Source organism: Pipra filicauda, unplaced genomic scaffold (assembly GCF_003945595.2).
Source record: "Pipra filicauda isolate LSUMZ 115617 unplaced genomic scaffold, ASM394559v2 scaffold22_size4397567_pilon, whole genome shotgun sequence".
Lineage (NCBI taxonomy): Eukaryota > Metazoa > Chordata > Aves > Passeriformes > Pipridae > Pipra > Pipra filicauda.
This window is the reverse complement of record NW_024104343.1, coordinates 2727664-2871842: the sequence shown is the minus strand read 5'-3', so window position 1 is coordinate 2871842 and position 144179 is coordinate 2727664. Positions and strand designations below refer to the sequence as shown.

General features: G+C 37.1%; 3 protein-coding genes across 9 annotated transcripts; 1 reads left to right on the top strand and 2 right to left on the bottom strand.

Annotated features, from left to right (window-relative positions):
* The first annotated feature begins 58886 nt into the window (after positions 1-58886).
* Positions 58887-127427, top strand: LOC113997593 (electron transfer flavoprotein-ubiquinone oxidoreductase, mitochondrial). 6 transcript variants are annotated; one of them, XM_039381545.1, is made up of 30 exons: positions 58887-59317; positions 75085-75240; positions 86857-86958; positions 87806-87911; positions 89018-89089; positions 90625-90696; positions 91734-91805; positions 92652-92723; positions 93386-93460; positions 93744-93815; positions 94766-94837; positions 96685-96756; positions 97472-97543; positions 98785-98856; positions 99079-99308; positions 100527-100937; positions 101403-101621; positions 103571-103714; positions 109518-109664; positions 110086-110315; positions 111146-111227; positions 111482-111600; positions 111911-111988; positions 114365-114511; positions 115939-116079; positions 117690-117833; positions 122797-122965; positions 124671-124853; positions 125151-125372; positions 125674-127427. In XM_039381545.1, the coding sequence occupies exons 1-30, from the start codon at positions 59269-59271 to the stop codon at positions 125835-125837; spliced, it is 3966 nt and encodes a 1321-aa protein (XP_039237479.1). In that variant the 5' UTR covers positions 58887-59268; the 3' UTR covers positions 125838-127427. The 6 variants fall into 6 exon arrangements, with proteins under 6 accessions (XP_039237479.1, XP_027595384.2, XP_027595383.2 ...); XM_027739583.2 differs by having other exon boundaries at positions 86854-86958; positions 98788-98856; XM_027739582.2 differs by having other exon boundaries at positions 58888-59317; positions 86854-86958.
* CUNH4orf46 (chromosome unknown C4orf46 homolog) lies at positions 104784-107487 on the bottom strand. 2 transcript variants are annotated; one of them, XM_039381548.1, is made up of 3 exons: positions 107056-107487; positions 106830-106957; positions 104784-104869 (listed from the first exon to the last, which is right to left on the bottom strand). In XM_039381548.1, exons 1-3 carry the CDS (start codon positions 107215-107217, stop codon positions 104839-104841), a joined length of 321 nt encoding a protein of 106 aa, XP_039237482.1. In that variant the 5' UTR covers positions 107218-107487; the 3' UTR covers positions 104784-104838. The 2 variants fall into 2 exon arrangements, with proteins under 2 accessions (XP_039237482.1, XP_027595387.2); XM_027739586.2 differs by lacking the exon at positions 104784-104869 and having other exon boundaries at positions 105722-106957; positions 107056-107480.
* PPID (peptidylprolyl isomerase D) lies at positions 126587-142277 on the bottom strand. The gene is made up of 10 exons (XM_027739585.2): positions 142139-142277; positions 140331-140471; positions 139782-139888; positions 135018-135206; positions 134141-134263; positions 132448-132554; positions 129764-129905; positions 127480-127566; positions 127358-127400; positions 126587-126815 (listed from the first exon to the last, which is right to left on the bottom strand). Exons 1-10 carry the CDS (start codon positions 142221-142223, stop codon positions 126727-126729), a joined length of 1113 nt encoding a protein of 370 aa, XP_027595386.1. The 5' UTR covers positions 142224-142277; the 3' UTR covers positions 126587-126726.
* Positions 142278-144179: the final 1902 nt, after the last annotated feature.

The following is a 144179-nucleotide window of genomic DNA, read 5'->3' as shown; positions in this document are numbered from 1 at the left end:
CTAGTCTTAGAAAAACAAAGACCAGCAGTAAGATTACAGATTTTTTCCCCTTCCAATTTGCAAGCTCTGTTCGTGGTTATACATCATAGTATTACACATTCCGTAGTTACACATACATAGGATGACACTTTTCGCTATCAGGGCTTGATATTGTTAACGTGTTCAGATTGCAATTATAATTTTGCCTTTCTCCCTTCCAACCTTCTTTACTCTGTAACAGATTTGATCATAGAACAACTATTACTTAACCTGCTTTTTCCCATCTTGTGTTGTTTATTCCAACACAAGTGTCAGTATTTGTTGTCTGACAAGTTTTTTCCCCTTTAAGCCATTTCTCTAATTTTGGTCTGTATGTTAACCCCGTCCTTCAGCAAATCAGCAGTATTTTTCAGTCAGATGTTATCTGCAAATGTAATAAACCTACTTATTCTGTTGTAAATAATGAAAATGCTGCACAATACTGGCCTTTACTTACTCTTTGAAATGTAATACTTCTTTTCACTCTGATAGGGAACAATTGATTACCCTATCCCTCTGTACAATTTCCCTCTGTCTTAGAATGATTTTATTTAGACTGCTTTCTCTGAGCTTTTACATAACATCTGTAGTGGGTTGACCTTCGCTGGATACCAGGTGCCCACCAAGCCACTTTATCACTCCCCACCTGGAAGGGGGACAGAGAATAAGGTGGAAAATGACTCATAGCTTGAGATAAGGCAGTTTACTAAAGCAAAGGCAAAAGTTTGTGTGCACACAAGCAAAGAGGAAAATAACAAGGTTTATGCTCTTCTTTCTGTCAGCAAGTGGTATTTGGTTTTTTTCCTGGGAAGCAGGGCTTCAGCACCTGTAGCAGTTGCTCCAGAAGGCAAACATTGTAAATAATGAATGCCTCCCCCTTTGCTCCTTGTGTTCCCAGTTGACGCCCAGCAAGGTGAATTCCCTCAAAAGGACAAGGGCAGTTGGTTTGGAGGTGTCCCTCGATTCCTTAAAGAATAATTTGTTGGTGTCGTCACTGTGACTGGATGACCAGTAGCAGCCTCCCACAATGACAGTGCACAATATTCTTTAACTTGTGTCCAAAATTATGATCATTTTAGGTAAAGATAGATCACTTTTAGATGAAGAAAAGAAACTTGGATGCAATATTCCATGCTGAACTGGCATACGGGAGATGTTATAAACTTTACATTCTGTTCATTGTCTCTAGAACATCCATGATTTTAAAGGCTCAGGATATTAGATATACTGCAGGAAAAAATCCCAACCAAGTAACCAGGTGGGTTTTCTTCTTCACAACTTGACGTGGACCCAGCTCAGCTATGGAGGGAGTACATGATCCTGTGACTGCCGGTATTTCCATGATCATGAGAAACAGCACTACAAAAGAGACCACAACTTCCTCCCTTTCTCCTTAGCCTTCCTGCCATCCTACACCCATTCCCAGGGATAGATGATATCAAAGCCTCTACTGTTTCTTGAGGGATGCTGTAAAATTAACTTCTGGTATGGACACAGCATCCATTTACTGGATATGATTACAGTTGAATCTTCCAGAGCAGAAACACCTTTACATTTCCTAGTTTCTGTACAAAGTCATTGGCTTTCTGAAACAAACCAAAAACCTGAACTCCTGGCCATAGCAATTGCCATGTAAATGTATGTAGTTTGATACAGTTCTCCAATCTATGTTGTGAAGCTATCAGATGTGCAAATTTAATTGCTGACTGCGAGGGTATTAATTAAAATTCTTGTTTGTGAAGTCTCAAGTATGACCTTTATTAAAATGGTTTTTAGCAGCTATCCTATTGCATTTGAATTGTCAACTGCAAAAAAAAAAAAAAAACACCTCTTCAAGCACTTTGCTGTGAAAAATCCCATGTGGTAGTTCACCAGGATTCATGGTTTAAATATGTATGTATTCCAAAATTGTTTTTGTAATGATCACTTGGAATATGTTGTATAAATATTCCAGTCATTTCTGAAATATTCTTGGTCTTTAAGCTTCTAGTTAGAAGTAACACTCTTACTTCTTTCATGGGAGAATGCTGGATTAACAGCATGTTTATAGAGCTATTTGTACAAAACAGTCTGGCAGCAACCAAGTTTAGTAAGAAAAAATTCAACAACTAATATAAATTATCATTGTTCTGTTTATATAAGCATGTTTTTGTGTAAATGGAAGAATCACATTTCTGGGAGACAATTGAACTTTCAAATATTTGTTTAGGCCTGTTCAACAACTTTTAAGAATATATTTTGGCGTGCTGTAGGAATTTCTCTGGTAATACTTAAAGGCAAAGCAGCCTTTAAAACAGACTGGGAGCTCCTAAAATTTTTGTCCAGTGTTAGGAACCAGGGAACTCAATGTTATTTTTTTTTAGATTTTCCTACCTGTTTATTCCTTTCTCTGTATTTATTATCAATGGATATTCTGAGACTCACGGTCCTTCCAGATTTTTGTTCCTTTGTATTCTTAGTAGAAATGATTGTTCTCTGGGAAAATAGCAATAGTTCCTGTCTTCAAATGTAAACAGTGAAAACTGGCTTTTCTTATCCCCATATAAATTTTATATTTTATCTATATCATAATTTTCTTTTTCAAATTATTCAAGGTTGATTAAATACTATTTCAACAGTCTGACCTGATCCTTGAGCTTTCTTGAATCTGGTGGGAAAATAAAATGAAAATCAAGATGATGCATGCTAGCAATTAGTGTCTTTTTTGTTCCTTTTAATTTTGACCTTGCTTTCAAATAGAAAATGCCCTATTTTTTAATGCCCTATTCCATAATTACTGAAACACTAATGGATTCCACTTTCCTTAGCTATATAAAAAGCTGATAGATGGCGACTATGGAACATTTTATTTTGATGAAGTTGTTGTTCTTACATTCCTCATTCTTATCACAAAACATTTTTTAAAAATATAAAATATATTTAAATTTTTAAGTAAATACTGAATGGTTCTTGTGTCTTTTATTGCACCAAAGGGCCTGTTTGAGAGTATAACCTGAGAAAGGACAAAAGACTCAAAGGAAATAGGACTTGCATTAGTCCTGCCAGTATCAGTGATTCAGGCAGTCTGACACCATAATCTGTTTGCAGATGGTGCAAGTAACTCCTAATGAACTCAGATTTTGGTATTTATATAGGAACCAATGCACTATTAATGACATAACTTACACCTCGAGATACATCAGTTATTTCTCATGTCCTAGCATTTTTCACACTGCATATCTTCTAAAAGCATTTCCTGCAGAACTAGAAGACAAACCACACAGTTCCCAGGACTTAAATAGGGAAGAGGTGGGGAAGGAGAGGTTTTTCACCTCACTAGTTAATAAAATGAGAGAATTGGTGGCAGCATTGTTTCTGTGGCCCTTGGTTTGCTGCAGTGAGGAAACAAACTAGCTACTCTGAGCTAGTCTCGCTGAGCCCCATAGGCAAGCCTCAAAGGACACTGGTTTTTGTTACCGTTTGTGGACCAGAGAAAAAAATTGTAATCTCTAACTGATGAGTCATTTTTCCTTTTTATTATTTGCAGATGGGGAGAGGAGCACTTTTTCAGGAGTTGCAAAATTATAACTGGCCCTACCTGTATTTGCACATTTGAGCTTTGATCTTAACTGAGGAAGAGCCCCTGGAATGCAAAGGCTCTTTGCAGATCCATCTTAGGCAAAGGGCTGATCTGGTACTTAACTGGTTAGCAATATTTCATATCAAGAAGTGCCCTGACACTGCAGTTTATTTTCCAGTTGATTTTGTGTGCAACTGAAAACTTGGAACTCGTTGTATAAAACCATATCATGGCTTGTGTTTCTTGAAGCATATCATGCTCATCAAGTTCAAAGGAAATGGTTTTTAGACTGTTGGCTTGTTGTCTTTCTTCCAGATGTACTTGCAGTGAACATGCATGACCTCATCATCAGCTGCTTCAGATGTTTGTGTCTAACATTTTTGAGTGAAGCAGTTGAAATTCGGTTCATAAATCCATACAAAAGTTAGAGGTTTTAGCTAACTAAAGCTGTATGTGATTAAAAAATTGACTCAAATGTTTTTAGAAGTTGGCAGCATTTCATATTATGTGATGTTTGCAATGTGAACAAGATATTTATTGCAAATAAATTAAGCACTTGCAACTTGTGACTCTTGCGATGTACATTGTGTTTTCTTGGTTTTCAAGACCTAGTCACCACAAAACTTTCTTCTTGCACTCTTCTAACTTTGCAGACATTGAAGTAAAATGCTTGTCTTTTTTTTCTTCACCGATTACACTTATTATAGTTTAGAACTAGATAGCTTTTTTTCATAACTTAATGAGCAACAGTTCATTCAATGAAGCAATTCGCAAAAAAGGAGGATAAACTGAACTATGTAGGTGTATTCATATATGGTTTTGGTGATATCGAGCCATGCTATTCGTTAGCAGATCACACCTTTTACTACTTTTATTTGGCAATCACCAACCTTGCCTCGTCCCCTGCATGTCCTTTTTTTGAGGAAAATAGTGGTAATCAAGTTGGACCAATCCGGTTAATAAACTTCTGCTATTGAATCAGGATTTCACTCATGGTTCTCATTATGTGGGTCATGTTGATGAAAGATTATGTCACTACCCAAGTGTTTGCTACTAACAGATACCTTTCAGTGAAACCAGTGGATGATATTGTTAGGGAGGTTGTGCTCTTTGGCAAAAAATCAGTTAATTAACTTTCTTTACTGTGAAGATGTCACCTGATGAAATTCTGGGAGCAGCAAATGGCACTTCAACCTAGCACATTAAGAAAAGTATGCCCTTGCTACTTTTTATCTGATGGTTAAGACAAAACTGATGCTTCCTAAAACCTTTATTTCCTCTTTGTTTTACTTTGGTGAAAAGATTTAGTTTTATTTTTTTATCTGAAGATAAACACTTTGCAAATATTTGCAAATTAACTATGCCCTGCTAGGCTTGCAAATTGATTTGCTGCTTGACCTATTTAGTATAATTTCCTTGCCTTTACAGATATCATCTTGAGTTTACTAGAAATTCGAATCTTGGCCACTTTAAACACAGTTTTGCATATGATTTGTTCTTTATCATCTATGCCTCAGACATTGCATATTAATATTGTCAGCTGTTTGGGGTTAGGGCTGTTTAAAGAAGAGATGTATAAAGTTTCATGGTCTCTCTCTCCAGCGGTGGGTCCACAGAGCCATTGACAAGGGTGGGTAGGACGTACCAGTCTTGACAGGAGAGTAAGTCAGGTAGACAAAATGTGTATGCCCAACCTGTTCCTGCATGGTGAGTTGGAGTGTAGGAGGAAGAAAAATAATTTCCCAAGAAAGGCTATTTTCAAAGCAACTTGACTGACAAGAAGCAAGATCTAGGCAATTTTCAAGAGTAACAATGTGCTTTGGTCAGGAAATTGTAAAAGTCTGTCTCTCAGTAGCAAGGATGCTTTAAACTGTTCAGTAAAATATTCGTATTCCTGCTGTCTGTAAACATGGGCAGATGCAGGACAGAAGGGGTGGGTGATCTATTTCTGTAACCACTCCTGTATGCAACAGTGATTTGTACAGAAGAGAGGAAAGAAAATCTGAGCTACTCAGAATCACTGCCTGTTTCTAAGATTAGTATTAAAGAGACTTTTTTTTATCATATTGCAGCAGGTATCAGAATAAACCAGCTTTTCCCTTTTAAACATGGATAGAAAAAAAGAACCTGATTACATAGCAATATCAGTATCATGGTTTTGCCCAACATACAGAAACCAATAGAACTCAGTGGGGAGGTTAATATGGTAGCAATTGTACCTTGAAAACAAAATTACAATGTTTGCTAATCAGTCTTAGAGAGAGTGGTCTGATATATATTTGCATAAGTTTGTAGAAGCATCTTAATGCTACCCCTACTGCTTGCAGCATTCTCTAACCTCTTGTGTGCTCTGCTATGCTCATCTTGCTGCTCCTTTCTCATTCTGCTTACCCCCAAAATAGTTCAGCAGTAAAAATCTTCAGTAAAGGAAAGGTATTCCTTAGGCTTTGTGAAGAAGTGGTATCCCCCTTTTCCTTCCCAGGAAAGCTTGCCTTCCCATGCTTTTGTCAGATACAATCTCAGTGAAATTTGGTTAAGAAACAGTCAATAACCAGTAGCTCCGGTATATGAAAAGATAAAACTTAAATTCTTCAAAACAATTACTGAGTAACACTAGCTACAAAAACCTATCTGGCCATAGCATAACTATTCATTCCTTGTAGCCGCAGGTCTTGGTTATCAGGATTAAGTAGCTTCACAAATTTCAGTCCCTGTTATTTTAGGGTGCTAATAAGAAATCTGACTGCAGAGAGAAGACAGTTCAATCTGTTTAAATTACAATTTAAGTGAGGTGTTAATGGTACAATTTGCAATTAACATCACTTCTCAAATACATTTTTATACCCTGCTTTTAATTTTTCTATACTTCTACACTGTGTAAGAGGGAGTTATCTGCTCAACACTTATGCTATATTTTTAGTCTAAAGATTTTCCTGTTGATTACAAAGAATGAAGATTTGGAGAAATTGTGTCATCACAAAGTCTCAGCAGTGAAAATCTGCATAGCAGCACTACAAATTCGGGACTGTCAGTTGTCATGAGCAGAGATTTCTAATGCAATTTTCTCAATAATAACAGTAAAATCAAAGACATCCTATGACAAATAACCATTGCAGATTTACATTCTGGGTTGCTTTATCACACTGAGGAGGAAAAATTATTCTGGCTTTCCCAGTAAGGTAGAAAACCAACCTAGGGAACTTATGCTTGGACTGTTCAGTGCCAGGAAGAGGAAAACTTTGGGCACTGTCCAAAACAATGTATTTAAGTATGTATTTTTAAAATACTTCAGCAGAAGTAATTTAAATACTCCATCAGAAGACATGTTTAATCTGAAATACTTTCTTCTCTTTAGCAGTGTAATCAATAAGCAAGTCAAACAAACAGAGAAAGGAGTATTGTTCATGGATAGTTTTGCTTTTCAGAGTGAATCAAGGTATCATGGCCTTGGACTGGGTTTGTGACATCTGCAAAATATTGGGAAAGAAATAAAATCATGCTATGAAATTTCAGCTTGAACATAGTTATAGGGTTGGGGTTGGGGATTTTTTTCATTTGATATCATGTGTATATAAATAAATGGTCATCTAACCTATAAAGAATTTCCCAATTTAAATTATTTATTCATCATTTTCATATTTTATTTTTTTCCAAACAGAATATCTCCTTATAGCAAAGAACCAAAATGAAGGAAGAAGTACTGAGGAAACTCATACACTACCAAGATCTGCTTAAAGTGCTAAAATGCCTAAACTTTAATGCAAATATAGACAGCTGTTTTCATTAGATGTCAAAAACCCACAGCTTATTGAGCTACAAAAATATTTTTGCTTAACTTATTTCAAAATACTGCTGCAACTTAGAAAGTGTAATGGTGACAAGAGAAAAAATGTTATTGTAGCACAGAAGATTCAAATATTATTTTTACATCGAGGCATAACAGAGACTGTAAATGAGTAAAATATTTCCATATTAGTGTAGTTTTATAAATTATATGTATTTATTATTTTAAGTGTGTAGGACTACCACCACCAACTGGTAATCCTGCTTCATGGATGTTTTTCCTGAAGAAAAGCTGACTAACCATCAATTAACTCTACTCTTGTCTGTAACAGAGAAAAATTATGTAGATTTCAATACTGATTCAGACCTGATAAGATAATCAGAATGCCTATAGACAAAAAGCAGAATAAAACCTTTTTCTAGAGAGAGGAGGGACTGTAGAGTCTCTGCCTGTGATAAAAACAAGCTAGGCTCAAGGAGGACAATTTCCTTAAATTGCCACAAAAATAGGATTAGAGTGTTCTCAGCAGTGCAAAATGGTCAAGTGTCAGAACACACAGGAGTGGGTCCGACAGTGTAAAAGCTGAGCAATATAACATGATGTACTTTAGGTAAATCTTGACAAGCTTTAGCAGGGAAAAGAAAAGCCTGTTGATCTGAAGAGCTGTTAATTGGCATTGACTGGCCTTGGAGTCCAGGAGTGTTCAGCCCCCACCGTTGACTTGGTAAGATATTTATCCATACTGCCTGGACAGAACTGAGAGTGTATCTAAAGATTTTGACTGATTTTCCTGCTAGGGAAAGAAAAAGAAATCCTAATTTTTTTAGACAGAACTTACTTGAAGTCAATAGAAAAATAATTGTTATTGCTGCTATTGGTTAACTGAAGCAAATGAAACCTTAACACGTGAAAGAGAGCACTGTTCACACTTCTTTAGAAGAGAGATGCACCTGCAAAAGAAAAGGCATTCCCAGGTAAAACATGAGCTAAAACTGAAAATATGATCAGTAGATGGGTGTCTAACTATTAAGCTTTAACTTTTTCAAGTCATAGATTCTCAAAAGTATTCCTCTGCAGGATTTTCCAATTAAATAACTTTTGAAATGTTTAGTTCCATACAAAACATGAATGTTCAAGTATCTGTGAATTAAAAGTGCTCTTACAGTGAAAAACATTTACTTCAGCAGATTCTCATGAATGGAACACGAGCAATTATCAGAAAAAATGCATTCTTGCCAAGAGTCTGCTTTAAACATCTGTATTTCTGATTTTCACCTCCACTCATCTTCACACAAACTTCTTTTATGAGCTAATCTTTTTGTTTGCTTGGTTTTGTTTCTAGGCATGGAATTTGGTTTAAGATCATTTAAAACAATGTAGGAGTTTAGGGGGACAAAAAAAGACACTGGGAAAGTGTGTGGGTTTTATTTAACTTAAGTGCAAATAGGGCTTTTAAAGCACAGTATTATTTCTTGAGCTTTAACTAATTATTTAATAGGAAAGGATTGCAAAATCATCTGTTGAGGAAACAGCATTTTAAAGATGAAATCTCATAATGTAAATTTGACCAAAGAGAAAATGTGTGAAATATGCCTTCTCGTATGATTTGGGGCAAAGGAGACATTTCCTGGGGAAATTTAAACTTTTACAGGCTCAGAGGCCAAGGCAATTTGGGATGCAGTCTTTGAGAAGAGATGACTTTCCTCTCCTTTCATGGTTTAAATAAATTAATGGAAGGAATATAAAATTAATTAGCATAGGGCTATGTTTCAGAAGCTTCTTTCCCTCTCTTTCAAAGACTTCAAATAAATCTTCCCTTTTAGGTGACACTCCCTTTGGTCTTTATTTTACTTTAAGCTATACCTTACTTTCTCACACAGTATATGAAGTTCCATTTTTAGAGAATCATAGAAGACTTCTTTTATACTCATTCAAAATTTAGAAGTTGCTTATTGCTCTGTACTTTTCAGAGGTTTTTTACATGAAAAATTCCTTCATTGCAAAATATGCAAATATTTATGTCTTTAAGATAAGAGAATAGAGATAGTTATTACTAATATTATTTACTTTGAATAACTTATCTAATTATTATTACAAAGAGATCTACAATATGTGTGTCACTTATTTCTTATTAAAGGTATGCTTGAATTTTTGGCCGTAAGAATTTTTGTGCTATAAGACTTGAAAAAGATTTATAATTGCATAGATGGATTCAAACTTCTGAATTTTTGTAAATAAGGGACAAGTCCTTTTTATGCTGACAAAAATATTTATTTTTGGGGGTCTCTTCTTCCACCACGTAGCCACATGGTTCATGAATATTTTCAGGAGACTAAATAAACACATTTTACTGCCTTAAACCTGTGTCAGAGTGGCAATAAGTTTATAGGCACAAAACATGCTATCCTCACTAAAGCAAAGGGTAATAACATTATGCCTTGTAAAAAAAATAGCTTGTCTGAACTGTAACAGAATTTCTTCTCTGTTCAGTCAAAGTCTATTTAAGTCTAAATCAGCATTATTATACTTGGTGCAATAACATGAGTTCTCCATTAAGCAAGTAAAATGCTGAAGTTTATTCGAGTTTAAACTGTGCAGTTCCAGCCCTGCTGTTTGTGGCTGTTTGAATTCAGCTCCCTAACCAGGATTCTGTTACACATTGTGCTCAAGTAAATTAACATCTGAATAAGTGATTCATTACTAGCTACAAATCACAGTTGCTTCCAGGAAGGCTCCATATTGTTAAAGTGGGCCTTGCAGTAAGTATAACTCCTGAGATAATTATAATTTGAAACTTGAAACTTCAAGATTACTTCAGTACAAACACAGGAGGCTGAGGTTTTGAGGCATTTATTGGAATCTATGCATAATTAGAAATGCTCACATGCTTATGCAATTGAATGTATTTTTTTTAAAAAGGGTTAATATCATCAGGAATGTAATTGGCAAAATAATTATGTCTCCATTATGCTAGGTAAGTAATGAACCAATAATCTTTTTCTCCTAGCCCATTATACGTGTCTGTCTCTCAACATGATTGCACCTGTTTCACAAATAGTGTATCTGGATCACTAGAAAATAAATAAAAAAGGGAGTTCCTAAACTGGTATGGCAATTATTATATTGTATTATTTATTTAAGTTAAACAAAAAATCATCTGTTCAACAATGTTCTTTTTCCTGCTCTTAATATCTTTACATCATGAATACAGTAGAATTTTCTTAATTGGTTTTGAGAGTTTTAGAAAATTCCCTTGTTAATAGATGGAATTTCTTAGATTTTTTTGTCTTTTGTTGTAAGGTATTCTGATAAAATGGTCAGATGCTAAAATGAAGTTATATTAAGAAACTCATAAACTGGAGTTATAGAAATGTATTTCTTTGGTTTTCTCCAGGTCTCTAAAATAATTTCTAATGAAAAAAATAGGGTAGCTGCTCCCACATAATAAAGAAAAACAAATTCTTCACAAAACTAAGGTGGAAAATAATTCAAGCCTAGAATTTTATTTGCATATCTAAAAGTCTGATTTCTATCTGTTTAAATTCCATATTGTGACACATAAAATGACTTGCACACAAGGCTTTTTATGATGCTGCAGTAGGATGTACAAAGAACAGTATGACGTGCTCTAAACTCTTCCACCTCTGAAGCAGAGTTTTAAAGGCGGCCCTGTGGTTTATCAGTCAGGAGCCAGCAATGGAGAAAATTTTCTTAGTGGGTTATTTGACCCTTTCTGGAGGATTTCCTTTCTTCAGCAGGTTACTGACTTGATTGTTTCTAGTGGCAAAACCTATGCCTGTAAATGTTGTTTCACTTTATGAATACTGGAAGTCCTAAAACTTGTCCTCTCTAAATATCTCCAGATTTTCTGTTTAGGAAGCAATGGTGAATGCTTTCAAAGTAATTCCTCTTTCATCGTCTTTGATGTATCCTTTCACAAAGAATCTCATACTGGAATGATGTGGAATTGAGCCCAAATTGACATAGTCGGTAATTCCTAAATTCTGTCCTTGGGGTTCTCTTCTTCCACCACGTAGCCACATGGTTCATGAATATTTTCAGGAGACTAAATAGACACATCTTACCCTTTCAAACACAAAAAATAAGAGACATTTTCCACCATTGTTATAAATATTTTGTAGTTAGGAAATGGATATGATTTAGTTTCAAACGCTACTGGTAGAAATGCTTGTGCAATGTACTAGACTAAAAAACACATTATTTAGTTTTATTCTGTTTGTGACACAGAAAAATAGTTTATTTAATCATTGAACCAGAAAGTGTGGCATGCTCAGAAGGTAAACTTGCAAGACTTTATTATATTAAAGACTTTCCTGCATTTCTGCAAAAATATAGTGCTTGAGTTTACAGATAGAGATTGTAGATTTTCAGAGAAAAGTTTGTGTAAATTCTCTATCTCAATTATGAGTCTATTCACTGAGGGATTACTCATTGATTTCTGTAAGATAATGCACTATGGAAGAGCAGAACATGACCAGAAGTTATGCTTCTGTCTAGCAGGCGTATTGGAACCATACAGGAGAAGAGGAAAAAACTAAAGAACAGGTATTCAACAGAGACCTTTAATATGGACATAAAGAGCTAAACATGCTGAATAAATCTAAATATACCAGAGGACTGACAAGAAGGTCCTAAACAAATTAGCGATTTAACTTAAGTTTATACTCCAACATTCTACAAGTGTCAGTTTGCTGATTTTGAAAACTAAGGCCTTCTCAGAGAGAAAGAGTGTGATCAAATATCTTGGTAACAGCAGATTATTTTATTTGTGATAAATTAATCTCTTCAATTGTTAAAAATGGTAATTAACAAAAAAGTATGTTAACAATAAATTCAGAAATGGATAATGACATTAGCAGACTACTGCTGCATTTTGCTAGATGTAAGGAAAATCTGCATGTTTATGGATTTCTTTTTCTTCTCATATTCAAATAAAAACATTTTGGCAACTTGACCATCCTCGTTTCCAGTTCCTTTCTTGTCAGAAATCCTACCTTCTTGGAAAACCATTCTCCTGACTTTCCTCTTATAAACTAAATTCATTATGCAATTTTCTTATATTACCATGTGTTTTTAACCCTCTAGTTCCAACCTAGGTTACCTTTAATTCTCTTCAGTAAGAAGCTTCTAGCTTTCTGCCGCAGTCATCAGGAAACTAAGAATATGAAGCTGTCATGAATGCAGAATGGATCTGCTTTGCAAGGCAGGTCTCATGAGATAAATCTCCAAAGTGGGATGATGTTGGAACACTTGCCTATCCCTTAAAAATTTACACGTTGTTAATATTTTCATAGAATCATAGAGTGGTTTGGGTTGGAAGGGACCTTAAAGATCATCTAGTTCCAAACCCCTTGCCATGGTCAGGGACACTTTCCACTAGACCAAGTTGATCAAAGCCCCATCCAACCTGGTCTTGAACACTTCCAAGGTTGGGGCATCTACAGCTTCTCTGGACAACCTGTGCCAGTGTCTCACCACCCTCACTGTGAAGAATTTCTTCCTAATATCTAATCTATACCTACCCTGACCTTGTCAAAATTCACTCTCTGGCTTTCTTGTAAGCCCCCTTTAGGTAACAGAAGGCTGCTATAAGGTCTCTCAGGAACCTTCTCTTCTCCAGGCTGGACAACCCCAGCCCTCTCAGCCTGTCTTTGTAGGAGAGGTGCTCCAGCCTGCTGATCATTCTGGGGGCCCTTCTCTGGACTCGCACCAACAGGACCCCAAAGCTGGATGCAGTACTCCAGGAGAGGTCTCATCGGAGCAGAGTAGAGGAACAGAATCCCTTCCCTTGGCCTGTTGGCCACGCTGCTTTTGATGCAGCCCAGGTAGGGTTGGATTTCTGGGCTGCAAGCACACATTGACAGCTCATGTTGAGCTTCTCATCAGCTAACACCCCAGGTCCTTGTCCTTGAAGCTGCTTGGCCTATATTGATATCAGGATTAGCCCTGACCCAGGTGTGGGACCTTCCATTTGGCCTTGTTGAACTTCCTGAGGTTCTCACAGGCCCACCCCTCAAGCATGTTAAGGTCCTTCTGGATGGCATCCTTTTCCTCCAGCGTGCTGACCACTCCACACACCTTGGTGGTGTCAGCAAACTTTGAGGGTGCATTCAATCCCATTGTCCAGGGAGAACTGATAAGGGAAGATGAGGAAGAACAACTGCCAGACAGTTGTGGAGCAAGAGAATTTAAAAGGATTGCACCATTTAGGCAAAAGACAATAGAACAGTGCACACGTGCATGAGTGTTGGATGACAAGGATAAAATGAAGTAATTGACACATTTGCTTGTACTGTAGGTCTGCCTAAGTGTTTTAGAGGTCTTCAAAATGAGAGAAAGAAATCAAAGGACGTGAGAAATCATGCACAGTTGTACTTGCAAGTGTTAGAACAATTTCTGATATGAAAAGTAGTAGGAATTAAGAGAAAATACTTCTGAATGATATCTTTATTTAGCAAAAATCTCTGAAACTAGTGATTTCTATAGCATACTAAAACTTTGAGATTCTTTCATGTCCTTTCTTTTTCCTTCCTGTTTTTTTTTACAAGGAAAAACCAAATGTGGGCAGAGGTACTTGTCCAAGTCACTGCAAATTACATTAGTTTAACACTTCTCCTTTATTGTCAGTAAAGTTAATACAGCAGCATTAGACTGCTGAGGGGTGCAAAATGTTGTGGTCCATTTGACTGCTGGTTCAATCGAATTACACTGGCAGAAGTCCTTAAAATTGCCAAATTGTACCAGTAAAACTGCATTCTTCTCAGTAGAGCTCACACAATCCATTTACCATATTGGTACAGTGTGATCTCTTTAATACACCTTCATTTATACCAAGTGTTTTGCTACTACCACACCTAACTCTGCTGGTATGGTGAAGCACTGCTAACACTGAAAACATTTAAGAATCCAAATGCATACTGTTTCTCAACCTTAATAAACCCTGTGTGGGCAGAACAATACATTCTGTCATGAGCAACTTAAGCAAGAAGCATGTTTCCCAATTTCTTTTTTCTATTTTCTATTTTTTTCTGTCCTCAGCTTTGCTTACAAAATTTTTATCTGTGGTAGTTGCCTGCCAACAGTATTATTATTGGGCTTGTTGATATTTATATTCGTGGTCATATTTTAAAAATAAATTTGTTTTTCTAAAGCAGGTGTCTGTCAAAGAGATTTTATCAACAGAATGATTAACTTCTTTTTCTTCATACTTTGAGAGAAAGTTGGCTTTGAAAAAGTCTTATCACTGTACTAGAGATAATGTTGCAGACTGTTGTCACAATCCGATTCCTCAAAGCAAGTTAATTAATCTTCAAATGCATATTTAATCACGCATCCTATGCATTTCAGCACAGTTCAAGCATTACATACATCAGATATTACTTCTCAGTAAAAGGTGAAATGAATAATATATAACATTTGAGAAACGTGAATTTTAATCAAAAGTACATTAAAAGTATTTAATTTGGGATCTACAAGGCTGAACCTCCAGATGACTCGCTTTGTTACACATCAGTGTTGCTGAATATCAGTATTATTGCTTGACAGATGCTCTGTATCAGCTGTGAAGGAGTTACTGGTTACAGTTCACATACAGCTGACAAGTCCCTACTTGGTAATTGTCACCAGGTGACACAGATTTGTAATTTACTTGGGCAAGTAAGTCTAAAGGCCAAAGATCAAAATAACAGCAGAGGGACAAGACACACAGGTAGGACAATATGTGCTGCCTTTCTCTGGGATGCATTTTCTCTTTCAGAGCTAATAATTTACAATTTTTTTAAAAATTTGCACAGAAACCTTTTCAAGGAACTTTGAAAACTCTTAAGTTATATATCTCTATTCAATTCCCTTCAGCAAAGTACATTCAATTTGACGTCCATTACCAACAGATCCATTTACTAAATTCATTTGCCTTAAACAGGGACATTTCTACTAATGCTTGCTCTTTTGTTGCTTCTTATGATCTTTTGACTATCTAAAAGATACACTGACAGTTTATTATTTCTAAAAGTACCAATTTCTAAACTCTGGATTTGGCTAGAATAACTGCTAAGACCATGAGTCTGTTTTAAAACGTCAGTTACAAAGTACTTTCTTTCCCTTTACCATCTTTTTTGTTCAGTGCTGCAATTTTCTCTAATACTTTCAACTCAATAACACGAATTTTTGATTTGCAGCATCATGACCTCCTTTATAAAAAGTCAGCTTTCAACTACTCTGGATTTTAGTGAAACAACCTCATAACATTTTCCATAGCAAAATGCTATGATGTAATTGCTTTTGAATTATGATCACTGCAAGACACTATAAATGAGAAAAGCCTCACAAAGTGAAACAATAGCTAAGCATGTTTTCTTTGTACAAATACAGTCTATTTCAAAACTTTTCTATATGTAAGTTTTCTTTTAATAAGCATTGTACTACAAATGTATGACACTGTTGGTGGAAGATATGCTTATTCTGAGGAGACATAAATTATTTAAATTGACTATTTCATAACACATCTGTTCCTTTAACGTATGAAAGAAATACTTCTCTCTGCTGTCAGCTGGAAAACAGTTAATTAGATTTTCATCTACATGTAGAGACAATTAGGCTATTAGCTAAAAATAAGTCACCTGACAGACACAAGGCTTCTCCTGGTCCTAAGACATTATTTATAGACCAATGCTGTAGTTAAGATGGTTGTTTTTCATGAATACCCATGAATACAGATTCTCTTTTTTTCAGCTCGTGAAGGTTTCACAAGCCATGTGATGATTGGTAGGTATTAAGAGTATCATATTAATGATTTGGGTTATAGTTTACTATCCTTTTTGCTTAGTTTGAAGACTGAGGTATTTCACTTGCAACATCATGTCTAAAATTCAGCTAGGAACTTCCAATATTTTACATACATAGTGCAAAGAACATGATAACCCTTTGATATTCACCTACAGTATACAAAAAAAGTACTGAATGCCTTTAATGACTTCCTACTGTTGCTTCAAGAAGAAAATTGGTATTTCAGAGTGCAAACTGAGAATGCTTTTAGTATTAAAGCTACTTAAGTTGGAAAATGAAGTATTATTAGATAGGTATGATATTTCCTTAAAAACAGAGGGAAACCAACCAACCAACCAACCAAACCCCCAATATTTTAGTATAAGAGAATTCAGCTAATAATTATTAATGATAAAGCCACTCTAAATCTTGAAGCTAATGATTCTTCTGAATTTAAAGGTACTATCCTGAGAAAAGATATAATGGAATCAATACTTGACTCAAAGAGGACCATCTTTGAGAAGAATGAATTAAAGAAAAGTCATCAAATGTGTTTTCCTTTTGTGCTGCTTATATAAAAGTATATCCTTGTCATGCAACATCTTTTTTTTTTTTTGAAGATTGCTCTTTCACACTTTTAAAGAACCAGGGAAGACTAATCCTCTGGGACTGCTAACAGGCATAACCAATGTGTGTTGTCACCATATTTTTTTAATATAGAGACTTCATTTAATTTCTTTGCCTTCTGTCTAATAATTTATTTTTAGGCATAAGTACTAGAATATCTGAATTTTTAAAAAATCCAGCTTTTTATGACTACTGAAATAACATTGGACATTACATACTTAGACATTACTTGGAAACTCTTTTGTAAGTGGGTTGGTTAACTGGTTATGAAAAGATTTTTTTTTCCCTTACTCTAAAGTATCTGGTGCTATCCCCAGAGGAACAAATATTAGCTTGACAAGAAAATGGCATAATTTAGTTAGATATCAATTTGGTATGATCACTTGGTAGCACTCCTTGAAAGGAATTTAACCTGCTTAGTAAGTAATGTACTCTGTGATTGTTCGAAAATCTCTTCTGTGAAAATATTCAGCTTTTCAGAGTTGAATTCAGGATGAGTCACAAAGCACCCAAATCTTCCTTCATTCTTATTAGAACACCATTAGAGCACAGGTGTAATTGAATTTACATTATTTTATGGCACAAGAAACAAATCTCTAGGATCCAGAGAGAACTCATGCTGGATCACTGTGGAAAGAACCATTAAAGTTGGCTCTGAGAGAGCAACCTCTAAAGTTACATAGGAGTTTTGGCTGCAGCAATAAAATCCTCTGTAAGTGGGATGTATTAAGTAAGCAAAGAACAAAGGTGCTCAACATCTGGCAAAATTAGACCTTAGTTTTATGATCTGCTCTTTATATATATATATAAAATAGGCATTTTTATTTACAAATCAAAGGCTGGATGCACCCAGAGTAGATAAGTATGAGAAGTGGTCACAGCATCAAGCCTTGCAGAGTTCAAGAAGCATTAGGATAATACTCTCAGGCACATGGTGTGACTCTTGGAGATGGTCCTGTGCAGGGCTTAGGGTTGAACTCGATGATCCTTGTGGGTGCCTTCCAACTAGGCATATTCTGTGATTCTGTGACTTCAAAAGCCAATTGTGTTCCCAGATCACAACAAATGCCAATATGAATCTAAGTGTTCTTAGACACAAGCAATTTCATAACATCCTGCTGTCTTGCAGGGCTATTTATGTACTTTCTCTTTTTGATGCCAACTGTTCTAATACAGACTTTCATTAAAGAATAGCAAATACAAAGTGTACAGCCTCATTCACTCCCCACCGAATACTAACATAAGAGTTTAGTTCTTCATATTAAATACAGGGATTTATTTTAATCATTGTTCACAGCAAATGGCTCCTACTAGAAATACACACAGAAGAGGGTACTTCAAATTTTCAAGAATGTACTCCAAACCATTGGCCTTATGCAAGTGTTTTTCAAAAGGTCACCTTGCCATTTTTTCAAGATAAGTGTAGTAAATATTCAGTCACTAACAAAATAGTACTTAAAACACGCTCTTCCTCTGTGCTAGATTGTCTCTAGACAAAGGGTGTGTTACCCTTAACATGTCCCAACAGCACGCTCTCTTCGTAGTGAGGTTACTAAAAGGGTCTTCCTGCAGTGGAATTAAAAAAAAAAAAAAAAAAAAAAAAAAAAAAAAAAAAAAAAAAAAAAAAAAAAAAAAAAAAAAAAAAAAAAAAAAAAAAAAAAAAAAAAAAAATGAAAGAGAGAGAAGGAAAGAAGACTTGCTGAGATGTTTTCTACTCCCAGAATTTTATGCTTAGCTTTGGCAGAGAAATAAACCAGAAGCTTGGAAATCTGCTGGAGACCTTGGTGATATGGATAGACCTTGTTTTTTGCTGTAACCAGTGAAAGTTCCATGCTTTCAACAGTGGAAGAATTGGGTCATTTTGACAGATTTTGACTTAGTCAAAATATGTCTTTAATTCAACATATTTCAGTAGCCAAAAAGATGCATGGCTAACTAATATAATGTGGAAAAATGTGTCAGGTTTAGTCCAGTATTCTTGTTCACCTTGACCTTGATCATAATTGTGATCTATTCTAGTTCAGGAATCGTGCAAGTCCTTGAGCTGTGTGAAGTTATTCTTTACTTCTCTCAGGTAAAATTAGCAAAAGGTTCTTTCAAATTTTTCAAGGGGTTTTTTTGTGAGATTTCCAGATCCTCAGTTGCTATTGAAAAGAATGTGAAAAATCCAAAAGACCATGCAATAAAATAGATGTCTGTAGCTCCAGTTAAACTTCTACTAATTAGTTTAATGACCATAGAGTATAAATACTGTGACAGATGACTGGGAAAATTTTTAGTTCTTTTTCACATAAGCTTTTTCTTACCTTTACTTACTACATTATGGAACACTTCTGAAAAGCACTTGGTGGTTCAATTACACATCTTCTAGATGAGTTGCCAAGAAAACATTGCTAATTTGCAAGTTCTGACCTTCCACAAAGGAAATCAGAGAGATGCAAATTTAAAATTGCATATATAGTGAGAAAATAATTGATTCATCAGCAGTTTAGCACATTGAAGAAATGCTTTCTTTTGGTTTAAAGCCATTCCCCTTTGTCCTATCACTGCTTGACCTTGCAAAAAAGTCCCTCTTCAGCCTTTCTGTAGGCCTCATTTATGTTTGGAAGGCTGCTAGAATTTCTTCCCAGAGTCTTCACTTCTCCAGGCTGAAAACAAAAAGGGATGTAGACAAAGCAGAGACATGTATTGCTTTTTTTGCCTTGATCTTCAGCACGAACCATGTGTTCGGGGACCCCCAGAGCTGGGGAACCATAAGTCTGAGAATGATAAACTCCAAGACAACCCTAAAGAGATTGTGAGATTTGTGAGATTTGCTGATCCAGCTGGATTTCTATAAGTCTATGGAGCCTATGGGATTAATCCCAGAGTACTCAAAGAGCTGGCTGATGTCACTGTGAAACCTCTCAATGATTTTTCAATAGTTTTGGGAATCTGGAGAGGTCCAAGTCAACTGGAAGATTGCAAATGTTGTCCCAATTTTGAAGAAGGACAAAAGAGATGACCCTGGTAACTACAGGCCAATCAGTCTCACTTTAGTGCCTGGTAAAATTATGATGAAGATTATTCTGAATGTTCTTGAAAAATACCTGAAAGACAACACAGTCATTGGTCACAGCCAGCATGGATTCACCAAGAGGATGTTCTGCTTGATAAACTTAATTGTATTTTATGACAAGGTTAGCTATGTAGAAAAATACATAATGTGATGAGTGAACAACTAATTGATGGGTTGAGCAAAAAGGGTTACAGTACATTGGGTTACAACAGGCTGGTGAGTGGTCATCAGTGAGGTTCTGCAGGACTCCATGGGGAAGGGTCTAGAAGGAAAGCTATATGAGGGGCAGCTGAGGTCACCTGCTCTGTTCAGCCTGGAGAAGGGGAGACTGAGAGACTTCATTACAGTTACAACTTCCTTGTGAGGTGAAAAGGAGGGGCAAGCACTGATCTCCATTGTGACCAGTGACAGGACCCAAGGGAATAGCCTGAAGTTGTGTCAGGGGAGGTTTAGGTTGAATATTAGGAAAAGGTTCTTCACCTAGAGGGTGGTTGGGCACTGGAACAGGCTCCCCAGGGAAGTGGTCACAGCACCGAGCCTGACAGAGTTCAAGAAACATTTGGACAACAATCTCATGCACATACTGTGATTCTTGTTGTGTCCTGTGTAGGGCCAGGAGTTGGACTTAATGATCCTTGTGTGTCCCTTCTAATTCAGGAGATTCTATGATATCTTCATTATTTGCAACAGTGATCTAAAATGTGGGTTGAGAGTAAACTTTGGCTCCTGTTGGATCAGAGTTTTCCAGAATGTACTTTCTAACACTGCTTCAAACAGCAATGAAAGGAAAACACAGTGTTGTCTTAGGCTGAGATTTCTAAGACAGGTTACTAAATAAGTAAAGGAGGAGAAGGCGTCAAAATTACAGGAAATTCGTCTGCAAGGCTTTTTCACTGCTTGTTGATCTGATGAGAAATGTAAAATAAAATGTGCTAGACTTTGATTTCCAAATTCTGTGAATGTCAACAAAAATTATGCAGCATTAATGGTTTCAAGAGCTGGGCTGCGGAGGATAAGTTAGTTTTTGCAAACACAGCAGTAAAATGTAAGTCTCCCGAAGGAAACCTTGCAGTTCCTAGAAAATAGCATGATGTTTGGGGTTTTCTTAATGGGACTATATAATTTTACTCTTTGCAAATTAAATTTCATTTTGGGTAGATAAATAGCTACCAGTCAGATTCACACAGGAGAGAAATTAAAAATTTTATTTTCCTTTCTTTGATGCAAGGGTTGGCTCAAGGCTGCTCTGATCCCATTCCAGTTACTTCATCCAATTACAAGCTTCAGCAAGGGTGGTCTGAAACTAAGGACAGTTACAATTCAGTGATACAGTCACATCAGAGGGTCTCCACAAACCAGAACTGGAAGAGCAAAGCACAGCACTGAGTGCGCTGACTGCCAGCTTTCCTAGTAATCTTCTAGGATGGGGGAAAATCCAACAAACAGAATAAACGATCTTCTGTTTTCCACCTGCCAGTATATAGATAAAGAATTAATTTTGGGAGAAAAAGAAGTGGTTTGTGATCTGAAATATGTGGTGTGGAGAAATGATTTTCCATCTACAGACCTCTTCAAAGGCATCTGTGAAAGGTAACTGCTTCATAGTAGGCTTAAATTTGCATTAAATTATTTACACCTTCACTGGTGTAACTCCACAAATCAAAAACTCTCGAACACTTCCATGGAGAGATTCTGTGATGCAGGGAAGGGGCAATCTACAGGAAATATTTTGGTTCTCAGTCAAAACAGATATCACTTTGCAACATATTGCTAATGCCGGCATGTAATTTGGGCATAGATATGTAAACAAATGCATGATTTTGAACAACTATGGCAGAATAGTTTGAAAAAAAGTAGTCTAAAAGTTTGAGAATATTGTGAATATTCATCTCTTGAGAAATGAGGCAAAAAAAAGGAATAAAAAATGAGCAATAATTTTTTCTTTAGATTATTTTTTATTTATTCTCTTCCCTCTAAACAGAAGCAAACAATTTATTCTCTAGAGCTCTGAAAGGTTAATCACTTGCACTAAAATAAGAATGTGAAGAATAGCTAAGTAAAAAGAGCTAAGAATGCCATATGCCTGGGGATAAAGCGAATACTTCTACTTTTTTCAAATCACTGGCTATTGTGTTTTTCTGAAGACAAGTAAGCATATTAGTTTAAATAATACATTACCTTTTGCATAAGGGGAATTGTCACTGGAGGCAAAGAAAAACATCAGTTTGGAAGTGGTGAAAGACTGACCAATATTCAAGTTTTTAGTGGACCACTACAGTACAACAGGCAGGGAGCTTCTCTGCTGTCAGAAAGCACACTCTCATGCATGCTCAACAACAGGCAAGCACCAGCTAAATCTTTTCAGAGAGACTAAATTCTTTATGAGAAGACACTTAGAAAGTTAATGGTAGGTGTATTCGAAGATTATTATACCACCCCATTCAAATAATCTCACTGACCTAGGAAAAATAATGGAATCATTACGCAAAGAAATCTGCTTTCAAAAATTTGCATCTGAACATTGCAAGTGTATCACCTAGAGATGTTCAAGATGTAATATTTTATCTATAATTCAGGAGCAAGAGGTAAATGAAGAATTTTTCAAAGTTTATAATAAAATTCTTGAGACATAATCTCTAATTAATCCTTTCATTAGTTTAATGTAGTTGCTTACGCTTGCTCTAGAGGCAGAGAATTAGTATATATTTCACACATTTTGGATACACAGGCCAAGAATGGAACAGTATTTTAAAGCTTGGTTTGTTTTGTGCTGCTCTCAATTTCATAACTTCCATGCCCCAAAAGCATACAAATTTGGAGAAGCTGGTTTGCAGAACTGCGAATTTAACCTCTGCATTCTCCTGCTAACTTTTATCACTTTCTAATCTACAATAATATTTTTGGAAGAGACTGCCTTGGTGGTAAATACAATTTTAATGAAAGAACCTTCTAAATCATGTTCTGATTATACACTCTAATTTGTTTTGTAAGGCATATTCCTGCTACAGGTTGTAGTCTGTTTACATTCACTTGATTCTTGGAGACAGGTTTATGTTCCTGTAATCCAAGGCAGTCCCAAGGCAAGCAGAAAGAGAATGAGATTTTGGCTGCAGGCATCTGTATGATTGACAATGAAACTATTTAAACAGAAAGAGTTTTTTCACATAGTACACTTTGTGATTGAAAACAGATTCATTGTTTGAATGACCTGACCCTTTTCACAGTTGGGCACAATTTGGTTAATTTTGTGGAGGACTGTATCTTCCAGGGCAGCATGTTCTGTGGATACAGTAAATGATCTGTCCTACATTTTAGAGCCACATTTAATTAAAATGCAAACATTCTGTATAATGTAACAACAGAACTGAGGCCAATCCTGGCTCCCAAGGAAATTATCTACTTTAACCAAAAGTTATTTTCCCTCTATACTGCTTAACTGTTTCTTTTATTAAACTTATTTAAACCAATTTCAGCTTTGATGTTCTGATGCTTTTTGGCTGGTGTTTTCATCAGAAGTTATTCATCCTCCTAAGGCATATGTTCTGCTTTCAAAGCAGATACAGACACTGCTCAGTAATTTATTCCTGTTTAAAATTAAGTGCATTTAAAATGTATCAAATTGACAGTCCTGGAGATGATAGTCTTCTTTATTTTATCCACATGATAGAAAGTGCACAAGCTGTAGTAGTGTCAGTTTTTCTTTATTAATCTAAGCTAGCAACTGTAAGCAAGATGATGATTTGTTCATTATATTCTTAAATAAATATATACGTATGAAAGTCCTTCTTTTATCCTCCTTATCTAGAATCTTGAGTGGTGTCCTCTCCTCTTACCATCAGTTTTAATGACATATTGCTATGAATATCCTTATAACTATTCTGGCTGTGAAAGTTCATCAGATAACTTAGTTTTTGTACAAGTAAGAAACTAATCATGGAGGATGATTCCTTTCATTCTCCCGTGGGTAAGCCCAATGAATTCTAGGAAATTGACTTCAAACAAGTTGGTAAAGAAATTTTAGGCAAGGGTTCTACAATGAGGACCAAGAGATTTTGGAGGCAGTATGAATACAGTCTCTAGGATTGCTTCAGTGAAAAGTTCTAGGTCAGATCTTATTCAATTCTCGTTGAATTTTAAGACCATATTATGAAGAACGTCCAAATAGTCTTTGGATAATAACAAATAAATCAACAAATGTTACTTCTTGCTTTGGAGATATGCATAACATTTCTGGATTTTAATTTTTGTTGTGAGGATGATGTCGCAAATCTCCACATACAGGCTAAAGGACACATTTTTTTGTCCAAGAACTCAAATGTGCTGCAGAGTTTTATAACTAGTGAAATAAATTTTATTCAGGTTGTCAAAGACCAAGCTGCATGTTTGAATGAACATAATAAACTGATCATATTGTTAGACACATGATCCTTTTCTAAGCCAAAAATGGCTAATGCTTCTTCATTGTCTCTTTTACAATTTCAGATAAGTAATAGATAAAATGGCATATCCACAGTTTTTTAGAACATCAAATATTTTTTGAATATGATGTGTCAGATACACTTCATGACAGACTTAATTTCTCTTTCAAGCTCTCTTAGTAATAAAGCAGCTTTGTAGGTTTGGACCGGCATTTTCCACTGCCCTCTTATCACATGTAACAATGTTCATATTATCCACATCCAGACAAGTAACAAGTACATCTTGACTATAATTAGTTTTCTCACCTCTGCCATCTCTAACAGATAGAGGGTTCCACACCTTTTTCCCATCATGGTTAGAAACTTTCTCTTTGTATCTGTCCCAGGCTTGCATATGACCACATTATGCTCAATTATTCTTAAACCAGTACTGGTTTATAGCTCTTTCCCTTCCTTAGTGTTTAATCCAGCAGACGTATCTAAAGGGATTATGTTTATTCCCTTTGGCCTTCATTTTTTCTATGCTAAATTATACTAGTTTCTTTTCTGTCCTATTATATGAACAGACTGTGCATCCCTTCTGTTAGCAATCCTAACAGGCCTTCCTTGTTTGCACTGACACTGTTTTAAAAACTATTGCCTAGAGTTAATATTTTAATTTTGTCTTCAAAATTTTGTGTTTAATTAAGTGAATTTTTGGTGGGGCTTGTGAACTGAGAAGTGGACTGCAAAGGTGTATCAGTCCTAAACCAAACTCATTAGTCTGAACAAGGTGTCAGACCTGGGAGAAGTTTAGGAGGACACAGAGCAGCTCTCTAGAAGCTGAGTAAGAGGAAAAGAGGTAATGCTTCAGGTACATTGCTTTTCTAAGACTGTAACTCAACAAGTGTGATAGAGCTTCTCCTAAACTGTGTTCACAGAGAGACGCTGCCCTGAAGGAAAGGGATCGGGGCATCAGTCTGAGAGTTAAGTGACCTGAAGCAGAGATAGAAAATTGAACAAAGGTCACTTTCTGGTTTGAAGTTTTCCAGAGCTGAGCTATGATCCCCGAAAAGATGGATTTCTGATAGTGTCTGAAATGAAGGAGTGACTCTATAAAGATTATTGTGGCACAGGAGACATATGCAAAATAGCCATGCAAAATAGCTTTTTCATGTTTATTATACTTTAAAAAATTTAAGTGCATTCAAAATAATATCTCTTGGAAGATGCCTGGTGAAGAACAGAACAGAAACTGAATGTAAATAGTTATTTGGTCATCTTTTTTAAGAAACCAAAACATGCTGCAAATATTGTTCCTGAAGAATAATTCTGAAAAGAATGTCACATAGAATTTGTAGTAGAAGGAGCTGGTTTTCCTAATTTTCAGAACTGCTGCTTGTAAACTGAATCTTTTGATTGCTTCAAATAAGATCTAGAGTTCCAACAGACACCAAACCCTGTCTTGTGTACTTGTGCTTTTATTCAGGGTAGCCTAATAGGAGACAGCATTCATGTAACTCTCAAACTAAAAAGAAAAAAAATGGGTGTAAAGTGTTTGGTTATACTGATATAAATTCATAATTAACAACTCTTCACTTACAGAAATTATACTGAACTTTCTTGGTCTTTTATAAGGCAAATGGACATGGCTGGACCTTCATCTTAACTTAGCTCTTGTGAGTTACTCTGCAAAAGTTTTGGTCTCTGGAGCAAAAAAGAATGGTGACCTATAAGGAATTTGTGGAGACAAACTTTTAGTCCTCGTGAGAGATAATAGATGGATTGAAATTAGGTCAAACAGCAGGAGATAAGCTTATCAGTGGCTAATCCTTTGCCTCTTTCTCCCCTCCAGCCACTTCCCCCTCCCCTGACAGAAGATCTTCAGATTCAGAATTTCCTGGCACCACAACTGAAGATGCAGCTCAGAGTTCTGCAAATGTATTTTAGAAAGGTATGGTATGAAATTAGTAACTCATAGTCTGAGAGTTTAACGGTGTTTTACAGCAGTGCTAATGTCTCTGTATGCCAGAAAAGAAATAGACTGAATGAAAGCATAGCTCAAAAGTTGTGTTGACTGAATTCTGGCAGCTGCTGGACCTGCCCATGAGCCATGCAACCAACTGTGTAATGCCACCTCCTCCCTTCTAACAGTAGTGGATGCAGTGTATTTGAGCATCCCTGTGCATGACAGTCTCATTTCCCACAGCTGCAATTGCTGTAGAAGTAAAAAAACAAACAAAAAACCCAAAACAAAAAAAAAAGACCCACACCAACACAAAAACAAAACAAAAAAAAAATCAAATTTTAAAAACCCTTAAACCTATTGCAGTCTGTTCATATTAAATATCCCTGTGGACTAAGCATCAGACATTATTTCCTGATGCTTACCTTTAGGATAATGTTGGCTGCTGATTCTTCTCTACCCACACCACTGTTTGGGATCTGAGAACACTAACAGCCCTAACGTTTTGACTTTTTCTGCTTTTTATTTCTGAAAAGCTAAAAACAAATTCTTATTTTCTCATCTAAGTGTTTCTTTTCCAAGAATCTGTCTTCTTTTTTCCAAAGAAAATAAACTGTCTTCTTACTTTATAAACCTCTCATCATTCTGACTATTTTTCTTCTGGACTCTCTATTTGCCTTTTCTTTAAGAACATTTCAAACGCACCCAGTTTTGGCCCAGTGAGATCCCATCAGTATCAACTAGAATAAAAGAATAACCCCTTTCTCATATGCTTATTAATATATCCCAGAGTGTCATGTTGAAGTTTGCTTTTTTTTTTTTTTCCAACAATCTATATGCTTTGAAGTTTTTGATCCATTATAACATCAGAATTATTTTCTGCCCTATGGCTCCTAGTCAATTGTCTCCACGACTGACATCTCTGCTTCTGTTTCTTTCTGACATGTAGCTTTCAGTTTCTGTTGGCTTCCACCTTTTACTTCTGGAGCATCTGACCAAGATATCAGTACCATGTTGATCATCTTTGAAGCTACCACAAAAACCTTGCTTGTTTACTCTCTAAATATATGTCCCTTTCATTATTTAAATTACTAAATAATGGTACACATGTGAACTACTCTTGCTCCCACGGAACATCTAAAGACAAATCACATTTGTTTTCCTTTAAGATGAGACATATACAGTAACATTGTGCAAACCTTCCTACTTGCTCATACAATTTTTCATGACATTGTTATGAAGTCCTTCCACACACAGAGTATAGCTGCAGTTGCACTGATCATGATGGGTTTGAGATAGATCCTTTCACTTGGCCACCTTCCTTGCCAGGAAGGAGGAGATATAAAACATCATTAAGACATAAAAAATACAGAAATAGAAATAAATTCTGATAAAAGTTAACCAGAGGCACAGCGGGGGGAGGGGGAGGGTGAGGGGAGGGAAGTGTGTGGTGTGTGAATATTAAAATGAGCTTTGACTTAGAAGCTGAGGGGTTTTTGTGAGTTTTGGTTGTTGGGTTTTGTTAGGAGTTAGGCTATGTATACTTCAAGTAATGAAGAAATCATGAAAGAAAATCAAATTGTTGTAGATAACTTACTCTTTATGCAAACATGGTAGTAGTTCAATATTAAATATCTCCTGTTTTTTCTACATTTCCCAATAAAGTCTGTGAATACTGATAGTATATAAGGACATGCTTGCAGCAGAGAGGTTGCAACAAGCAGTGCTTCCTGTTCTCTGTGCAGGAATCGCTTTTTGAGGAATTTCTCTTAGTTCATTTATTTTCCTGTTAGAGATATAAAAAGCAATTCTACAGTTCTTTACTGAGACCTCTTATCTGAACAGATTCCTACTATTTTGGGGATATTAGTAATTGAAGAGACCTTACTGAGTTTACATTGGAGTCCATCACCTGTGCATCAAAGGCTGTTTTGTCCCTCCGTAGCTGACATAAACCATATTCACTGCAGTGGTGAATGGGGTTAATGTGACCATCTGTAAGTCTTTTGTTTACATAAAAATTTTATTATTTTTCTATAGGAGTTTGTACTAAATCAGCTACAGTTTTCAAGTTTCTAGCTGAAGGAAATATGTTGTAGTTTTTATTCTATCTTTCTGCCATGATTGTGACTGAAATCAAAAGTTCAAAATTACAGTTGACCAAAGTGGAACATGTTTGATTTCATTGAGTTACAAAACTACAGTTACTCAAGTAATTCCAAATATTCATCCTCAACTGCTCAAAATACTTCAAACAAAAACTCAAGTAATTTTTTACTTAATCTAGGTTTTTTAAAAAGGGGGGGGAAAAAAGCTCAAGTACTTTAAACTTCATCTTGATTTCTGCTTTAAGTGAAAGGTTAATGATATTTCCATCTTTCTGTAAATTGTATTCCTCCCTGAGCTGAACTAGCAAGCAAGAGTTCTTAGTTCAACTTGTTTCTAATCATCAGTCATCTAGGAGGTTTTTTTTTCTCAAGCTCCTTAACTGTAAGTGTCACACTCAGTATACTGAATCTGATAATGAAGTAAGTCAAGGAAATGTAATGTTATCTTTATAAATTTTGTGTGGTTAGGGATTTAATAACTAAAATAACCCCATCAGAATTCTTGCATCTAATGTCCCAGCTTGAAAACTTTCCATTTTTTATGGGCTAGTTGGGCTGCGTGTTTTCTTGTACTTTGTCAAACATTTTCTCAGAGCAACACCACAACAATTTCAAGAATCTTAAACCATGAAAGTGCTGTCATCTGCTTTGTATCCAAATCATTTTATGGGGTTTTAGCACAGAGGACAGTTTCCTGGGAAAATGAATATGCAGTTTTAGCCTGCTTTATCCTCTGAATGTTAAGGTCTAGTTTGAATTACATTATTGCTAATGGTAATGGTTTTCTATTATATTTGTTAGAAATTTGATCTTGTTGACCCACACCTACTCTTCAGTAGGTGTGGCATAATGTCCCACTTCTGTATATCATGTTCAGAATTTTACTGCACTTCAATATATTGCATAGTTCACTTCATTAGGACTGAGAATGAAGTTCTTGAATCCACTACCTATCCTGTTTCATGAAATAAAACAAGGAATTTCATTCCACTGTCAAGTAAGTAGGTCTTTTATTTGGGATTGATTGATTAATTAGCAACAGACTTTGTACAGAATATTAAGCGCTGTTAAACAGAATATTATGCACTGTTAAACAACACAGTTGATATTTTGCGTATCAGCACAGTTTCTCCAAAAACAACATACTGCATAATTCCCTTTGTATACCTCTTTCTCATTCTTGAAATGGAGGAAATATGATGCCATTTTTGTTTATTTCAGCAGTTATTCAAGGATCTGAAAGAGTTCACTGGAAAAAAATCTCCATAAGGATTTGCTATTCCTAGCAAATCACACTGCCCAGCTTGTTTTAACATGCCATTGGGTAAACAACCAAATCAGAATGTTGTATGAAGATGAAAATCTTCTGAAGCAATTGCTCACCAAATGGTGTGGCTCAAGAAGACAACTTGATCCCTAGTTATACAGGATGGCAGTGTTTTTACAGTAAAACTAATATAAATAAAAATAGCTAATAACTAGAGAGTATATTAATAGGTTTGTCACAAAATCAGAGTCAGGCAGGCATGTGTCAATGTCAAAAGTGACTGGGCAATTTCTACAGCAACAAGGATACTCAGAACCTCCAATAGAGTAAAGCCATCCTGCTCACCAAGCACAGTGCCAAATGACTCGCTGCTTAGTTACAGACTTGCTAACTGGCATTAACCTTTTCACATGCAAAGATTAATCTATGTGTTTTAGCCATTTGCCTCAAGTGTCTTTTCTGTTTTAAATGTGACATCCCCAAATTAATACCCAAAGACTCATACCAGTCCTACGTAAAGGTGCAGATCTACTGGAGACCTCTCTTAGGTTTCTGTGGAAGCCTCATAATATTTCAAGTTGTTGCTGCAGATCATCCAGTTACTGTCAATATAAAATTAACAGAAGAGGTACTGTAGAACAACTAGTCTTGGAGAAGATTTTGTTCAAATTTATCTTTTCAACTTCTTTCAATAACATACACAACAGTCTTGGATCTAATGTGTTTGTTTTCTTTTCCTCTTCCTTCTAATTATTCTTTTGGCCAATGATTATCTATGCTTCTTTTCTCTTGGTAGGAATAATCTAAACTGCTTTCTCCAGACTTGGGTTTCCACTTCCATGCAACTGGAAATGATACAAAGCAAATCTTACCAGAAATGCATTCTGCATTTCACATGCCATGTTCCCTCCCTAAGAAAATATTGTGCTGCAGCACACTGCCTGGAAATACCCACTACCCTCATCTTGTCAGTGTCTGTTTTCTCTTGTCAGACAATTAAGGTCTTAAAGAATTTTTTACATAGATCTCCGATTAATTTGAAGTTCGTAATTCTGAATACAATTGTGCTGATTTTTTTTTATTATTTTTTGCTTGCTAGCCAAGTGCTTCCACATCATGAGGGAAGAGTTCCCAAGCTCTTTCTAGGAGGTGAGGGGAGAAAACTGCATCTTAAATATCATGTGTTGTGCAGAGAATTACCTCAAGAAAAATACACTCAAACTTCCTCGTACTTATGAAGTTTCACAAGTTGCTCTATCCTTTAGAAGAGGACAGCCTATTTCTCTGAGTGCTGTTTGCTTGCTCTGTGGGTTGGCACAAGGGAAATAAAGCCATCATCCTGCTACATTCTTATTTTCTTTGTGACAGATATTCATTTGTCTTTTACATGTGTACCACAAGAATATGCTCAAATCTTTTATGGTCCATAAAAGGTTTTCTGTCTCAGCCATTCTGCCACTGCAATTTTCAACTAAGGGACATAAATTTGACTTTTGTGGACTGTCCTGACTTTTACTATGAATCTTGTACACATTGAGTGAAAGGTGTGAAATGTAAAGTGACGATGATTTTAGAATACAAAAACTGGAAATGGAATATAAAAAAATCAGGCTACACTTTAAAGTCAGTTTGCTATTAACTTTTAAACAAGTAATAACACAGCTAAAAATGCAAACTGAGCTCCCTCACAATTGCTTATTCTGTACTTAAACATGTATGCTGAGCATAGACTTCCTTATATTTCTGCACATTACTGCTTCACAAAACTGTGGTTTTGTAGCCCTCCTGTACATCCTAAGGTTTGCTGCTGACAGTATCATAAGTACAGCATTTTCCACTGCTACCACGTTTTGATTACTCAGGGTTCATAAATCATTTATTCAGGACAAATCAAATGAAATAAATAAATTCATTGATAGGCTTTGAGGATAATTTAATAATGTTATTTATTTATGAAAGTTATATGATCAACTCTTAAAATAATCATTCTTTATTCATGAGAAAAAACCCTAAAGAAATGCAAAATATCTGTATATATTCCCCATATAATTTCCCTTATCTGTTCTGATCATTTCAGACAGGAGTCTCCTCTCCCACCCATGAGCCCACAGAGACTCCCATCTCTTTCTGCAGCTGTGTCTCAGTCTCTTGCCTGGTTTTACAGACTTCTGTCATGCAATTTATGCCTCATTCTTTCATTCCCTCCCTAAGCACTGGAGACTAAAATCTTTCCAACTGTCTCAGAACTTGAGAGCCTTGAAATAAGAAGTCTTGAAATCCTGATTTGGCAGGTGCCCCCTTTGTCCCATTTCCAAGGAAATGCCACCATTTTCTAAAGTTAGAATAGGCTGGATAGGTGTCTCTAATCCCCTTGTTCACATATATCCTTTTGACAAATGTCAAAGTTTCAGTGACCTTTATCTTTGCCTGGTCTGAAAGAGATGTAACAACCAAGGGTTTGCTTGATTGCTTTTATAAATAATGTATTCAATAATCTAATAGTATAATATCCTCAACTAGAACCAATAAACCACACACAGGTGTACTTTCTAACTGAGAACCTCTGTATGTTAACTCTTCAGTCATTTTTTTAAATAGTATTCTGTTATCACGAGGAAAAGAAAAAAGTGTAATTTAATTTTATTCCATGTTTAACCTGATTTTACAGTGAATTATCTTAGAAGAGACAATCAGCAGTCCTAAGTCTCTGCAAAAGAAAAATAGAAAACATATTAAAATCATGTCTACAGCCTTTAATGGCTAGATATAAATGTGCTAATCACTCTAGCTCCAAATCCATCAAAGTAAAGGCACATCAAGCAGTAGAGGTTCATAAAACCTAGATAAAAATTCCTTTCAAATATTCTGTTAGTCTATGTATATGAATTTTCGTATTTAAATAGGCTTAAATATGCACAAGGAAAACAGATTCAGCTCTGAGCTATTATCACGAAATACTGTGGCACATCTACTTAGAGAAAGTAATCCCAATATCTGTCTGTCTGTCTATCTATTTATCTATCTATCTAAAGTCAGTACCTGAATAACTCAACTTTAACACAACACTCTTAACAGTGTTAGCAGCATGGTTTAGTGGGTGTGGAGGGAGTTACTTTGTTCCTCTTTATATCTTGAAGTACTTTTACAGCATATTGGACTTCAAAAAGAGAAAATAGAGTATCCTTTATTTCCATATGTTCATCCAGGAAAGCATGTTTGGAAAATCTTTGTTAGAATTTTATGCATTAGATTATTTGTAGTCACGATTATATCTGAATATTCAGGTTACACATTAAAAATATATAAGAGATTCCTCTGCCACACTCACCTTGACTCACTTTATTCTGGGCCTTCACAAAGATGCTAACTGACTTGATTTGATCAGAATTCCTTGTAAGACTAGACAGGCAATGCCCTGATAATCCTACAAATGCATCTGCATTGCAGTAATATGAAGAATTGTTCTTTGCAACTAAGTGCTACTTTAGAAAAATGAGGTCATATACACCTGAGATACATGTTGTAGAAAACCTGAGAATAAAAGATTCATCCATGTATCACAAGCACCTTTGAAGAACTTTGATGTGATAAGAGACTAATAGATTATTTTTGCTGTTGCCAAGACACTGCCGTATTCAATGCCTTTTCATTTTGTGGTCAGAGGCCAAATGGTCTGTCTCCTCTTCCAGTCAGAATACTATTTTTCTAGTCTGAATAGAAAAGCTCCCAAACAGTTCACATCTATAGAATTACTAGCACGTGCCTATTTCAACAGTCTGTAACAACCCAGCTAATTTGGGCAATGAGTCATATGGCAGCCTCCCCTTCACTTTCAGGTTTTAGTGAAACCGAAATGAGAAGACTCTTGGGGAAATTGTTTTAATTCATAAATAGGGAATGTCAGAAGCAAATTAAATTCAGTCAGCCTCTGTTCACGATCCCAAAATGTCATGAAAGTCAGTAGGAGTATCACAGAATCATAGTATGGTTTGGCTTGGAAAGGACAGTAAGGATCATTTAGTTCCAACCCTTTCCACTGAGACACTGAAGGAAAGAAAGAATCATGTTGATCTGCAGGAGGGCTCTGCAGAGGGACCTGGATAGGTTGGAGAGTTGGGCTGATTCCAACGGGATGAGGTTCAACAAGGCCAAGTGCCAGGTCCTGCACTTTGGCCACAACAAACCCCGGCAGTCCCACGGGCTGGGGACAGAGTGGCTGGAGAGCAGCCAGGCAGAAAGGGACCTGGGAGTTTGAATTGACAAGAAGTTGAACATGAGCCAGCAGTGTGCCCAGGTGGCCAAGAAGGCCAAGGGCATCCTGACCTGGATCAGGAACAGTGTGGCCAGCAGGTCCAAGGAAGTGATTCTTCTCCTGTACTCAGTGGTGGTGAGGCCACACCTGGAGTACTGTTTCCAGTTCTGGGCCCCTCAGTTCAGGAAGGATATTGAGGTCCTGGAGCAGGTCCAGAGGAGGGCAATGAGGCTGGTGAAGGGACTCAAGCACAAGTCCTCTGAGGAGAGGCTGAGGGAGCTGGGGTTGTTCAGCCTGGAGAGGAGGAGGCTCTGGGGAGACCTCATCACTTTCTACAACTCCCTGAAAGGAGGTTGTAGCCAGGTGGGGATTGGTCTCTTTTCCCAGGCAACTATCAGCAAAACAAGAGGGCATGGTCTCAAGTTGTACCAGGGAAGGTTTAGGTTAGATGTTAGAAAGAATTTCTTTACAGAGAGGGTAATCAGACACTGGAATGGGCTGCCCGGGGAAGTAGTGGATTCTCCATCCATGGAGGTTTTTAAGAAGAGACTGGATGTGGCACTTAGTGCCGTGGTCTAGTAACCACAGCGGTAGTGGATCAAGGGTTGGACTTGATGATCTCGGAGGTCCCTTCCAACCCAGCTGATTCTATGATTCTATGCTCTGTAGTTGACGACTAACTTTAGAAAAATCATTACTGTTTTTTTATATTATTTTTAGACACTGTGCTACTGTATTTCTTCTGACAGTACTAGAAAGCAACCTGTAGTACTTAATGTTTGAATGTGGCTATTGTCAACTGGCTACTGCTCCTGCATTCCTTTTTATAATGTTATTTGCATATGCATACCTTTTCCCTCTATTAACGACTCCATTATATATTGTCACGCTATATAAGCAATCCAAAGGGGGCACTGTTACGTGGTAACAACCAAAAAATCAACTGCCCAAGACTCCAAGTTCCCTCAAACCTGATGTCTTGTATAGGGTGGTGGTTTTTCACTGATTTTCCTTTGAAATACTGCTATAATACTACAGATCAAAAAAAAAACTTTAAAAAAAGCCCTGGAAAAAAAAAAAAAAGACAGCAGAGTTCTGAAGCTGATGGGACCAGCACTCTACTGTGACTTTTTTCCTACAAAGCCTTGGTGCAAAATATCTTAGCACTGGTATTCAAAAAAACCCAAAAATCTAGTGATGCTACGTAAGGCTGTTTTCTGACAGAAGAGCCTTTCATGAAAGCAGCGTAAAACTTGGGAGTTTCATACTGCAGAGGAAATGGCAAGTACTAATTTGTTCATCATTAAATTTGCAGTTGATTTTCTTTTAAAACTCTAAACTAAAGTTGCTTTTAGTAACTTTCAGATATTTTATTTTTTTCTTCATTTTTTGATTGTTACCTTCATCTGAAAACCACATTATATATTTTAACATGCAGCTTTTATCCACATAAAGTGACCAGTCATCTCACATAACCTTGGGGATAGAAAGTTATTTGGTTTCTGTACTAGGTGTAACACTGTGGTACAAAACACATTGTCCCTAAAAAAAATTATCTAAAAATTGTTACTCCCTCAAATGGACATTTTATTTTTGACTGACTAATTTCTGGCCAAGTAAATCATAAGTATTTTCTGCATGTTTTTTCTAACTGGTATTTAAAGGACAGGAATTACTTTCACTTAGCAAGGTGTTCAATACCTCCTCACTGGAGATTTTAACAGACATCCATATCATGGCAGTGAAAAGAGGACGTGGCATCATGGTTCCAAAGGCAGAACCAGTGGGATATTTTTGGCAGAAAAGGTAGAGTGAAAAATTATTCAAAGTATGAAGTGTGGTCAAGAAAGATGTGAAGAATAGGATCTAGGGAGATAGAGAATGAATAAGAAAAAGGACTAAACAGGCAGTAAGAGCTAAGTGTGATAGATAGAAGAAGCAGACAATTATTTAGGGAATTCCAGGTTTAGACAAAATAGATGAAACTTCAACAAGGGAGGATATTAGCAGAAGGTTTCAAAGATGGGATTGATCTGACATCAACAAAGATCTTATAACACGGTGTCATTTTAAAAAAAAATTGATGGTGATGAAGAGAATAACAGAAATTTTTTCAATGTAAGACATAAACACCCAAAAAGTTGTACAGTAATAGGAGTTGTATTTTCACTTCACAGGAAGATAGAGTGATTTGCTTTAGTAAGGACAGATGGAGTGACAAAGACAGAAGCATTACTAGAGAAGAAGACGAGAGATTAGTTACGCATGGGAAACAATAGGCATTCGGAGGAGATGGAAACACACTTCACACGTTAATTTGAAGAAGCAGTGTTAGGAGGAAGCAATTTCAAGGTATAAATAACCATGATGCCAAAATGTAAGCAGCAAAGCTTGGATCCTGTGCATAGGAGGAAACATAAGTTCAACCCTTGTGGGTGTGAGGTCAGTGCAGCACTCAATCCAAGTATAGGGGCGCAGGTCCCAGAAAAGGGGCAAACAGCAGGCCCTGAATGTTTCTGGGATAGACAGTACAGAGCCCAAGAGCTTGCAGACCTAGGTGAGGGCACTGGCAGCTTTGTTTCCTGTATGATATACAAGCCCTTTCACAGAGGGTAAAAGGAAACAAGGAAAACAAGATGGGGGAGGGAATTGTAAAAATCTGGAGGAAGTTCACAGAAGGAGACAAATGGATTAAAATGTCAGGGAGTAGAATAAGGAAAAGAGAGGAGACAGGAATGAAAAACAGGTTTCAATGGTAAAGCGTACCACTGCAATAAATACTCTGAGAACTGTAAGAGAGGTAAGAACAGTCTGTGATCTGGTGTTTGGGAGTGAGACAAATTTGAATAGAGGGGAAAATAATCACTCATGAAAACCAAATAGTTTATTCAAAGCATAGAATTATAATAAATAGTCTAGTTAAACATTGTTTACTAGATACTTTGTGCATGAAAGGCAAGCACAAGGCTTCCTTATCTATAAACCATTTTGTTAACCTATTTTTATCTTTTGACTGTTGGATTCTGAGTGATAATATTAAAAAGGGAATAGGAGGCAAGTCTTATCTGCGGTGTCAGTGCCAATGCTCTGTTTAAAGCTTAGCTGCTGACATTACAAATTGCAAGCAAGCCAAATGGCAGCTATACCTGCTTTTTGCTTTCTCCCTCTCTTCTCTCCATCCTTTTTAAGGTTAGCAATTGCACAGCAAATAGACACAGCAGAAGGATTTATTTACAGAGGCCACACTTTCATACCACCTCATTAGTTTCCATTCCTTCTGAGAATATTCTGTAGGTGTTGCACGGGGTCAATAACTTCTGAGAATAGTTCAATAATATTCTGGACCCTCTACTAAGTGTCCTGTACCCTTAGACACCCAATAAGCAGCAAGACAGTTTGTTAGAGAGTACTTTTTATTTCACCTTGGGAACTAGAATTTATTTTGGAGTGAAAATTGGTTTTTATGTGCATAAATTCTACATTTAAGATTCCTCTTTGAGGGGACTGGGGGGTGTTAAAAAGTATAGACTCTAAATCCATTTATTTTTACTGTGCTGGTGTTATACCATATTTCAAAACACGGTGTTAAAATGCAGCTGCTTAGCTATGCATTTTTTAATGCTAAGCTTTCCCATATTTCAATGGGGTCAAGAGAAAAGGAAGAGAAAATTAAATAGTTATCTTCAAAGCCCACCTTGCATAGAGCCAATATGTGACCTGAAATTTGCTTTGGGGGAGTTGATGAATAAAAATTACTAGAGTTGCTTAGTATGTGTTTCTCATAGTAAAATTTATTAAATTATATAATGAAATATATGCAAATAAAGAATATAATACTAGCTTTGGGTAGACAAATGGTGCAATAAGTGCATTTTCATAACATTGTTTTATGACCTGAAATCAGACTATTATGCACAGCCCTGTGTATTGCAGTGTGTGTCTAACTTGAAGCATGCAAACAGTTCTATATCATTTGAAGAACTCAGGACATAAACAAATAAACATTAAAATACGCATTATGAAAAATATTTTCATATAAATGTTTGTTGCAACTCTTCATCTTTGTTAGCAGAGACATGCTGTTAAGTGCAGTCGGGCTAGATTCAGCATCTGAAAGAAAGTGAATACCGGGAAGGAAAATCTTTTATGTCCCAACCATAATATAGCAATCAATGAGATTATAATTTAATTCTTCAAAATATGATTATACCTTTTCCCTGGAGTCAGTTGAGTTCATTCAAATTAGTCTTTCATTTCAAGAATGCCTTTAAAGTGCCTGAATATTTCTAGCTGAGGTTCTTGCAATTGTGTTCATTCTTGCACCAAAATAAAGCATAAATCATAACTATCTTCATACGTCAGAAGTCTTCATCACCTACAACAACTATCTCTACTTTATTACAAAATGAAGCAGATGTAATTGCTAAATGCAATTCAAATTATTATCAGCACATTTGGCAGAGACAGTAGCATGAATCTCACACTAAGATTTCTTGGTTCACATCACAGACTCGTATACATACGACACCTGACCATCATTATAGTAAATTGCCAAAACTGAGGCTCTTTGTCATTTTAGTGCATAAGCAAACCCTCTGTTGGTTACAAGGTGAAAATTTTTTGCCTTTTTCAGTCTCAGAACCATGAACGGCGTGGCACCACATTTAAATCACTTTTTGTTTTTTTCCTCTGGCTGTAAGAACAAAGGAGATGGGGAAACAAGGTTGGAAAATTTAAAGATTCTTTAGGGTTTCATGTAGATAAAAAAGTGTTCTGGCCTGAAAGATACTTTCTACATGGCTGGTATGGTAGATAGAGACATCACTGAAACCAAAGAGCAGTCCTGTTCAGATAAAGATGGCAACATGTAACACTTGTGCAGATGACAAGGAAAACGGAAAACAAGTTTTTATCAACAGACAAAATACTATGAAAAGAGAAAGATGCAAAAAGCAGCAAAAAATAGGAAAAGGTGTCTGTGTAAACTAATCTTATTAGGTATGCTTGTAGCAATCGAGAAAGGGATTTCATTGTTTTAGGGGAAGTCTGTAGTAATTAAGAGAAGGTAATATGCACTGATTTGTCCCCAGAATGAAAAAAAGAGAACACTTACGAGCAACATTAAAGGAGTCTCAAGAGTGCAAGAAACTTTTAGCAGGTAGCTAAAAATTCAGAGGAAAATGGAAAGGACAGGGGTTTTATCTTCTCTTACTTCAGTCCCTTGACTTGGTCACAAAAATGTCAGAGACTTTAAATAGAATTTTTGGATGACCAAGAGAAATCAGCTTTCCTGCTCCTGGTCAAACTTCATGTTAATTATAAGAAAATCTTTAGGGACTGAAAATCTATGAATGGTTCAGTGGAAAAGTTATAATGGGAAGGAAAAAAAAATACCCATTCGAGATGATTTTTGCAAGTCTGACTGCTCAAATGATTGAACCGTAGTTTTGTTCTCTTTGCCTTTAATGTCATACTAATGCATTCTACAGCATTGTGAGATCAGTATATTTTTCATGTGCTACTTCAGTGAAGTGATTTAAGGGAGTAAACTTGTATAAATAAATGACCCTCATCTCCTTTGCCTTTATGTAACAGAAATTATAACATAAGTATAATGTACTTTGAAATCTGGCAAAACCAAGGATAGGGCTGAGGTATAGATGGGTAGTTCATGAGTTCAAACCAGAATTCTTTCTGTTCATCTGTTATGATAACAAGCTTTGATCATATACTATCTATATGCATACTTGCCCATGCCTGAGTCAGAAAATAGGAAATCAGTCCTCCTTCTTTCCCTTTGAAGCCATATTTAGGTACTGGATTTTTAGCCCATTCCAACTACCAATGTATCATACACTACTGAGCTAAGTTGATTGCAAAATTAATCAAACACTCTAGTAAGAACATATATATTGTTGCTGTACAAATAACTAATTTAGAATAACTGTGATGATTCTTTCAATAGGCCTAGATGATATCTTCTGAAGGAGGTGGTCATCATTGCTATTCACCAGTGAGCTGAAGGAAACTGCAGCACCTCAGCTACATAAAATAATGAATGTGGTTTGATAGCTACCTCTGGGCCTATCACAAATATCTGTCTGTGCTATTGCGTAGGTGTGTGTGAAAAAATACTCCTCTGGAAAATACAGGCTACTTTCATTCTGATCACTTACCAAGAAACTGTATTACATTATCAGGTTGCTTCATATACCCAGGAGCATTTATGTTCTACACTATCTAAATTTGTCTAGCAAAATTTAAATAAAAAATGGGTAATTTTCAACAGGATTCTGAAACAGAGCTTGAATTTATATTTCCCTAAGCAGATGGTAGAAAAACAGTTGGTATGGCCATCAACCAAAAGCACAAGACTTTGAGGCTAGTATTTTTGTCCACTGAACCCAGTGGCTAGGCTGCAAAATGCATGTTACCTCTTGTTCTCCCTTGGTGCAGGTCATGGAAGGTTTTAGGGAGTAGAGTGGGAGACTGATTTTCAGAAAGTAGCAGAAATAGCTGCTACTTGCCATCATGAGACCAACTAACAGTTTTATTAAGGACTCATGTCAGTACTCCCCATTCAGCCTGTTGTAGCTGGGTAATGTTAAAGGAACAAAGACTGCTTGAGGATGTACTTGCATTACTACCTAAAGTGTTAGGTGATATCAGTAGCTGTCTATTAGAGGCAAAATTAAATACTTTTCAAAGCAGTAACCATTATTTACATACCAATCAAAGGAAAGTTAATCAAAATTAACATAATTACTTTAGATTTAACACTATTCAGACGAGTGCAATTATCAGATGCTCAACATTGCTGGTTCATGATCTTTCATTTTAATTATGTCTATTACCAGAAGTTGCTCTGGTTAAAGTACATTCTGATGTCAGACATCGTACATTAAACAGTTATTAAAGATCTAAAACTGGGAGATAGCCACTAAATCATATGAACAACACCGATGATGACTCAAAGCAGCAATTGTCCAGAAAATACAAGGGAAACATCATTGCAAGGAATGTCAAGGCCACACTGAAGGCCACAATGATTAGAAAATGGTTTCCTTCAATCCTTTCCCTGTAAAAGTTGCAAATATAATTATTCTTCTCCAGTGGCTTTACATGTCAATGTACACAAAAAGTGTGCAAAAAGTGATTTAAAAAGGCTTTGCTTTTTAATGCCACTTCAAGTTTGTATTGAAGTTCTAGATGGATTTGAGATGTTGTACCCTTTGTTTCATACTTCCTCTGTGGTCTGAGATCACATCACTTGCATGTCAAGGTAAGGATCATGACCAGGCTTCGCGAACGAAGATTTGAGAAAGGTCTCTACCCACGTTTGTTACAAGTGCATTGGTGGCTAAAAAGGCCAATATGAGATAGACATGTTCGGTTGCAAAAGGCACAGCAGAAAGACTCCTTAGCTGGTATATTCTGCAAGGCACGATTCTTTCTGCGTTGTCTTTTCTCCTCAAGGGTGATCCTGCGTGCGTTCTCAAAAGCATCAGCAGCGTTATAGATGGTGTGTCTCCAGGCCTCCCAGTTGGAGGCCAGAGTAGACCAGTTATGATGATCAATATGACCAAGGTTGAGATGTTGTTTCAGAAAGTCCTTGTATCATTTCTTTGGGGCTCCTCTCTTCCGGCAGCCAGTGGCAAGTTCACCATAAAGCAAGATCTTAGGGAGGTGGTGGTCCTTCATCCTGGAGATGTGTCCTGCCCAGCACAGCTGTGTTCTCAGCAACATGCCCTCAATACTTGTGACTGCTGCTTGTTCTAGAACAGATGTATTGGTCACATAATCTGACCAGTGGATGTTTAGGATTGTGTGGAGACAGCGTTGATGGAAGCGTTCTAGGAGTCGCAGGTGGTGACAGTAGATGACCCATGATTCAGATCCGTATAAGAGAGTAGACAGCACTATGGCTCTGTAAACACTGATCTTTGTACTTTTCTTCGGGTGTTTATTATGTTGGTGCTATTTAGCATACACTTTTAACTAAGCACAAGAATACTGCCTTTATTTTAGATCTCAGTAATACTAAAAGTATATAAACAACTCTTAGTGTAGATGTCTTCTTCCTCGACATTAACCTCACTGCCCAGACTAAAGAAATGCTAAGTTAGGCTAATGACATGGGCTATTATTCAAAATTATAATAAAAAGAAGAGAGAGAGTTTTTAATACCCATTCTAGCTTACCACAAGTATGAAAAATTTTAGGAATGAAAAAGGAATAAGATTATCTGTGAAATTCAAGTAAAGCTAAAAAAATGCTTTCCATTTCTTTGGAAGATAAATTGCATTAAATTATAATTTCCTCGGAATATTTATTAGTCAGTGTGAGTTATTTATATCAGCTATTTTGTGAAAACTAATTTGCCTACTTTAGAAGTGATTAATATTTAACATTAGATGCTGAATCTTTTTACTGTTACTAGTTCAGTGTAGTTTTTCATAAACCATATTCTCAGCAGTTTCATTGTCATAACAGTCTGAGACACATGGTATTCTGTATTTATGGAACAACTAAATATTTTGTCATTCTCTATTAAAAACAGCATAAGTACAGGAAGATTTTAAGCAGAAAAATGCTAAAATCCTGAAACAATCTTAAAGTGCTTTCTTTTTTTCCCCTCTCACTTTCTTTAAGGTGAACAGGGGAGTCATGGGGTCCAGTTGAATCTACTACCACTAAACCCAGGAGCTGGATCACGGTAAAGGATTTGAATCAAAATCGTTAAGATTGAGTAATTCTGGGTTGATTTTTGATCAATAAGAAAATCTATAGAGTATGAGGAGGCAAGAAAAGAGTGTATTAATTAGAAGATTCTACATAAAAGACAGGTATAAGCAACAACAAAAGAAAAAAAAAAGAATAACAGCACCATCTCTTTCCTGAGATGGTAATAAAATGAGAGAAATAATCTCAGTGAGAAGGTTGGGGCACAATTTTCAATTAGTCTTGCACATCATGACAACATACTTGTTATCTTTCTTTTGGAATAATGCAATAAAAATCAGTGTTTCCTGAGTTCATAAAACTGATCTCCAAAATTCCTTTACCAAGGAGCCTTTTTTCATTTCCTTAGGATAATTATTATTATGCCATATTTTAAAAGAAAATTAAACTAACATGAATTTAATTAACTGCTTTTAATATTGGAAGAATGATGAATGGATCAATAAACACTGATTGTCCATCTTTATCAGTGGTGATTGTCCAGCATACTGAAAGACAGACAACATAGTGACTTTTCTTGGTGACTTTTTCTCAGTCTTAGAATGAATTGGCTGAGGAAAATGTCTATACAGAAGAGTGCTGTGCTGTCTTTAAAGAACAGTTCAAAATAAATCCATTTTCCAGTTCTACAGTTTTGTATTGTCGCTCATCTATGTGCTAGCTGGAATTTCATGCTGTCAAATCTGATTGCAGGATCAAAGTCATAATTGTATAACTTTCCATGCAGGAAAAGTATTGCACAAGATGTAATCTTCTTCATTCATCCAATCCCTTGTACTTAAATTGTGTGTTCTACAAAAAAAAAAAAAAAGAAATGGGGGAGGAAAAAAAAAAAAAAACACACACCAAACCACCTCCGAAATCTCCAGGGGACTCATTGCAGCTCTTTAAGTCAAAAACTTCCTCAGCTAAGTTTGCAGACCTCCAACATATTTCAAAGCACACCCTAATACTTTTACTATGGTGGGCCCTTATGGGAAGCAACTGCCACAAATGTGAAAGTTGCTCTTCTTTTTCCCTACTTTTTCCTACTCTTAATTTACACAGATGGACCCACCAAGGAACTGAACAGCAAACTAGTATAAAATACTTGCACCTGCTCTGAATGGATCCTGGCAGAGACTGTGCAGTTATTGTGTGAAAAGTACAGTGTGGAGACGTGTCCCACTGCAGGGGACACCCAAGGGGGACATCTGCCTTGGAGGCTCTGCTGCTTCTCTTCCCAGGTAGCCATTGGCAGTTTCTCCTTTCTGTTTTCTTTTTCCCTTGTAGGTTTTCCCACACCACACCACCCCCTTCCCCCCAAAAAAAGAAAAAAAGATAAATTTTCACCATTGGAATCTGCATGGATAATCAGCCATGAACCCTCCAAAAAGCCTGTGCACATAAGTCTGTGTAAGAAATAAGTAAGAACACAATGTGATCATTCTTTAAAAATCCATCTTGACATTCCCTGGGACTACTGGAACTGCAGCAGCGTAATGAATTCACTGGCAAGTGGTATCTTGATGTTGAACAAACTCTCACTTCAGATGTACTCTGATGATAGCATTTTTCCTCCATGAGTTACATTCCATCTCTGCTATTTTAACCATCATTTTTACTTGTAATGTTGCTACCATGACTAATAGCTAGAAATGCAATGAGAAAAGTGCCTAAACAACATGAAAATATGATTACATACAATCCCATATATCATGGAAAGTTGCAGATTTCAGGGTAAACAAGCATGTGCTTCTCTTTCTCTTTACTGCTACTGAGTCTAAACAAGAATCAAATATTTGAAATACAAACAATTCAGGGGAAAACTTAAAAATTACATGCTGCTTTTATCAAAGTGTAGAGACTTAAGTGAACCATATAAACTTGAATATTACTTATTATGCTTTTTTAAAATGTACCTACTGCACACTTTCTCACTTAGAGGATGAAAGCACACAGGTGTAATTAGAAAAAGATTCAGTGCAAGGCAGATAAAGTTATAAACACCCAGAAGCCAATTATTCTTAAAAATAAAATATAAACCAAAGCATTGTTATTCTTACATTCTTTTATTACTTGCTGTTAAAATAATTATGTGTACCTAAATATTTTAAAACCTAAACTTGAATAAGTTATACTAGTGAATGCATATTTAGAAAAGAACTTCAAAGTTAACTCAGTAGATCTTTTTTAAGCAATATGCTTGATTTAAAGGTAGTTCTGGGCAAGAGTTTGTACAGTTTCCAATACCAGGAGACTGCAATACTTGCTAAACATCAATTCTTTCTTCAGGAAAATACATCTGGCATGTAATAAAGGAGGCCACAGGTGGAGAGAATAAAAAAAAGAAGAAACATGACAGGAATGCCGAGATAGTTGTTTTCATCAAACAGATTTCATCAAGTAGAGCCAAATTGAAAGCAGTATGGCAGACTTACAAATGAATATGAATAAAAATGTAAACATAGTTAAATTTTACTTCACACTCTTCATCAGTCTCCAGCATTTTATAATGGCTGTTTAGAGCTTCTGGGAGTGCATATATAGAAGGTAACTCTAAGTACCATATCACAGCTCCCTATAGGCAGTTGAGCTTCTCAATAGAATGAAGAAATCTAGAATAAACCTTGCAAATTCCACTGGAAACACAGGAACATGAGGTTCCTATTGTGGACATCTAGATTAGGTGCCTAAAGCTGGAATATATAAATTAACTTTCTCTGTTCCATTAATTTGCTTTTTTTTTTGAGAGAGAGAGAGAAAAAGGAGGAGCTATTGATACAAGTCAGTACAAAGAAATAGTCTTCCCATTGTTCCCATACATAAATAACCAGGGCTGCTAGGAAGTCTGCTAGGCACAATTTTTTGGCTCAGCTCTATTTGTTGCTAAATCAAATTCTCTGGATAAAACCTCTAAATGGATCCAATACCTTTTTCTTGGAAAAATCCAGGTTTAGAGCCCAGTCAGGATTATGACTCAGTTTCACCTTTAGTCCCTGCTGTGGTGATAGGAACCCTTCTCAGTATTGCTCTCGGGATCTTTACAGGGCAATTGGACTTCCCCTGACGGCTTAGTCAAAGAAATTATGTCAGAGTCACATATAAACTTCATAGGCAGTCTTAGAACTGTGCCCAGGCCTACTGCACTGCCTGCACTTGTATTTACACTCCTACCATGAGGGGGAAGACCTGGATCTGTTTAAGGTGGCATACATTAACTGGCTCAATGCCCCTCTAATAGGACTAACAAATGTAGTGACTGCAAGAGAGGCTTCATGCAGATGCTATGGAAAGTTCATATACTCATGAAAACCAGTGGACATCACACAACAGTAGGAGTCTGAGGACCTGAAGCATACTAGTAATGGCAAATGTTTTCTGTATGGCATGCTGCATCTTCCACAGTGTCCTTGTTTTCATCACTAGTGAGTCTCAGGGTGGCAAAGGAAATGGGATATGCAGCACATAATCACTGGCCATGCCACATGGGGAGATTTTGAATGATCAGCTACTATGTCACGTGCCGTTTTGCTGATCTTGAAATACGGCGAAGTACATTGTACTAACACACTTCAGAGCTTTTAAAGTGCCTGCTGATTGTATTTTTCATGCCCCTACAGAGAGGGAACTGCCAATCTGCATGGGGCATATTGTACCCAGTAAATTTTATAGGCCATGTGGAAGAGGGGCTTATATCTTTTCTGAATAAAATTTCAATTTAAATGTAACTCTCTGCTTGTTGTCTAGAAATGTGGAGTCACATTTAATTGGCTTTCATTGATCGTTTGAAACTGCTTATTAGTTTAATGCAGTGTTTTGACAAAACCGTAGCCTTCAAATAAATGGAAAGAAAGGTTGTTACTTACACAGAATTTTATTCAAATTTTCCATTTACCAATATATGGATGTATGAAAAAGACATTTATAATCTCTGAAATTTGCTGGTTTTTTTAAACTATACACAAAAGTGGAACTTGAACAAAATTAAAATGTGGAGACTGACAGGAAAGCATTACTTGTTTCTTCTATATGTAGTGCTTGATCTGTCTGTGTCTCAAGGAAATACCAGTGATTTTGGACAGAGATAAGAGTAGTGCACCCCTAATGAAATGGAAGTCTGCAATATCCCTTACAAGCAATAAAGCATTTATAAAGGTTTATGTACAGCACCAAAGACAAATAAATTAGTTCCTCTATCTGTATAAAGGTTTTTCAAACCTGCTGACTATTATTAGTGTGATGTTCAAGCAAAAATTTCCTTGCCAGCTTACTAAATATTCTGCAAATAGCACCTGCCAAAGTGGGGAAAACAAAAACAGAACAAAAACATAAAAACAATGAAATATACTACTTGATTGCTTCAACTTCCTTTGGTCTCATTCTCAAGAACTTGCGATGAAGAGATAAAACAAAACCTGATTGATCTGACCATTACCAATAGTTCATCTTAGGAAAAGCCGCAATACACAGGAGCTTTGCTGAAATAAACAGGTTTTGTTGACTGTTTCCAGGGGAAGGAACCACTCTCTTGGAGTTACACGCTTTGGGTCATCTGGTGCTCTGTAACCCCTTCATCATTCTGTCATAGCACAACCTTTATATAGTTGAAGTATATACAAGGGAAAAGAGACTTCTTGCTGCCTCAGTGGTCTGGTTAATAGGTATTGTCAGAGCTCTTGTCATGGTAAATTCTGCTTCAAAGCAAACTTTCAATAGCTCTATTTTAACTTGATTAAAGTTGTTTGTTCTATTTTTGCACCAGCCTTACCTGCTGGTTCCAAATATATTACACATTCACACCTGAAGATGCCCCTATCTTTTCTTCATCTCTTGTTCACACTTTTAATTGACAACTCTTTTGAACTATTGAGTAGCAATACCCACAAAGCTGCTATGTGGACTGTACTAAACTTTAGCTTGTTGTCCTATGAAACCTGCAGTTTCACATACTGATTGGACTTCTGATGAAAAGGACTTCAGATTTCTTCACTGAAAAACATGGCACTTTGGGGAGGAACGTTATGATATTTTCATTCTTTAAAATACAGGAGCAGAATTTTTCCATATTCTCAGTAGCATCTACACAGCATCTGTGGATGAATGTGATTCTACATTGCAGTATTTGCCGTGCTACAAACTATATATATATGTACTTGACAAATAACATTTCTGGCTTTTATAAACAGATTGTAATTCAAAAAAAGTACCCATGTCTTACCTGGAAAGTCATCAAATTCTGATCAATCAATAAGTAATAAATGTGTATTCTCTATTCTGAGGTGTAATCTAGGGCTCCTGTGTGCAGTCATTGTTCCAAATGGGAAGTGTACTTATGTTATTTTTGGCCATGTGGATAAATGAGAAGAATTTCACAGCTATTGGGTCCACAAGCAAAAGCTGTGCAGAATAGGGAATATAGCACACATAATTCTACAGAAATTTCCCCCAAATGAGCCCAAGTTATATATGTGTTGACTAAAGAATAGTTTATAAGGTGTTTCCTGTGGTGATTTATTCTTCTGATTAACTATCCTCATTATTGGAAAGCCATGCATTATTTCTTTTTAGACTTGTCTGGCTTTCAGCTCTTAACTGCTGTTTCATATTTCATCTTCTTCTGCTATATTAAATATCCCATTAGTACCCAGCAAAAGTAACTCTGCAGGAAAGTGCTTATATATCAAGTTACCTTTTGATCTCTATTTTGAGAAAGTAGAGAAAATTACTCACTAAAGCTCTTATGTTATTTTTTTTCTCAGCATACTTTCCTAGTTTTTAGCTTCCCCTTTCACAAATTTAAATTTCTATGAACTGTCCTGAAAGTAGGCCAAGTATTCATGCACTTGACTGTTTGCAAAGATAATCATTAAACTCCGTAATTGACTTAGCCAGATGTTCGAGGCACCTTAGGGTGAAGATCATTGGGCAAAGGCAGTAGGAAGATGTTAGACTTATTTACATGTACTCCAAAATATTCTTTACCTTCTTGACCCTTTTTGTTGATCTTATGTGGGCCAGCTGATCCCCTTGAACTTTTGAGTGAAGACATCCAAATAAAGAACATTAAACACTCTTAAATGCAGTTACACTAAAGAGCCTTCACGAGACATTCAAAGGTAAGCACAGTTCCAACCCTTTCCTTTCTTTTTATATTATGTGTCTGATTTAATGTTTTGTTGTCTCTTGATGTCCCCTGCTAGTGGCATCTCATTTTTTTTGTTGGTTGTTTGATTTTGGCCAGCATGCCTGATCTATACCTTTGTACTCATCTTCAGCAATCTGATTTCATTTAAATGTTCAGTACAGTCCTTTCCTGCACTAGAGAACAAAAATCACTGATTAAATCTGATTTTTTCATTACTTTGCCTTTCTTCCTCCCAGAATAGTATAGTTTACACTTTTATTCTAAATACTGCATCTCTAAGGAGCTGCCAAATTTCTTCAGGGTTTTTTTTAGATCAGTATCCCAGAAGAGTTCACCTATGAAACCTCTGATTTATGAAGTCTGCTTTGTGAAGCCTGCTTCTTTTTTTTTTTCGTACTGCACCAGCTTTTCAAGCCAAACCTTTCCCACAGCTGCATTTTCTCCAAACATGTCAGAAGTTTCAGAGCGTTTTGGGATTTGCTGAATCACATGTGGATGCTATCAAGAAACAATAACAATCCTGTACATGCAATAAGCATGCAGGAAGCAATGACTGCTTAAAGGTGGGAGATTTTCAAAGGATTTTCAAAGGATTTATTTCACCTCACGAGGAAATAAACAGGAGAGGAAAACTTGCGCCTGAGTAAAAAGATGTGCATCACTGTGCAGAGGTGCAACATTTTTAAAGTGCATGCAGTAAAACACATGGCTGAAACCACATGAACTGACCAAATGAGTATCTTATGCAAAAAGAAACACAACATTCATTTAAACTAAAAAAAATAATTTTAAATTTTTTTGAGACTAGCCTGTCTAACATAATGACTTTTAATGATCCAGCCATGAAGAAAATCTTTGAAAACAATCTTGTGTCTTAAGTTTTTTGGTAAAAATTATTTAGACTTATATCTTCCTTGATGAGGAAATGTCCTAAAATGGATTTGACCTGTAAGACTTGTCAATGAAAGGGATTCCATGGAAACAGAAAGAGTGAATAGCTCATGTAATGTCTTGAAGCGTTCATTCATATGAGCAAATTTTAAAACTTGAGAATAACTGCTAAAAATCTATTGAATTTCTCTTCCCTGATTACTGCCTTGTCTACACACACAAAACTCTACCAGTTTCCTAGAATTTGCAAGTTACCAGGAAGAACTTTAGAAAATGTATTCAATGGTATTCAATCTAGTCCCTCAGTCATTTATAAGAATTTTGAAGCTATAATACTTAGCTTCCATTTTCCAAGGTTAATATTGATAAACATGCTCTAATTTCCCTGTCTGAGCACATTTGCCTTTAAAATGATTCTGATAGGGAAATATTTCCAAAATTAAAGATCAAAAGAAATTACAAGTGTGAGCCAGACAGTGACATGGGACTGACTGGTATCCAATACCAGAGCATTTCTCAAAAAAACCAAATGATGTCTTAAGCAGTTTCCTTTCAAAGTTATATGTTTCATGAGGCTGCAGAATGAGTAAACCAAAGTCGCATCCCCAGCTTCAGGATGGAGGTATTATTATTAGCAGCAAGGACAATCCTCTCACAATTTGCAGTTTATAGAGGCGCAGTTCCAAGTGCTGCTTAAATTCCTAGAATTGGATCATGGATTAGATTGCAGATATCTCAGAAAAGGATGACTGTATCTGCGCTGGAAAACAAATTCATTCATTAATTAATTAAAATAATTAAAAATAATTCAAATAAAATAGTAATTAATTTTGCTTGTGTTTCCCCGCATCCAGAACTGCTGAATGAGGCATTTCAGGGTCTATGCCCCTCCCTAGCCTTCCTGGAGACCACTCAGAGGCTCCTCGGTGTCCTCATCCCTTTTGGACTGCAGACACTGTCAGGCTGCACAGCAAGTGGAGTGCCTGCTGGACAAAGTGTTTGGGCTGAAAGGAAGTGCCCAGGCCCCTGGGTATGTAAATGGACCATGGCATGCAAAACTGCCAAAAACAAGGAGACAAATTGCTGGCTGTGAGACATTACACTGTCAGAGGCTGTTCAAGGTCACAAAACAGATCCCCTGAGGGACAGCTGGATTTCACTGGAGGGGAAGATTTGGGATCCTGGCGTCCACATGTCAGGGCCAGTCCCAGGAGTAATGTCACCTTCCCAACCGTGTCCAATGTAAAGAAGTAAATCCTTCTCCCTGATGCAGAGATGCTGGTCTCAATGCCTCAGTGCTGCAGGGTTTGTGATACAGTAGGGTTTGAGTTTTACTTTGTTATGTCTTAGGCTAGTGAGTGGTTAGAGAAAGGTGTAAAACATATGTGCTTTTTGGCTAGTGATGTTTCAAGAGAAAACACACTTCAAGAGAGATTCAGGGTAGCAAGCACAGCTCACTTCAGTCCTGGGACAGGATCAGCCATAAGGTACTTCATTCTCCTCGGCATTTCATAATGACCACATCAGGAGGATCCTTGTCTCAGGGACTGCCCTTTTACCTGCCCTCATCTCTCCACACATTTCACACAGCTGTGAAGTACAAAAGGTTGCAGTAACAAAAATGCAGGCACTGTAGTTCTTCAGTGATTGCAGGCATGTAGCATCATCAGTGACAAAATGTGTTTATGGAGTAGATAAAACACAGACAGTGGCCTATGTGGCAGCCAGAGATGCTGCTGTAAGCTGCGTAGACTCGTGTAAACCAGCCTTGCATTAGCTGGGATAAGTATTGTTGTGCCGTGGCCTTGGGAAGACATCCCAAAATCTTATCTAGTTTTACACTTCAAACAAAGTGTAACTGGTTTTGGTTGCAGCAGTATTAAAATCTAGCTATCTGATTTTAAAACCCAGTAGATGTTTGCATGGATTCCTACCATGTTTTTAGATTGCAAGTTACAACTACTTTTTTAAAAAGGTGCAAATTTTGTTCTGGAAGGACACCGGAGTACCTCTAGCTGTGTTCAGTGTGGATGACCTTTATGCTGAATGCCTTCTTCTTTAGGGTTTTGGATTATACTCTATATTATTGGAAGGCAATTACTTAAGCTAAAACTACTTCAGCACACAGTTAATGATTCATCTTTTATAATAAAAATTCAAAGGGTTTATATATTGATAGAGAAATACAGACCTAGAGGAAGCCAAACTACTAGGCATTTAAATGATGCTTGGATAAAGCATCCATGGATCAGAAACATAATAATCATTCCTTCTTAGAATTCTACTCATCAGTTCATATTTATTTGTTTTAGTATTTTGGGCAATTACAAAGTCAGAAAAGGAATAATAACTATTAATTTGTATTTCCTCAGAGACCTGACGATTAAAGCTGATGGGTAAAAATGTAGGTAATCAAAATATGTACAATAAATTGTGTGAGATGAAAACCTGCAGATATATACAGATATATCTGTTAAGCAAGCAATAAAGGTTGAAGCTAAAAGGGGCATCAGCTTTCTGAAATCACATAGCATCTATGCAAGCAAAATTCATTGCTAAACTGCTGCTTCCAGGCCAGTGGAGACAGTTTATTACCTGTAGGTTTAAGCATCTGCAAGTTTTGTTTCACTTTACTTCAACAGAATCCAGAAACTATGCATTCATCTGCCCAAGCTCTGTGCAGTCTTAATTTCAGAGCACACCTGTAGAACAAAATACTCAGACTCTGTGTAAAATATAACGATGGCCCCTGCTGTTTCCTTCAACACAAGCATGTGTCAGCACCAACCAGCACTGATTGCATTGCCATCTTTCATATCATAGCCCAGCATTTATGGCTTTTGAGCCAGATGTAAAAGATTTCATTCAATGCTCCAATATTTGAGAGGAGTATACAAGGGACCAAGGGTAACAGAATGAACTATTTCTTTTACTGAAACTACATTCCTGAACAAAAAATAATCCCAGACTCAGTCAGAAAGAGAGTACAAAAAAGAGCACTAAAATTCTAGCCATTCAAGCCCTTGTCTAGGATTTTTGTCTTATTATACCTACCACAAGGATATTTTCCAAAATTAACATAGAAATCATCCTGAGATAACATACAAACACAGGTCTAATGCATTCTTTAAAGTTATCTCGCTCTTTGTCAAAATTTTACTTTATATTCTTAATGGTATTAGAATATTCAAGATAATTGGAAATAAATACCATCAAGGCGAAAAAAGATTTTTATGTTAGTCAGCCAAACACTTGGGAAAAATACCAAATCTTTCTGCTTGAAATGTAAAGCTGTTACTCTGTCTTGCAAACCTGAAAGTTTCAGCTGTATTTCAAAACAAAATCAGAAAACAAAAAGAAAAAAACCTGTAGGTCATAGCTTCCTATGGCTTAACCATGCATTTTACATGGTTACTTTTAAAAGGTTTTCTCCACTTGTATCACTCCCAGTGCTTTAGAACTGTATGATTAATATTGAAATAAATGTCTCCTTTTGGTTCAAACTGATCACAGAAATATTGATTTTTTTCATGCGTGAATTAAAGGAAAGCAGGAAAAACTGACCTGAATGAAAAACAACCTCTGCTAATATAAGCTCCTTCACCATGGGCAATCAGCTGCCCCCAAAACCAACATCTTTTCTAGCTCTGTCAAGCAATTTTTATTTTATGCTTCCCAAAAGCTGAAGCATTAGATACAGATGTTATTTGCTGATTGAGTCAAATGTGTAAAAGAACAATCTAAATAGCACCCCAAACAATGAACTCAAAACCCCAGTGAATTTAGATCTTGAATATTTACTAGCATTAGGAGAATGTTATGTTATTGGTCTCTTGTAATTATATAGCAATGACCTTGAGATTTCTGAATTTCACATCTTCCTTCTGCTCTTTCCATTCTGTTTTCTGTAGGCTATTGCAGAAATACAAAATTGGATTTGTCAATTAAGGCATTACATGAAAGCCACTGAATTGGAAACCATACCTACTTCACAAAATGTGGTTAATTTTACAGAAGTTATTTTCTTCATAGCAGCCCATTGGCAAAGTGTGAGTATGGATAGTCCTACAAATAACGTCTCAAATGCATTCTTCATTTCAGTGATTTCCATTTTTGACAGTGTCTTCTTATGTTATATATTTGCCCTTTAAGAAGCCATGCTTCCTCATACTGTAACCGTCTTCCTCTTCCTTCTCACTTCTTATGAATTTTGGGGGATGTTCTTTTTATTCTTTTTTTTATATTCACTTTAACATGTGTTTGTCTACGTGTCTAATCAGCTGTTCTTTTTCTAAAACACCTTCCATCCTCAAAATTTTATTAACTGCATCTTTCTGGAGTGCATTCTATCAAAGTATGACTTAATTGCCAATGTTCATATGTTTGGTACTGTTTCATGTTCAAATACGTAAATAAATTGCTAGTCAACATTCTATGAACTTCACCCCGCCATTATTGTATATTCAGCTATTAATGTCTAGGTGTCCCTTTTCTCCTAGAAGCTTCGGTGATGTAAAACAAAAGTTGCAATTATTAAATATTATTAATATATGACAGAAAGGGATAACTTGGAAAAAGAGTCACACTGAAAAAGCAGGATGTTGTGTACAGTTCCTATGACATTCCCAAACAATATAATAACTTACCAAAGCCATTAACATGATGCCTGTTGATTATACACAGTCATAGAAATACTGTCACACTCTTTAATCAGTTAAAAGGCTGGAAATGGCTGATTTGGAAAATATATCATTAGCAAAGCTTATATGTTTGGTATTTTGAAAGAAATGTACTTTCTACATTAGCGGCAGCTTTGAGTCGGGCACACTAGTGAGATTTTATTTGATTTAGTCAAAACATCCAGCTGGAACAAACAGCTGGAGAAAGCAGGAGAAAATGAGGGAGGTGATGATCAAGTTTGCTTTGACTGTGGCCTTCCTCCACACCAGGTCTGGGACAGCTAGATAGGGTCACCAAAGCGCTCAGTGGCAGAGAGTACCTTTTATAGAAGAAAGGAAATTATTTCAAGGAACTCAGAGTCAGCTAGACGCTGCTGCTTGTACACCATTGTCTACGGCCAAGCTAGTGTCCCATCTACAAACCACAAAAGACATGTAAGGGACAAATAGTCATCCATGAATCCCTCCCCCTCTGTTTGCCTTTTTTCTGTGGAAAAATTAAACTCATTTTCTGTGTTCACCTCTGTAGCTACAACCTGAGACCTACCAAGGGAGATATGATCACTCTGCAGCTGGTAGCTGTCACTAGAGCCAAATTTTGTACATTTGCTTTAGCTTAAAATAAGGTTGGCAGAACTGGTTTCTGTTTTGAGACTGTTGGTGGATATACATATATAGTAAGAAAAAAAAAATCTGTACTGTTCCTGTAAATAAAGCCCTTCAGAAGGGAACATCTAGCTCAGGTAGTTTTTCCAACAGAGGAAAGTTTCTCCCCTTTTTCCAAACGCAAGTGGAAGTAATCCCAGCTCAGCTGCAGCTGTGCAGATAAAAAGGGTCTGGAGAGGGGAGTGAGGAGTCAGGAGGCCCTACAGCACAAATGCCTACAGAGTTAGCTTGGACCATTAGGTTGGGTGTCCTAGACCCTTCAGGTTTTGGGAGGTAGATCCTATTAAATCTCTGCAACTGTGAAATGGGGAAGAGTAATCTTTATCAAAAGATAGCACATTTTTAAAGTACGGTTTGAGACACAAGTCTATGAGATAGATAAAGGTACTGGAGCACAGCTTAAACTTAGGAAAGAGCTGCTGTAAATGAGATCTTTTCATTCTGTTCTTAGACATTTGTGAAGTTCTCTTAAAAGGTCCTTTAGTTTGCTTTGCTCTGGACTCAGGGAACCTGGATGCAGATGTTAAATAAGGAATATATCTTCCAAAGGTAAGAGTTGTCCTGTAAAATATGAATGTCTTATTCTCAGCTGCAGTCTGCAAAGCATACTGACGGAGCTTTGAGAGCAGTGTAAATTAAATGTAATTAAGCCAAATATGTTCATTTGCACAATAATTATTCACATGGCTATAATACAAAACCTGGAATTTGGTCAACAAAAGGATGAGAAAACAAGTGGTTCACTTCTTGAGTTATCATTTCTAAATATAAAATATATAATCTTCATGACTGCAGATGGCAACATGGACCAAGTTTTACTTTCAGTGCTTCATCCTGCATATCTTGTATTTCACTAGAACAGCAAAACAGCTGACAATCTAGTCAGTATTTTCAACCGAAAATTTGTTTTGCTTAATAAGCAATTCTTAGGTATAAAATCAGCATTGAAATACCTATTATCTTGTGGGTCTTCATTTTGATGCATGACATAAAGCATGCTTGAAATTATTCTTAATTAAACCAAGGAAAATTGCCACAACAGGAAAGAGCAGAAGTATACCTGAGATCCGGACTACTCACTACTTGAAAAAACCATGGTAACAGGTGGAGTTTGTATGCACCTATCTGTCCCATATAGAGTAAAACTTTTCTCCTTCATCTATTTGAAACTTATCAGTTATAACATTGAGTGTTAAGTCAGAGTTTGATGTACAGAGGTAAATCACAGAGGTAAATCACAGAACATTCTGAGTTGGAAGGGACTCACAAGGATCATTGAGTCCAACCCTTAGCAATATTTGTTAACCTCCAAGGGAGTAGCTGCAGCCTGAGAATCAATAAACCTTTTTCTTCAAGCTGAAAAGGAATTCTAATTTTTTTCTACAGTAGCAGATTTACAGCTTAGTGTATATTTGTTTTTAATATTGACACTCACCATGGTGATGCATGCAACTATGGTTTGTTTACTTCTATGAATTTCCTTCTACGTAGCACCTGATGTGAACAACAGAAAAAGAGTAAAAGGTGCTAGAACTTTACTTGCAACTTATTTGAAAGTGCCTAATAATTACAGCTATTTAATTCTGAGCCCTGATCACTGAATTTGATTTCAAACACTTTGTAATAGAAACATGAGATGACTCTTCTCGATAGCATAATAGCAATTACTGGAGTTTAGTGAAATTACTGTAGTTTAATGTATTCTGTTAGATTGTGGTATGGTGGCACGATGTTTGTTGAATGTTTGGGGGGGTGTCCCCCACAGATCTAACAACTAAGTCGCTATAGCTCAGATACACTTCAGACTGAATTTCAATTTTAAAATTGCTGTAAGTAGAAATACAAGTACTGACCAACCTAATGAAGTCAAATATCTTCTCAAAGTTGTTTGAAACATAGATGCAATTCTTATTTCTTTTCCATGTATGGACTTAGAATATAAAGCCTATTACTTTCTTGAAAAGAGAGTTCTAAAACACCAACATGCCATAGCTTTTTACTTTTTAGTGAGAAGTATTTATTGCCTTTCTAATACACAGACAAGCTTCTTCTAGAAACAAGCAAAATTGCATTCAAGTAGGGTGAGCTAAAACTATTGTTCAAAATATAGTCTCTCCTCCTTTTTCTGCTCTGTATTCCACAGTTCAGCAATGAGTGTATTTGTAACTCTAGCTTCTTGGTTTAAATGTAATTATACTGAGAGAACGAGCTGAAAACTGCTGCTGCTTTTTTATGTGTTATTATGAAAGTATAAAAAATTTAGAAGAAGGAAGGTCTCAGTAGATTTTCCATAGAGAGAGTGTTTGTGTACAGCAAAATTAATTTTAATGAGTATCCTTGCTAAATAAAGGTCCTTGAAAAAGAGGAAGGTTGAAAAGTGACAACTCCCACTGGGGCAGAGCTACAGAAAATAAATGTGAGTGGTATGTACCACATTTGGAGGTTTTCCCTGTTTACCCTAAGGTAGAAAATCTTGAACTTTTGTAGTGGCTCAGACTGCTTTTTGAAGAAGCAGCTTGCTTGATCTATTATATTATCAGGTAAAAATGATCTATTCCAAACACACGTATGGTTCCTACACATAGTTGTGACTAGATCAGAAGCAGAAAGCCACAGTGGAAAGCATGCAAGAAAGAAAATCCTTTCTTTAGAACATAAGGTCTGTCTCATCCTGTAAAAAGAGGTAAAGCTTTTATTTTACTTTTCCTTGAAAATATATTTTGCTTATTCTTCACTTTCTTGGTTCAATTTCTTCCCCTATTTTCTCACCTTGGAAGCACTTTTCAGCTCAGGCATTAGCCCTCAAGTATTTAGGAGTTAGCTTAACTTTTAAACAGTTGTTTGAGACAAGTGTGATTTTTACTTGATATGCTCAAAAGTTAGTTCTCGCCCTATAAAGAAGCATTTTATAGGTCCCTAGTCCATCTGATCCATTTTTGCATCTACATTGCCTATTACTGGTATTGGTACAGTAGATGTCAATGTACTTCTTGGGGCTTCCATAGACTCGAACATTGTTTTATCCCACTCTTTTACATATCTTTTATATATATATTATATATATCTCATATATATAATATATCTTTTATAGTAGAAATCAAGAGACTGGCAGTTCATAATATCTATTTTATAGACAACTTTACCATAGCAACAATCTGGACTTTGATTTTGACTATAATATAGATTTTTCCCATTCTCCAAATTCAGTGTTTGGTGCATGTGTTCATGCATGCACATATTTCCTTAGTCTGAGAGGCTCTTTTCCTCAGGCACCTGACATAGATGCTGACAGGTTACCAGGGTCCCTGACAATTGTCATCCTGACAAACTGTTGAATCTAACAAGCTTTTTTGTTAAAATATATATATATATATATAAAAGTCTGAAACTCTTTGAGGCCACATAAAATTTAGCTTCTCATCTCGAGTTCATCTTTACTCACCAACTCATTTTGAAATATATTTTGCTGTGTTGCTGAGTGTTAGCCTTCACATGATAAAAAAGATTTTAACCGTGTGACTGTACATGTGATGGTGCATACCATGATCTACGGGTGACAGTAAAATCAAGGGTGGGGTAGGAAGGTCTTAATGTATTCAAAGAAGAAAATCTGTGAAAAAAACTTTTTCTCATAAAGAATATGTTTCTGAACACCCTTGTTTGCTCTTTCAGATTGTTTTCCTTAGCATTACTCACGAAGAGTGGTTTAACGTGCAAAAATAGTGACATGCTGGTCTTGGAAATAAGTTACGTCATGCATTTTTCTGTATTTCAGTGAGTGACTGGCTTGCTGCAAAGGGACTGTATTTATAAATTTTACTTCCTCTTAGTTGAAAAACCTCTAGTTTTTATCTAAACTATAGCAAATATTTGGTTTCAAACAGATTTGACTAAATAAAACTGTACTTATCAGACATCTCACAGCATTGCAACTTCAGAAAATAAAAGAGGGGGGAAAAATTGGACTACTGGTGACAATTCTTGGGACCTGGCTGTGTTTTGTGCAGCAGCAGCAGCCGCCTTCCTTGGAGCAGACCCATGTCCGTGCATACAGCACAGACTTTGCCTGCTGCAGAACAGACCCCATCCTGTAAAGGCAGAGCCTGAGGAGCCAATGTGATCCTGGAAATCTTCATGTGCATGTGTGCCAGAGAAGGGGGAGAGAGAGAGAGACCTAGTGTGAAGGAGAGTAGGGGAGGAAGGCAGGCAGGGAGAGAAGGGAGCTTGCTTCACGCACTGCTGAAGGCTGTCAGAAGCAGACCATACAAGCAACAGTCTGGCTGGTGCACAGTTTAAGGGACAACAATCACTGACTTTATTCATTGAATTGCTGAAGGACAGATATGACATCCAGCTGCTGCTTCTATGTGTTCTTGCTTATTGGTACCAGAGGTAAGTGTACCTGACATTCTTTCTTGTTTTGAGCATTGCAAAGCAGATAGCTGATAAACTTCAGCAGTGGATTTTTTTAAAGAACTATGATATCTCAGTGTATTTTACGTTTCATGGCAATTATTTTTCAATAGAATCAAACTGTAATGCAGTCCCTCAAGATTACTGGCTGCATGTCGGGATCAGATATTTTTGTATTTAATGCCTTGAGAGTAACTATTAATAGTTACGAGCTGAAATTAAAAAATAAGAAACAGTTTAAACATTGTGTAAATACTTGCTGTAAATATTTAATGAAGGTACATATAGAACTGACTGATCTCAGTTGTCACAAAATCCACATTTTAGACTCAGTTCGGCAGTTTGAGACGATACTGTGCAAGTGCTACTAGAATTGGTAGTTCTCAAAGGGCAGACTGTGTTCAGGTAATAGGAATTTTCAGCATGTTAGGCAGTACAGCATGTAAAATGGAGACAACTAAATTTCGGTTTCCCTTCAGGTGCAAATCACTTCAGAGTGGTGGGAGTTACACCATACATTCTGCTTACTTTAGTAATGTTTTTCTCATTTCATTTGAGTACCTTATTTGTAAATGCTGCTTTTGACTTGATAGAGCTGTGCCTGTGAAGCTGCTGATACTGATCTGTATGTTGAATGCTCCTAATGGTTATCATTTTCTTTAGCTGTACTTATTATGTTATAAATTGCTTTCTGTCGCACAATGTCAATATTAAGATAGTGGTTTTTTAATTGAAGACGAAAATAGCTACGCTTTACAATATCAACTGTTTTGTTAAACTAATAGAAGCATAGGGTTGAATTCTGCCACCTTCTGTATTGAATAACAGCTTGCTCTCTCTCCTGCTTTTAAATTAAAGCTTTTGGGGATTGTGTGTATACAGTGCTGCTTACGATTAGTAAGGCATATTGCTCCCCATTAGGAGTTTGGGAAACAGAGCTCCACATACAGTTATTTTTATAGCTGCAAAACTTAGTTAAATCTTTTGAAAAACTTTAAGCAGTTCCCATGTGAAATACAGTATTCCATGTAGGGGGTTTCTTTGAAAACAAAGCAGCGCCTATACCATGCTCTTCGTCAGCACAACAGCCTTGATTACAACATGGAGAAAAGTAAATTTCAGAATCTAGTCGTGGAACTGGTAGCACTGAATAAGTAGCAAGGATGACTGTCTGCCCGGGGGGCTCACCCCCCTCGTGAAGGTAGCAGGTCACTTCAGGTGTGTGGCTGGCATTGCCCTGCCTGCTGCCGCATGTCTTCTCTTAGTAAACTAATCGGCTGTAATTACTGCAGCAACTGTAGTGCATGGTTGTGCCTTTAGCATTTCTTTGATTAGCTTTCTGGAGACAAAAGCTGTTTTATCTTCCTGGGCTTTGGCTAAGTGACAGAATCTCAAACAATTCATTTATCAATCATTAAGCAAAACAGAAGAAACTTAGTATCGAAAAGTATTCAAAGTGAGTTCCAAAAGGGATTTGGCAGGCTCCTTGTGAAAAACAATCACAACTCTTACTATTTTAACCCTTTCTGTTCTGTGTCTCTACGTGATGTTTTTCAATCCTACTGCTTGCACCTGCAGTTCCCTTAGCCTCTTCTTTATCATATGTTATTTTTCCTTCCCTTCCCCTCACTTTAAAATGCCTAGGAAAACTTTCTTAAAAACATCTGAACCTTGTTAGTCGTTTCGGTGCTTCATGAGGGTGACAGCTGTTTTCAAGGCCAAGATGTTTTACAGCAAATGCTTTATGTCAAATGTGGGAAAGAGACTATTCTAAACTATTTGGAAAAGTGCAAGTTTATGATTGTGCAGGAAAGTGCTCCTGTTTACATAGTTTGTAACATAATTTAAGATCCCTTCCAGATTTCTAAATAGAAAAGTGAAATTACTTCAGCCTTTGCACAAGCTCAAATAACCATTATGTAATAATAATGTTTGGTTATTTCTTTCACTTAACTTGGGCATTAATCTGACTAGCTACATTTTTACATGTATCACAAAAATTAGTATCTTTACAGAAAATCAGGGATGAAGACTAGATTTGCTGAGGAAAATTCACTCTAATGTCAGTTAGAGGGTAGGTAAAAGTCTACACAATGTTAAACTAAAGTTTTGAAAGTTTGATCCTGCAACTGCTGCTTGGGCAAGGATGTTTTCTCCTCTCCGTTAACAGCACCAGGGTCTACCTAAGTTGAAAACCTGTCTTGACTGTTTATAGCAACTCTACCAGACTTGAACCTATTGCTCTGAAATTTTATGTGCAATGTGGATCTTTTACACCTTGAACAAGAAGACAAGCAAAACTTTATCAAAATAATTTCATTTTTCCAGAATGTGAGGAATTGTTACTTTGCCTATGTTGAACGATTCGGGGAATCTTGTACTAAGCAATGCCTTTTCTCAAACAAATAAGAACTTTTGAAGTATTCCTCTACAAAATCACTGTGCCTGCGAGACAGCCTTCTGACAGGACATCCCACTAGAACTGATGAGGCTGTTCAAGCCTAGTTGCGGTAAAGTAAAAAATAACCTCTTCTAATAGATGTTACTGGATGCTAGAGATCAGTGTGACACTCATCAGAGAAAGTGCCATCAGTCATCTCAGCAAGGGTTTTCTGTTGGTGCCAAGTGTCCTAGACTTTGAAGCCATCAAATCAGACTTTGAAATGGCTGATTCCAGGTGGGGAGGCGCAGGAAGCTGAGAGGATCAGGGAGTCATACTGGTTGTGTCTAAAAGACAGAGGTGAAAATGTATTCGGAAGGACTGAATAAGGAAAATAAAAGAGACACCAAAGGGATGGGCAGATGGGGCAATGGAGCAGAGAGATGAGGGAAAAGGCTAAAGATACTTAGAAGGGAAAATGGAAATCAGAAAGACTATTAGTCAGGGAGGGCAGAGACTGAGGAAAGAGATGTGTGAGAGAGAGACGGCAGGGAACAGTGAATTAATTAAAGGAGTTCTGAGCGAGGGGAGTGAGCACTTGAAGAATGAAGTCAGAGGATGGTGAGATCAGAACTATACAGACAGAAGGGGATAAGATAATGGGAAGTAGGTAGTGATTAGGCAAGAAAGGATGGAAGTGAGTGAAGTGGCCAGGACAAGGAAAAGATGAGACTGAGCAGAAAAAGCAGCTGTGCTTGGTAGGGTGAGCACTGTGTTACAAAGCCAGAAGGAAGCTCAAGATTGTCCTGTGACTTACTGATTCCTTTCAAAATGTCTCCTCCTGCATAACACCTCTGCTCAGAGACTGGTAATTAGTGCTTTCAGAACACTCTACCCTCTCATAAACTGAAGGTCTGGAGACCTAAAGGATCTAAACTAGTGATGCAGCATGGTGTCTTGCTATAAAATGTTGCAGGAAAACTGATTTTCTCTTTTAATAATCTGAGATGTCATCTATGTTAGTGAACATTATTAATTTTGTAAATCCAGTGCTTAGGAATTGAGGCAAAAGACATGATCTTAGTTTGTCCTATGTACCCATACTGCATTTTCTTCTTGCAATAGCTCCACAAAACTCATGCTTTGTGTCCTTTATTCAAAGAATGAATCAGAAACTTATGGGGAATTATGCTGCTTTGTGACCCTATCTTCATTTGTTGAAATTAATTAATTAAGATAAAATGTGAATGGCCATTTGATTAAAGCAACCAAACTCTGCTCTGGAAAACTGATTTCTATTCCTGCCTCTTGACTCAGACAGCAATGCTCTAAATGCTTATAAATGGATAATAATTATATGGCAGATTTTCTAGGGGTTTTGCCTTGATCATCCTGATGTGGCAGCGTTCACCGCATGGCTGCCACTGACATCTATAAAAGTTGTTCTTTAAGTAGTCTTTGAAGTTGATTCTGAAAGTAGAAACCTAAAATTAGCAGAAACACTTGCCATACATATATTAATGTCTCAGCTTCCCGTCTGAGCAATAATATCGTATTCTAAACTGTAATCCAAACAATTTGTGAAGACTTAAAAATGGGAAGTCTAATTATTGTAGCTGTGTGACTGAACTAATTAGGAATTTAATATTGTAGCTTGTAAGTTGTTAGACTGTAGACTAAGCAGTAAGATGTCGGTAATTCACCAGAAGACTAATTAAAGCGTAGATCACATGCCTTTAGTGTGTTATATGAAGGTGTGTTTGCAGAAATGTATGACATTTAAAGATCTTGAGTTTGAATTCACAATTTGAACATGTGTTGCTAATAACTGATGTTGCACATAAAGTAGCTTTGTATATGCAAAGAAGCAATGCACCATATTATGTTCAATACCTTCTGTGTCTCAACGCTCGTGAGGGAACCAGCATGCAGTTGACTTGTGTGACAGTACACAAGTACACAAGACACATGTACCAGGAAGAAAGAAAGACAGAGGGGAAAACAGGGTTTTGGATAAGTCTCTGGAGCCATCAGCTGTGGCCCAGTGGGGAGATCCAGGCCTGGGAGGACAAGATGACCTCATGTCAGGGGAAGAGGAAGAGCCCAGGCGTAGTTTCTCTGATCCTATAGGACTTGCACAAATGAAATCTCTCAGCAGAGTTTATCCAGAAAGGATGTTAAATCACTCAGTCCCATATAACATAGGTCACTGTGTTCCACTCATGCGCTCTGTATTAATCCTGAGGCTTTATTTGGTCAAAATGTTTATTCTCAGTCAAGTAATTTTTATTTCCAGGGAAGAGCAAGTGTCACTACATTACTAGGAATGGCAATGGCTGTACAGCAACTGAGACCTAAAGAGGCGCACAGGTCTGTCCAAGTAGGCAACCGTTGCCTCTTTCTCCTCTGCTCTGCAGAAAAAATAAAAGCACTGGCTTGACCTGGGAGAGGAGACTTTTCCCCATCACAGATCTGATTGTTAATATTGTGCTCAGTGTAGGGGAAAAAAGCATAGTGCTTGGAAGGGGGTTGGTCATAGTATTTTTTAACTTAGAAATTTTTTTCTATTTTTATTTTTTCAGTTTCAATTAAAAAAAAAAGAGATCTAAAAATGTTCTTGAGTTCTGCCCACAACATAGTTAAAGTCAAAGTTTTTGCATATGAGGAAGAAAGGGACTAAATTAATGAATTTAAAAGCCATCTGATTGTACATCAAATGCTTTGATTAGTCTGGAGAATTTAATAGTAATACAGCCAAAAAAGATGATCTGCATTTTTAGAGGTTTGGTTCAAGAAGACCCATCTACCATAAAAATACACTCCCTGATGTCATTTTCTGGACTTCATTTCCATGTTAATACATGTGACTTAGCTGTTATATTGTCTTACCTAGAAATTACGGGCAATGGTTTTCAGAAACTAATTTTTTTCTAGTATTCAAATAACACTGCAAATCTGTAACTATTTTGGTATTTTCTTCATACTCAAAATCTGTTGTATAACAAAATCAGTTTAAGTGTTTCTCAACTAATTCCTTTCAAGTTCCTCTGGTGGCTGGTTTGAAAATACATTCATTTATAAATGCTGCTTTGTCTTTGGTATGGATTTTCAGGACCGTGCAGAAAGAGTTTCTATTTTTCCAAATACATACCAAAAATGGTTATTGGATAGTTGGCTTTTTTACAACCCTAAGATTTATATGTCACGTGAGGTCTTTCTTTTTCTTACTATGTTTTAGAAAAAATATTTTAAAATAAATATAGATTAATTCTACAGCACACCTTCCTATATTTTTTTTTTAGTTTTATCACTATTTTGCTTTTTTTTTAATTTTTAATTTTTTCATTTACATATTCACTGCTTTCACATCATCATTTAACTAGATTGGTTTCTTACTCAGAAATATTTCTTGGGTTTATGGGTATGCAGCTTTGGAGAAAATAACAGATTTTTTACACTGCTTTAAGTACTGGGATATGATCTCATAATTTACAAATACTTTATTGTGATATAATTATCTTACTCAAGCCATTAAAAAAATGTGGCCAGATTGTCATGTCTGATAACACAAAAAACCTCTTATTGAAGTTAAGTATCGTAACAAAAATTCTCCATTTAAGACGTGAAGTTTTAAGATTTACTCTCTGAATATGTCTAGCAACAAGCTGTACATTTTATCTAGGGAAACATTTGGAGCTAAGAACCTTTAATGTACCTTCACTGAGTAAATTACAGGTAATCGTGTAGGTCAAATAAAGCAAGAACCTTACAGTTAAAAAAAAAAAAAAAGGAGGTACTGTCTTTAATACGATAGACATTGAAAGTACACTGACACTTTGACTTTAGAACATAAATGTCTTCTCACAACTCGCTGTGTGTGATTTGAAGTTAGTAAAGCATTTAACTACAATACTTTTAAAGCCTTGGGAAAAGCTGTGTTCTGATGCTTCTTCTTCTCAGTCCGCTTTCCACATCATGATGCAGCTATCACAAGAATCTCTTATGATTCCTCATGAGACCAGGCCTGTATTTGCCTTTATTTGCCTAGGCACTCTTCTGTATGTCTTGTCCAGAAGTGCCCTCTGTCTGAGTCAACCATTTAGATATGGAATGAACAGAGATTGAGAGAAAGGTATCGCAGGACCAAGGTGATGCATTGGAGCAAACCTTTCCTCCTCCCAGCCTGGTATCCTGCCTTGTGTGCCACGCTTTTGATGGATCAGGATACTCTGACTGAAGCTGTGTTTCCCAGAGCATGCTCTCACTTATGTTAACAATGAGAAAACACTTGGTGTCAGGAGCAGACATCATCGTCTCTTGATTTAACTGAAGTGGGGTTGAAAGGAAGAGAAGGAGGAGCTATAGACTATATGGAGGTGGAATCCATCAGTAATCTATGCAAAAATATTGTTCAGCCAAACTCCATTTAAAATGGAGACACACTTCTGAATGTTGTTTCTTGTTATCTTTTCCAACCTAGTTGGGATATCCCAATAACCTACACATATGTACTGCTAATACAGCATTTCTTTATGCACATTAATATAAGTATAAAATCTGAAAGTTATAATTAAAAAATCTATTACTCCTAATTTGGATGCACGTTTTTATATAACCTGCAAAAAAAGAAATAAGTCAGATGTCTCTAGTCATGGAGTCCAAACAGAGGTTTTTCCCAACCTAAATGATTCTGTGGATCTGTGGTTTGACCAGCTAACATTATTCCCTTTAAGAAAATCAAAAATCCTATTATCTTGAGATAATTTCTGTTTTTTTGCACTTTAATTGGAGCATCACAACTTATAGTTGTGAGTTATGTGTACTCATAGTGAAATAGAGTAGAGAGAGGAAAACTTGTGATTTTTAAATTGAACCCAATGTTAATGAGTCAGAATCCAATAATAATGCATTTATTTAAACATAGTCTATAAATTGATTTTTCACAAAATAGTTCAGTGAGCTCTTAGAGAACAAATTCTCTAACATAGTTTCAAGTTATTTTACTTCAAAACAGAACAACCAAGAGTTCCATATTTTCTAATACTTCAGGAGGGTAGAATCTCACAGATTTATAGGGCACCACCACATACCAAATCTGAACTTGTAGTGCTATATAAAATTTAAATTCTTAATAGTTATAAAAGGTTCTTAGTAACAAAAATATGTGAATAAATAAAATGCACCAGATAATCTTGCCTCAGGGTCACCAAGAAATAATATATTTTTATTGTTCCAAAATTAAAATTAAGTATCCTTCAGAGTTCACTTAAAGCCATGCTGGCTTAGTTCCATTGTAAGAACTATCATTATGCTCCTTTTAGTCTTTATTAAAGCCACAATGAATGAAGGGGAAAAAAAAGAAAAGAAAAAGAAAAACAAATGATTATGTTTCCTGTTTCAAATACTTTGTGTAGGGCTCCCAAAACATTTCTCTTTCTGGAGTCTCAGAAAAAGCATACCTGAGATTATTTTTCAAAGATTTATTTAAGACTGTGTTACTTGAGAGAAGAGGGAAAATATTGTGGCATTTGAAATTGTGGCTGATAGTGCATCTTGCTTAGTTGAAGTGCCTGTATAGCAAAATAAGAGACTAGAGAACAAAAGAAGATGGAGAAAGAGAAAATAGAATCTCCCACTGCCACCCTTCAGGTTCTTTTCCTCATACTGTGTCTGGGCTCACTGTTCTCAAACTTATTTTTCTATTGTCAGCATTGCAAGATGTTCATTCTACCATGTTGGAGTTTTGTGGGGTTTTTTCCCCATCCCAAGAGCATACCAAATTTTAAATACATTGCATAATTTAGCCATAATTTGTGGGGGTTTTTGAGTGGGAATGTGTAGACAGACAACAGGAAAAAAAAAAGAAAGACAGGATTGCCCTATTTGACCTAAGAAAAGTTAGACAAAGGGTTATGGTCTTTCGGGTTGTTTTCTGTTATGAGGAGAAGTTAAAGATAGTCACATAATTCTTTGCTATTCTGCTTATTTGCAAATACTGTATTCTCAGACCATCCTACAATTTGAATATCAGCAAGTAATTTCCCGTTCATTGCCTTTGTAATTTTAGCTTTCTAATTACCTTTCTAATTGCAGTTTTCTCTTAAGGCTTTGCTCCAAGTACTTTCTGTCTCATCTCCTGAATTTCCTTTTACTTCCATGCTTGAGTGTACACAAACTCTTCTCCTGTATATGATATTGTGTCATGGAGTCACTTAAATCCACCTTTTATTTATGGAAACTTGAGAGACATATTACAAATGTCTGTTGTTCGTTAACTTAAATAATTTAGTTTTCACAAATCACTGTTTCACTTTTGCTTACTTTACACATGGCTGACTGAGTTAACTTGTTGAAAGCAGGCTGAAATTAACTTCTTTACACTAGTCTCTAACTACCCTCATCATGTGTTTAAATTCAGAATTCTAGTTATCTAGATGAGGTGAACAATTGGTGCTTGAGGGACACCAATGTATTGATAAACATTTATCTTTAATCTTTTCGGCTAAAGTAAACTCCTTAGTGGTTATGAGAAAGAATCAACTCCTGGGAGAGGAGTCTTCCTTGATTTTGATAGCTAACCATTGCCTTTCTAGGCCTTCCAGGTGGGATGGTACTGACTAGCACTGCGTATTTAACTGTGCTAGTTAAAGGCACATTGGTGCCTTCATTTTTATTCAATATCTAATGCCACCTGAGCAAAACCCTAGTGTTTCGTGTGTGCATCTTTAGACTTGATGTTGCTCTGCTGTGAAAAAGAAATAAGTGAAATTAAGAAGTTACACTGATGCAAAAAGGCACAGGGGTAGGTAAAGAAAAGCTTCCCTTGATGTACTTTCTATTGGAAATCACATCAGAATACACAGATAGAACTTATTTCTAAACGGAAATAATAATCAGATATAATTTAAATTCTGTTTATTTGGAAGAAAGGAGGAAGTGAAGCAACAGAAAGGTTTGACTCTGTTCATTACTTTATGTCTTTGTTAGACATCATGCTGAACCCTCATCCTCTGGGAATGCCCTACAGAATTTGAGGTTTTGGATACAATTCATTTTACTACGTGTTGGGACTTTTGCAGGTATTATTATCTCCTTCAACTCTTTCTGCGCATCAGAATCTCTTTATTCCAAGTTCTGTGCAAGCAGAACAAAGCCACAAATTAAAAAAAGTATAAGAGCCAAATCCTCTGGCAAGATGCCATGTGACTGGTCCGAGTTGCTCTACTGGCATTTTCTGGCCCTGGAGTGGACTTGACTGGCGGTTAGACAAGAAAGATCTTTCAATCCTATAAGTGGATTAATTTCAACTGAATTATCTGTGGTGTAACCAATAACTAGCTTCAGTGATGTTAGAGATTGGAGGTGATATTTTCAAAAAGAGAGTACAAGTTTTCTGCTTTGGAAGATGATTCTGAAATGAAAACATGGTGTTAGCCACAGCAAGATATAAAGGTACTGTGTGACATTAAAATAAAAATAATTACCAGATTGGCATGTAACAGTCATAATAGATGCACCTTCTTTGCTAAAATCCTTTGCACTGTATTGTGTTTAATGAAAGCAAACATAAACCTAGGTGTGTAGTTCAAGTACTACATATTCCTAGAATGACATCCAATATGGTCTACTAAAGATAAATATAATGCAATAAAACTGAAAATGTAATTCTTGTTGCAAAAGAAACAGCTAAACATAAAAAAATTGCTAGTGTTTTAGAAATTACTCTGTTGCAGCCATTTGATATTCTGAATAAATGCCACTGTGTCACTTGCACCCAACAAAATCTAATATTACAAACATGATGCATATGCAACACATATGTTTAGAAAAGGCTATAGGGTGAACAATTACGATAGCAGAGGAGCAAATTACAGAAAAGGCAATGTGGTGATAATAGTTTAATTATACTTCTGTGAGGATCCTGTACAGATGTTTAAATCTTTTAAGCTACTGATGCTAAAGTACCTATCACCTCGAGACCAAGCTCTATTTTGGTCTACAAATTTTGCCCAAGGGGCAAAACAATGTGTGTACATTAAACAGCACTAAGGTTCAAGTGTATAAACAAAACATCTGTTTTGTTCTTGCATGAAACTAGAATTTTTTCAATATGCTACTTATGTACAGTTTAAAAATTATTTTTATTAACATTTAAATAATATGGGATTTCTGTTATGTATTCCCAGAAATCACTAGGAAGCTTTTCCCAAGTGAAGAATCCAGTTTAGGAGAGTTTCTATAAAGGCATATATTGAAAAAAGAAGTGGATTTTCACTAATGAAGTTGTAGTAGGTTAAAAAAATCATGAGAAAGTTAACTTTTTTATTTCTATCCTGGCTTAACTTCATCCTTGTCCCAGTCATAAATTACTCAAAAATCCCTTGTTTAGTGGGAAGAAGCTGAAAAATCTGTACAAACCCAGAAAAATTAATGTAAGAAAGAATTAAATATCATTCACTTCTAGATATTCTTGTAATGGTAAAATTTAGACAACAAATTATTTTTAAAAAGTTTTTAAGATGTCATATCTTCTTTTCTGTCATTTGGTGATTTGAATGCTTCTGATCAAAGTTGTTCAGCCACTTGTCACTTGATTTTCTTTGAAAATTAAGGTTATAGGGCCTATGAGGTCTGTTCTATATTGTGCTAAAGGTTTTTCAAAGCCAGTTCACCTGCCTTTAACATACCTTTCAGCAGAAGGGGATATTTTTTAATCATCTTGAAGTATTCAGACACAAAAATGACAGGCAAAATCGATTTCAACTTCAATGTTTCTTTCGTTGACTCCTTCTGTTTTAGTTGAAGAAAACATTCTGTTTCAAAGCAAGTATTTCAAAAGAATATTTTCAGTCTTCTCTTGATCCAGCCCATCTCCCAGTGTGTCTACAGGTACAGCAATTAAAATAAGTTATTGGAGCGTGGGAAAAATCCCATCATTTTTGCATTAGTCTCTTTGATAACCTGGGCTTTTTTAGGTAAAATAACTTTCCATCAGAGTAAGTACAGGGTGAATTCTTCCTTGCCATGATCGTTATTTGGTCCTTGGCATCTAAGGACCCTTTTTTAAAACAATTGGATTTCCTCAGCCCCAGTACTTTTAAACTACTAACTCAATCAAAGTGAAGAAAACATGTTAGCTTATTTGACTGGTGCAATTCATGAATCATTTTGGACTCATGGCAATGGGTTTCATGCAAGTCAAATGCTTGAAAACACAAAAATATTTTCCTGATATTATGATATGCCTTTATTTGAATCTATATCCAATACAGCTGAGACTGGTGTGACTAATAGGTACCAGGCAACGAGTAATGTTGCTTTGATTAGTTTAATTGCTTATGACTCAGTTGAATCAGGCCAGTACTGTTCCCATACAGAGTCATACTGACTTGTTTTATGGAAGCTACAAGTAATTGTGCTAAGTCTCCATTCTTACAGTGCACATGTCCCTTTATTTGGTTTCTCAAACAGTGCTTGTGACCCAATCTCTCCATTTCAAAGAATGCACTAAACCAGCAAGCTTAATGAGTCAATTTATTTGGAAGGAAAGCCATGTTCTCCTGGGAACATCTTGTTCTTGGCTTTCCCAAATGCATTTCTTCTTTTTATTTCATTATATGAGAGCTTAAAGAGGGGCTACCATGTTCTTTCTCCAGTTATTCTGCATCCATGCAACAAAGGAAAGAGCCCTACCATCTATACTAGATGACAACCCAACTCTTACTTATTCCTTTAACAAGGGAAAGCAGAGTTAATTTAGTCTTGTATTTAAAGACTAGCAGGAGAAGTTATCCACTTTCCCCTTCACTGCAGGTGTCTGCTATAGCAATAAGTGTCTTAAAGCAGCAGGTCTGGACAAGCTTAAAAGGTACATGGCATGAATTCTTTTCTTTTTGAAAGTTTGAGAAGAACTGGGGGATGGTGGGGGACCTTAAGTACGTGACAGTCAGAAATATTATATTGCAGAATCATGAAGATGCAGTACTAGGGAGAACATTTTTCTATATTGAGACATTTTTCTATATTGTAAGAAAGATGCTTGATTGTGGGTCTGCTTTTTGTATTGATATTGGTTCACCTATTTATTTTTTATTTGTTCTAAAAACATTGGAAATATTTTAATATTTATACTGATCACTATGAGAAAAAAATTTGCTTGTACAGAATAGGTGGAATGCATGCAATTATCTCTATGTCAGCGGAAGGTAGCAGGAAGTATAAAAAGAAGAGGCCTTTTTACTTGGACATACATGTAAAAGCAAACCTTCTGATATAAGCAAGTCTGTCACAGGTTTATCACTTTTCCTCTTCTTTCAGCTGCTAAAAAAAAAAATTGAAAAAGAAACAAGATGCAACAAGAGCAGTTCAATCTTTTAATAGTGGAAAATCAATCAAATGTAGAAAATTCAACATCTTTAATACTGCATCACAAACATAGAGTGACAGTTCATTGTCTTGGCATGATAAACTACAATGTCAGTCAAGTCTGTATTTGCAAAATAATAAGCACAAATTTTAGTTGCTGCTGCTGTATTGCTATTTTTATCAATTTCCTCACATAAAAGACAGTGTGTTTACTTCCTTGATGCAGAACATAATTGTTTGGACATTATCTAGCATTTTACAATTAATTTTACTCTCTTATCTCCTGTCTACCTTTGTCAGCTTTGCCAAATATTTCCTCAGAGAGTTGGTGTTTTTCCACACATAAATCTCCTGCAATCTGCAGAGTCCAAACTTCTGTCTTTTTTTGCATAAACAAAGTGATGTTAACAAGTCAGTGGACAAAGACCAGTGCTTTCAATGATTGTATAACTAGTATGAACTGTTGAGTTTTGATGTCTTAGTATCTCCTTTCCCAGGCAGATATTTACATGCCAGGGTAATCCAACATAGCAAAATATGAGTAATGCAGAGGAATAGATATCATCAAGGCTATAAATGTACAGAGAATTCAAAACATTAAACACTATGAGTGAGTTATTCTTTGTGGAAGAGTATAGATTTCTAAAATGCAACAGCAAATCCCTTAATTAGTTCAGGAATTAATACTATTTGACTAATGAATAATAATTCTTGGAACATGGTGTAAAATTCCATTGAATGGTACTGTGAGAAAATAAATGGTGTCATTTGAAATTTAAACTGCATGGAGATCAGTCCCTTTAAGCACGAGTTCAGATCAGTTTAAATATGTCTCCAGTGTGTAGGGTAAAAAGCTTGACAGGGTAAGCACAACTGATCTACTGCTTCTATAATGGATTGCAGAGTAAGAGGCTGATGGTTAGTTTTGGATGTTTTCATTTATGTTTAATTTTCCCACATTGGTGTCTTTTACCAGACATTTCATTAGCTACTTAGATTATAGCAAATAACTTCACTAAAGGGAGCCTCAGTTTCCTGCTCAGCTTTTTGCAGAAAGACACTAAGTACTACACATACCCTGTTTGCTTAACATTATGTCTGCATAAGATTTTTTTGCTACTTGTTTTCTGAGTGGAACAAGTTAATGGTAATGTTCTGAATACAAGTACAGAACAGCATAAATCTTTATGAACAATGTGCAAGTGTGAATTCACCCTGGGATTAGGATGTAGCTTTATTTTTGGTACCTATACATAAAAGGCATGAGGAACTAAGGCTCTTTGAGTAATTGCATGGGTTACACAGTTGTGGATAAAAGCAAATCAACTTTTCAAAATCATATGGTGGTTGTTAGCTGGAACATATAACTTTCTATGCAGGGAGCTTTTGACAGTATAGGTAATTCTGTACATATGGAAATAACAGGATATTTATCTCAGTTTTCTGCAGCTACTGCTCTTACATTTCAAATAGTTGTAAAAAACACTGTCAAGGGCTTAACTGGAAGAAGGTTCTTCCAGAAGAGACTCCTTAAGAATCTGAAATATTTGATACAATTTCAGGTGATTTCCCTTAGTCCAAGGGAAAAATGAGTGCAAAAAATCAGGTGTTGTGAAAAAGCATATTCCTTTTTAGTCTGAGAAAGTTGTGTGAAAGATTAAACTTTGACTTATGAAAATAGCCTGGAAAAATAGTGGTAGGTATCAAAAGTAGCAGATTACTATCTGAATAGGCATCACATCCCAGTTAATAAAGTTTGTATAGAGTATTTCAAGTGCTCTAAGACAGCAATGAAATTTAAAATATAATTTGTATTAGAATTTTTTTTTTGTAACAGCATCCTTTAAGTCAAATGATAGCTATAATAAGAAAGTGATATTCCTATTTGAAAGTACTTCAAAAATGTGAACCGAACAAATTTCATTCTAGAATAATTTAAAATCCTCTCCATAGTATACTCCTGGGAAGAAATTGGTCTTGTATGACAAGAAATCTGACTTGGCACCCTGCAATCCGTTACAGAAGCGGTAGATCAGTTGTGCTTACCCTGGAAAAAGTGGTGGTGGCAGAATTTGTCCCTAAGGCATCAGGCAACTGCAAATGTAGGTAATTGCAGTACAGAGAGTCGAAGGACAGGGGACAGGTAGACGACTCCAGCTGCCTTGGCTGTCCCTCATCAGCATCACTCTGCCTTTCCCCTCAGCACTGCTTGAATGAAGTCCTGTGTTCTGTGAAACTACTTCCTAAAAAGCATGGGCTTAGCAGAACAACATCTGTATATGTAAACTTCACATTGATAGATTTTAAGCAGTATCTCCACATTTTTTGGACCAGACTGACAACTCTTCCAAAGGATTCATAACGGCATCTTTATGTTGTCTTACTCATTTTTCAGCAAAACTGTGTCACAGATTTGATCTTAATTGTCTTGCTCTTTGATCCTTTCCCGGTTTACACCTAGAAACTGCTTTAAAATGAGAATTAAATAAAAAATATATGTCTGATTTGTATAAAAGGACCTCTCTATCTGGGTCTAAAATTTCAGCACAAATGAATATCACAGAATGGTGTGGGTTGGGAAGGACCTTAACAATCATCCAGTTCCAACTGCCCTGCCACAGACAGGGATACCTATAACTTATCTGGTATATTGCTATCATTAATTAATTTCTAGTGCAAAGAGAAACAATCCTTTAAAATAGTGGCCTTAGGTCATTTGTCTTGTATGACTAACCTTTTGATCTTATTAGGAGGATGAATGGGGAGGAATTACCTGTTTGCTGTGTATCAAAGGAAATTTTAATTAGCTAACAATATAACAGTTTTTTGCCAAGTTTAACAATTATTTCATATACTAATTGTAATTGAATGTCCAATGAACTAATATGTATTTGTTGCTTGATACTCACATTCAAATGTAAATGAGTATTTATAAAAGCATAACATCAAATATCTTTAAACACATCACAAAGTAAGCATATTTTTTTTTGTTCCCATTTAGTCATCTGTGACTCTTTGGAAGATCATGTTTCTGGAACTGGGGTCAGGTGCCCCCTGGGCTACTTTCCGTGTGGCAACATCACAAAGTGTTTGCCCCAGCAACTTCACTGTAATGGTGAGGATGACTGTGGGAATCAGGCCGACGAAGAAAACTGTGGTACGTGGTTGAGACTTTTCTCTGTGTCTAGCACCTGTAGTCACCCATGCAGCACTCATACAAAACAGAAGACTATACAGTGTTAGGAACAGAAACGTAACATGCTTTGCAGAAGACGCAGCAGGTCTGCTTTAGCTAATAAAACCACCCAACAAGTCATTTGTTAGGTGAGAAGAATGGATCACATTTTTCTTTGTATATGGTATCGGTTTATCCAGTTTTATCCCTGCTTTGAACTTGTTTGCACATGGCATTTTGATGTGTACAAATGGATGTGTGTGATCTGTCAAAGATCGCTGCTGAGAAGTAAATGTGTGCTCCAACACAGTTTATGTAAAGCTTAATGTGACTTAACATAATTTAGAGGAATTGTTAAGGGTTTTCAGAAATCGCTTATGTCCTTATTTGAGAGAAACACATCTGCATGAGTGTACTACACAAGCTGCACTACCAGCAGGCTTTGGGTTTTGAAAATGTAAAAATTTCAGGGAATACACACAGTCAGGTCATTTCTGCATGTTGTTATGATCCTTATCACTTCTGGCCCCTCTGGATGTTAGCTGTGAGCTGGACTTGGCTTGTCAAGTCCTGATCCTACCCTACTGTAAACTGGGTAGGATCAGGATATAGGCTTTGCGTGGGCACTTACCCGTCCACGCTGCTTATTTGTGAGCATGGCCCTGGCACAGCTTTAGTTTGTGCTGAGCCTCATCTCTTCCACAATGTTTGGATACAGCTTAGAGGTGGCACAGACCTGGGATAGTCTGGAAAGGGGCTCCTATATGTTGAGAGAAGAGAGCTTGGCCATTTGGTTGTGATCTAAGACCACGGGGAGAGAAAATAAGCCATGACACATTTTATTTATTGGTATTGTCATCTTACTAACAGCCTACATATTTTCAGAGGTACTCTCCAGAGCTGCTGATCCATGGCAGATGGGGAAACTAGGCTTCCTATTCCTTAGTAGTTTGCCTGTAGCCATGGAGGACAGCCAGGTGCCTGATGCCCTGCCTCACACGTTGCCTCCAGCTCTCTGGAGCCAAGCAGGTGAACTGTTTACCTGTCCCAGCCAGGCATGTTGCCATCAGATCTGGGTGAGAGGAGTGGGATTTTGTAGTTTTATGTCATTTAGTGATACTATAAACTTACTTTCTGTTGTAATTAATCAAAATCCTGAACAAAAATTGCTCATTCTGTTCTTTTCCTGTAATCATCTTGGCATAAAGTGGCAGAAATTGCTGATGGTGTTGCCCTCTTATGTTTCAGAAGTCCAAGGTCCATAAACCATGTTTTATACATGTTTAATTTCTGTATAATACCACAAGGTCTACTGTACAAGGACTTGCTGAAAGCATACAGCTTGATATAATGCCAATTAGGATATACACAGTTTTGTAATGGGAAGTACAAGACAGTATAGAATCACAGAATCATTTAGGCTGGAAAAGAACTGTAAGATCATTGAGTCCATTAATCAAAGAGAGCTCTTCACTTCTAATCTGTATCATTACTGATACAGAACTGAGGTATTCTTGGATTACCAAAAACAAATTTCAAAAATTCAATTAGGACTAACATGGATTGGCAATGAGCAGGGACAGTGTTGCAAGAAGGGATTTATTACTGAACCCTGAAACAACAAACAAGCTTCATCGAGTCCTTAGTATTGCCTTAGTGTTCTTTTATAGGAAGGAACATACAAGACAATTCAGCTGCAATATTGAATCCTCTTCTGTGTCTAGTAATTCAAGAATGAGTTAGCCTTGATTTCTGAAAACCTAAATTATAAAAGATGAAGAGTCATTGTATTGACTTATTGGGAAAACTATACTATTGATGTTTTTCTCATATCTTGACCCCCTATTCTTATTTAGAAATGCATACCATGTATAACAGATTAATGTAATATTCAGCAGTAATATTTTCTCAAAAATTGGTATTGCAGTCAAACTTCATTGTTCGGTTAAAGGAAGAGTCACTTCCTTTCCTGAAAATATGGAATGTCCTGATGAGATTTTCTGCAATGCCTCTACACTGTAGTAAGTGTGGGGATCTTTGTGGGATAACTCGGTTTTGTGACTATTCATCTTGCTTAAAATACAAGAAAGGAAGCCTCAGTGATTATCTCCTGAAACAAAGAAACAATGACTTTTTTTTCCCCTGAAGTTTCCCAGGACCACCTCAGCATGACTGGCTTGTGTCAGCAGTTATATCTGGCTCCTTCTACCCATTTTTTAAATTTACAACTAGTTTTCAGTTGAAGTCATTACTCCTGGTTACAGAAAAGAAATTAAAAATTAAATTATTCCAGTACAGTAATTGTTTCATGCAGTACCATTAAAAATTTTAATCTCATCCACAAGGTATTCTAATTAAGTAGCTCAACTTTTAAATTCCTGAACACTTTTTCATCAATTTGAATGAGAACTTTGAGATGGCAAATCTACAAGGTTCAACTCAACAAGCGTGGGAAGGAAAAATCGGTGTAGACCCTCAAAGGAATTAAGAAATACTTTTTTTTTTTTTTAATGCATGTATCTCAAACAAAGCTAGATAAACCAACTGCTTTACTAACAATTTCTTTGGTAATGATAAAGCACAGTAAAACCAGTATTATAATATAAGGAAAAAGAAAGTAAAATTATGTCACAGACTGTAGTTCTTCCTGTGATGGAAAGAACAATATGTTGAAGAAGAAAAGGAAAAAACCCACACTTCTTTTGAAAGTATAATACTGCTGTTTGAAAACAAAACAAAACAAAAAAACAACAGATGCTCTAAACACAAGAAAATTCAATATCCAACCATTCAATAGAAGCCCTTAATTGTGCTGAATATTAGCAGCAACTGCAATTACTGAAATAACAGTTATAAGAAACATCAGTGAATGAAATAAGAAGAGAAGCAACTAGCATAAAAAGCACATGTAGGTCTTTCAAGAGAGTTACTTTATAAAACTGTTTGAATGCCCTTGAAACAAAAAGGCAGCAGTGCAAAAGAGACCAACATTATAGGAGCCTCTGAAAATAACAAAACATGTCACTCCAACTATCTTGTAGCAAGTCCATCTCTTTTTTCTTTTATTTCGGAAATTTGTCTCATTCCCCTCTTCATTCCTATAGAAACATTTATTGTTGTAATCTTCGAGATAATTTGCAGTATTAATCCTGTTTCAGACACTGTGTGTGCCTGGTAACAGCAAAACATCATTATAAATATTACAAACTAAACCAAATCCTCATTGAGAGATGTGTGCTCAGATGTGCTGTAATCACTGTTCATATCCAGCCTCGGCACATAAAGATTGGCTTTGTGGTGTTCTCTTCAATTCTACTTCCTCTTTCACTTCCACCATCCTCTCCATGTCCAAATAATAAACATAAAAGTAAGGTCCAGAGAAGTGAAATGACCTCAAATTAGGACCATAGGTAGAGCTGAGAAGAGACTCTATATCTCAGACTGCTGTGTTAGTGCTTAACCTCAGGGTGGGGACATTGGGAGGCTCTCCTTGATCTATTGCTAGATAACCTTAAATGTGCATGGAAAATACAATCTTATCTTTTTAACTTGAAAACATAGTCCATCAAGTAGAAGTGAGCATCTCTGCAAATCTGTCATGATAATAATATTTTTAAATAAAAATAATTTATTTGAAGTTTTGTAAATTGTCATAAAGCTCAAGGTTTTGAGGAATTTCCTTTTTTAGACTTGAGTATGGCAGTAAATTTTTCTCTGATATTCTTCTTCATTGTCATCCTTGCTGAAGCACCAAGTTCTTTACAGAGAGAGTAATCAGGCATTGGAATGGGCTGCCCAGAGAGGTGGTGGATTCACCATCCCTGGAGATTTTTAAACGCAGATTGGACGTGGCACTGAGTGCCATGATCTAGTAAATGGACTGGATTTGGACCAAGGGTTGGACTCGATGATCTCGGAGGTCTTTTCCAACCCAATCGATTCTACGATTCTATGATTCTATGATTCTTAATTAGGCTGAGGGTACCATGAAGCAGTTTAGCCTGTATCATGCGTCACCTGGAGTTATTTTTGTATCTGTCAAAAAAATTCAAAATGTGCAGGGAAAAAAAAAGATATAGCAATTCCAGCATCCTTCTGTGCCCAAGCTTGTTTAAGGATCAAGTTGGCAAAGCAGAGGAAGTTTGATACTGTTTTGTCCTCCTGAGACTAGATTTGATTTCAAACATAATGGCTCCTGGCTAATTTTCCAAGTAAGAACTTTTCCTGTTTGTTTACAGCTGTAAGATTTGATTCTGTAGCTACTTGGAGTTTATAGATGGGAGGTTAGAGCATTTGTTTACTTCATCAATTTTTAAACATGAGAAGGAAGGATAAATACTAGGCATAATCACAAATTCTGCTCTCCTAATGCTATGGTAGTGTTGACATGGGATTTGTTCCTAAAAGAAGAAACTAATATTTCTTACATTGAAGAAATTACAGCTGCAATGTTACTGTTAATGTAGTCTAAACAATCTCTAGGCAAATTCTTTGACGCCCAGTGGCATAGTAAAAGTGCATAGTAAAAGTCCCAAGTACAAATTCATGGAAAGAAGTGTTTTGGGATCTCTGCTTTGACAGTGATGCTTAATGATAAAACAAAATTAAGATTAGCAACAGTAGATTAAAACAGTAGTTGAATAATGAAAAACAAAAATAACAGAATAAGAATATTTTTTATGTCATTTTTTACTGAGCCTACATTGTTTTATTATCTCAAGGTGCATATTTGTTTAGATGAACAAATTATGACACATGAAAGATTGAAAAAAAAATTATGAAAAGTTAAATTGCAACATAAATGTACTCCATGCATTTGGACAGAAGTAAACTAACATTGCCAGTAATCACCCATGGTTGCTGGTTTTTTTTTTCAAAATACCTACTGAGTCACTTTAGACTCAGCAGTAGTACACACACACACAAAATAATTCTTTAATCTGCTCCTAATAAAGTATTTAAATTTTAAAACTTACACTTCATTTTTTCTTTTTTTTGGAGTTCTCTGATATGCTGTCTACTTAGAGGACTGAATGAGTAAGTTTTTGTCCTAGATAAGGGTCAGCTTTCCCTGAATAAAATTATCCTACTATTACATGCAATGATAAAAGCCTAATATTCTCAGTCTAACAACTTTTTTGTAATTATCTCTTCTGGATACAACACTGAGTCAGTTACCATTTCGTAGTCATAACATGCTAATTATGAAGTGCTGCAAAAATTCTTAATGTAATTAAATTTTAAATCACTGAGAGACTGAATATTTGTTTTTCCTGTGTGATCTTTGTTGTAATATTGTTCCTAATATTCCATACATTCTGCTGGATCATCAGCATGATTTGGTTATTGGAACTGTAAATTAGCTGTAGCATTACTGTGATACCAGTTCATGGAAAAAAGCTTTCCAGTAAATTGCAGAGCAGCTTACCTCAAGTCTCTTGTTTCAAAACCACCCATCAACTCTAGAATTTAGTTCAGGAGAAATACTGAGCTATGATCAGACCTCAAAAAGTACTGGGCTTTTCTCTGGACTTTACATCCTACCTGGCCAATTTAAAAGTATATTTTATGAGGCGTCTCGAAGACACATCCCTATTGCTCTGTCACTAATATAATTACGTGTCAGCACCCCGTAGCTACATGTTCTTAAAACATGTACATACCCTTGTACGTAAAGTATAGGTGCACTCATTTCTTTATAAATAATGCTGCTTTCAGATTTAGAAGTTTTACTAACTTCCATTAGTGTTTGATAGTACCCAAACCTGCAGTCAAAATCTATACAGTTATTGGATTTCTTGTGTTCTGCTCTAATTTAAAACACAAACAATACAAGTGATGTAAAATCTCCAGCCACACCGCCTGGGGTTTGGACCACAACAGATCTTACGAAGCAAGGCTGAGCCTGAGGAGAACTGGTCTGGGCTGACACCACTAAAATCAATGGAGAGACCCTCACTGTCTTCAGTGAGCAAAGAATCATAACGTCCCTTAATTAGGAAACTAATGAAAAGCTCATATGTTTCCAGAAACCAGTGTTTGTGACTCGTGTACCAGCCTTCATAAAGAGAACTAGAAAAGACTATTTGGAATTGCTAGCAGTGATTTTAATTTTTTTCTTTAGATGAAGAAATCTAGGCTGTGGTCTACTGCAACTTGCCACAGAAACAGCAGATATAATATATAGTCTCTTCCCATGCAGTCTGTGATATATAACTTTCATAAAAAAAGTCTCAATTTTTTTTCAGCTCAAACTTAATTAAGAATTTATTAGATATGGTTTATACTTTGTTTAAAGTTAGGGTTACTGTCATATCACACACTGAAGAGCTCCTATGCTCCATCTCAGAACTGATTGTTAATAGAGGTTCTTTTATTACTAGTAATCTCTAGAGGAAATTATTATGTGCAAATAACACAAATATAAGTCCTATTTAGAATAAAAGGTATTTAAACATAAGAATTGTAAAAAATGCAAACAGTAGAATTCTTAATGATTTCAAAACAAAAATCATACATGTTGTACCTAATCACTTGCACCTCTGCAAACCAGATTGGTTTGCCATGAATGGGACATCAAAAACAAGCAACTGCTGTTACACATTTGACTACACTTTACTTACTAGCAGCAATAAAATTGGCAATGGAAGAGACAATGTATCAGTGTTTGATTTTATCTTTTTTCATAAGCAGCATCTTTAATTATGCAGAGCAGCTAATGGAACAAAGCAGCCTGAGCTATTTTAGGAGCACAAGTTTCCTCAGTGTTTAAAAATTTGGCTTCTGGACAATTTTGCTGATAGTTCTGCAAAACTGTTTTTTGGCAGCTAGGCAATGGTTGCAGTGTGTCTGCATTTGTTTTTTAATCACAGTGTCATAGCCACATTTTTCCAGTCCAATGAAGCAAGAACAGGCATGCAGATTTAATTTGTTTCTGACTCTGGAGGAGTTCTTCACTGGCTAAATGTATTTACCATTGTGTTGCTCCCAGGCCTAAGAAGTCTCTGAACAGAAGACAGCATTCTGCTCCCCAGTTGTAAAGTTCACTTATAGAGGTTCATCAAGCTCTGTGTAGCTCATAGGCTGAAAATCACAGAGGTTTCCAGAAGAACTGGGGCAGGGAGCAGCTGTTTGAAGTCTTGCACCTATTTGCCTCTAAAAACACAAGACCTCATCTGCTACTGTGTGCCACACACTCATTGATTGACTGGTTTGCCTTGTTTAATAAGTTACAACATATTGCATCTTTTTTTTAACGGGTTTATAAAAACTTAACAGGATAAAATAATACTCTATATAATCTCATGTTATTTTCATATGCATTTCTTTGAAGGTCTATAGATTTACAGACAATTATTGCAGTTCTGTAGATTCACTAAATCATCATCTAGATTTCCATAGCAGAAATCTAAATTTCTGTGTTTCAAAACGTCTGTACAAAAGATATATGTTTTAATATTACAGGATTACTTATAAGGGATGAGAATCTCTAGAGGGTCTCAGTTTCCCATTTTTGCCTCATGACATTGCAGAAGACCTTGACAATTTTATTTTGAAATTAATACTAATAATGAGTAATGTTATAGCTGGTCTCATGTTTTCCTGGCATGGCATTATTTCCCATCATACTTAAAATATGAGATTTTGATGTATGAGGCACTATTCAGTTTTGTGCATTAAATAATAAATTTTGGGTTTGAAGCATAAAATAAATATTTGATAGTCCATAGTATACTTAAAATGTAGCAAATACTTGGCAAAAGGTAGGATTTTCAAGCTTCACATGGAAAATTTTTTATATGGCCAAATTTTATTCTTGCTGTCATTGCCATTTGTCAACAGTATATGGCACTGAAATAATCAGGTTTTCTCTGATGTGCAAGTATCAGCAAATATAATTGCTTTGCTGAACTTCTGGAGGTTTTTAATCAGTTTTGCTATTGAATCTTTAAATGTTGTTGATAACTAAGAGGAACTTTTACATTTCACTAGACTTACGTCTCTCCTGGTCTCCATTGTAGTGGCGTACTGCCGAGTAAACGCTGAAGCAACTAAAGGTTTCATAGGTGTATTCATGCCATTAGCTTACTTTAATTTATTTAAAAATTTGAAAATACTTTGAGAAAAACTGAATAGAAAATCAGAATAATTTATATAGATTGAAAGTATTGTTATAAAACTGAAAAGCTCCTCTTTGCATGTGTTTTATGAGAATAAAGATGCAATATTGAGAAGATGTTTATCTTTTGGAAATTTGAGCCTGCTGATTTTCTTAAAAGTTGCCCTAGCTTAATTAAGTTGTTTTAAAATCAAGAATAAACTTGGTAGGCATATAATCTAGCTCATCTAGAGAACTGTAAACCTTATTTGAATTGATTTATTTCCTGTCTGGTTTACTATGATTGCACTGTCACATATAAGCAGAAGAACCACATTTCAATTAATCAGAAGGTACAGGAGGCAGTCAATGTGCAGTGACACACAGTTGGGTGTGGGGTAAATTGCCTTTGAATTGACTGATAAGATGTCCAGTTCTAAGTTCTTAATTTTTTCTGCTTGGATATGTAAACTGGGACTGTGAAATTCCCTCATAAATCTGAATGCTCCAGACACCACAACACTCCACTTGGTAAAATATCAGTGTGGTTTTGGTCTTGCTGTAAGTTATTAGGCTATATCAGTGTGGAAAAGGGCAATTATATTTCTACATTTGTAAACATTTTTAATGGAAATGGGTTTTCCTTGTATGAAAAGATATCCTTGTGAAAAGCCTGAAGTAATTTCTTACAGCAAGAGAAAGTTTATTTGAACAAATGACAGAAAGAATATGTCCACAGGTTATGACCAACAACAGCAAAGGCAAAACCAAAGGGAGACACAACAGTGTCTCTTTAGAGTGTTTATGCATTTAACTGATAGCATTTCTCTGCATAATAACCAATGAAAACATGGCCGAGAGAAGGGGAAAGTCATATAGATAACATCCTGGTCATAAGCTCCATACTGAGTAAGATGTGTGTCTTTAATTGAGCAAAGATGATATTTTCTTGGATCTGTTACTGAAATGATTATTCAAATCTGTAGTTTGTCAGGATTAAAGTGCTCTTTCTTGTTCCCATCAGAAGTACTAATCGGCGACTTTTAGCGAGGAACAGTGTACTAATCTGTAGTAAGATAAATCCAGTTTACCAACACTTATTTCACTTATCCCATGTAAAAGAAGATTTGATGATGCCTTGTTTTCCTAGATCTCTGGTTATTTTACAGAAGCACAGCCAACATAATCTATTTTAGAACTGGCTCGGGGGAAAAGCAATTTCTCATCTGAGCTGTACTCTCTCAATGATAGATTTGGGATTTCAAGACCAGTACTATTACCAGTCATTTCTTAAAGTGTTTGGAGAACCTCGCCTCAAAAGAGGTTAACAGGTCACAAACCTTCCATATAAACTCTAAACAATCACAAAGTGATTTACAATTCTGCCATTGAATGCTTCATCAAATGTTTCTACTAAATATAGTTATTTGCACAATACATTCTTTCAGGATTTGACAAAATAGTTTGTATGAAATAAAGACTGTCCCAGGCTTGGGCATAAAACTTGGCCCAAAGCATATATTTCTGAAGGTCAAAAAACCTTTAACAACTTGTTAGATTAGATATGCCTTTGTATTTCTAGTAGAAGGCAAGAAAATCAATTCCATGAGAAAAGCCCATTATTTGAAATAAACTGACTAGAAACTCCAAACTGGAACGATTCCAGTACAAAATAATCCATCTTCACTGCGATTTTTTTTCCCTTCTTTTTTTATGGCCACCCAAAAATACACAGCTGCCTCTCAACTTCCTCAAAAATACTGTTGAACCTTTCCTTTGTAGCGAACTGCTCCATCATTCCCATTAGTGTGGGAGGCCCTACTCATTTTCTCTGCAGATGTGAAGTGCAGTGATGTCACCTCCTGTACATGCTGTGTCACATGGCAAAGAATTTTAAAAGTATAAAAAGGCGGAATAAAATCTTGCGTATCCACTCTAGAGTCAGAAGCAGGGAAATGCAGAAAAATTATACTTTATGTGTTCATTGGCTTACAGGTGGATTAGAATTTATGGCTCTTAACTATATGTTTAAAATGTGCAGATAAGTGTTTAGTTGTCCAAAACTTTCTATGAACATAATTATGATTTAGAAAATCCAAGAGTATTTGAGACTATATTCCTGACGGCAAAACATTTATTTGGTATGATTAAAACTTCAAGAACAATCTCATTTTTAAAAATCTTTACAAATTTATTTTTAAAAACACTCAACAAAAGATTCCTTTCTTCTTAAATCTTACCTTCTCTGCATATGTTGTGTTCCCACCAGTTTCTTCAGGTCCCAGTTGATGGGTCCAGTCATACAAATGAAAGTCAATGGATGTGTTCCAGTTAAATATTCAGGAATAATGATAAAGGAAACCTCATTATGGTCCCATCTACGGGGCAGTAGGTTTATAAGGCAATTGCCACTTGGCAAAGAATCTGTTCTCATTGCTTCACCAATTACAAATTCCATGCTGCAGGCAGTCCTAAAACTGAGCTTCTTCTAATGATTTAAAACAGGAAACAGCAATGTTTTGCCAATACCTTTCACTCAGTTCAAAATGCATTAGGAGCATTTCTGCTGCTGTGAGTGTTCATTAAATGAGATGCTTTAAACTAAAAGGGTGTGTCAAAGGTAAAGAGAAGTCAGACTCAAATTGATACAACTAAAATCCAATCACAGCTTTTAAAGGCAAGTTACCTCTCCCTTTCCACCCTTTTTTGGAAGTGGTTACCTGATCAGTTAATTTACGGATCTCCCATACACAATAGACTTCCAAGAAACAAACAACTAATGTATCTGAAGTTATTTCCAGCACCACTGTATCTTGAAATGTCCCTTTGGTGGAAGGAACTGAAAGGTTTGCTCTTCAATTTTTGCTTTTTTAGCCATAAACTCATTTCCACTATATTTATGCACAGTGACCAAACTGATAATATGGAATCATGCTATGTTTAAGATGCCTCTTAAGCTTAACTTAAACACACTGCCTTGAATTCATTACACCAAGCCTCCCTTTCTCTTGAAAAGCAGTGCTCCTTTGGCCTTCATCTAGATTTTTAAAAAGAAATTATAGACAAGATGGCTCTCTGAAAGAATAAGTCAGAGTCACAGTAATCATTTCAGTTTCCATGGACAAAGTGACAAACCCACACATTTAAGGATGTAGGGAAATATGGTTGCCTCTCATCTTTAGACTCCTATGTAAACAACAATTTCTAATGTCAAGATCGTAGTTTTTTCAGTGTGACTGTCACAGAAAAAGTTGTTGAAGGCGTAATAAATTGTTCCTACTATGCACCTTATAATCTCCATAGCTGTGTGTGATTAGGCAACTCTAAAAGATAAGTTTATCTAATGGTCTGTGAAATGCGCTGGAAAAAATCCCATATTATTTAGATAAAACTTGATGCAACTAAATTAAGTGAAGATATTAATACCTTCTGTTTGTATTCTAATGTCTTCTATTTGTGGTCTGTTTGTGTTGTGGTTTTGTTTGGTTTTTTATTAGAAGACAACAATGGATGGTCTCTGCAATTTGATAAACATTATACAAAGGACAAGTACAATAAACTGAAATCTCTGTATGCATTTCAGAAAAAGACACCTGAGTGCTGTAAGTAATTACAGATATTATTTGAGTGATTATTAATGATGATTCCTAGAGAAAAATACACAGTAAATATATGCTTATCAGGAAGAAAAAGATAATGCAGTTTCATTTATAGTAAAACAGAATTAATGTCTCAGATAAACAAATGCTAATTTGAAGTTAATTTCAGTTTCATTAAGGATGATTCATTTTCTGCAAGAGGAGTGCCAAACATATGCCAATTAACATATTCCAATCAGGAGCATAATATAAATGTTTATTTGAATATGTTGATACTGCTGGAAAGACATATATTTCACACATATTTCAGAATGAAATGAAGGTAATATTCTCCCCAGTTCATGTCTTTGTACATCAAATGAAACTTGCAAACCTGCTCCACTTATGCAGGCCTTTGTACAGACTTTTTGATTCTGCTGCCTATTGTGAGCAGTAATTTAAAACACAGAGTTGGGCTGAAAGGGAGCAAAGACTTCCTGACCCATTTTCATCGCATTTTCACCCAGGCAGAACTGTGCTCATTCTAGTAAAATAAGGGGACTGAATAATCTAAATAAGTGCTGCAAAAAATCCATACCAGATTCCTGTACAACAAGCCTAAGGCTCAAGAGCTTTTAAAAGCCCTTTCACAGAGGTCAGAAGGTAAAATAATTTTTTGTGTTCCTTTATTGTTAGGTTCTTACCAGGTCTAAACGAATTATGTAAAAACATGTGCCTTAATTTCCATGTAACAGAGCCTGCTATGTCTGCTTTGTGCTCATTGTTCTTTTACACCATATTTCTTTTCTTCACATCCCATCACACGACACATCCCACCTTTTGCCACAACCACGTTCTTGTTCTCGTGCAGTGGCTGGTGATGTGCCATCAGAGTGTACCTGCCAAGGGCTGGAGATCTTCTGTGATGCTGCCAAATTACGAGCTGTCCCATCAGTCTCTTCAAACATAACCGTAATGTAAGTAAAGAAGTAAAGTGGTCTCTTGCTCTGTTCAGGTTTGACTATCAATCCTGAAACCTTTTCACAACTACAGCCTTATAATTATGATCAGTTGGCTCAGCTGGTGCTTGGAAAGTAGAGTAGAGATTCTTCCTACATAAAAGCAGAGAAAAGAAACTAAAAAACTGTGTGAAGTGAAAATTTTGTTTTTGTAAGAGTGACTTGAGCTAGCAAGAGTTTCAGGAAATCTACAGAAATCTACAGAAGTTTCCTTTAAAGACACAATGCTTAGAACCTTTTTATTATACTACAATCCTGCCAATATTCCTAGTCTGTATTTCTGTCAATAAAGTCAATAATCTTGAAATCAGTGGAGCTACCTGCTTGAGCAAATCTTTTTAGTTCTCAGTTTATGTGTCTGAATACGCTGTTATTTAAAAGGGTTTAATGTGGGCTGAGTCATCGTACAGATACGTATGTATAAGCCAAACCTTTTTAAGAGATGAGAAAATGGTTGATGTGCACTTGGTTTGCATATCACTGTTTGAGAGGCAGTTTTATGTGTGGTGAGCAGAGTGCAGCATCACGTGTCCTGAGCTGAGGATCTGCCTTGTAGAGCAAGGGTACGGATCCTTCCAAACAGTACCAGTCTGTGCTCACTCGTGGTTGATGTTCTCCTTGTTGAGTTGGTTCAGCTGCCTTTCAGGCTAGATTCTCTTCTAATCCAATCATGCCCCAAAGGAATTTTGGTTTTGACGGGACACTTGAGTATCCCCTGTGGAGACGGGGACATAGAGACACATGAACTGGGAAATAAGCTCTATATGCATTTGATGTTTGAAATAAATCTGTAGTTTATACTCAAAACTTTTTCATTCTTAGATTTAACTATTATATTGCCAATTTTCCTGGGGACATGGAAGAATTTTTTTTATTATTATAAAGCATTTATCTTACTGTTTAAATAGATACAAATATTCAGACAAACAGAAGTAGCATGTTCAGATAGTTTCATGTTGCTTTCATTATTTAGCAGTGTGAGAGCTGCTCTTATTGAATAACAAAAGTAGCAACACTATAGCAAGCTGGGACAGTAGTTTTACCGTATGCATTCATTCCTACAGGTCTCTTCAGAGGAATCTGCTAAGAAAGCTTTCTGCTGATGTTTTCAAGAAATATCAAGATCTTAAAAATCTGTAAGGGAGTGCTTCAACCTAAAATATCTATTTAGTGCCTTAAACATTCATCCTCTCTTTCTTTCATATGTACACACACACAGAGCTTAACATCTAAGTAACAAAATTCTGGTTAATCTCAACCTTCAATGTGTAGTCTGTTTGGCTCAAGTATCTTGATTTGACATCTGTCTTTTTTCAAAATCATAATCTCTGCATATTTAATGTTTTTATATGGACTGGTTTATACCAAAAAAATGCTAAACTTTCATTGTGTCTGAAGGAAGTTACATTTATAATGAACAGTATATGCCAAAATAAATTAAAGTAAGTCAATCTGTTTATTCTGCAAAAAAGTTTGGAAATTCAAACTTCCCACTGTCATGGGAAGCTCACTCACATGGCACATGGTTTTACTCCTAATTATGTCTGGTACCAACTCAGTAATGGCCCAACTAGTCAAATTGTTATGGCAGAACAATACTGTGTAATATTTCACAATGAGTAACATTTATGTTGTTCAAAAATCATAGACTTTAATAATTTTTCTTGATGTAGAATTAGTGAAATTAAAAATTAAATGTGAAGTCTAAAACAGGGCTCCTATGTCAGTTTAAAGGTCTCTTTTATGGGAACTCTGCTGTACTGCAGCACCATCTTGTGTTCTGAAAGTTAAGTGTCATTATGACCTTACAGTCTTGAAAGGTACATTTTCGCTAAAAGAAACATATCCATATCTATCTGTACAAAACACTTGCTTCTAACGTTGACTTCACACCCGTCTGATCTGAATGATATACATTTTCCAAAAGGTCTTGAACAGTGTTTGACAGAAGCCCAATGTCAGATCTCTTATTGTTTTGACAGGAATGCATCTGGATGCTTTATTAACTGTAATTTAATTAAAAGAACTTATATTTAAATATTGCTCAGAGAATAACAATATGATGCTTTAAAATTATTTGAAAATTATTTAATATTTGCAGCTGATAATATTTTCAGCTCATTATTTCATCAAAGCAGCTAAAGAAAACCAGAATTTAAAAAATTAGTATCTTTCCTTTAGAGAAGATTAGTAAGATTTACTGTACATTTTTATTATCTTAAAAATGCAGCATTTTAATAATTCTCTGATACTGCAAATGGAAAATTCAAAAATTGTTTTAAACTAATATTTTCTGTGTAAAATTTTGCTTGTAGCAGAGATCTGGCTAAACACAAAGATCAGGTCACACAGGTGAGCACTGCAAGTTTAGGACCTAATCAAGGAGGTTGCAAACAACCACTTCATTGTTCATCTCAGGCAAAGTAAGAGTCCCTTTGAATGAATTTTGTAATTCTGCTCTTCATGTGTATTTCTTTAAAAACACCTTTGCAGTCTTTGCAGCTATAGCTGTGAAATGGTTATTGTCAAATTCAAAGTGTAACAAGTTTGAAAACTTATTTTAAAGTATAAAATGTACATTCAGTTTAGCTGATAGATTTTAATTATTTACTTAGGTTTGCTTTAACTTTGCTTATTTAGAGAATTAATTGTTGGGTTTCTATCTTCTTAGGTATCTTCAGAATAATAAAATTAGAGCTGTATCTGAACGTGCTTTCAAAGGATTATACAATTTGACAAAACTGTAAGTACTGCTTTTAGAATATTGAAGTACAAACCAGCAGTCAGAGCTCTGAGAGTTGCTATGGATGTCTCGCTCTATTTCATTCCATGTTAGGAACCTGCAAAATGGTCCAAATCAATCCAACGATTGGATTAAGAAAGCAAAGACAGATTAAGAGTTATCTGTGCAGGACGATACTTTGAAAATACAAGTTGGCTCCATACTTCACTCCTATTCCTCATATCCTCAGAATGGAAGAAGGAGATAGTATGATAGTTACCCTGCAGAAAATCAAAGAGAACGAAAAAGAAGTAAAATGAAAGTGAGAGCTTGTGATGGATGAAAAATCTTTAATGCTGTTATTTTGGTTTACAGAAGCAATTCAAAGTAACCAGTATAGGTAATGAAAGGAACATTTTTTTCTTTATTTTGCAGCAGCTTTTTAAAAGGTGTTTCCAACCTTTAAGAGATGCTTTTAAGAGATGAAAGAGACAACACATAAATTCTATTGTTTAAGATTTTTTCTGCAATATTTTTTAAAAAGAGAGTTTTTTAAAATTGTACCTCTTATTTTTTTCCGTCATATGAGTGTGGTTGGTTATCTGTTATTACAGCTGCTGTTATTATCTTCCCAGACCATTTATAGTACCTCTTCCCCTTCTTTTTCAGCCTTTCTTGTTCCATTATTCTGGCATCTACATTTAGGACTAGTATCCTTAGCAAAAACTGAACAAGTCCAGGGAACATCCATGGAACAAATCACTCCACAGAAGGAAACAGGGAAGGGCCTAAAATATGACACAGTGAAAATATTTAGCTGGCTGTGCTTTCTTATAGATAAGACAATGCTCTAACAATTGCTGTTAAAGTCCTCATTAGAGAGAGTCTTGTTGTCAAACAATGGCATGAAAATTACCGTACTCAAAAATTATAATTATGAAAAAAAGTAGTAGTTTTCTGATAAATAATCAAGAAAAAAATAATATTAAAACTCATTTTCATGCATCTACTGCTAACTAATCATTCCATTAATTTATCTTTGGTTGATCTTGTTTTAGATACCTGAGTAACAACAAGATAACTAGTTTGGAGCCTTTTGTTTTTGCAGACCTCCACAGACTTGAATGGCTGTATGTTGCTTTCTTATTTGTGTGTTTATTTATTCAATAAATAAATTCAATAAATTTATTATTTCAATAAATAATTCATAAAAGAGAAATATTTGGATAACTTTAATTTTTGTGCATAGCAATACTTTTTACTAGATAATAACTAAGGAACTCCTGTTGTACTGTGTAAGGTAAAAATGCAATTGACTTTGGTGAGAGCAGAAAAAAGTTCTTGGGCCTTAATGGCTTCAGTGACTGATGGCATATACAATAGTAAATAATGTCTATTAGCAATTGCTTGTTACAAATTAATAAATTAAATAACTCAGATACTATAAAACAGTAGAAAGATAATTTTTGGGGGCCGGTCTTTTCCTGTAAATAATGCCTGAAATGTCCAGACAAAATGACTGTCATAATCTGAAATATTTTCTTATTACTGCTTTTCAGACAGATTTCAACTAAGAAAAGTCATTAAAAATAAGAAAATAATATGTCTAACCTGCTTCCATATCTTTGGAACTGTTGGATCACCACAGAACACTACTGTGTTGTGCTGCTTTGTTTTCACAGAAAATCCATTCAAAGTATCTTGATCAAGGAATTTAAAAAACTCAAAGGAAAACACTTTTTCTAAGATGAAATTAATTACTTTCTCAGAATTAATTTTTTTTAATTAAATTTTTCTGAAAGGAAATTAATTCAGTTAAGACCTTAACTTGTTAAGGAGTAGTGTGCTGATTTTTTTAAGTAGTTTGACTGAACATTTGAAGAAATCCACTTTAAAGTATGTTACTCTTTATTATCTGTTCAATTTAATACTCAAATCAATTGTCAATCTGATACATGCTTTGCTGTAATTTATAGGATAATTGAAAATAATAGGATAAATCGGATCTATCCGTTAACATTTTATGGACTCAAATCACTTATTCTTCTGTAAGTATGAAATAAGATACAAAAGAGTTATTTAAAAGAACAGAATAGAAAGGGCACATGCATTTTAAAAGGTTTTATAATGACTGTGCTTGCTTACCACAGAGTACTGGCAGCACATCTGAAGCTTTTTCTTACCCTGGGCAAAATGTGTTGGAGTAGGACACGCCATGTCTGGAAATGATTAGGAGAGATGGGTGGAGAAAATGGTAAAATGCATCACTGAGAGTGCAAGGACGAGGCAGCTGCAGCAGTTGTGCAGTTCCAGTTGTCCTCCAGAGCTGTGGTGCAGGAGGAGGGTGTCCTATAGTCCCTGCCCCTTGCAGCTGCCCAGCCCTGCCCCCCAAATCACTGTCTATAACCTGCCGCTGTTGAATTGCACATTGTGTTGGCTTGCTATGTTTTATTTCAATAGCAGGGAAATGAACATCTTTCCTTTACCTGCTAATTAACAAGTTAAGGATAAAGTACTGCTCCACAGAATGCCACAGTGAAAATATGTGGAAGTTTAAGAAAATAGTACTATTTTCTCAAAACTGTAAGAAACAAATTAAGATTTGAATTACTTTTTTCCCAAAAGTACAAAGAGAAGAGACATCAATTTTTTTCTATAACGTTAACTTTAGGCAAATACAACTAGCTATACTATTCCTCTTTTTTTCCAGGGAAATGATGAATAATTCTCTTGCTCGTTTGCCTGATAAACCTCTGTGCCAATATATGCCAAGACTAAACTGGCTGTAAGTATACCTTATTTCACTAGAATAATATTATTTTGTTGTCTTTGTATGGCACTTCCATGACACTTTTTCTAATGGGGCACTGGATCTTGCAGACTGCCTGCTGGGTCACTGCAGGTTTGATGACCTGAAGTCATCAATTAAGTGTGCAGAAGTATTACATGTCTATCTCTCACTTTCTTCTGTGCAGTGATGAAGTTCTGGTAGTATTTTTCTCTAATTACCTTAGAATAACTGCCTGAATTTATTTTCAATGATTAATGGCGTTTTCTTTATATTCTAGAGACCTTGAAGGGAACCATATCCATCATGTGAGAAATGCTACTTTCATCTCCTGCAGCACTCTAACTGTATTGTAAGTAATAAGATATGCTGGCTAGCCAGAGTGAGATATGCCTGTGCTGAACAGTCAAGTGATTCATTATAGCTAATATAAAAGTTTCCTGAGTATCATGGTTATTTATCTCTTGAGTATATTATTAAAATGTTTGGTTTGAAATGACCCCCACAGGGAATTAATCACTGTTTACATTTATAGCAAAGTTCAGCAGTGAAATGTGCAACTAAACTTCACTGAAGTGATTTTGGTTGATACTAAGGTTTAGAAATTTTCATTATAATTTTTTTCTTGGAGGCAAAAATCTCAATAAAAAGCAGAAAATGTACAAAGTGCATAGCTTGTTGCTTCATTTTAAAGAGTTTGATTGGCTGGTAGGTTGCCTGGCTCATCAATTCTATAATTTTCCTAAAAGTTTCTTCAGTGATGATGTAACCATCTTCAGAAAATCCCTTCCACTTTTTGAGAGATTAGTAGGCTCCATGGTATCTGTCACTTTCAATTTTTAACTCCTGTGCAGTACCCATGTTCTTGGCTTTCTCATTGTTTTTAAAATCCTGGTTGTTCATTTAAGGAGCAAGTTCAGTGGCAGATGAAATAAGAGTGAATGCAAAGTTGCACAACCATGTGCCTGTGTCTGAGATGTGATTAGGTCACAATCCTTCCAGTCCACTCAATGTCCCTCCTGCCCTCAGTCAATTTACACCAGCTTCCCATGGGTGTGTATATGTGTGTGTATGTATATACATATGCGGAAGTAGATGCATGTATAGGATGTATAGGCAAAAAAAATTACTTACCAAATGATAAAACGGCAAGCTTCTAGATGAAATTAGCTTGTTAACTGATTTGGGCAAATTCAAATTGAAGATGCAGAAGAGAGAAAATTTTTAAAATTTATAAAACCTTTTCTCCAAAACCAAATAGTTATCAAGAAGGAGCAACGTAAGTTGGTTTTGTACTTTCAGGGTGATGAGACGAAATAAAATCAGCTCTCTAAACGAAAACAGCTTCTCTTCTCTCCAGATGTTAGATGAATTGTGAGTAGATTTCTTCTCTTATTTGTACAAGTCACAAAGTTTGGTAATTTATATTGAAAATATCATTCATCATAAATTCTATTTCATACGACACGCTCTGGAGATGTCATCCTTTCTTATGGTTTTTTAATATGTATTGAACAGGGAAGAAATAGTCAACAAAATGCATAGTCTGTACCAATAATACTGGGGCTTTTGCTCACAAGATTGTTATGTTCCCTGAACAGAATAATATTCATCTTGCATTACCACAGTCCAGTGTACGTGTGCCTTCAGTGTCTTTTAGACCAGTTTGCCAGTTGGACTGAGATCCTTACTCCTCTGTTATTGGGATTTATGTTTAGTAAAAATAAGGTGAAAGGTAGAGACAAAACCAGTACAGACGTGCTGTTTAGCCCATGTGAAAGAATTCTTATCATGAAACAATATGTTTAATTAATTTAAAAATTAAAGGTATTTTACTTTCTTTTTGACAGAAACAAAATAACTGTAAGTTATGTATCTAATGGTACTGTGGTGGTTTGAGCCACCACAAAAATCTAAAATCCAATTTCCAGGCTTCCCCCACCCCTTCCCACAATTTTTATCTAAACACTGAAGAGAAACTGTCAGGCAAGAGGCTTCTATAGGGGAAAAGGGGAAGTATATACATTTATTTTACACAAATAAATATACTGTACAAGCTAAAAGCAACTATATATATAATATTACACACTTCTATCAGTCCCTCTAAGCTTCTCCCTCAATTCAGTCCAGGAAAAGCCCTTCAGGCTGATAGGTAAACAGTCTTTCTCTCGTGGGAATGTTCAGGGAAAAGGGTTCACTACTCCCACCAACCTCCAGCTGTTTACTGAAGTCTCTTCTTCCTTACAAAGTCCAAGAAAATAGTTTGAGTCCATGCTCCTTGGTTCCATGTCAATTTCTGCTGTGTGATTCTCTCTCTCATACCTCGATTTTGTAGCTGCTGTAGTTTAGTTCAGCTTATCACACGTACGCATCCTGGAATCTTCATTCTTCCTCCGAGTTTTCGGCTGCCCTCCGTTTAAATCACTGCAAGGACATCCTCTGGGCCTTTCTCTGGTCCATTTCCAATTTCGCCTGGGGTTATCTCCCTGGCGCCGGGCTGTGTTCAGCCCATCCACTTTGGCTCAGCTCCAATGCTGAGCCTCCCCTCTACTTTACAGTGAGAGGGAAAAGAAAGCCCCCTCTGCAGTCTAGCTGGAAAGGGGGTGGGGGGAGGAAGAGGGTCTGGCTCCTTGCAAGGAGCTTGCCTGTCTCTCTCCCCGCTCACCTTATGTTGTGATTCTCTCTCTCTCTCTCACAACACTCCAATGGTGCCTCCAACCCTGGCTTAGCCAGAGCTGTGGGGCCGCAGGGTCTCCCTTCCCCCAGAGCTAAAAAAGGGGGTCCTGCCACCCCTGAGCCTTCTCACACCCACACAGCAGCAGACCCAGCAGCAGCCAGACAGACCGATGGCCAACCACTTCCAGCAGTTGTGTATATATGATTTTTCACAGGAGCGAACAAAATGAGCAGTGATTGGCACTCCAGGGGAGACTGCCCTGGAATCCAATCACCTCACCTATCGGCCCCCCGGCTCCCAGGGGGGGCAATTTTCAAACCATGACAGGTACATCTGAACTAATAACACAGAGAACAATTTGATGGATCTAGCTTCCCACCTTGTTTTAATAGTATTCTATTAAAATAGAAGTTTCTGATAACATTTGGATAAACAATATCCTATTTGGCAGATAAAATAAAATTTTGTATATTGAAATTGCAAAACTGTTTGGTAAAATTATTGAGCCTAGTAAGAGTTTACTGTATCCTTCCTGTTTCTGCAGAGATTTGGGTAGCAACAAGATTGAATCACTTCCTCCATATATATTTAAGGATCTAAAGGAGCTTTCACAACTGTAAGGATTCTTGGTTATTATTATATATAACTGTATTTTTCTCATTTGATATGATACTTTTAGTCATGTGTGCTAGGAAAGAGAAGAGCACATTTGTTTGTATGCATCATTTAAGCTCTGCCTAAAGTACACTTATCCCAGAAGTAACTCTATATAACCAAGTGTGTACAGTTGCATTTATTGAGTTTACGCATTTTAATTACAATATTAAGATGAAAACATAAAGAAAAGTTATAGGGAGAAGTAAAAGAGGATGTACCTAGAAACACTCTTGCACAGAGTGACAGTGTATAATGCTAATGTTTATTTTTCCATTCTGTCCCTGTCCCTTGAACTCACGTGCAAAATCAATTGTAATTTTTTTCTAAACGCATGCAGTTCAGATAGGTTCTTTTACTTGAAAGACAAGTCTGTAAAGATTAATAACTAAATATTTCTATAGTCAAAACCTTTAAGCATCAGGCTGGGGGAGGAAGTTATGTGTCTCTGTGTGTGTGTACATGGCAATAGCATGCTTGTCAAGCATCCGACCACTCTTTCCATTGGCTTAGGAAGCTAAATAATGCTAAATGATTCTTACCTTTTGCAATTGTAACTGCCAAGGGTACAAGTCCTTCCTACAGGACTAGAAAAGCAAGTGGGTTATGTAGTTTCACTTTATTTTTAGAACAAGCAGTAAGGAAGATAGCCAAAGTTACTTATGTTTTATTTACAGGAATCTTTCTTACAACCCCATCAAGAAAGTACAAATAGACCAGTTTGATTTTCTAATTAAACTCAAATCCCTGTAAGTATCAAGTCTTTATATTTTAGCTATATCCCTTGGAAGGACATGATCCAGAATATGTTTTGTAAGAAATTGTCCTTGATATATTTTATGGTTATGTTGATGATCTTCAATAATTTAAGCCTGGAAAATTACTAGCAATACTCAAGTTTTTCTTCCTGAGAATACCAGTTTCGTAATGGAATTTTTTCCAGCAAAAAGAGACCATAAATTTAGCTTAGAGAATAACATTGTCAGCTATTACAGAACAAGAGTAACACAACCCTCATTTGACACTGTACAATTTGTTCCCGGGCCTTAAGGATCATGCAAGGTCCAGCTGGGGCTATTAACACTATGGGCAAGTACTGTTAGGATATGTAAAGATTGGGATTATAAAAGAATTTCACATATCTACAAGTTTGGGGACACATTTCCATTTTTACAGAATCTACTGCTAACACCATTAGAAGAACAATGGTTAAGTATGATTCAGCTTCCATGTCAGAGAAAGTTGGGACTTATATAAATCTTTCTGAAGAGTTTAGGGGAAGTTTTTATAGGTGCACCAACAGAGCAGTTGCACCATCTAACACAGTGAAGAGGATGCACTGCAAAAATACAGAAACTGAAGTTCTAAAAGAATAACTTACACAGATAAACTTTACTGATCTAACACTACAGGGGAAACAATATTGCTGCTTTCAATATACATAAAAAAATTAAAATGAGGAATCCCATCTCTGTGTCACAAGAAAGCCAGCTTTTTCCCTTACATGCTGTAGTCTGTGTCCCAGGTTCCTGCTGTTCTCAACATAATGAAGACTGAGTTCCTGCAGTGGTTTGTTTGTCTAGTAAAGCACTCCCTGGGATAAAAGACAGAAGAAACATCTAAAATATTATTACTAGAAGAAGTTATTATTTCCCCAGAGATGATGAAAGAACATCAGTAGAATAGCACTTTGGAAGGGCAACATGTTAATCAGAGATTCAGAGATTCTCATGGCTGAGAGCACCAAGAGTTTTCTTCACGATTCTGGAAGAGCAGCGAGTTTATTAGAATTAACTGCAATTTATTTTATTCCTCTTGAGATTTTGTGCGGACTTTCTGGTCAAGTTTCAAAGGGGTTACAGATTAGGTGAAATTAAAGTTCACCTCTAGTTTCCTATACTCATCATGTAATCACAATTAAATGCTCATAAGGTTTGTTCTTTTACTACTGATTTTCTATGGCCTTTTACTGAGAATATATTTTTTACAGCAGTTTGGAGGGCATTGAAATTGCAAACATCCAGAGAAGAATGTTCAGACCCCTGAGAAACCTTTCCCACATGTAAGTAGATTATTCTAATTTACTTTCCTAGGTCTGAATTTTACAATTAAAGAATACTGGATAATTGAAAGCAGGCATATGAAAAGCAGCATATGAACAGTTGTCAAATTTTGACAGATTTTGATTAATTTTTCTTCTTTCAGAATATGTTTTCTGAGTAGTTACTGCAGGGTTTTCTGATAACCAAACTAGAACCATCTCTTATCTGTTTCTCACAACCAGATATTTTAAGAAATTCCAATACTGTGGATATGCCCCTCATGTGCGCAGCTGTAAGCCCAACACTGATGGGATTTCCTCCCTCGAGAACCTTTTAGCTAGCATCATACAGAGAGTGTTTGTCTGGGTTGTATCTGCCATCACCTGCTTTGGAAATATTTTTGTTATCTGCATGAGACCTTACATCAGATCAGAGAATAAGCTGCACGCCATCTCAATAATGTCTCTTTGCTGTGAGTACACCATTCATAAAAGAATATCTTTTTAGTCTGCTCGTAGTATGTGTGATAGTACTTACTATAATATAGTGACATATTTCGAGCACTGGATTAACTGTACTTTCATGCTGTTGCAAATGACAATACAAAATACTGTACCATATATACCAGAACTTCTCATTAAATGTTGCCTTTGGTGGCTGATATATTCCAAAGCTTTCATGTTTGGTTTTCATGCTGCGGGTATTTTCTCAAATTCCCACTTTCTTCAGCATAAAGAAATAGAATTTCAATGTTTTCAAAGGTCCATAAATCTATATTTCACTATGCATTTCTAAGTAACAATTTCTGCATGTAAATATTAAGATATTCTATTTTTTGCATGAGCAAAAGGTTATTTATGCAAATAGGGAAAATTAATCTCTCTCATATCCCCAATATTAGGAATTGGGGTTTTTTATTTTACTTCTAAAGGCAAGACAAGTTTATGGATGAACTATCTGGTAGTACAGTTACTACAATCTTGAGTACCCTGTCTCAATACAGGAGAGTCTATAAGTATTTCACAAATGCAATTAGATGCATTTTGAAAGGTAGTTGTCAAGTGTCAACAAATGATTACAACATTTCTAAATGTCAGTGATTTTGAAACTTTGTTGTTTCCATAGGAACAATCTGAATACTATGAAAAATTTTTAGGCAAAATATCTGAGAAGCCTTCAGTTCTGTGTTGACAGGTCATCTTCCCTTATTAGAAGACTACACACAAGAGTTTTGAATTAGCATAAGATGGACAAAACTAACCTTTGAATCCAGCAGAGATGACTTATTAATCTTAAGCCAAATGTTAATATCTAAAGAAATAAGACCTAATAAAAAAGGGTTGCAAGAATATTTCTATAAATGAAGCCATATCTTTTTCTACTTGCAAACCAATTTTACCTGAGCTTTAAAAAAACAGGTTGGAAACAAGTATGAAACATAGACTGTCAGTCCAAATGAAAACTAAAAATAAATAAATAAATAAATAAAATTATAAAATCATTAAAATTAATTATACTACCTTCATTTTAATTCATAATAGCATTCCAACTGTAATGTGGATTTTTATATCTATTAGCTGATTTGTAAATAAGTACTCGTATATATATGTGTGTATGTCTCTTTTCCAATATACAGAGATAATGGGAAATTCAGATGTGTAAATAATGATGTTAAGCACTGTGCCCACAGGTGCTGACTGTCTGATGGGAATATATTTATTTGTGATTGGAGCTTTTGATCTTAAATATCGTGGAGAATACAACAAGCACGCTCAGTTGTGGATGGACAGTATTCACTGTCAATTGGTTGGATCGCTGGCTATTCTGTCTACAGAGGTGTCAGTCTTACTGTTGACATATCTGACTTTGGAAAAATACATCTGCATAGTTTATCCTTTTAGGTGTTTGAAGCCCAGAAAATGCAGGACAATTTCCATTTTGGTTCTTATCTGGATAATTGGGTTTGCTGTTGCTTTCATCCCACTGAGTAATAAGGAATTTTTCAGGAACTACTATGGCACCAATGGTGTCTGTTTTCCTCTTCACTCAGAACAATCAGAAAGTTCAGGAAGTCAGATTTACTCTGTTGTCATTTTCTTAGGTAAGTTGCATTTCTTCTTTATATATGATTAGAGTTGCTAATTAACCTAGTTTTCAAACAAAAAAGATAGCTGTGATGTTCACACCTCCTTGGATTTAGAGGCTTCAGCAAACACTTAAAGACTATTCTACTCTATTAGATGGGTAATTATGTATCTTAAAATGCATGAAGGGCCGAAAAAATAGAAAGAAATTATAGACCATGAAGTTCCTGAATTAATAGATTTTTTTAGGGAAGTAGAGCAATAGTAAGATCAGAGGAGAACTCTGTAGTTTGGATCAGAAATAAATACCTGAGTGGAGGCAAAAATTCAATCTTGAGGTGAGGACTCAAATTTTCTGGCCACTTAATTCTGTGGGACTAGAGTTTAGATAAAATATTTTTCTTTATTACCTAGATTGCAAATAGGTGATGTAGAATTGCCATTATGCTGTTAAATTATAACAAATTTTAACTTTTAAACAGGTGTAAACTTGGCAGCTTTTATCATCATTGTGTTTTCCTATGGGAGTATGTTCTACAGTGTTCACCAAACAGCTATTATGGCTACTGAAATTCGGAATCATATTAAAAAAGAGATGATCCTTGCTAAACGTTTTTTCTTCATTGTATTTACTGATGCACTATGTTGGATACCTATTTTTATTTTGAAACTCCTTTCTTTACTTCAAGTAGAAATACCAGGTATGTCCTTTCTTTTGTGAGGCTGTTTCAACTGTGCCTGTGTGAAGTGTTGCGTCTACTTCAGAAGAATTTAATAAAATGAACTATAGTACTATATAACTTCATGTTTTTAATGTATATATACACAGAATCTAATGGACTATATAGTTTTACTATTTAATTGAACTATATTACTATAATCATCGAAGATTAGCCACCTATGAGTCAGATAAAAAACTTCAAAATTCAAATCATTCAAGTCTGTCTCCATATAATATCTATAAAATGTACAAAATGTATTTGAAAACCAAGGCTGAGTTGTATCGACTTTTCTCATCTTATGACTTTTGCTGGTTCTGTTGCCTAAATATGGCCCAGGACATTATAATGTTTCCTACCTTGATTTAACTATGTAACTCTTACTTTGAAATAACTGTATTTTACAAACTGGTAATTATAGCTCAGAACATTGAGTTCTATAAAGCTCTGTCTACCTTCTTCATGCTGTGAATATATTCCCACGTAAAAATAGCATAACCTAAAAGATTAAAAATTGCATCTTATTTTTTCCTTCTCTTTGCAATACCAGTACATGCCAGAAAAACAGCCTCTTTGTGGGGGGTTTGTAAACCCTGTTAGAACACGTAAGCATGAACATGTGAGCAATCAGCAATAGCAGACCAAGAGGGTTGGGAGTTGCCTATTCAAAGTTTTGACTTCTGTTTCAATTATCTTGAATTTATGCTGATTATGTCAAATATTCAGTTATTTTAATCTTCTAGAATGCTTCTTTGTGAAATAATCAAACCACCTAAGATATTTGAAAGAAAATATTGTGAAAAGTAGAAGCAGAAGTATTCTGAGTCAAGAAATCTTGAAGAAATCTTAATGAATAGCGGGGTGATCCTGGGTTCAGTAAATTAATGTTCTGCAGTTCATAAAATTAAAGACATCACAGCTAGCTGTCTGAGTTTACAGAAGTTTCAAACTCTGTTTGATAGCATTTGTTTTACTTTGGGGATACACTGTGACAGCTTTAGAACTAAGCATCTGCTGTTTTCCAAAAGTGTAGCCAATGTGGTAGGCATGGACAGGAATGTATTGATATTGCAACAAAGTTGTAAAACTGGAGACGGGGATGGAGAGGGGTGTCACGGAGGGAATTATTTTTTTTTGTGCTTCTTGGAACAGTTCTATAATAGTTTTATAAATCAAACAATGCAATGGAGAGCACCCACTAACAATTTTTAGCACTTTAATCCTGTCCCTTCTCTGCCTGCTCCTTGGGTAACTTATCTCCCAAACAGTAAGGATGAGAAGAGGATGTTGTAAAAATGCAGACTGACTTAGGCAGATGGTGTGAACACAGAAATTCTTGCCAACAAAAAAAGAAGAAAATAAGGAGGATGTACACAATGCCCTTTCCAGGGGAAGGAAACAGGTAGTCCTGGTGCAGAAGAGAAAACCATGGAATGGTTTCTCCGATGGTTTATTCCATTCTCCGATGGAATACAGGGACTGGACGATTCTGTTTTGCAGGAGGATAGGACATCGGGGACCTCGTTAAGACTGCATGCCACTAATCATGTGAAGAGGATGGGGAACAGAGATCACAGGAAGAGATAGAGAACAAAGTAGAGACAAAAAGTTTTGGGGCAAGAAAATGGGCTCAGCCAGAACAATAAGTCTGCCAGGGTAAATAGGGAGCTATTGCACAGAAAAGTAAGAGGGATAAATAGAAATACTGTGAGAATAAAAAAATGTCAGGTTTTGCAGGGAGTCCTGGAAACAGAGGGAGGTAAGAGGGCAGTGAGAAGAAAAGTACCTGTTGTGAAAAGAGCTCAGCCCGGGAGCATGACCACCCCTCTCACCAGGAAGCTGTGCTGCAGAGGCATTAAGTGCTTGTGTTAATTAATGGGTACAAACTCTGGAATGCATATTACAGCTGCCTTTCTTTTTCCCTCCCTAAGGTACCATAACTTCTTGGGTGGTGATTTTTATACTGCCAATAAATAGTGCTTTGAATCCTCTTCTCTACACTTTGACTACACGACCTTTCAAAGAAATGATTCATCAGGTTTGGTACAATTACAGACAAAGAAGATCCAAAAGAGGTAAAGGCAGCCAGAAAATATATGGTCCATCATTCATTTGGGTAGAGATGTGGCCAATGCATGAAATCACGCCAAAGGTTACGAAGCCTGTGCTTTGTACAGACTCTTCTGATGCTTCAGTGACTACACAGTCAACAAGACTAAATTCATACACGTAAACACATTCTGAATCCTCACGGTGACATTGGTACTGTTAGCTTCATATCCGTGGGCTTACTCCTTTACAGCAATGAGGAAAAACGAGGGAGGTGTGACACTTGGGCTCGCGTGAACCACTGCGGCAAGAAGAGGGAGCAATATGTCTGGGTATAGGTAGAACTGACGCAACAATAATTTTACCATCTCACAGCAGTACCTGACATTTTGACAATTCATCCTAGATCAGAATGAGAAATCAGTTGTTCGGGAATTTTTTCTTCCAGAAGCCAGAAGTGTGGAAAAAAATTATTTTTCATTTAAAACATCTCATTCTGAAAACAGATTGTTTCAAAATTATCTGTTTCTAGGGAAGTGTGTGTGGGGAAAAGTTATTCTATTTTATTTTTTTTTTAATTCCCCATTTCAACAGCTGAATTTTTTTAAGAGTTAACCTATTTCCTCATTAAGAAATGTGTTTTCACCACAGAATTCTGGCTGGCTCTATTTAGGCTGCATCAACTCTCAAAAAGCTTTAGGGAGCAATAGGTTTATGAGAAATATTTCAATTTCCTAATTGGTCAGAGCCAAACAAGTGAAAATTGTATTCCTTCTATAATTTTACCAGCTATTTCACTCATGTAAAGACAATTATGAAGTTGTAATGATAGTTCTAATATAGTTTCCAGGTTGGACAAGACCTTGAGTAATCTGGTCTAGTGGGAGGTGTCCCTGCCCAGGGCAGGGAGCGGCTGGGACTAGATGATCTTTATGATTCTAATTCAGGCAGAACCAGGCAAAGAAAATACTAAAATTGAGGGGTTTTTCTCAAGTGAGTGTCCCCCAGCTACAGCTGGTGGAAGTTTCTACCTTCAGAAGAGTATCTGTTCCTGGAAAGACTGGACTGAGTATCCCAGCATCTTGATGCTGCTCTTTTCCTCACTTTTCTTAATGGGCTACCATAAGTAGCTCAGCACAGCTTGCAGACTTCAACAAATTCCTGTCTTAAGATATCTCTCTCTGTACATGGAAGACAACCAAATAGAAAACTATTAGTCTTAACAGGTGTCATGACATCTACATTTAATCAACTTGTGCATCTGACTGAATGTATTATAGTTAAAATTTCAAGACCACAGCCATTCAGCAGTTTTTGGAGCATTATTTTTTCCCAGAATTACAAGGGTAAAAAAAAAAAAAAACCAAAAAAAACTTATCCCATCTGAAACAGTCCCCTAGAGGCAGTTCCTTCACCTATTCTTACTGAAGAGAATCTTTTCCATTATGAATTATTACAACTTCCCTTCTTCTTTCAGTATCGTACTCAGTCTGATGGCCTAGAAGCCCACAAAGGTAAAAGAAATGCTTTTTTTGCATTGATGATTTGAAACTATTTAAAATTAAGTTAAAAGATATTTCCAATGTTTGCACTTAACTTCTTAACAGTATAAGAAGTAGAATTTTGAAAAAGTGTGACTCACACTTCAACTGCTTACAGAACTTTGGATTATTTTGAAATTGAAGATTGTTAAACATCTTGTTTCCACTACTGTATGTTTTATTGAAATAAAATATTATCTGCTGAACAAAATGACTTCTTTTCCAAGCTGTTTAGCAACATTTTGGGTTCTGGGGTTAGAAACTGCTAAGTGAAATCCTGCCACGTGGATTGCCTTTAATGAGAGCAATTATAACTCGATTCAATAAACCTTTCACGCTCTGAGGGGTCAAGCCCTCTCAAGGACTGTAACTGCCTTTGATGAGACATGCAAGGATCCCTGTCCTTACCACTAGTTGTTTTTCACTTAACTTGATTATAGTTATAGTCAATGTCACCTTTGTTTCTATCAGTAACAGAAGACTAGTCAATACTTCAGAATTTTTGTAACATCTTTATTGTTTTGATAAGTAAACTACAGTTGGTCTTTCTAAGACTCCTACCAGTAAAAATAAAGCCAACTAATAAATCATGGTAGAGTCATGTTATCCTGCAGCCTGCCCTTGTATTTCAGCATTACTTTTTTTCACAGTGCTCTGTGTGGCACAGGAGTTTCAGTTACAGATTAGTGTTCTTTCAGACCAAAAGGTTCTGATAACAGTAAGGTCTAGACTAACAAACTAGAAACTGCTTAAGGCAAAGATAAAAAAATAGGACCAAATACTGAAAAAGCTCTGAGGTGCTTCCTGTCGCAGATTCTTTTCTAACTGATGGAAGCTTTTCCTTACAGTTCAAAGTAATCCATCCTGTCAGTAAACAATGCTGTCAAACTTTTACCACGCAGAGATATATGGTCCATCATAAGGCACTTTATTACAACAAAAGATAATGTAAAATAGTTTGCAATAATAAAACTTCTTGCAAAAAATCTGCAGTTTTATAGACATACATTGCAATACTGCTAAAAATAGTAAGGTCTGGGATATAGGATTTTTCTAAAGCTCACAAATAAGCCAAAACTTGCCATATTATCCATTACTCAACATGAAGAAAAAGTGTGCATAGAAAAAATGAAGTGAGTTCAAGTCTCTCTGAAGTTGGCAAGGTTTCTGCTGGTGACAGCTCTAAAAAGGAGGGCTGACAATACTTCCTCACAGGACATCACTTCCCCACAAATAATGAGTTCTGAATGTACCACACATACTAACTTTCTATCTACCACGTTAGCATAAGGAAAAAAAAAAAAAAAAAGGCGGGAGAGTATGAAATCGCTTGAGCTGCACCGAGGAGTCTAGAAGTCAAAACTTATTCTCGAAACAAAGATTTTTTTACATAAAACATCCACGCGAATCGTCAAGTATTTCTAAAAAATATCCGGGCTCACGGGGAGCTGCTGAGGGCAAACAAAACTCGGCGTGAATTCCCTAAAGAAGGCGGTTTGAAAGGAACCCCGCTGCAGTCGGACACGAGCGGGCGGCTCGGCGTGACCCGGCGGGGCTGGGTCAGCCTCAGCCTCACCCGCTGGGCTTCAGGGACTCGTACCCCTCCCGCAGCAGGTCCCGCCACGTCCTTAGGAACCGGGCGTTCTCCGAGCACTTGGTGGCCAGCCCCTCCACCTGGGCCGACACGGCCGAAGTCGCCTCCAGGATTTTCGCCAGCGAGAAGGCGGCCTGGAGGAAGGGCAGAGAGGTTCGGGGTCGCCGGCGCCCGGCAACAGCCCCACCGGGACCCCCGGCGCCCTCCCCAGGGGACCCGCGCCGCCACTCACGTCGCCGATCTGCATCTCCACCTCCTCCAGAAGCTCCCGCGTGTCGCCGCCGGGCAGCTCCGGCGGCCCCGACCCCGCGCTCCCACCGCGGACCATCTGGGACTCGGCGCCGGGTGCTCCTTCGGGCACCGCCGCGGGTGAAGGCAGCGCCGCCTCGGCCATGTCCCGCTCGCCGCTCCTGCACCGCCAGCCCCCCGCCGGCCGCGCCTCCCGCCCGAGCACCGCCCCCTGCACTCCCACTCCCTGCGAGCGCCTCCCGCGCCAATGCCCCGGGAGCGGGTCGGCCCGCCCGGCTCCCTGAGCGGCGCCCTAGGAGCCCTGGGAGCCGTAGTCCTGCGGCAGGAGGGGGCGGGGCCGCGGCCGGGCGCGCAGGCGCAGCAGGGCGGAGGCCGGCACGGGGTGCGCGCAGGGCGGTCGCGGGAGGCGGAGGGAGCCCCGGGTTCGCTGCGATGCCGCTCTATCGCTGCCCGTCCGCCGGCCGAGGTAACGCGCCGGGCCGCGCCGGGGACGGCTGGACGCCCGGACGCCCGGACGCCCGGGGGCCGGGGCGGGGCTGGGGCTGGGGCTGGGCTGGGGTGACCGCCCGGCGGGGCGGGTGGGGCCGGTGGCTGGCGCGGCGCCGAGGAGGGCAAAGGTCGCGGCTGGGTCTCGCCCGGGTGTCCAGGCAGACGCGGGGCTGGAGCGGGGCCGGCGGGCGCGGGGTCCCAGGGGCTCGCTCTGCCTGGGGCCTCTGTTCTTCCGCAGGCACTCCCGGGGCGGGAGGAGAGGACAGGGATGTGCGTGAGCGCTGCCCGCGCCTGGGCTGTGCGGTAGTGGCGTGCTTTATTTACCTGCAGCGCGGTGCGTGAAGCGATCTGCGGAATTTTTTTTGAGCGGTACTGGGTGTTAACCTGTTTTAAAGGGTAAAGTAAAGCAATGGAACGCATGCCCTTACTGAGGAAAGAGTTGTGGAAACGGCATCCAGACAGGTGCTGTGAAAGAGCTGTGGAAGAGCGGAGTTTTTCCTTGGGGATCGCTTGGCTCGTGCAGGCATTTCCCATCACGTTCCAAGGCCGGGAGCTCCTAGTAGCGCTGTGGCGCAGGCTCAGGTCTCTCACGGGGGAAGAATCTGACCGTCCAGCGTTTGAACCTATCTTTGTAATTATCAGACATGTTCTGAGCCGGGTTTCACTTCTTTTGCATATGTGTGGAATAAGTGATTTTTTTTTAATATACTATGTGATTCTTAGTAGCATCAGTTCTGCTCAAATAAAAATATCTCAAAAGTTAAGTTTCACGTTTTAATGTATATGTATAGGTGTATTTGTTATCATGCTTATAAAATACTTGTTCTCAGATCCTGCTTGGTTGCAGGTAAAGGATAAATAAGAATAGATAGCTTTTATGTTATGTTGGTTACAGAATCGCTGTTAAGAAACCAACATGGATAATACCTCCTACTTTGCATATAGAGACCTGTATGCTGACTGTCACTGGGCAGTTATAACATGGGATGTTTATGTTGGCCTTGCCAACCACCATTCTCAATAAAATATTTACGTCATAGAACGTACATTTTACTTGTGTAGTTTTGCAGAAATACTCTACTTTAAATGTGTATTCTTCTTCACCTCTGAAAATAGAGAAAGAGGATTCTTAAAGGAAGGAAAATGATCTGTCAAGGTGCATTAGTGCACAGACCTTTTAACTATAACTAGGTTTCATACTAACCGTACTAGGTTTTTTTAACTACAGATCACACAGATATATTTTTTTTCGTGAAAGAGGAAAATTACAACATGTAATAATCCTCTTAACAGAGTCTTCTTTTGATAATTTGAAGCTTTAATTTGGTCTGTTTTCTTACAAAGAAATTCTAATTTGTTCTTGCAACAATTAATGTTTCTGCAGCAAAGGTAAAGATTACTTGTATCTGCTGTTCCTAATTTTGGCTAAAGCATACTTGGGTTTAAGTCTGTGCTTTTATTGTAGAGCATGACATTTACTTTAGATGAACTGTCTTGTACTAGTAGCCCAGACTGTGTGTCTCAGCATGTGTTGAGATGTCAGAAGAGCTAACTTTCACGTCCTGTCTCTACAGTTGTTTGGTCACTTTTGATGAAGTCTGAAAGAAATCTTTTGAAGTTCAAAATTAAATAGGAAAATAAAATGTGTTTCACCTTTGTACACACATGTTGTCCTACATCAGCTGTGTATGACTGGCCAGTGTATTGAGTGATACTATGTGAAGAATGCTTAAAGGGGAAGCTCTTTCATTATTTTTTCCCTGATATAAAATTATACAGCATACTCCTAATTTAAAAATGAAAATTAAAAAATCCATGTTTATGGTTCCTCATCTTCGTATCACCTGGTAATCTTTGGGAAGGGGAAGCTGTCATATTTGTTGTGCCACTTGCGTCCTTGAAAATTTTAAAAATTTGGAAAAAATGATTTGACAAATTTGTTCCTTGGTTTTGCAGCACATCAGTGCTTTCGTGCTCTTAAGCTGATAAAGAAAGACTGCCTTCCATCACCACGTGTCTCAAGATGTGCATCTACTGCCTCTGTGCCTCGCATAACTACGCACTACACAATTCATCCTCGGGACAAAGACAAACGATGGGAAGGTAAGTGAAAAATTGCGTTCTTTAAAAGCTTCATCATTATTATTATTATTATTATTATTATTATTATTATTATTATTGCTCAGTTTTAAAGGCACTGAAATGTGTTGCTGTTTTTTTCTTTTTATGGAAATTCTGTACTCTTAAATACAGCACTGATATTTCAAATGAAATTTTTGGTTGCTATCTCAAAATTGGTGTCCTTAGTGCTATAAAACAGGATCAGATTAAACTTTATGTTTGTTTTCATAAAATATACAAGCAGCTTTTGGTTTAGTGATTATCAGAAGATTTAATTCTGTTCAGTATGTATCTGCTAGGTTTTTTTCCGTTGTTCTTACCATGAGAGTTTAGGTTTAGTGAGAGAGAAGTTGGAAGTAATTGGAGATTGGTTTATGTTATTATCATTTTTTTTCTATTGAAGGGGTAAACATGGAAAGATTTGCAGAGGAAGCTGATGTTGTCATTGTTGGAGGAGGCCCTGCAGGCCTTTCTGCAGCTATTCGACTCAAACAGTTGGCTGCTGAGCATAGCAAAGAAATACGTGTTTGTCTAGTGGAAAAGGCTTCTCAGATTGGTGCCCATACATTGTCTGGTGCCTGTCTTGAGCCAAGGTCCTTAGAAGAACTCTTTCCAGACTGGAAGGAGCGAGGGGTATGTATGAGCACATAAACACTGAAATTAATTTCTAGCTTGTAATGAACTCCATACCTGACTCATTCTGTTATGACTTAGTACCTGGTACAATTAGTAATTAGTACCATTATAAAATACATTGATCTAACAAAACAAAAAACTGCTGCCTTCATTTTAGTCTGTTTCCTCTAGTTTGACAATGCTAGAAGTTTTATGTCTATACAGATATGCTGTGGCTTTTGCTCTTTTCTCTAGTAGTCTTACTGCATATATACAATATGTCTTGTGCATCCTAGGGTGACCTGCACTTTCTGCCTTTGAGCAGAATCCAGCTCCTGTGCACAAGCAGGAAGGAAGATATTCGGTTCTTACCGGTGACAGACTTGTTGCTTCTGTACAATAGTTCTTCATGGAAATGGGACACAGTACACTGACTTCTGTGCAGACACTGTGGTGTAATGAAGGCCTAAGATGATTTTAGGAGGGAGGATAGCAGAAAATAAGCTGCCGTCTCTACCAGAACAGCCATCTGAGTTGCAGCCAACTGCCTGCTATCACCTGGGAGCTGCAAGAAGTTAGACATCAACTAGTTGTTTTGTCTTACTGTGGTAAATAAGCAGGTTGAGCCGTGTTCTTTAGAGAGGTCTAGAATATTGAGTGTTGATTCTTTCCTGATGACTGCCTCATTAAGTACTTTGTCTTCTCTCTTGTGGTACCTTCCTATAGAAGTGCTGTACTTAACCTGTACTTGTCTACCAGTTCAATTGTTTGATTTTGTTTGTTGTTGTTTTTGTTGAATTGGCTAGAAAAACATAACTCTCTTCTTTTTCTATTTCATTTTTTTGTAGGCTCCACTTAAAACTCCTGTAACTGAAGACAAGTTTGGAATTTTAACAGAGACATCTAGAATTCCGGTGCCAATTCTTCCAGGTAAAGTTTAGCAAGGGAGTAGAGAGTCAGCTTTCTTCGTGTCTTTTTCAACTTTTCCATGAATCAATAGTACAGAAAGTGTATGTAGAATGTAATAGCTTTCAGGGTTACAGTCTATGTAGATGATGGCTGTGATAACACATGACATTACTTGGAAGATAGTAGCTGTAGAAGATGTGATGTCTGATGTATACAGCATCAGTTATTTTGCCTGGTGTCCTATGTTTTATGTGTGTGTGTCTTTTTTTGCCTAGGACTTCCGATGGTTAATCATGGAAATTACATAGTACGTCTGGGCCACTTTGTGAGTTGGCTAGGTGAACAAGCAGAAGCTTTGGGTGTTGAGATATATCCAGGCTATGCAGCAGCTGAGGTACTCATGACATCAGTGTGCGTATATGAAAAGTGGCTTTGAAACCCCCTTCAGAGCAGTCACAATCATTTGTACATGCAGAACATTTCTTTTTAACAGATATATATTATGAAAACCATGTTTCAGTGTCTAGATTCCCTGGTTCAGATCCAGCAAAGTGCAAGTGGGTCGTACACTATGTGAATAAATACATAATCTTCATGTTTGACCATTAAAGTCAGAGTGCTTAGAAGTTCTGCATTAGAACTTTTAATGAATGGATTAAAATGGCAGATCATTAAAATGGTTTTTGTTTTAAATATTTCCAAAGGTTCTTTTCCATGAAGATGGTAGCGTGAAAGGGATAGCAACTAATGACGTAGGCATTCAGAAGGATGGAGCACCTAAAGTGAGTATCTATCTTCCCCATACCTAGGGGTTTATTTATGGAAATTGTGATATATCTGCTTGTACTGCCATCAGTAGTCTTGCTGCAGTATAAGAAAAAGTGTAAAACTCAGTACCTGTCTTCTTTCTCTGTATTTAACTGGACTGATTACTTGTGAAAGTTCTGGTTTCGGAATGTTGTAAAATTCTTCTGAAATTAGTAGAAGAAGCTTTTGCAGAAAGGGTGACTCGAAGGAAATATTGTAAGGGTGTTTTGGCATATGTGAAATCAGGAAACAAAAGGAAAGAACTCCAGGAACTCCTAGAAAAAAGGTGCAAAGGTGAAATAGAAAGCTGTAGTCCAGCTGGTAACTAGCAATGTGTAAGAGAGTGTGCTTCTGGCTGACTTGGTTTCTTTGATATTTACAACTGCAGTCGCATTTGTTGACAGTCTGTCTGCCTAGTTAGGGGAAGGTGCACATTGAACCTTTATACCTTTTTGCTAGTTCATGTTTCTGCATCCAGAAGGTGACTCCCTGCCCTAAGTATCAGATTTGGACTGATTTTGTTTTTAATTTTTTTTTAGTGGAATCCAGGATGTGCCCAAAGTGTGTTGCTTCCCTGTGTAATATGTAGGGAGAATTTGTCGCATCAGAATAACTCAGAACAACTTTCACATAAAGTTATTTGACTGCAGAAATTAGGAGTACAAGTTTTTTCTTAAGATTTACCTTCTTTTACAAGGTTTCTGTCTAGTTACATGAATTTCAAAGAGTTATTCACATTCACATAAAGTGTGGGCTATTTTTCCCATTTAATTCAGGGCATGAGAAGAAAAGACTCATTCTTGTTTTGAGAGAATATAGCCAAGGGAAGAGGAAGTGGTGACAGGGAAAAGTAAGTTATTTTTCCAGTGTAATATTGTCCATCTGCTGTAGGGAACAGACATGCTCTTATTTTCCAGTGCACATTTTTTCCAGTAGGGGGCGCAAGTAAAGCGTACAGCTCACTGCGGGAATAAAGATTTTTTGGGAGTTTGGGTTTGTTTTAAAATGGGAAGGAACGATTTTAGTTATATTTTTTTAACGTTCTCAAAACATAGTTTTTTCTGGAAGAATGTGGCTATTAACTTCTTTAATAGAATAATTAGTGTGCCACTACTGCAGCTTTTTGAGTATTCAAGTGTTTTCACTGTCAGTTAGGTCAGCTGATACTAGCTTCAGTGCATAAAGGTTCAGGTAAATAGATGGAGTTTTGTAACCTTCAAGGCAAGAGTATCTTCAGTGAGTTTATAGAGAGCCTAATCAAATAGACTGTGGTTAATGAATAGAGTTCCACCTTGCAGTCAGCACCAACCAAACAAAAATTACAGTGGGAAAACATTGATTGTAAAAAGTTGCACATTGATTCTTATGTAGATACTGGAGAAGGACATTAATTGTGAAATACAACTCTGTCACATTACTGAAACATTTCAAATTCATTAGTTTCTGATATTTACAATGTCGACATTTGTAGTTGATTTATTTTATGTAAATCTGCTTTAAAATGAACAGTATATAGTATTTTGTAAGATTAATTCATGTTCAGGTTCAAAGAATACAAAAAATATGGCAAAGTCTTGTGACTGTTGTTTAAAGGTAATTCCCAACTAGAGGGAAGATTTTTATTTGCCAATCTTCTTCAGAGGTTTCCAACCAGTAAGTTACAAGCAAGTGAGAGACAACTCAAAACCAAGCAGTAAGCTTCTCCTGGACCTATGCTGTCTTACCTTGAGATGGTTTAGACGGTTCTGTGGGGTACTGCTGGATACCTTCGTCCAAAACTCTTTCCACTGTATTTTTTAACATTAAACTTTCTGACTGAAATCAAGCTTTTTTCTTCATAAAAAATTTGTATAAAGAGATTAGGTATATTTACAGTCTTGTCTCCTTACATTGCAAATATAATGGGCGATGCAGATTTTTCAGATGTGGAAGTTCTGTCTAGTCTCTATCATATGTGTGGGGACACACACAGTGTTTTATTGTAATGTGACTTTATGAGCAAAAATTAAAGTGTGAAGTTATGGGAACAGTTTGTTTGTTCCGTCAGGGTTCCTTTGCACCCTATGAATGAGCAGATGTAATATAAGTATCCTCCAATCTGGAAAAGATTCTCTTTTTCAGTGACTAATGGCTGTTCACTGCAGTGCTGCTTTACTGCAGTCCCCTTGCATGACTTGCCAGGAGTGCATCGTGGAAAAAACAGCTGGACTAGAGCCATGATTTGCAATGGTTTGTAGATTCAGAGCTATGCCATGAAGTAGTGTAAAATCACTTCATTGCTCTCCATTTTCTTGCTCTGAATTTGATGTGGCACTGATGTAACTGCTGATGAAATGCTGTACTTTTTGCAGGCTACCTTTGAAAGAGGCTTGGAACTCCATGCTAAAGTCACAGTCTTTGCTGAAGGTTGTCATGGACATCTAGCCAAACAGATGTACAAAAAATACAATCTAAGGGAAAAATGTCAACCCCAGAGCTATGGCATTGGACTGAAAGAGGTATCACTTGCATAATTTTAACAAATAAGGAAAATACTGTGAAGATTTAAGGTAGCTTCTGTTTGCTTTCAAGCTAATTTGTGTAAGACATAAGAATTAAAAATTTTTCTTTCAAAAAAAATCCTTTTCTTGGGCTTATTAAATTAGGATAGGGATGAGGTTTCCTTTTGAAAATATTCTATACACTGGAAATATCACTCATGAAAAACAGCTGTATTATTGCAGAATATGTTCAGAGTTTGACTATAACATATTTTTTATTACTTTAAGTATGTGCTTACAGCTACAAAATGTTTTTTAAATCATTAGTTTATGCTTCTGTAGAGAATAACCACTCTGTAAATGTATGACATAATCTTAGTTACAGTTTTTAATACTGAAGTTGTTCTTAAAGCAGGGTTTTCCTGTGGAGTTCTCTTGCTTCCATATGAGACTGTCTGCTTTAGCAAATGGGGCAGTCCAATAGGAATGGATCTGTAAAGTGAAATAGTTGATGAGCTGACATCTGTACTATGCACATCTCAGGTTTATTTTTACTTTGGACTAGCTGTGATCTTGTCCCATGGACTGAGTACCCTTTCTTCACTGGAATACTCTAGGTGGGCTTTTGGGACCCTGTCATACAATTTAGTTCCATGTGAAAGGAATCCAGTTCACGCCTTCCATGGTTGCTCTGCAATGTGAACAAAAGTGCAGTAAGTGGGAGGAAACAGAAGTCCCACTCCAAAATGTGCTCCTTAATCTAAACTGCAGCATTAATGTAGGTGCATCCTCCATGCTTGAGCTGATCTTACAGTGCTCAGCTGCCCTTCTGCCATTAGACTCTGCCTGGCACAGAACTCCATGGTGAAGAGACATTTTGTGAAATGAGCAGAAAATTGACTCACGAATGGAAACATGAAAATGCTTCTGTGAGTTCACCATGGGTCAGTGGAGCACTGGAGATGTGTAGGAGAGAGCAGAGAGAGGACAATTTGTTTGACAGAAAATATTTAGATCAACTCAGGCATATTGTTAAGCACGACCTTGAAAAACTTGCAAGATAATTCATACAATCATACAAAAATACAACATTTTTAAAGAAAAGAAAGTCAATGTAAGCATTGCTTTCTGTAGCAGAAGGATCTGTCAAAGTCAGTGGTAAAAGGCATCTTGTGGTTGAATGAAAATTTTGGGTGTAGTACTGGAGTATGTCACATTTTCTAATATGCAACAATTCAAGCAAGAGAGGTATTGGGAAAATCTTAAATGGTAATCTAAAAAGGTATATTTATTACTTGATATTTTGCTGTATGCATTTATTTATATTATTGGTCATAGCAGTAAATAATTTTATTCTACATGTAATCGTGTGTTTGTCTTTTATTATTTATTGAAAGGCCATTACTTTGCAATCTAAAGTAATTTTTTGGTCATCTTCATTTCAGTTATGGACTATTGATGAAAAGAAATGGAAACCAGGAAGAGTAGAACATACTGTAGGCTGGCCTTTAGACAGACATACATATGGAGGATCCTTTCTTTATCACTTAAATGAGGGTGAACCTTTAGTTGCTCTTGGATTTGTGGTAAGTGAAGTTAGGTTTTTCATGCTTGCTTGTTGTTTGATCTTCATTTTTATGAAGTTTCTTTTCTCTGTTTTAATGTAAAAATGAAAACACAAGAATAGCAACAGAGCAAATTTAGTATTTTCTTAATCTTAAATGCACTTATACTCATATTAGGGAAGGTTTATTTGTCATATTAATTTGTCTTTAGTGTCTTTTATTAAGACCAACTAGAAAACTTATGAATAATTTTTTTTTGCAAACCAAGTAAATTTTTGTAAAGCCAAAACCAAATGACTAATCAAAGTTGTGCTCACAAAATTTTTGGAAGTTAGACAATCTCTAAATCACATGCACTTCATACAATTCCATTTCCCAATTCATGTGTCAGCCTCAGGTGCAACTCCACTTTATGAGAGAAGTATATAAAGTAGAAGCACTCTGCAGCTCCACAAGCAGCATCACTTCCATTTCTGAGCTCTTCACTTTGTTCATATTATTCTTATCCCCGTTGGCCTTGCTTTCTGCAGTTAAACTGTCTTTCTGAATTGGGCAGGCAGCTTCTTCCTTCTTATTGCCTCTTTCTCAGAAGTACTGAGATCACTAGAGACAGGCTGGTGTCATTCTGGCAGGCCAACTGATGCAACGAGCAATGGTTGGAAATATCACCTGCAGTCCTAAAAGAAACATTCACTATTTATCTTGTGCATGTGCTTCACACGCAGACATTTTAAGAGTCGAGTACTCAAAATGGACTTTTAGCAGCATGAGACTGAGCTGACACTTTGGTCTCTCTTAAGAGAGACCTTAAAATCCTTTCAGAAGGATTCCAGAGTGTGTGTGGGGTGAAAACAGTATTTTTGTCTAACCATTTTGTAAAAAATATTGAAAAAAAGTCCTGTTTGTTGCTGAATCGTGATATATATATCATTAAATGTATCATTATATATTTTGTTATTTGTCTCAAGTAAAGCTCACTGGAACCTCAAAAGAGAAAAATTCGACAACAGAAGTCCTTTTAAGAGTATATTAAAAATGGGAAATGCAGAGTATATCTGGGCAAATTCTCAAATGCATAGGATAAGAATTCTGGGCATCCAGCCAGTTGGCAAAGTCCTTTTTCTCCAATTTTCTGCTTTCATCATTGCTCCTCTATGCTTTATTACAATGGCTTACCTAATTGGAAATTATAATTGACTACTAAACAGTGCGAAGAACTGTTTAAAATAAATGAGCACAAGGACATAATGATCAAAAAATAATTGTTTACCTCTCCTTCCATCTTTTTTAGAGCAGAGGTATGAAACACAACTTTAAAACAAGTTTTCTTGCTTATCCCACCTACTAAACCATGCTTAATTTAATTTGTTTTATTTCAAAGACAGGTGAAAGGTGGCTACAATGCAATTAAGTTTTTTATTTCTAGATGGAGCTGAGAGCAGCAAATTTTCAGATCTGCTTCTGCTGTATTGTTAATAGAATGTATTTCTGGCAGCATTTTCTTTAAATAGGAAGATTCTGAGATTGGTTTAATATAAAATAAAGACTTGACGTGGTAATATGCGATTGTTCTTCTTTAAGTTTTATATTTCTTTTTCATTAATGTTGCACTTTTTCCTTTTTCTTTTAAGGTTGGTTTAGATTATCAAAATCCCTATTTGAATCCATTTAGGGAATTTCAGAGGTGGAAGCACCATCCTAGTGTACAGCCTACTTTGGAGGGCGGAACAAGGATTGCCTATGGTGCCAGAGCACTAAATGAAGGTGGTTTCCAGGTAATATTTTCATGAGGTTTTTAACTTTGAGTTCTCTGTAGCCATGTATTTAGTGCTGTAGATTTGGTTTCCATGCTGTGCCAAAAGTTTTTCTGGACAGAAAAGCCTTGTTATCTTGTTGGGTACTGGCTGCTGAGATTTGCTAGACTTGGGCTCTGTCATACTGAAAATCATCTGACATAGTCATTTACTTTATAAGTGAAACAGAATCATAAAATCATTTAGGTTGGAAAAGACTATTTACATAATCAAGTCCAACCATTAACCCAGTACTGCCAAGTCTCCAAGTGCCACATTTACACACCTTTTATGTGCGACCAGGGATGTTAACTCAACTGCTTCCCTGGACAGCCTGTGCCAGTGCTTGACAACCTTGCCTGTGAAGAAGTTTTCCCAAGACCTGCCCTGGCACAACTTGAGATCATTTCATCTCATCCTGTCACTTGTTACCTGGGAGAAGAGCACAACCCCCACCTGGCTACAACCTCCTTTCAGGTAGCTGTAGAGAGCAATAAGGTCCCCACTGAGCCTCCATTTTTCCAGGCTAAACAATTCCAGCTTCCTCAGCTGCTCCTCAGAGGACTTACTCTCCAGACCCTTCACCAGCTTTGTTGCCCTTCTCTGGACACACTCCAGCACCTCAATGTCTTTCTTGTAGTGAGGGGCCCAGAACTGGACACAGTACTTGAGGTGCGGCCTCACCAGTGTCAGGTACAGGAGAAGAATAACTTCCCTGGTCCTGCTGGCCACACTATTTCTGATAAGGGCCAGGATGACATTGAACTTCTTGGCCACCTGGTCACACTGCTGGCTCATGGTCAGCCATTGTCATCCAGCACCCTCAGGTCCTTTTCTGCTGGGCAGTTTTCCAGCCACTCTGCCCCAAGCCTGAGGTACTGCATGGGGTTATTTTAAACCAAGGACAGGATCCAGCACTTGGCCTCGTTGGTTCTCAATACAGTTGGCCTCAGTCTATCAATCCAGCCTGTCCCAATCCCTCTGCAGAGCCCTCCTGCCCTCCAACAGATCAACGCTCCCACTCAGTTTGGTGTCATCTGAGGACTGACTGGGGGAGCACTCAATCCCCTCGTCCAGGTCATTGATAAATGTATTAAACAGGGCTGGCCCCAGAACTGAGCCCTGGGGAACCCCACTAGTGACCAGCTGCCAGCTGGATTTAACTCCATTCACCACCACTCTTTGGGCCTGGCCATCCAGAAAATTTTTTACCCAGCAAAGAGTCTGCTAGTCCAAGCCATGAGCAGTCAGTGAAGTGGAATTTATATTGCAGTCAAGTGTGTTCAGCAGCAAAGACAGTACAGCCAATCTTCTGTTGTGCCTGAAACCTTGGGGAAGACAGGGTAGCACCACTCATCTCTTCTTCTTGTGGGTTTGGGGAGGCATGTCTTCCCTATTACTTAGCACAGCAGAGGGAACTTCTTTGCAGTGCTTGACCCTTAAGTCACTGATGGTGCTGAAATTGTAATGTAGTTAGTGAGGTGAATCTTTAACTCCTCAAGTACAGATACCTTGAGTATCTTTCATGGACAATTTTGAATTTCTGCTTTCTTGAGAGGTGGAATACTTTGTTCATTGTGTTCCGTTAAGGAGTCTAAAAGGTACAATTTTGAATAGGTATTCATCAAGACTTAAGGTCAGTTGAAATGGCTGGAACAGCTTGCAGAAAAAAATAATCTAGTTTATATTTAACAGTTTTAAATTTCAACCTATTAGCTTTTCATGTGGGAATCTTGGAACACAGGACATGGCTCTGTGTCATGTGCTCCCAGATCCATCTTCTAGATGCTTCTTTCAACCTGGAGCTTAAAACTGAGTGTTCATGATCTGCACCTTGTGTGTGGGTACATTTCACTCTGCTCTCTACTTTGTCTTTCCTTTTTGAACCTTTTTTTCTTAGTATAAATATAATTTCATGTAGTTTTTGCGATACAAGTGGAATTTCAGCAGCAGTGTAACTCTTGTCACAGTCATGTGGAGTTAGGCTTTGACCCCAGTGTGCATACCTACTAGTGATCATGTGGGTTCATGAAGCAACTTCTTAATTACATGTGATACACATTTAGTAAATCTGAGGGTTGATTTTGTGCACTCTCTAGTAGAAATATGTCATACCACGTTGCAACACAGCTGTGTTACTGGTTTATTTCAGAAACCATTGTCCCTCCATTATTAACACATATACAATACAAAATACCAACATGTTTTAATATACACTTTTATGCAAGAGGAGCTTCTTTTTCCACCCTGTGCAGTGGTTTCTGTATCATAGATAATCATTGAATTTCTGGCTTTGGTGAAGTAGCCAGATTGCGACTTCAGTTGCATCCTTATACTGCTCAAAACATATGGCTAGAAGAACATAGTATTTTTTAAGTCACTTACAGACATTGTTTGTGCTAAGTTACACAGTCAATAGGATTACAGTTCTTGTGCATCTCTGCCTAATCTTTGGACTTCTTTGCTAGACTTAAACCAACACCCTTACTTTGTGTTTTTCCTAATATAAAAACATGTTTTGTTTTGTTGTGTTTTGGGTTTTTTCTTTATTTTCTGTAGATAGATTTGTCTAGTTAATCATGCAGTCATGTTTTTAAAAGACTTAATACATGCCTTCAGTAAAAAGAAGCTTTATTGATGATTCATTTACGAAGAGTTTCAAGATTAGCTCTTCTTTTGCATGTGTTGTCTCAATTAATAACTGTAGCAGTCTGACTCATTTGCATCACTGTAGTCCAGGAATATTTTCTTATGTAAGTCATCCTGTAGCTCCAGTTTTTTGAATTTGGTAACAGTATTGCATCAAATAGGTGTTTAGAATTGCCATCAATCTCAGCCTTTTTTTGTCTGTTATAGATAACCTTATGACCATGTTCTTCAGTCTTTAACAGAGAGCGAGCGAGAGCACGCTAGTGCACGCTCTTGGATGTGTTTTGGGATATGTGGAAGGAGGGAACAGAGTTTAGTAGTCTACACCTACATAGCTGCTATTTCTTACGTTTATTAAAATTGCACCCTCTGTTTTGTCTCCATTTTATCAAAAACTTTGGAAAGGTTTAAGAGTTTTGTGAAAAAAACCAGAAAGTGTTGCTGTTGGTTGAGCAGTGTATGTTATGAATATCAGGGGGGAAAAAAACCTTCATTTTGATAACCCATTCAAATGTCAAATATTAGACTCACTTAACAGATTTTAAGCCCTGAGCTGAGCTCAGGGGAGGAAGAACGTGAGGTTTCCTGTCTGCTGGAAGGACTGACTGTAGGGAGCATGTGTCTCCCTGCCTTCCTCCAAACCAGCCTTGTTTGGTGTCTGTATCTCAGGGGCAGGGAGGGCTTGTGCCATACTGGCACAATGTATTTCTTCAACTGGAAACAGGCACCAAGTGCCATAGTACTAATAATGAGAATTCCTAACAAAGTTGCAATATATACTAGCTTTTGCGTTATATGACAGATCTTCAATCTCATTTATTCTTTAACGGTATGTTGGTCACTGTGCATATTAAGTGAAACAGTAGTTGCAAAAGAAAAGTACTTGATCATCATCTTTTTATGCAGTTCAAAGAGTCAGTCAAGAAATCTTTCTATGCTTATGTCAGTGCTGCATTATTTTATCCTAATAGATATAACAGAGTGGCTGTTTTCTGTGAAAAGAGAGGACATCCTACATACTTAATCCCTTTGAAATACTATTATGTAGCTGAACTTAAAAATTCAGCTCCCAGAAAAGTTGTAATTTGTAATTGTATTTTCAGCCTAAATTACCTTTCCTATGAACCAGAGCACTAAGTCTGTGATTAAACAAACTGTGCAAAACACAGTCACAGCAATGAAATGCTGTGTAGTACAATGTTTTTTTAGAGACTCCTGTATGACTATTTAAAAGCAAGCAGTCCTGGGTGAATAGTAAGCAGGTAACAACGGAACAAGCAGAAGGAAACAAAATTTTTGTTTTGGGTTATCTTGAATTCTGAGGGATATGTTTTTTTGAACATTTTTCATTAAATAAAAGTACTTGTTTGGGGTCAAGTTATTTAGGCCATTACAAAATTAATTCTTTCAGGCAGTTTTAATAAAAGCAGGATGCTAGATTCATAAGCACTGCTCAGTACTAAAGACTTTGGAGGGAGGCTGTGTTCAAAACTTACCTTTAGTTTTGAAACTGAGGCTTTGATCACTGCTTTCTGCTAAAAAGTACTGCTATCAGTCCACGTTTTGAAGATGGTCCCTGTCTAAAATCTTAGTCTCATTGGATGAGGGTAACAATAACTACCTTGATATTAAGGTATTCCTTAATATAGGTGTATAACATAGTATATTAATAGTACAGACATGGTATTTGCAAATCATTTGACTGTCTTAGGTTTGTGAATTGACTGTACTCAATGACATTATGCTTACAGAATGGGAGTAAGATGATGATTTTACACCAAAATACATTTGTTGGCTGCTGAGCAACTTCTAAAATAAGGGGGAGGAGGACAGGCAGGGCATAGAACAAGAACATGCGGTTTCATAGAACAAGATTTGTGGAAAAAAGGCACTGTGAGGTAAGATGTGTACAACTTACTATGTGAAAATCGGGGAAACAAATGAGGTTTCTTTGTTTTGGTTTTTTTTTAAAAAGAATTCACTTGAAGTTGAAGGACAAAACAGTATCAGTGGGTGACATTACCCGAGTCTTGTTGCAGATAAAGCAGCTGGAGAGAGGATATAAGGAAAATGTCATTCTGTCACACTCAGTGCAGGTACAATGCCTGCATTCCTATATGCATACTATGCTAAAATTCCTTGATGAAGTGGAGTATCTCTGGTGTATGCTTAAATAGTGCACATGCAAGTCTGAAAATGTAAAAGACACTCAAGCCTTGTGCCATTTTAATTTCTAGAATGTTGTTTTCAATTTAAAAAACAAGAACAAACAAACCACCTTTCTTTCTGTTTTTAGTCAATACCCAAACTCACCTTCCCAGGTGGATTATTAATTGGTTGCAGTCCTGGACTCATGAATGTTCCTAAGATCAAAGGGACACATACTGCAATGAAAAGTGGCATGTTGGCTTCAGAAGCAATTTTTAGTCAATTAATCAATGAAAATCTCCAATCAAAGACAATAGGTAAGATCACTGTACTTTGAGTTGTAATTACCTTGCGTTCAATTAGAACTACCAACAGCTAACAGCAGTAACTCAGTGTGGCTAAGACGTGTGTTTAAAATATATCTATTGTTAATTTACTATTAATAATGTTAAATGATTTAAAAAAGAAAGAAATTAATACAGTTTTGCTCAGTTATTCTTAAGTACTTATCCTACTGTTTGCTAGAACAAAAATACACCTCTAAGTACCATCCGAAAAGCTTATGCTTCCTGTATAAGTAAACAAGAATAATATGTTTTGTTCCTACAAACGTTAAAAATTAGTGCTTTATGATTCAGAAAGTGTTACTGAAAGACTGTGGAGAGATAAAAAAAGGAACAGATTAAATGTAAGCAAAACAAGGTGAGATTTTTCAAATTTGCTCTTCGCTCTTGTTAAGATGCTTTTTTCATTCAGTCCTTTTTTCCTGTCTTTTAATCTTATCGTTGTCTCAGTTTGAGACTGTGTATTTCATTTTATACATAATGCAAGCACGTTGAAACAATCACCTGGTCCTGACCACCTTGTAGTGACTAGTTTAAACCTTGGTTGTACCCTTACATGTGTTAACAAAGACTGTACAGAGAGAGAATTAGAATTTCAGTAATTTTGGAGATGGACACTATAGCCAGGTGCCACACGATGATTATATTAGAAATCTCTTCTTTGTACTGATGCATTCAAACCTCATGAGCTTTCATCTCATTCAGCTGAAACATGCCATACACAGAAGGTATGCTGAACAATTAAAACTTCTGCTAGACAGGTTAAAATGCTTAGAATCCATCTGAAACTATCAACATTCTTGATGGGTAGTGTGCCAGTCTTGTGTGATTATGGACAGGTTTTATATGCTGTTTTCCACTTTTGTCAAGACTGGAATATTAATACTTGCTTCACTTGGCAGAGATAATGGGCTTTCTTCAGAGCCGTATGAGATGGGAAATACAGACTGAAGCATGTTTTTCATGTATAGACAAGGCTTAAAACTGGTTATTTAGAACATTTATTCCTATACAGTAGTAATGGAGAATAGTGAAGGGGAAGCTCTCAATTTTCATTTGAAGAAAAATTTTTTTCCAAGATAATTACATGACTTTTAACTACACTGCAGTAGATGTGTCAAGTGTCCAGTGTTGATTGTCGACTACAATCGAAGAGTTTGTAGTCAAATATATCTCATTAATGTGTTGATTACAAAGGGAGAAATAAAGTTTTCTAGCACTAGTTCATGCAGTGGGCCATAGGCATAGTTACTGAAATGGGAATGTTTGTGGTTGCAGAACTTCTAAGGAAGAAGATATTGAATCTGACATTAGAATTGCAAACCTGGCTTTAGATCACAGGTAAATGCTCCTGGTCAGTGCTCAGGGCGAGAGCTGTTTTTCCACAGAGGCACCAATGTAGCCACCTGGCTGATTATATTTTGTGGAGGTTTGAAGTAATTCAGTACTGCTTGTGGCTCATATAAGAGGCTTCTAAAAGGAGCAGTAGACCTGCCAACAAAACAGGTCTCTTCATGAGGCTGAAACATGTTGTCTAGTATACTCCTAGAATATGATTCTGAAATTCTCATTTTGCTGACTTGATTGCTAGCAGTTGCCTTTATTCAGAATTTATTTTTTTATTTCAAGGATAGTCTTGATGTACTGTAGGTACCTAACACGTAATGTACTGCCTTAGGACTTCATGTGCAAGAGTATGAGGAGAACCTGAAAAAGTCCTGGGTCTGGAAAGAGCTGTATGCGGTTAGAAACATCCGACCATCCTGCCATACCGTACTTGGTGTGTATGGAGGAATGATTTACACGGGTATATTTTACTGGTTACTGAGAGGAATGGAACCATGGACATTAAAACATCCAGGTAATTTCACTGAAGCTAATGCACATCTGGTCCAGTGGTGAGGCCTTGAAGTGCAGAAAAGAAACAGATTATAAGGCATTAAAGCAGACTTTGTCATATTACCTACCATATAATGTAAATTAAGACATTAAAACACTGCTTAGTATAACAGCCTTTTTCATGAGACAAAAAACTATACTATCTTTTATGAAGTACTTAATTCTGATGACAGGGAAAATAGCTTAGTAAAATTGTTCTTGAGTAACTGAAAATTACAGTAATTCTGTACTGAAATCTATTTATTAAAAATATATTTAGGACCAGATTTTGCTCAGCTCAAGCCAGCCAAAGATTGCACACCTATTGAATACCCAAAGCCTGATGGAAAAATCAGTTTTGATCTCCTGTCATCTGTGGCTTTAAGTGGTACAAACCATGAACATGACCAACCTGCACATTTAACTCTCAAAGATGACAGTGTCCCTGTGAGCAAGAATCTGGCTGTATTTGATGGACCGGAACAAAGATTTTGTCCAGCAGGTAGGTAACAAAAATGTCTCAGCTGTTTTTGCAAGATCAAAGACTAAGTACTTCAGGAAGAGTCCACGTGGCCTACTACTTCAAGCATTCTATCCCAATCCTCCTCCTAGAAGGGGGTTCAAGTGCAGGTTGTAAAGTATGTTAACAGTACTTTCATACTGAAATAACTATTAAACATGGAAGAAGGCAGTTGAATCACACTAGTAATATCCATCCCTCATTATACTTGCTGATAAGTACTAGAGCATACATGGAGGGGGAAACTGTTCAGTGAACTGATGGCTCTTTTGGTCCTTTGCAGGAGTCTATGAGTTTGTTCCTCTGGAAACAGGAGAAGGATCAAGGCTGCAGATAAATGCTCAGAACTGCGTCCACTGCAAAACATGTGATATTAAAGACCCAAGTCAGAACATTAACTGGGTAGTGCCTGAAGGTGGAGGAGGACCAGCTTATAATGGGATGTAAACTGACACATATATTCAGTGACTTCTGATCGCCAACAAATATGTTGGAGTATTTTATGCTGCAGTGTAATTTATGTACAGCACTGACTCGAATGTTAAGAGTTTGAGACTAACATGCCATTCTGGATTTTACATGTGACTGTTGCATTAAATGGAAAATTGGTGCCTTCTGATTAAACCCTAGCCTTATTTAAATAGGACTTCTTTACAGGAGTTGTATGGCAGGCAGAAGACTTAAGTTCTTCTTAGTACTGATAAAGGAACTTCGGATCTTGGATTTACTGCTGAAGTTCAGTGATAACAAGCCATATCCAGAATTGTGCTTACAATGGAAGAATTTAGTACCCACCCTTAAAAGTTTTTTCTCTCTCTAGCTGGAGTGATTTACTATATGTAATCCTACCTTGCGGACAGGGAAATACATCAGTCTAGAAACTTGTCAGTGCTTTTAAGTGTTACACATTTTACATCAAATTTACAGTTAGATTTTTTTTCCTGATGTTAATAGGGAATACAACCTGTAATGTGGTTTAAAAAAAAATAATACTTGCACCTTCATTCTATGTCTACCATTTTTATTCCTTACAAGAAATCAGGCCTTCTCTAATAAAAACTCTACTAAGAAAATGCCTAAATCGTCTTAGTGTGAAGTGCTTCTTAGGAAGCACTATTAAGCTGGGAAAACACAACCACTACTGAGTTGCAAAACACAAGTTACTACAGCTGAAAAAAAAAAAAGAAAACCACAACATCTTTGAATAGTTTGTCTTTATTATTAGACTTTTTGTGTTGTAAACACTGAAAACTGCAGCAGAGAGCAAATGAAAGAAGCAGCTCTGTTTATCCTTTTGCATGAGTTAGTGCATAGATTTAAATGTTTAGGAAAAAAATCAAGCAAACATTTTAGCATAAGCTGCTTTCTCTTTCTCCTTTTGGGCTTTTATCTTCTGCTTGATTTTGAGTGTTTCCGTCTGGATAGCTGATTAAAAAGAAAAATCATGACAGTTACAGTAATCACTTACATTAGGTCTCCTAATAGTTTAAGACCAGGTCACAATGCTGGAGCGAACTTACGTTATTTCATTTAATAAAACTGCATTCAACCTTGGATTAGGTCAGATAGTAGCAGCAAAAAGCCTTGTCCCTGACCCTGTGTTATCTGGTAAGGTCACTACGTAGAGGAGTGTATAGCAAGCACAGTATTGGTGCTGACACAGAATTTATGAGCTAAAAATCTCATCCACTTTGACCAGGAAACTAAGCTAGTAAGAGCCCTGGGAGATAGGGACACGGTTCAAGAGGAATGCTGTTGACCTACATAAGTAGGTGTTCCAGTGCAACAGAAGCATCACTCGCTGTATAAAACCAGGTTTTCCACCTCAGTGGGCTTTGTGCTCAATACATCAGTGTTTAAGAAGCCAACATTTTAGGCATCACGCTGGTATAAATTCCTACTAAATACTACCCTGCATACATTGTTAAATTCTTAACAGATTTTATGACGAAACAGTTTTATTTTACCTTTGTCTTCAGGGGCTATTTCATGAGCCTTTTTAAGATCAGCCTTAAATAAAAGAGAAATATAAATTAATGGTCTGATGAAATTTTTAGATTAAAGGAAAAAAAAAAAAGGTGATCATTACCAATGCCTGATCGAGATCTTTTATTCCCTGCCATCCTTGGGCCCGTCTGTAGAGAGCTTTAGTATTTGCGGGATCTATTTTAAGAGCCTGTAAATTTAATAAAATTGTCACATTAACATTTCTTATACTTCACAGCCTCCCATCTCCACAAATGGCAAAATTCACACCAGCAGACAATCTTCCCAGTTGGTTTGAGGGTAAACTGTCAAAACATTAACTGTATAAAAAGGAATGCTGTAATGCAGCACACTGAATATCTAGCTAAGCGGCTTCAATACCACTGCACCAAAAGTGGTCTTTTGTGAAGGATGAGCACACAGGAGGCTAAAATGGAACAGCTGTGTGTGTGTATATATAGCTAGCTGTCAAGGCTGAGGAGTTGCTGCAGTTCAAATTATCCTAACCTTGAGTCTCACCGTACAACTCTATATTGCAGCTCCTTCCTTCATACCAAAAAAACCTCAAATGGCATCATAAATAAAACACAGATTTCCTGTAAAGCTTTTTTTCACTGTAGGCTAGAAAGACACATGCAGGCAATCCATTTCATCATGCTTCAGGAACCTTGCCAAGTTCCAGTCATTACGCCTTTTTTGAGATTAATGTTTTCGATAATGTGTATGTGCCAGCTCTAATATGACAATATCAAAATAGGAAATACAGTGCCTGGGCAAAGAGATCGTTCCACTATTTGAATACTTCGATTATTTTTTCAAAATACCTCAGTTAAATTTGGCTAGCTAGCAGTTACCTTGCCTGTGAAAATCACATTCTTCCTGCAGTTAGTTCTACAGTGTTTTAAAGAATATAGTTTCTCAGTGATTAGAGGGAATGTCTTCACAGAAATGTGTCACTTTATTAATTTAATTTATTCACTTTAAATCATTAATATGGATTATAAACATTAGACAACACATCCTTATTTTTTAAATCACTTCAGTATTGGCTGTTAATACAAAGGAAGTGTTACTCCAGGCACTCCCCTTGATCAGTCTGCTATAAAGCCTTCAGCCCCTCTCTCCTGTGTCAAGAATTAGGGGTCTGTGTTGAATACACATAGGTAGCATTCTTTGGTTTTACCTCGACCATTGTGCTTACAATTATTTCAAGGCAAGGTTTGTTTGAACAGGTTCAGCTGCTCATAATTCCTTATTTACACCAACAAATGCATGTTTTACAGGTAGTTAATTTAAATTCCTATGGGCCTTAAGAAATCATAAAAGTGTATAGTTTCTCACTAACAATTACCTAGAACTTTAGTAGCTAATTTTAGGAAACTGGTGCTCTGATTAAAACATTGATACATTGTGAGACATAAGCTAAATCCCCTTCAGAAGTCTATTACAGCTATGGAGTTGTCTATATCCAACAATTATTTAATCTCAAAAATAAAGGAAGTGTGATTGTCTTCCCACAATGGCAAGTATTATGATTAATAATTTCTATCTGTAACGCTTAAATGTTGTTTCAGTTTTTACCATTTTCTCAGTGACAAGTATCACATTACACAGTTTTCTTCTTTTTTCTTTCCTCATTCCTCATTTGTCCATTGTGAATATAGGTTCATGAAAGTTTTCCATGTGATAACACCATCAGCAGGTTAGAAAGCAAGCCAGCGCTCTAATGAGCTCTCACACACAGATTAGCTGAGACTCCTGCTTTCAGCATGAAGCTTGATGCTGCTCAGGATCCTCTGCTAACAGATAAGAGCATTCTTTCCTCTGTTTCCTTCAAAATTTCAGAGTTTTACTAAATTATTTAAAGTTTCCTTAAATTTACTAAATTCTCACTATATCCCTTTTTTTTTCAATTCTAGTGGTTTTCCATATTTATATTACCTTCTTTCTTTTTTCTTATTCACTGGTTTCTTTTCACCACTAAGCCTACCTGAAAGGTTAGTTATTTAGTTAGAAAAGTCACTTTCATGAATAAAATATGACACCATCAAATCTTAAAGCAAGTAGAACATTTTGCTCATAGTAGTCTTCCAGAGAAAAGTACTCCCCTTTCAGTGAAGACAGTTTAACTCTTAGTTCTGCAAACCAAACTGACAATGACAGTAAGAAACAGCCCTCTTTCCTTTGTTTAATGATTCATTTCAATTTCAAAATCTTTTTAAAAAGCCACATACTGGAAAGCTAGTAATAACTTCACAATGAGCTTCTACTTTGTTTACTTTCAAATCGTAAGCTTGTCAGAAGACTCCTTAAAAAAGCTTTGCAGTTTCAGTCTCTCTTTTCTATTTAGGCCAAATGTTAATCAAAATGCTAAATATTAAATTTACCTCTGAACAGCTCTCAATGGCTCCCTGCCAATCTGACAGTTTTAGTTTACAAGCGCCAATGTTTAAAACACAGGTCAAAGCAACAGTCTTCAACTTTGGTTTGTCTGCCTCCTCTGCCACTGCTTCAGAAGCTTCTACATACCTGCAGAAAAACAGATTCACATAGAACATGTATTAGTGTTGCAACTTTCAACCTCCTTGTCTATCTTTCCACAGATATGTGCAAACTGGCCTATCCAAACTACTATTTCTAAAGCAGCTTCAATTCCACTATTACAAATGTTTATTAAACTAAATACATAAAACCCACCCTGATGAAAAAGATCAACTCACTGGTGAATGTTTTCCTGTAATTCCTAGTCCTCCATGCTGCTAGCAGCATTTTCTTAGACAAATGTACTATTCTAGACAGCAGGAAACCATTAGAATTTATTTCAGTAAGTTTATTCTCAAAAACCACGTTGCTCATCAGAGCCAAAAAATCAACACCACTGCTGCACCTTCTACATTCGTGGAAAGCTTCATCTCCAGTTCCCTCAGTAATATTTTAATTAGCTTAGGCATTTATGGTTAAAATCTGAATGTAACTCTACTTTGTACAGGAATATGGTTTTATGAGCATTAGTAACACCACCTTCTTCCCACTGTTTTCCTTTATGACTTTTTTCCAGAACTTCAAAACTGATACTTGTTCAAGATTAAGCCACAGCAGTTACTGCATTTCTGTTTCAAAAGCAAACTGACAGGCAAACTGTATCTCATTAATTTACAATGTACTACAGCTGTCTGGTTTTTATTTCAAGTGGCAAAGGTCTGTTGTAGATACAAAAGTCTCAACTCTTTAATGGCCTACTTAATAGAACTTCAGTGGCTTTTATTTAAAAAAATAAAAATCACGTGCTTGCATACATTCACATTTTAAGCACGCCATGACTGATGCAGCCTTTGCAGATCAATGCCTGTGTAAGTTCAATTTTTGCATGCTCTGTCTTTTGAGTGTTACATGGTTTGTATATAACTTTGGATCACAGAAATAAGCAATACTTAAAAAGTGAATTAGAAGTAGTTCCAGTGATTTTTCCACTTGCTGGGCATTATGCAAAAGATGAGAAACAGAAGAGAGAGAAAAGAGTAAAAAAAAGTAAGGAGAGATGGAACACAAATCTGTATTATGTTCAAAACAAACAAAACACAAATACAATATTTATAAATCACACCAAAACATGAAAGGCTGCAACCATTCTGGTAACAAAATTAGAGCTTCCAAGTCGAAGAAATTAGTAAGATGAGTATCAAGGGAGACAACAGAAAGCAATGGGGTTTTTTACAAAAAAGGTTTAAATTCATACATACAAACTATTAAAAAAAAGGCTAAGAAGCAATAAAACAAGAAAAAGAACAAGAGGCTACAATGGTTACTATTGGTAAAAAGAGAAAGCCATGGTGTGCTAGGTGAATTGTACATGTGCCATTGGAGACACCCTGGTAAGAGCTATTCTATTCCTATCAGTTCTGGCAAAGTGCCAGCTAAAGTACACCATTCCTACATGAAGTATTAGATTTTAAGATACAATAACAGAGTGTCCACAAAAGTATGGCCTGTAAAGAAGAGCTGGAATGATCAGATTTGTTCAGTCTAGAAAAGTTACTATGCTTTCTACAAGTTAAAATAAGCACCAGAGAGGCTCAAATTGGAAGAGCCTTCACTGGGTGTGCTTAAAAGTGAGTAAGACAACTAATAGTAAGGGATGGCATAATTATACCTGGTATTTACCTAAGTATGGGGGTAGAAAATAGACAGATACAACACAAAGATCCTTAAAGATCCATTCCAGCCTTCTTTATATATGATTTCCAAAAGGTTTGCACAGAAATCCTATTTGCTTCGAGGTTTGTGATGGTCTGTGATGGGCTTTTTGAGGGCAGTGGGAGACACTGCATCTTGGGTTAATATCTGCAATTAAGGGATTCATTTTATGCTTCAGAAAGACAATTTATTTGAAACCCAGTCACTTAAAAACTCCGCTGAAGCACTACATATGCCTGAATTTTTTCTTTCATTATCATTATACTAGTTGGCCAATGATCATTAAGAAGGCAGGGATAAAGGTCAGTTTATTTTTAAGAGATGTTCATATACTGAAAGCAAAAAGCTTGGAAAGAAGAAAGGAGCAGTATGGAAATAAAAGCAGAAAGACCATGATTTTGAAAGCAAGTCTGAATTATACATGGAGTCAGGATGATGGTATGGAGCCTCAGAATAAAAATAGTAATGAATAAGAGTCACATTTGTCTTTTGAACTTACCGATTTCCTAAACTTACTGCTCTTTAGAAATCAGAGAAAAAGTATCTCCCTCCTCTGCTATCCCTTTACTACTCTGTATACTATTGTTCTTTTCTTCCCAGTTATGCAGCACCACAGCAAGAGTGTTAAAAAAGGACTATTTAGTCAGTTAGAAACAATACTTCTGCCTATAGCTCTTACATAGCAATCAGTAGAAGACCTACGTAAGTAGCCAAAAATCAACCAGATGTTTTCCAGATTCAGAAGGCTCTTTATTTAAAAAAAGAGAAGAGCAATCAACAGGCACTTTTTAAATGCAAAAATCATTGCTTGATAGCAGTATTAATCTGGGTTACAGGAACTATAAGTTCCTGTAAGATTGAGTGATGATAGCCTTACCGTAAACTTTTACTATATTTTTTAGCTGCCATTGCCCAATTTTGCGATTTGAAGAAAGTATTTCCTATATTCTTTGTGTCTTCTGCTATGGCCACAATCTTGTCAACCTAATAAAATAGATGGGAAATATACAGTATGAATGTATTTATGAAAGAAGTCTTGAAGTAACTAATGCTTAACAGTAGGATCCCACATCCATCGTCCTTCAACAATTATAAAACCTTAGAATAGAAATACTCCAATTTTAGATAAATACTAGCTTCAAACCACTTCTATAATATTATCTACTTTATGAAACGCAAATGTCTCAAAGATTAAATTCCTAGTGGGTTTTCTACACTATGAAAGGTGAGAAAATACCAGAGACAACATAGCAGTTCAGCTCTTTCCCCTAAATGCTGTTACCCACATATTCATTATTTAAAGAAAATATGATATGTTAACAATGAAAGTATTCAACCAAGATTGCCTATTCTTGAGAAAATATTATCTTCTGCTTCTCAAAATGGTATCAGTCACATGAAATCTGCACCCTCTTAAACTAGGACTCATATCAACACAATTTTCCTTCTCCCTAAACACTTAAAATAACCATGGAGGGAGAAAAAGAACAACTGCTTGTCTTTATCAAATCCATCATTTCTATTTCCAGACTCATATACACTTCTGTGAAGTTACTTTTCCAGTGGCAATAAACAGTCTGTAACTACTGCTGCCTGTAACACAGTTGTCTTAAGCTCTGTCAAATGTATATAATGCCATTTGTAATACTATCAGTTTACACTTCTACCCTACTAGAAATAATGACCTTGAAAAGAACTGATCACAGAGTGAGACCAATGTCACCATGGTTTCTGTAGTTGGTTTATATGAACAAGTTTAAAGTTAAAGGACGCAGGCACCTGCCAATTTCAGTTCTGCACCACATCAAATGCTATCCAAAAACATTTCCACAAGCTGAAATGCTTCTCAACAAGCCAGATACAAGGAGTTCCTGTTTTCTAACTGTAACGAGATTTTACTATTCTATTTTGTAATTCTGTATTTGCAATCCATACATGCAGCTCCCTTTTTTTCCTCTCTCACAAATCACTGTTTGACTTACACAGTTTGTCTAGTTCGCTTTCACGATAAGAGTAAAAACCTGCAGATGAGCTGCTTTCACCAGTCTGCTCCCTAAATTCCAACCACAGACTTTCCTTCAGTTTGAACAATTTGAAAAGCAAACAACTACTGGGAATTGAGAATGACTAGCTCTGATGCAGGAAAAATCTTTTTTCTAGGAAAAATTTCTAGGAAGTGAGGCAAAGTCTGTTTAAAGATGGTTATTTAAAATATTGCACAGAAAAAGTGTTTAGGTACAACATTAAATTAGTCATCCGCAGGATGGAGTTCTAGTAATTCAGCACAAACAAAAGTAAAAAGAAACCAAGAATAGAAAAAAAAAAAGTGTGACAATTTTAAGTAACTGAGGTTTTAGTTACTCGGGAAAAAAATCGGCTGCAATGAGCACTGAAAAAAAGAGATAACAACCCCCTCCACAGCATTCTCTTTCCTAAAATACAATGTTACTGTTTAATCAGGACCTTAATCCATTCTTAAGGAAAAAAGCTTAATGAACATCATCAGAGACACCATGTAACTACCTACAAGTCTTGCTTTCTGTAAAATACCTAAGAAGAAAAATACTTACATCTTTCAAGTCTATATCTGAATCTTCAGGAAAATCTGGATGAGCATCTCCAGATCCATCTTGGGGAACAATTCCCCAGTCATCTCCTTCCTTCAGTTCTCCACAATCGGCGATGACACACAACTGAAAAAATAAAGTGTAAATAGCAGTACTGCTTATTAAGACAATTAAAAAAAAAAAAAAAAGTCATAACTTCTGAGTGCTCTCTGAAATTTTTGAAATTCAGTAAAAAGGCTTTTTCATCTGTTGTTTGGGTGCATTTGTCTCAGAAGCCCATCACATCATTAGCCTATCCTCATCAAAAGGCTTTTATCACACTAAGTGTTGTGCTCAGAGGAGCAGCATTCCAAGAACACCATACCCACGCTTCACAGAGAGGCTGGAAGAGGAACTGGCAACAAGCTGAGCTGCAGCAAAACACAAGACATGGAAGTTCTACTACATTAGAGACGATGGTTCTTTCTTCAACTGCCAAGTCTTTTAAAGTTACAGAAGTATTAATTTTTCAAACACCCACAAACTGACATGACCTACATACCGATTGCTTTTTCAGAAACACGACTTCTGACACAAAATTTATAAGAAGGTAGGGTCGTGAATTCCACCTTTTAATTTCATCACCCATCCTACACTTCTAGCAAAGGCTTCCACCCTCCCAGCTGTGTTGAACAATAAACTGTTTGTGCAGGGGAAATTTACAGTGTAAGAACAAAAGCCTCTTAACAAGAACAGTAAAATGGAGATTAACACTGTTAGCAGAAACAGCTGTCTAACATTTAATACTTTTAAACATTACACCAAGCATTTAAAAGAAATAATTATGCATCATACAATGGAATAATAAACATCATCCCTCAGTGCTTTGGATTTTGTTTACCTTAGCAGGATTTTCTCCTTTTACTTCAACGTTTTCGAGTATTTTAACTACACCCATTCCTTTGATCACTTGGCCAAACACCACATGTTTCCCATCCAGGTGAGAAGTAGGCACCGTTGTAATAAAGAACTGAGAGCCATTAGTACCAGGTCCTGCATTTGCCATGCTCAGCAGACCTGGTTTATCATGCTGCATTGGAGAAAAAAAAAAAATCACAGTCAACATATATGAAAGATCTGTTAGAAAACCATGCATAAGATTCTGTAAGGCTGTTCATATATATAGCAAGGACAGCCATAGCAACAACTTGGTAACCCAGACAGTTACATACAGTTAGCAACTAATTTTACCTATCAGACTGAAGAGGGCAAATACTCAGTCTTTATTTGCCCCCCACCAATCTAGCAAGCACAGCCACATGTGATTTGATGCTGTAACACCTGTCCACTGCTTCTACATGGGGCCCCCTGCCCAGCTGCAGGGTTTAGACATCATCTCAGACACATGAAATTCCTCACTGGATTATTCAAGACTACTGGCCTCAAAAAACAAAGCTAAACACCACTTAAACTAGTTTTAATGTTACACTGCCAAGATGGCTAAGTACTGTTAATTTTATACAGGCTACTTACACAAACTATATTGCAAAACAGTGGAGTTTAGAGGACTGTGGTCGTTGCTATTTACAGGGTAGCGTTTTGTTGTTTTTTTTTTTAATCTCCTTCACTTTCCTGGAGACAGAGTTTTTAATCTGTTGGGATTTTTAACCATCTAATTATTTTGGCTCATGCTGCCAGGCCACAAACTAAAAAAGATTATTAAACAGCCTAATATGAGATGATACTGTTTATCTTGTTTCCCACAAGTACTTTTTCCTTTTTGGAAATAAGAATTATCTTGTTCCATCTCACAGATTATTTCATTTTCACTTGTACTACAAAAAATGTATTTTTCATATGTGTTGTGATATCTCGTTTAACTGGCATGATACAGTCATTAAGATTTTATTCTCTCCAAGTTGATCTGGTTACTTAAGTGCAAGGAATTCTGTTTAATGTAAGTCAGTATGTCATACCAAGGCATTGGTACATGTCTAAAGTGTGCATGCTTTGGTATTCCTACGAAATTTGATACTGTGGGGAGGAGGGGAGTGGAAAGAAAAAGTATGACAGCACAGAGGGCATGGAAACAGAAACTGCTGTGAGGCACACCTCAAAGCTCGGTGGGAGGTTGACTAGTTTGAGACAACAGTCTGAGACAGCTGTATTTAAGCACTTGGTTTGTCCCTGTATTCTCAACTGGTTTGAAGAACCTGTTGAAAATTGTTTTCCCATACAGTGTTTGGACTTCCATGGTGGCAGGGAGAACTCCTTGCCTAAGCTCTTCATCTGGTCATAAGGCACCATGAGTCTGAATCTTTTAATCACAATTTAGCTTAGGAACTCTGGGAAAAGATTGTACAGCTGAGAGCTAGATTGGCACCTAGCCAACAGAAATCTACTGGAATCCTGACTTTGTCTGTTCTAACCTTGAAACTCACCCTGAGAGTCACAGATGGCAAACAACAGAGAGAAGCCTGTATTCCACAGCAAGAGAAGGCATCTGGTAGGAACGGAGCGTTGCGGGAATGCGGCCTCCAAAAGAAGTATCTGACATTTTGCATTGTACTTGCTGGCAAACAAGTTAAAGAACGGTTCCCCCACAGAAGAGTTTTGCAAATACCATTTGAGGCTGGTCACTGATTCACTGCCCAAGACCTGTAAATCTTACCTTTCCCTCTGCCCTCCCACCCCCCTACAATTACAGCTAATGCTAGACAGCAATGGTTTGTAAACAAAAAGCCAAGTAACAGTAAGTTCTGGCAACAGTAAGTTACCGCAATCCCACTTCATTTGGGACCAACTCTCAACATTAGTTCCGTGATGAGCGTCTCTATTTATAAACAAAACTGTTGTCACTCATGCATTTTCTTGCCATGAGTGTTTTGAAAAACACTGCAGAGTGTCTTTCCCATGACTGTTTCTGTTATCATTCTGTAAGTTCATTAAGCAAGCAAAAAAGTCAGGACAAAATCAGATTCTCTGACAGATTCAAGGTTTGCAAAACTATGCCATGGTAACTATGCTTGGTAAGTTGGGTGTTCCACAACAGGAGATCCATCAGCTGGAGAAGTGACACCAAAAAAAGCCTAGTGGGATTGATCTGAGATGTAGAAGGGGACTACTGACAAAAGTCTTGCAGTTTACTGCAATTTACAACAAACCATGCAAACAAGACAAGAATAAACTGCTCCAGTGTCCTCGAAGCATCAACAAAACAATTCACTGTTGTCTGAGACAGCAGGTAGAGAACACTTTGCAGGACTGCTAGATTAAGTGCAAGATCCAGTGGATTTCTATGTAGTAGAGGCATTTTAACTCCCACTAAAAACCTAATAATACTTGGCAAACAGACAACAGGAATCAAACTCCCAGACTCTGTACAAGATCCTCATGAGTTCCTAAACTCATCTCTGGCACTTTGACAACATTTGTTATAGCTGAGCAGTCAGAGAAGTACAGAGATGGGGATCATTTGCATCATGTTCATAATTACCTCCATCTCTCAAAGAACAACCAAAAAAGTAATGATGACAGTCTGCTTCTCAGGGAGCTAGAGATCCTGTGACAAGGACCAATCCAAAAGAGTAACTTTTCCAAGTAGTGCTATGGGCACCACCTTAGCAAGTGTCAAGAGTTCAGAAAACACCTCTCACAACTGTAATTATCTTTATGATGAATACTGGAGACACATTTCCAACTATGGCTCGAAATCTAAGTCCTATAAGTCCTCTGAGGAGTGGCTGAGGGAGTTGGGGTTGTTTAGCCTGGAGAAAAGGAGATTCAGGGGTGACCTTATCACTCTCTACAACTACCTGAAAGCAAAGTGGGGGCTGGTCTCTTCTCCCAGGCAACTAGTGGCAGGACAAGAGGAAATGGCCTCAAGCTGCAGCAGGGGAGGTTCAGGTCAGGAGTTTCTTCACAGAAAGGGTTGTGAAACATGGGAATGGACTGCCCAGGGAAGTGATGGAGTCACTATCCCTAGAGGCATTCAAGAAACACTAGTTGCGACATTATCATCTAGTTGACAAGATGGTGTTCGGTCAGGGGTTGAACTCCATGATCTCAAAGGTGTTTTCCAACTTAACTGATTCTGTGGTTCTGTGAACTTGGTAAAGGATTTTGATGTCTGATTAAAGGATTGTCATATTTTCTTTTCCTAAAATACTGTTTGGAGGCAGGCACAATTGCAATTAAGGCTTTGCTTTTACCCCTGTTACATTTTTCAGTCAGTGTTGTTGAGGAGTCTCTCATATGCTATCACACATAACATGATATGAAAACAGCTAAAGCGAATGCTGAGAATTGTTACTCCTACAGCAGTAGGTGTCCTGGCTGTTTTAAGGGGTACTTGCAGAACATGTTATTTTTGTTTTTTCCAAGTAGTACTCCAACCCAGGTTCAAACCACAATTACTGATAGTTCAAGCACAGGGGGCTTTTTCCAGTCACACAGCCCTTTATGTACAGCTGAGACCACAGGTGAACCCTCAGAACAATTATTATTGTTGCCACTTTTCTCCAGAATACCTGACTGCTAGCCAAAAAATATAAGTCACGGTGTACAGGTAATACTTAAATTTGGAGATCTTCAAATGCTGTATAAATTGTAGGCTTAAGGTACACAGATATGCTGACAGGAACACTTGTGTGTGTAAAGCAAACACACATGCAGTCTCCCTGGTGTCACCAGATGTTGATGTTGTGGATGAAGATTTAGAATCATGTGCAGAACTCTTGCAGCACAGCTCCCTCCTCTCTTCCTGCAGTGGGGCTGACAAAACTGCTTCTGGGACACACTAATGGTTGCTAGTTATCAAACAGTGGTAAGTAATGGGAGAGGCAGGAATTTCTGACATGAAACCCAGTATCTTTGAATGTTCAGGTTTGGATGTTCATGTTTGGTGTTCAAGATGGAAATGTTTAAGGTCAGATGGGGTTTTGAGCAACCTGGTCTAAAAAAAGGTGTCCCTGCCTACGGCAGGGGGGTTGGAACCAGATGATCTTTAAGGTCCCTTCCAACCCAAACCATTCTGTGATTCTGTGATCTCTTTAAATGAAGTCCTCAAATCCAGACCTTTCAAAAGCTTGCTTTGTTCACAGGACATTTTCCCAACGTTTTGGTTGAATAAAAGCTATATATAAACTTTTACTTCCCATATCATTGAAAATAACTATAGTAATGAAAACACTTTCTTTTAAATTTTCCTTTAGATTAATTCTGCAATCTACCATGGATTTCCCACTTCTTAAGAAAAGTATTTCTCACGTCTAATGTTATGAATATTATTAATGTATGAAAAAAGCATAAAATCCAATTAATGCTGAGATATTGTAGATGCTTCAGAGTAACAAAATTTGCCACTCTTTTAAAATAATATCCTTTCTTAAAGGAGAACTATTGTTTAAAATTAATTTCTGATGGTGCAATTAAGAAGAAAAATAAAACTACAGTTCTTTGTTTTAACAAGGCTGACCTCTTTTTGTATGTATTCCTACATGTATTTGTTCTACATTCATGAATGATCAACTAATTTGGGGCTGTTTTGCTGCATTCTTTCCATTGCTTAAAAATACACTAAATTTGGACTAAAAAGCACTAATTCTGACCTTGAAGAAAAATAAAACTTCACCAACTGAATACAATAATATTTTCAATAGAGTACCTTATAATGAAAGTTTTCATCTTCAAATTTTTCACCATATATACTTTCTCCACCTGTGCCATTTTGGTTTGAAAAATCTCCACCCTGGACCATAAACTGCTTAATAACTGTAAAATAAAATAAATATAAAATGTATCACCAAGGCAGGGAAGGCACGAAGAGAAACAATTCAGAGATGAAGAGCAATCCTTGTCACCAGCACCTAAAAAAGCCCAAAACCCACCTTTTATTTATTTATCAAGTGTCCACTAAGTACTCCTTCAATTTTGTGGATATCACTTGATATTTCAACCTTTACCTGAAATTCATTTCAACCTGTTTACAACTCAGAGTAAACTAGTTTTACTATTACTAACATCGGTAAATTTATAATTTACTATTGTCAATGCAGGGTAAGAACATCTAGCCATTAGGAGGATCGAAAAGTCAAAAACTTTCAGTCAAGTTATTTCTTAAACAAGTCCTTGAAATATTATTTAACACTATTTCAAATACTCATGGTAGATAACTTGTTACCAATAGGAAAACAGAGGGCTTCATAGAACTTACTTCTGTGGAAAGGACATCCTTTATAATGGAGAGGTTTTCCAGTGGTAGGCCCTGTTCCTTTTTCTCCTGTACATAACGCACGGAAATTTTCAGCAGTTTTAGGTACAATGTCAGCAAATAATTCAAAGACAATGCGTCCAACTGAAATGACAAAGAGAGAATGAGACATATTTTTTTAAGTCTTGTCCTTGGCATGGTGATGTGTTGAGCATTATATGTCAAAAGAAATTAATGTTTCTAACTATCGTTTTATTTACATGACTATTAAATTTCCACTTGGGGGGCTGCTCCATGGCAAATGCTGGTAGTTATACTGGCTTTTAGCAAGGTTATTACCAACAATGGATTCCATTCTGTCAAGAATAATGTAGGGGGAATAGAGACAGATTCCGCCAAAAACTAATGAAAATGCTGAATGCATTTTCTGCCAAAAAAATGTGCATGGAAAATCACACACAGATATATCAAAGCCAAATCATGTATTTTAATATGCACTTATTTTATGTCTAATTTAACATATACATGTAGCTTGTTCAATCAAAAGTAGATGAAATATAAGAAAGACTCTTTTGTGTAGACCTTTATTTGAACAAAAAGCTTATGCCAAACACATATACCAACCCTACTCCTCATTCTCTTAAACCTGAATTTTACTAAGACACAGTAATAAACATTAATTCCAAAAACATGCCACGTTTTAACCGAAGGACATGAAACCTGAGTAGGTAACAGATCCTGTAATAGTCAATAAATGGATTCTGTGCAAAATTCTCATCCCTTCACAAACTGGCTTCCCAGGGAAGCTACTTCTCACTCCCAGCAGCTGCCATCAGTTGATGTTCCTGTTTTCTCATCAGCCTCACAGTCAATTAATTAACATAACTTCACTCTACCGGAAGCTAAATGTAAATACATTAATTCTAATTAATACAGGAACGAAAACAAATTAGACAATTGAAAGTCAATAAAAGGCAAATCATCCTAGAGACTTTCTTCTATTCCTCTGAATAGCAGAATGAATAAATGAGAAGCAATATCCAGACAAAATTTAGTCAGCCTCAATCCCGTGCATATTTTGAAAACCTACACTTCCAAGTATTTCCTCAGCTTCCATGTTTTTGACCGTTTGCCCAGATTTCCGAATGACCTCTGGCAGCACTGGCGATGCCAAGAGTACCAGGGCTGCCGTACTGCCCTGAGCTTTCAGTCCCGCAGACTCCACTGCCCACCCAGCAGCCAGGTACGACTCGCCACGCCGCGGCAGGTCCCAGGGCTTGGAGCCCGGAATGGAACGGGCGGCCCTGGCCCACGGGCAGCACGTGGAAAAGGCGCGCAGGACCGGCCGCCCACGTGGGCAGCACTGGGAGCCATGGATGGGCAGGGACGGGCGGGCAGGGCTGCCATGGGAACGCGCGGCAGGGGTCACTCAGGGCGCTGTGTGTGCACCGGCACCCCGGCATCGCCCACGACACCTTCCCCGGCCGTGGGGAGAGGGCGCCAGTGCTGACATGTTGCCTCTCTCTAGACTCTGGAGCCGCGGCGGGAGCGCGCAGGGCCCCGCGGGGAGGCCTGTTCGCGGCGGGGCCGCCCTCCTCCTTCTCCTTCTCCTCCTCCTCCTCCCCGCTGCCGGGCTGTGTGCTCGCAGCCCGCAGCAGCAGCTCCCAGTCCGTCCCGGCGGTCTCCCCCCATGGAGAACATTCCGCTCGGGGCCGGGCACGATCCCCGCCGCTCCCGCCGCCCGGCCCGGGCCCCGCGCGGTCCGCACGGCACCCCCCGGCCCGGCCCCGGCCGTCCCGCCCCCTCCCCACCTCGCTCGCCCCCGATGTCCACATCGAAGAAGGCGCGGGGGTTGCTGGCCTTGCTGGGCCGGGCGGCAGGGGACGGGTGCGCCATCCCGCAGCTGCCCGCTGGCGCGGTGGCTCCGCCCGCTCGGCCGCCCGCGATCCCTCCCGGCCTCCCGCGGGTCGCGGCCGCTCCCGCTCCTCCCACCGCCGGGAGCGGGCGGGGACGGCGGCGTGTCTCCCGGGAGCCACAGTCCTGCAGATGGGCTGCAGGACGCGGTTGCTCCTGCGCCCGCAAAGGAAGAACGTGTCTTTCTCGAGGTCATACACACACACACATGCGGAAGGCCTGAAAAGGCGAGTAAGGAGAGGAGGTTTAGATTTTGCCTGGATTTATGTTTTGCAGGGTCTATGAAAAGCTGTGACCCATGGAAAGAATGGGCAAATTGTCAAAAGTGACTACTGCAACATAAATGTTTAGAAACACTGAGTAACTCCAGTCTTTCTAGGGTCTGAAAACAAAATATATTTCTTCCCAAAGTAGGAATATCATGATAGCTGCTCCAAAGCAAACAATCTCTTTCAGGCACTTGTGTTGGCCAAGGGGTGTGAATACCATCAACACACTTGGGGCTCCTCAAGGTGTAGGATTCCCAAAGAGGTGAATGGTCAACATGGCCACATCCTGTGCTCACTGGCATCATAGAGAAAAGGCACATATTGAGGTAAAAGTAGAAGGGGCAGAAGACTGCTGGGGTTTGACTCCTACAAACTTATAGTCCTTCTGGGAATGCTGATCATCAAAATGAGCCTCTATTTCTTGGACTCCTCCAATCCATCCCAGAAACCTCTACATTCATTCTTTGATTCACTATATCCTCCAAAGGCTCTCTCTTGTAATTCATGTCATCTTTATATGTTTGGACTTGAGCTTCATCAAGGTGGTTTTCATCTCTCTCGTTCTCAACATTAGGTGTGTCAGAGGGCAGGTGTTATTCCCAGATTGAAATAATAGATAAAGTAGCATTGATATTAATAACTTCAGTCCATATACTGCATCATGATCATTCCCACAGCCTCGCTACAGATGTTGGACAGGAGAGGTGATCAGCACCAGTTGCTTGTTGCATGTTGCATCTGGGAACCCTTAACAGAAGGAAAAGCCGTCTGCTACCATCTGGGAACATTTAGTGAGAAATCAGTGAAACCACACTAAGGCATTTCTCTCTCTGAGCCAGGTCATGCAGCTGTGTCAGGGATTTCGCATGCTCCGCAATGTCAAAGGCCACCAAAGCTTTAAGTCATCTGTAATTTACTAGGCTTTTGGCCACAGTCACTGGCTGAGATATTTTTATCATTACACTTAGCACAGGAGCGATGCTGTAGGAGAAGGGATCTCACACCAGCAATGTGCGCTTGCAGCCAAGAAGGCCAACCATATCCTGGACTATGTTAAAAGCAGCATGGCCAGCAGGTTGAGAGATTCTACCATCATGAGATCTCACCAGGAGTACTGCATCCAGCTCTGGGGTCCCCAGCACAGGAAGGACATCGACCTGTTAGAGCAAGCCCAGAGGAGAGACACCAAGATGATTAGGTGGATGGAGGGATGATTACACAACTTCTTCTATGAGGAATAGCTGAGAGAGCTGGGGTTGTTCAGCCTGGAGAAGAGAAGGCTTTGAGGGAGAACTTACTGCTGCCTTTCAGCACTTGAAAAGGGCCTATAAGAAAGACAGTGACAAACTTTTTAGCAGGACCTGTTCTGATAGGACAAGAGGTAATGGTTTTAAACTGATGGAGGTCAATTTAGGTTAGATAAAATGAAGAAGGTTATTACAATGAGGATAGTGAAACACTGGAACAGATTGCCGAGAGAGGTGGCAGATGCCTCATCCCTGGAACCATCCCAGGCCAGGTTGGACTGGGGTCTGCACTACCTGATCTAGTTGAAGATGTCCTTGCTTATTGCAGGGGGGTTGGATTAGAAGACCTTTAAAAGCCCATTCCAACCAATATATTCTATGATCTCAGTGAGTCAGTTGCTAGCCAAATGAGTACAGTCTAG

Coding starts and splice junctions, on each gene's coding strand:
- LOC113997593 (XM_027739582.2), top strand. CDS start 59,269: ATGACATCCAGCTGCTGCTTCTATGTGTTCTTGCTTATTGGTACCAGA. Junction 92,724..93,385: donor CTCAAATCACTTATTCTTCT/GTAAGTATGAAA, acceptor CTTTTTTTCCAG/GGAAATGATGAATAATTCTC. Junction 111,601..111,910: donor CAGGCTATGCAGCAGCTGAG/GTACTCATGACA, acceptor ATATTTCCAAAG/GTTCTTTTCCATGAAGATGG.
- CUNH4orf46 (XM_039381548.1), bottom strand. CDS start 107,217: ATGGCCGAGGCGGCGCTGCCTTCACCCGCGGCGGTGCCCGAAGGAGCA. Junction 106,958..107,055: donor TGGAGATGCAGATCGGCGAC/GTGAGTGGCGGC, acceptor CCCTTCCTCCAG/GCCGCCTTCTCGCTGGCGAA. Junction 104,870..106,829: donor CGGGACCTGCTGCGGGAGGG/GTACGAGTCCCT, acceptor TTCCATGTACAG/AGAGAGATATCTTAAGACAG.
- PPID (XM_027739585.2), bottom strand. CDS start 142,223: ATGGCGCACCCGTCCCCTGCCGCCCGGCCCAGCAAGGCCAGCAACCCC. Junction 127,567..129,763: donor CCATTGAGAGCTGTTCAGAG/GTAAATTTAATA, acceptor TTAAATTTACAG/GCTCTTAAAATAGATCCCGC. Junction 127,401..127,479: donor AAGATCTCGATCAGGCATTG/GTAATGATCACC, acceptor CTTTTATTTAAG/GCTGATCTTAAAAAGGCTCA.